Here is a 144,179-nt window from a genome sequence, read left to right on the forward strand (position 1 = left end):
GCATCATTTACTAAACCAGAACATTGATTTGTTTCTCTTCGGTCTTCATTTTCTGCGATCACTGATCAGATGTCTGGACTTTTGCTTATTTTATTTTATATATACATACATTAATATTGGTTATAAATAGTAAGCAATGTTGTTGATACAGTATTTTTATGTATAATAAAAGTATATTTTATACAAGTTATGTTAAAAATAAGTTTATTTTAATAAATTTTGTATATAACATATAATGAATAGTATTAAAAAAATATTTGTTTAAAAGCGTGTTTTCATCCAACAACTAATAATTAGAATAGACTAAGTATGTTTTGTAGAGAGTTAAAATATTAATAAGGACGGAGGAAGATAGTTCTATTAGGATTTTGGGTGAGACTTTCAAGAAAGAGAGAAGATCTTCTTCTTCGAAATACTTGCAATCTCAAAGGTGGATGACATTGTGATGAATGGAAATGTTGGGATTTAATTCTAAATATAGAAATTCAATCAATCAGTATAATCATTAATTTTAATCATATGCTTTTTATTCATATAAAGACTGTACAAAAATGAATAAAGTCATTTTATATTTTCATAATCAAAATCATGATGAAAACTAAATGCAGAAGCATACCTACATTAGTCATAATGGAATGATGATAAAATGTTGATCAGAAAATTGGTTTCATGACCTTCCAATTCTAGAGAGTCATTCTTTTCTTTCCTGAATTTTTCTCTTCGGACGGAGGAAGAGAAAACTGTACGTTCCTTTCTACAAATGGGACCATAATCCCTTATATTGTTACCATTTATTCGTTACCCCAAATTTGATAATTATAATTTGTCCCTCATCAAATTATAATATCACTCTATCTATACAATTATCATTTCATGACATATATGCCTTTAGCCATACTTTTATATTGATTAGGCCACTTTAATATTCTGGTTAATTATATAATGGCCCTATATATATATATATATATATATATATATATATATATATATATATATATATATATATATATATATATATATATATATATATATATATACACTTACAATCCTTATGAATGTGTTAGACTTTATGAGCTCAAAATTTGCCATTACATGTCTTGAGCATATTTCAAAAATCTTGTCCATTGATTACATCCACATGTAGAACCAAAATAGTTTTCATTGTATCAATCACAACTAAACTCATCAATGATCACTAATGCTGACATAATCAAATGACATAGACTTGTCATGAAATGTGTAGCATGAAAATTACATGCAGGTGGTTTGTACACGTCTATTTTTAATTGGTCCTACTTTACCTCAACAAGATCATTTAATAACCTTAATGTACAAAGTGTAATAACTGAATAATAAACCATATATATTTAACCAAATATATCCAAAAGTCAATATATGCATACATAAAATCTAACAGAGAACATAAAATACATAAAAGTGACTAACTCCCACTAAACCAAAGATTCCTCGAATTGTAAAACACTTATGTGAGCAACATGCTCATGAAAGACCTTGGGTGGAAGTCCCTTAGTAAGAGGATCTACTATCATGGAGTTTGTCCCTAAGTGTTCTATTGAAATTTGTCCACTCTATACCCTTTCCTTAACAACTAGGAACTTGATGTCAATATGCTTCGACTTGGTCGAGCTCCTATTGTTGTTAGAATAAAATACAACTGATTTGTTGTCACAATATAACTTAAGTGGTTTTTCAATTCCTTCCACAATTTACAGCCCTGTGAAAAAAATTTGTTGGACATGTGACCTCAAAAATCTTAAGAATGGGTGAATTAATTTCTCACTAGCAAACTTTTAACCCCCTTCTAAAAGAGATAGGCTCAGAATGCAGAAAAAGCAGCAATCAATTTAATAATGTTCTTTAAACATGAAAGACAAAATTGATTGCAACAAAATAAGTGAGATAAGGGAAGAGAGAATGCAAACACAGTTTTTATACTGGTTTGACAAAGTCCGTGCCTATGTCTAGTACTCAAGCAACTCACTTGAGATTTTCCACTCCCTTTGTAAAAATCTATTTACAAAGTCTAAACCACACAGGGACAACCCATCCCTTGTGTTCAGGAATCCTTAGAACTTAAGAGACCCTCAATCCCTTAATCAATCTCTTTGAATAAGAAGAAAGAAAGAAGAATTCTCTCTTGAAGAGAAGGATATTACAATTGAAGTCCATGGAGAAACTCTTAATGGATTTATAAGTGTTTGCCTAAGAGTTTCTTTTGAGAGAGCACTTGGCAATGAAGTTCTCTTGGAATCTCTCTCATTTCCTTTTGAGAGGATAAGACATTTTGAACAAGCAAAACTCTCTCTTCAAAATTCATGCCCAAGTCACCTATTTATAAGCCTTTGTTGGCCATTCACAAATTCAATCAAAAGATGTGGCTGTTGACAAATTTTCTGAAAACTCTCCATTGGTAATCAATTACAATGCTTGTGTAATTGATTACACAGTTATAATTTGAAGGGCTATGACTTTTGAATTTGAATTTCCAATGTCCCCTTCTTGAAACAAGGCTTTGTTTGTTGAAGCATTCTTGAATTAATCTTGAAGCAAATGCTTATCCTTTAAAGCGACCTTGTTTAATTCTTCTTTGGCATCATCAAAATTCATGTATTCATACATTCACAAATTTTTCAACCATATTCCATGATTTGATGCCTCATAGCATGCCAAAAATTCTGCCGCCACAGTGAATGAAGTAGTAAGGGTTTGCTTGGCACTGTGCCAAGAAACCGCACCACCGGCTAACATGAAAATATAAGCTGAAGTGGATCTCAAACTATCTAGGCATCCTGCAAAATCTTAGTCAGAATACCCAGTAATCTCCAACTGATCTGACCTCTTGTATGTGAGCATATAGTACTTTATTCTCTTCAAATACCTCATAACCCTTTTGGCTTCTTTCCAACAATCCATTCATGGATTGCTCAAATATCTGCCTAATACCCCAAATGTATGCTATATCCGGACGCGTAAATACTTGGGCATACATCAAACTCCCTACAACTGATGCATAGGGAATCTTCTACATTTCCTGAATTTCTAAATTTCCTTTTGGGCACTATTTGAGACTAAACTTGTCCCCCTTAGCAATTGGAGTATCCCCGGATTTACATTCCTGCATGTCAAACCTTTTAAGTACCTTTTCGATATAGCTTCTTTGTGATAATCCTTGAATACCCCAAGATCGATCTCGGTGTATCTGAATTCCTAATACAAAGGAGGCATCACCAAGATCTTTCATTTCAAAGTTTCTTGATAGAAATCTCTTGGTTTCGTGCAACATGCCTATATCATTAGTGACAAGCAGTATGTCATCAACACATAAGACCAAGAAAATGTACTTGCTTCCACTGAATTTGTGATACACACAATCATCAACAAGATTCATCTCGAAACCAAATGAAAGAATTACTTGATGAAATTTGTGATACCATTGACGAGATGCCTGTTTTAGCTCATAAATGGATTTTGTCAGTTTGCAAACCATATTCTTTGGGTCTCCTGACACAAAGTTTTCTGATTGTACCATATAAATTGTTCCATCAATGTTGTCATTGAGAAATGTCGTCTTGACATCCATTTGATGAAGCTCCAAATCGTAATGTGCAACAAGAGCCATGATTGTCCTAAAATAGTTTTTTGATGAAACAGGAGAGAAAGTCTCTTTAAAGTCAATCCCTTCCTTTTGGGTATAGCCCTTCGCCACAAGACGAGCCTTATACCTCTCCACATTACCATTGGAATCCCACTTGGTCTTAAATATCCATTTGCACCCAATGGGTTTCACACCTTCTGGTAATGGGACAAGTTCCCAAACTTTGTTGTCTTGCATGGACTTATACTCCTTATTCATTGCTTCAATCCACTTTTCTGAGTTGGAATCTTGCATGGCTTGATGGAAGTTGACTGGGTCATCTTCCATCATACCATTATTTTCCTCATGTTCCCGGAGAAATACCACATAATCATCTGGAATAGTACTTCTCCTTTCTCTTATAGATCTCCGCAAAGGTACTGGCTCATGAAGCATAGGTTCTTGAGGATCTTGAGTTTGTTCTTCATGAATGACCAAATTATCTTGAGTGGGTCAATAACAATATCTTGTAGGGGTTCTGAATTTGCTTTATCAAAAGCAACTGTATGAATTGATTCTGGAATTGTTATTGATCCTTCCTCTAAGACAAACTCTCTAACTTTATTCTTCCCCCTAACTCAATATCCTCAAAGAATGTGGTGGTTCCCGTCTCAAAAATTGTCTTTAATTTGGGATCATAAAATTTATAGCCCTTGGATCTTCCAGAATAACCAATAAAGTAGTTGCTCACTGTTCGAGAGTCCAATTTCCTTTCATTTGGCTTATAAGGCCTTGCCTCAGATGGACATCCCCATACATGAAAATATTTTAAACTAGGCTTTCGCCCAACCCAAAGCTCATAAGGTGTTTTGGCAGCTGCCTTAGTTGACACTCTATTTAGAATGTAAGATGCAATCTTTAATGCCTCTCCTCAGAGTGACTCTAGTAAGTTAGAATGAAAAATCATGTTTCTTACCATATCCTTAAGAGTTTTGTTTCGTGTTTCAGCCACACCATTCATGCTAGGTGACCCCGACATGGTGTATTGTGGGATGATTCCACATTCCTCTAGATACCTGGCAAAAGGCCCCAGACATTGTTCACCTGAACTGTCATATCTGCCATAGTATTTACCACCACGGTCAGATCTGACACACTTTATTCTTTTGTTGAGTTGATTTTCAACTTAAACTTTAAATGTTTTGAACACATCCAAAGATTGTGGCTTTTCATGTATAAGAAACAAGTATGCATATCTGGATTAATCGTCTATGAATGATATAAAATATTGTCAACCACTCCACGAAGGTGTATGAAATGACCCACATATATTCGTATGTATCAATTCTAAGACGTCTGTAGCCCTATATGCACTTAATTTCTTGCTTTTGGTCTGTTTACCTTTAATGCATTCAACACAAACATCAAAGCTTGTGAAATCAATGGAATCCAAGATTCTGTTTGACACAAGTTGTTCAATTTTGTTCTTAGAAATGTGACCTAAGCGCTTGTACCATAATGCTCCCGAGTTTGTATTATTAATTCTACACTTAGTACCACACAATTTTGTATTAAAGGATTCACCATAGGAAGCTACAGTATCAAGTAAATATAGATTATCATTAACCAAGAGTGAACCAGTTCCAACAATATTTGAATTAAAAGACAACCTGAACACATTGTTTCCAAATGAACACTAATAATCCAATTTGTCCAAATAAGAAACTGAAACCAAATTCCGTCTAAATGACGATACAACAAAAGTGTCTTCTAAATCCAAATAAAAACCAGTACATACTAATAATCTAAAGTGTCCTATAGCTTCCACTTCCACTGATTTACCATCTCCAACATAGATCCATCTTTTAGAATCAATTGGCTTCCGATAGCTTAGGCAACCATGCATTGAAACACTGATGTTAGTAGTGGCACCAGAATCTAACCACCAAGTGTTTCTAGGTACTAGAGCTAAATTGACCTCAGAACATAACAAAGTAAGAAATATACCCTTCTTTGCACGCCAAGCATGATATTTGGTACATTTCTTCTTTACATGTCCAAACTTACTGCAAAAGAAACAACTGTCACATTGATTTTGTTTCTTTTGTGTTGGACCCTTAGCAGCTTCATTCTTGGGCTCCTCAATTCTTTTCCGTTTGCCCTTGTCTTTAGAGGTACTCACAACATGAGTACTTTCAATCTTTTCTTGCTTCAGTCTTTCTTATTCTTGCACACAGTATGAAATGAGCTCATTAAGAGACCATTTCTCCTTCTTACAGTTGTAAGAGATCTTAAACTGACTAAATTGTGAAGGAAGAGAAATTAGCACTAAATTCTGATAGCTCAAGCTTTAGTGCCCTTAATTTTGAAGCAATATTTGACATTCCCATAATGTATTCCCTGACATTTTTCTTTGCCTTGATACTTCATGGAAATCAAGTTCCGAAGGAGAGTACTTGTTTCCGCCTTATCGCTTTTTGCAAAGCGCTTTTCATTTCAGCAAGGAATTCTTTGACACTGGTTATATCATCTGAAATAGTGTTCCTAAAGACCTCAGGAATGTCACGCTTAATGATCATAAGACTCATGCGATTTGAGTGATCCGACTTCTATTGAAGTTTACTCTGTTAAGAGGTACTGAATCCGTGTGAGAAGGGGGTTTCTCAATCCTTAATACAAGGTCTAGATCCATGCAGGCAAGAACAATTTACATGTTCTCTTTCCAGTCCTTAAAATTTGCACCATTAAGAACTGGAACCGAATCCAGATTAGCAAATATAGAAGCAACAACTGAAAAGATCAAAACAAATGCAATACGCTCACATAGCAGTCGTCAATGCATTTAAATAATCGTATATCTCATCTCAAGATATCTAGAGCACCGTTAATATCAAGTCTTTGAACAGTGGTATTAATTGCTAGTGATATCCTTATTGTAATGTTCAAACATTGATAATAAAAGCATGTCAAACAACAAACCCATCTTTTGATGTGACTTATCATTCATATGCAAAATCTCATAATTATCACATGTTTAACATCACAGGTGTGTACGTAACTTAGTTAAATGGTAACTTTCCTTTGGGCCAATCACCATTCATATAAATAATCACACACGTTAACCTTTAACATTTCTCATGAACAATCTACACAAGAGAGGTCACTTTGGTGATATCTTGATTCAATTAGCTCATTTAAATGCTAAATAATTAAAATGATATACCATAACTGAATTTTGAACATTGATACACCAAATCCAAAATTAAAACGTTTCTTGAGTAAATTATTTTAACTTTATTTATTTATTTTAAATTTAGAGGCCCATGATTATTATTTTAATATACTACAGCGGCCTCTAAAAGTAAGAACAAACACATAAATGATGCATTTAAATTTATACCAAATGCTTTATATCATTGTTCATTTTGTAGTAATGTGATAATCTTATTTTGTTTCCTCAAAACATTGTACCTAATGTGTGTATGTTGTCCAAACATCATACATGAATCAAGTATGAGATGCTCTGATACCAAATGTTGGGATTTAATTCCAAATATAGCCTAATTTCATTCTAACAGACAATCATCAATTCTAACCACATGCTTTCTATTAATGTAGAGAGAAATTACTGTACAGAGATGAATAGAACCCCTTTGTGTTCTCATACTCAAAATCATGATGAAAACTGAGATGAATAGAACCCCTTTGTGTTCTCATACTCAAAATCATGATGAAAACTAAACGCGGAAGCGTACCTGGATTATCCATAATGGAATGATGATGATGAAAGGTTAATCAGAAAATTGGTTTTATGACCTTCCAACTGTAGAGAGCCCTTCTTTTCTTGTCTGAATTTTTCTTTCCGACAAGGATAAAGAGAAAACTGTACACGTGGAGTTGCTCTCTAGAAATGGGGACCATAACCCCTTATATTGGTAACTACCATCAGTTACCCCAAATTTGATAATTATAATTTGGCCCCTCATCAAATTATAATATCATTGATATCTACACAATTATCCTTTTATGACATATATGCCCTTAGCCATACTTTTATATTGATTAGACCTCTTTAATCTTCTTGGCTAATTATATAATGGCCCTAACTCATTCAATTATGTGATATATATATATATATATATATATATATATATATATATATATATGTATGTATATGTATATGTATATGTATATGTATATGTATGACCCAAAATTGCTAACAGAGTAGCCTTTCTATATGATTAAATTATTGGATAACAAGGGTCCTATGCCATTTTATGCTTTTGATGGAAGAGGTTTTGGTAAACTAGAGATCAAGATTCCTCTTCCTTCAATATTGAAAAAAGACAAAGAAGCATTTTAAGGAAGTTCCTGTTTCGGATGAAGAGTATAATGACTCGCACAAGCCCTAGAAAGGATCACTCATGGTTACAATACTTGGTAAGCATATTAGTTTTTGGATATTGGGGCGAAGTTAAATCGTGATTGGGCTAAAAAGGGCTCAATTAAGATTATTGATGGTCTAAAAAATTATTATCAAGTATTGTTTACGTCGGATGAAAACAATAATATGGTAATCTTTGAAGGTATTTGGATGATGGTTGATCGTTATGTTTTAGTGAAACAATAGAGACCTTTCTTTTAGGCCAATACATCAGTGAAAAGGAAGCTAGCAGTTTGGATTAACATTCCAGAGTTACCAATTCAGTTGTATAAAGATGAAATTATTGGGAGAGTTGGTTTCACATTAGGAGTGATGTTTAAAATTGATCAAGTTACTTCTATTTATTTTTTAGGTCAATTTGCTAGAATATGCATAGAAATTGATCTTGATAAGCTTCTGTAGCCCAAAATTATTGCTCGTGGATATCTTTTGAATCTTTAGTATGAAAATCTTTATCTAATATGTTTCAAATGTGACAAATATGGCTACAAGGATAATGCTTTTAAGAGGTAGCTTAGGAGAGTGTAGTAGTGAAAGCAGATGCAAATGCACCAATGGTGGAGGATTTACTCTCGCGAAGCAAGCGAAAGTTGTCTTTTTTAAATTTCCTTTTGTAACGGATGACATAGTTTCTACATAAGATATGATACTATTAATTGCATCAATGTTGATTCTAGCATGTGTGGGTTGTAGATTTTTGCCAAGGAAAACATATGTAGAAAGCCCCATCATAGGGGCATTGATGGCAGAGAAGTGGGGTCCAATATGATGAAGGACAGAATAGAAAAAAAACATTTTCTAATAATGGGAATAAAGGATCTTGATTTCAAGATCTTGATAAGGGGTTAGTAGAGGCATGTTAGGTCATGAGGGGTAAAAAAGCGGGTTACGGGCCAAAATGAGAGTTTGACCAAGTGTCATTTGCTAAAGGTGATTCAGTGGGCCATAACAATGCTAAACCCAAAAGGGCAAAGGTAGTGATCCAATTTAAATAAACAAGAGTGTCAATCGGGGCCAAGAAAAATGAAGCTTCTTTGGTTTAGAAAATAAGGAAGGTCGAAGGTTGAAAAGGTGTTGTAGATTGTGCCAAAGATGATGAAGTCCTATAAATGATTTGTGTTTTTCAAAATATGAGTACATGTTTTATTTTTTGATGGAATTACAAGCAAGATGTGTTGGAAGGGAATGTAATTTATATAGATGAAGATATTATTCTTTTTTGGCGAATAAGTGAAGACTGTTGCATCTTTAGATATGGAAATTGAAAGTGGGACTGTTTGCTAGTTAGATGATACTAGACCTTTGTAGGTCAACCATTTTTCCCTTTCTTAATGAATCTTTTTCGTGCAATTGTAGAGGTACATGAAGTAAAGAGTTTTTGAATCTTATGACTGAGATAAGAAGAGAAAATTTTGCTTCTCTTGTTTTTCTTTTAGAGATGTATTTGTGGGAAGCTCATGGGCACTCTGGAGGTATTTAGTGCCTATGGGATTTGGCTATGTGAAAGGTGAAAGTTCTTGAGCACTCATGTTTGTCCATATGCTTGAGAGTTTGTTGGAGGTGTAATACCCTTCATTAAAATAACTCCCCATACTAAAAAGAATATAAAATCTCAAAATTATATTAGTCTGAAAATATCTCATGTATAATAAATGAAGTCAAATAAATAAGTTTTTACATGAGTAAAAATATTATTCTCAAATATAGGCATCTAAAAATATCTGATGCTAAATTTGACATATTATTTTGAGTACTGACAAACCTAAAAATGTATCTAGAGGTAACTAAGTCTTTAAACCTCCTCAATTTCAACAGCTTCTTCCTTATACTATGAAAACGACACTTTTAATGAGATGATAATCGCATTGAATAAAACAAACTTAAAGTATTTGTAAATAGTGTTATTCTTAATCGATGCGGTAATCCAAAAAATCAGTCATGAAATTCGCAATGAATTTAGAATAAGATTATATATGTATATATACTCCAATAAAAATCATATTAAAACAATCACAATTTATGACATTCTGAATAAATAAATGACAACACCTCAATTCATCCAAATAAGTATAACAAACACAACTTAGTGATTCCAAAAATCACAAGACTCAATTCTTTGATTCCTAGAACCAGGGTGGATCTCAGATTCTTTAAAGAGTCTTTGAGCTCATATTCCATGCAATGATATCTCCCTGTCTTTTCTATCATAGATGAAGGTATCCAGAATCTCTTCCTCATCTCAGATGGAGGTATCTATAATAATTTTATTTCCATGCCAAATGAAGATATCTATCATATATTTCAAAATTATCAATTTATGATATGAACAATGTTTCATTCACAATTATAATTAAATAAACACACAAATATATAAATACCAACATTGTCATTCACGCACAAGGCACAAACACACTTGTGAGAAAATACCACAAAGTAACATCAATGTTTATGTGTGTGTGTGTGTGTATGTATGTGTATACCATTCGTACCCCAAATTTTCCTTTACCACTATTATTCAAAAATTAAATATAATATAGTCCAGCATAAAAATTAAAAGCAATTAGACTTATATTTATATTCAATGACACAAATATTTGAATGGGAAAAGAACTCTCACACATCCCCTATAACAAATTAAAATATCATTGAAGTTTGTTGTCTTGAGACGAAATATTAGTGCAACACACTACAATACAAATCAATTAGTTAAAGAAATTATACATGTTCTAAAATATATTTGATACTAATGTAAATTCTTGAATTCTTTATATCAAGATCACCACAGAATAAAACGTTCATAAGAATTATACCTTGAAAGTTTAGAAGAAAGTTATTTTACTCACTTCTTGAAGCAAGTAATTCCAATTCTTTATTATCTTTGAATCAACAAAATTTTCCTATTTCTTTCTTCTTCTCAATCCTTGAGCAACTCACTAATGTCAAGAGAGATTGTTTATTTGTGTGTTTCTAGGAAAATGAATGAACTGTCTTATCCTTATATAAGTGTTGTACAGAATTTGAAATAATATCTTTTGATATTTGTTTAACCAACCTTTTTTATTATCTTTAACCAATCTAATATATTATTATACTAATATCTTTTCAAGAAATATAACAATCTAATGTATTAAAACAATTTAATTTATCTCTTTATTTACTAAATGATATATTTAAATAATCTTTATCTAAACATTTATTGGATTATTTTTGGGATGTTATAGGAGGAATTATTGTTCTAGGCTTCTAACAATTGTTTATGACATTATTCATATTACTCTTCGTCAAAGTTTATGAGATGATTTTAAGTCTCTAGCTTTGGATATTGATAGGGCATAGGCGGTTGTGGGGGATTTTAACTCTATCCTTCATTCTCATGAAAGGAAATGTGACTTTCCTTCTCTATTTTGTAGAGATGTTATAGGTTTTAATCAAATGATGAAGGATTGTGAGCTCATTAACATTGGTTTCTAGGGATGTCCATTTACTTGGAAAAGAGAGAATTTGGAGCAAAGGCTCGATAGAGTGTTGATGAATTTGCAATGAAGGTTGAAATTTCAGGATGCTACGATTTTCCACTTGCCTCCTTTTAAGTCGGATCATAAGCCTTTTTTGATAAAGTTAGTAGTTAATGTAGGGAAAAATAATCATAGAAGGTTTTCACTTCATGGTTGTTTGGGTTACTCATGATTATTTCAATAAGTTTATGAGAACTAATTGGAAACCTTCAAGTTCTTAGAGCCAACATCTTCAAGAGTATTTTTTTTGCTTTCTACAAATTTGTCATAAGATAATAAACAAGCTTTAACAAAATGATAAACAACACATGAGTATAAATAAGCTTTAAGTTAGAACAATCTTGTGTCAGTTGATCCACGTGCTCGGTAACAATACATGTGTTCTTTAAATAAACAAGAGTCATGTTCATAAATTTTATAAAATTATTATTTTACATTTTTACTTAGTTATTTTATTAACATTAAATTATTTTTCAAATTTTAGAGAATGACAAATTCATTACTATCATTTTGTTTTTCCAATTTTTAGATATAGTTTTGATTTGTTGTGGTATGTCCATGGGAACATGTAAGGCATCTACAGTGTATGATTGTTTATCTTAATTTTGTAGGTCTTATAATTATTTTTTTTACCGATTAAAATGGTAGAATGGGAAGTCACTCTCAATACTATTGGACAAGGCGTCAATGACATGTTGGGGCTGCCAGCATAGGCCCACCTAGAGGACAACCACACATGTTTGAATTGCAAGCAGTTACACCCAATTGCAGTTAGGGTTGTGCAAAAAAATCCAAATATGTAAAACCAATTCATATCCAATTCAATCAAATCCACTTTAAATCCATTTAAATGGTATGGTTTCATATCCAAATTCTTTTTTTTTTATTTTAAGTCCAATCCAATTAATTGAATGTGGATTAGATATTTGTTTGAATTTTTTAAATCCAATACAATTTTATGGACGATGACGGCTAGGTTTTTTTGGCCAACTTCGATAGGACATATTTTTTGGTTGATGTCGTCTAGATTTATTTTGGTTGACATCAACTGATGATGTTTTTAAGTCGTCATCGGTTGAGACTGTTTTTCGATTAATGTCGATAAGGGGTTTTTTGGCTGACATTGATTGAAACTATTTTTTGACCGATGTCATCCAAAGTTTTTTTGGTCAACATCAGTCGAGACTATTTTTTGGTCAACGTCAACTAGGGTTTTTTTTGTCAATGTCTATTGAGATTATTTTTTGCTTAACGTTGGGTAAGTTTTTCGACCAATATTGGCTAGGGTTTTTTTTGGTTGACGTCAAAGGAGACTATTTTTTTACCGACGTCAACTAGAATTTTTTTGGTCAATATTGATTGACACCGACCAAAAAAACCTAGTCAACATCGGCCAAAATATTCCCTAATTGATGTTGGTCGAAAAAACCGAGTTGATGTCAACAAAAAAATATCTCTAGCCAACGCCGACCAAAAGAAATAGTCATGGTTGATGTTGGCCAACAAACCCTAGCTGACATCAATAAAAAAAAATAGTTTCAACCAACGTTAGCAAAGAAACCCAGTCAACGTCGACCAAAAAATAGTCTTGGCTAATGTTGTCCAAAAAATATCAGCGACCGACATCGACCAAAAAACACCTTACCGATGTCGGCCACAAAAACCCTAACCAATGTCACCAAAAAAATAGTCACGATCGACACTGATTGAAAACCCTTTGTCAATGTCGACCAAAAAATATCAACGACCGACATTGACTAAAAACCCTAATCCACCTCAACCAAAAAATAGTCCTACTTAAGATCGGCCAAAAACATCCTTGACCGACGTCGACCGCAAAATGCACTGACCAATGTTAGCTGAAAAATAATCATGGTTGACGTCGGTCTAAAATTGTTTGGGCCGATGTCAGCCGAAATTTCCCTGGTTGAGGTAGGCCGAAAATACTCTAACCAAGATCGATCGAAAATAATCTTGACCAAGGTCAGTTGAAAATAGCTCTTGCTAAATTTGATCAAAAACTACAACGACCGACATTGATCGAAAACTGTCTCAATTAACTTCGGGCAAAAATAGTTTTTGATCTGAAAACTGGATTTGTAATGGCTTCGAAAAATCCAAATTGATTTTTTACAAAATATGAATTTTGATTTAAATCCAATCCATTTAGTTGAATATGATTTTAAAATCCAATTCATTTAAATGGATCTATATTGGATTTCTAAAAATCCAATCCATGCCCACCCCTAGTTGTAGCTACTCAACTAGCTGTAGGCGCCAAAAGATCTCCTTGAAGAGGGTTTCCCACCAAGCGGAGAAAGAGGCGTCAAGGGATTCAAACCCACAACCTTACAATCCCATATAGATTTAAGTATTTTACATAAAATTCGTTCCAATATTAAGTTGCTAAAATGAGTGTTTAACTTAATTGTGAGTCCTACAATAATTGAAAAACATATTATTTATGATATAAATTTGATTAAACAACCTTGCGTATATAAGCAATGGTGTTTATATGAACAATTTCATGTCATTTGCTCCAAGGAAAAATAAAAGAAACTTATTAACATTGCTTAAAGTTAAACAACTTATATAAGCACATGTAATAGAAATGCTCATAATATTTTTTTCATAACTAACTATCTTACTCAACAAGTATAAAAAATCATTAAATATTTAAAATACATTAAATATTTTTTTTATTTAACAGCAAGTCACCACTAAAGACGTAGATTAATTGATTAGGAATTATTTCAATTTAATTAATGATGTCAAGTTTAACTCATGAATATACAAAGGTGAAATTCCTGTAAAAGGTTCCTCATGTTTGGTAAAAAAAAAAGATTTGTAAAACAACATAACATTACTCTTTTATCTATTGCGATTTACTTTTGGAGCAGTCACTTGACTATTAAATGCACACACTCGTTAAGTTTTGAGATCTAACACGTTGAAAATGAGATCCTATTGTTAGAGCTTGTGATCCTATGTCCTTTACCTCTGTTGTTCCATGGTTCTATTCTTATGTTAGGTTAGAACGTTTGATCCCTTATATTATGATGCACCTAAGAGAACCTCTTCATATGAAAAATTCGGAATTCACTAAGAGTTGATTACGGCATGAAGAAAACACTTGTTATTTCAGTATACTATAACTCATTTCGGCAAAATATACCAACATAATTATTCTTATTCAAATTTGATGTCATGCTTTTAAGTTGTCCTTCAAATAAAAATTATCCCAAACTTTAGATAAACAAAAGCATCAACAAAATAATCACAACTAATAAAATAGTCGTACTTTATCCCAATGAGTGTTGTAAAGGTGTACCCAAGCATAATTGAGTCCCAATATTTTACAAAAATAAATACAAGTTGTCATTAATATTAAACAATAATTTTGGCATCATAAATTCTTCCGGAATAATTATACAAAAGTGACCAGGGAAAACCCGATCTGCCAGTTGCCCACTGAATAAAAACACACATCATATTACTATGTGTTGTCATACATGCATTGTAATGAGTGGATATTCCAAAGCAATTGGTCCCTTTATCCCTCCTTAATCCTTATGCCGTAAATGGCACCATCCCTTGTAAATTGTAATTGCTTCTTCAGAAATAGAATTATACAAAGGTAGTTGCAATATCTATTTGCCAAACTATAAATGTAAAGACCCTTCTTCCCAATCCTAGTAGTGTCCCAATTGTATTTACAAAGGTGGGACAAGATATGTATATACAAGTACAACCATGTAACATAATGTAACAATAATCATACTTTGGTCTTTACTAGTGCACATTACAGGGAGTTATTATGCACTGAAACCCCTTTGCAGAGAACTCCAGGGATTGGAAGGAATACTGACACAAGCTTGTGCTGAAGCCTCAGCCATTTGTTCATTCTTTATCCCTACATTGCAGATGTTTGCAAAGGACCTCATGTGTTTCATCCCGTATTGAGACAAGGATCCACAATGTGTCTCAAAAGTCCTCACCTGCATTCAAAATCGATCAAAAGGTGAAGCATTTTCTCATAAACCAAAGTGAACAAGAAGATGCTCTACAGTAAGCAAGAAAGAGTGTCAATTCCATGCTCAAAGTTCGACAATGTTTGCCCTTGTTAATGTCTCATAACAATGTTTGCACTTGTTCATGTGTAAAGAGTTTATTTTTCCAATTAGAAGCCTTCACAAAGCTCAACTTCATCATTGCTTCAAGGGTCAAGCCAAAAAGCAATGAATCTAATTATATTATAGTAGTACTATATTTTTATAGTAAAAAATATATGTACCAATAAGGTAGGAAGTTTTATACCACCAACCAATTAGAAATTACCATATACAGTAATTTTATTAACGTTTATAATAATTATCTTTAAAAGTCATTCTTAGCATAATTTCTATTTAAGTCACAGTGTAAAACATCTTTACCTATCTGAGCATAGATTTTAAACTCATTTTTATGCCAAAAGTCTATCTATCATATTGGCTTCAGAACAAAAATGATACCATGGTTTTCAGGCAGTGCCAGTCATCAACAAGTGCCGATCCAGCCGGTCTAACAGCGTTGAGTACTTCTGGACCCTTTTCAATGCCAAATAAAAGCTTCCCAATCAGTTTTACACTGTTGTCTACATGCATTCTGTGAGACATTGCTTCCAAAACTTGTTTCTGAGCTGTATTTTTCCTGAGAGAACCCTCAGGAGCTTTGCGGAACTGGCAATAAATAAACAGTGAAGACAGAGTGAAGATATACACGATATAATAAGCCAAATTTAATGGCACACAGAATAAAATGTGGCATCAGATTACAAGCTTTATTTTCTTGTAGTTTTAGCATTTGGTGCCAAACATCCAAGGGAAAAGAGGGTTACTAGCAACTCCCCCATGCTTTAATAGCAACAAAACATGAGATGTACATAACTTTACAAATTTATCGATTTTACTTCCCAATTTGTTATATCTGACTAGTTAAGTTTTATTGCATACAAATACTCAAAATATCTGTTATGGCATCCAATTTATTAACTATTCTACTTTACTCTCAACACTCGGCAACATTAATTTTCTTTTTATCCATAGAAATTGAATTCAGGTATTAGGAGATTAAGAACAACTCTTGCACACCGCTCAATCAATTAAGCTAATTTAAGCAAACAATATGGTTTGTTCCCATTCTCAGTTCATCACGTATGTTCATTGGTTGTCACTGGTGAGGACAAGATCAAGAAATTAATTCATAACATAAAGAATAAAAAATATTGCACAAATAGGATACCTTATCCCAAAAATGGATGAGATCAGCATCACGTTGGTTGACTGGTTTTGAAGGTGACCATAAGGAGTTTTCATCCACAAAAGTGAAATTATCATTAGCAGGATCTGTACCCAAATAATGGAAGAGAACATCTCTGCTAAGCCCTACATCACCATACTGCATCACGTGAGAGCCATAGTATGAATCTCCAGATATAGTCCTCTCTTTAACCTGTAAGCACAAGAGTAAATAAGACATCAGTCACACATTTCTTAACACAATGTTTGACCCATAAAATTAAACCAAAAGTCTATCTACCAAAATTAAACCAAGAATTATATTAAAAAAGAAAAAAAAGAGTCCCACTTGTAAGTTGTAACTAAGCAATCAAGCTATTGAATTATAGTATTCAATTTATATCATTTAATTTACAAAAATTAAATCAAGTTAGCAACAAGAACTTACCAATTTATATTGTTGGTGCAGAGTTTCTGTTCGCAAATTGTGTCTGTCACTGCTCACAAGTATAGATAATTGAAATTAAATCCCTCAAAAATTTACATTACTTATATAAAATAAAATTCTTCTGATCTAAGAAAAAAATAGCAAGGGCAAAAGTAAATAAATAAATATAATTTTATTATAAAAAGCTTTTCAAAGTACAAACAATTGGTATATACAACTCTCAGAGAGACAAACACAATACGGTAGTCAAAGGCATCGAACTACTCCATTGTGATTGCATTGGTCATGGGTATATAATATGTTTGTAATACAAAATCATAACACAATTAATATATCAAACATAATATTTAACTTGTGTTATTCTTACAACATGATTTTCCAAAGTATGAAAATAGACCTAAACAACTGTTAAAAAGTGATCTAATATTAAATGGTGGCGCCATGACCCTTATGACCGAATGGCGTGACAGATTTTTTTGCCAACCATTATAGGCAATTTGTGAAGGGAGACCCGTTATGGCTGCAAGTTTATATGGCAAAATTTTGGCTGCGTGTTGCATTGATAACACTAATTGCATGACATTAATGTCATTTATGATCTAATTATGATTGCTTATTATGCACATACCTGTCTTCCATCCAAGCAACACTGTACAAGTCACCCAAACAGGTTGTATATTCTGGGGGAGGACTAGGATACTCCCCGGGGCAATATGTTCCCCAACTACTTTCTTCTGCATTGGAAGCAGTGGTTGCATAAATATTGATATCTTCAGGAAGAAGACCTTCAAAGATACTCCCAGATTCACATGCCTCCAGATAAAATACCTGCACCACCATTATTTAAATCCAAAGATGAATTTAGTGTGTGATTAAAATAGCTTATTTTGTATTCAAATTTTGTGTTCAAAGCAGCTTGTGAGAGAGCTTTTGGGTGGAAAAAGTAGTTGCCTAAAAAATAATCAAATCCAAACATGATATTAAACAGCTTAAACAGGATTGATACCAAAATTAAGATGAACTATTAGTAACTTACTAGGTTTTTATATGTTCCAGAAGCATGCTTTTTCTTCAAGACTTCAATCAGATCATCCGCGTATAAGTAAGGACCAGCAGGCATCCCTAAAATCCATTTCCATATCCAAAAAAAAAAAAAAAAAACAAGTAAGAAATAGAGCAGATACTAATATTATTGGTAGGAAGAATCACTTTGTCATGCAATGTTCCAATAGAAAATGTTGACAGAAGAGATAATGGTCAAAACATTGGATAAAAAAAACACTGAAAACCACATATCCCACCCCTCTATCCCTCTTCTTTTTTACTTTTCCTCTGGTAACTGTAATTTACCCTTCATGTTATCCACATGTATTGAAAAAGAACTCAAAAAAGAAATACAAAGAGGCCATTCAATCTACTGAATTATGGGACATAAAAAGTCTCTAGAAAAAAAGGGTAACAACAATATGATATAACGGAAAAATAGGATTATAAAATTAGAATGCATGATTTTTATTTCAATACACTTTGAAATGTGATCATTATAAATTACTACCTCCGATCCTATCTATAAGAAACAAGTTGTAATGTATTTTATGCTATAACTTATTTCTTATAAATAAGACCAAAGGTAGTATAAATAAAAGTTGTATTAGGCATGATAGAATGTATTATAACCATATGTTGAACCAAAGGTAATGTAATTAGTTCAACCGAACAACATTAGTAAACACACTATTTGTCAGTAACAACCTCAATCTAGGCCTATACCATGCTGAAACCCATATAAACAACCAACACAATCCAATTCATGACTTCCATTAAAAATTTCTGTGAAAGAATTCAGAGGAACTAACCGAGCACCCCAGGACCTCCATGGTCAGTATAGTATACAAATATATGATCATCAGGACCACTGTCCACAACCTTCCCACTGCCACCAGTCAGTGCTGACTTATTTCCAAGTAAAGCAGCAAAAAAGTTATCAACAGTAACATCTTCGCCGGTGTAATCCTGCCATAAAACGGTCCATATTAGAACCTATCAAACTTGAAAAAGCAAAATACATCCGCACCCCTTAAGATTTTTTCAAATTAGACATAACATCACTTTTTTTGTTCTATTCCCACGCTAATCTCATTATGTATGAAAAGATTACACTGCCACCCTTTATATGTTACACTAATACTCCTTAATCTTTTGAAAATATTATATTGACATCCTTTATATATTACACTAATACTCCTTAAAAAAAAGATTTTTGTAATGATTAAAAAAGCAGAGAGTATTTGTGTAATGTCACGAAACCTCAGGAATAGTTAGTGACCTAGTGTAATTTATTCAACTTCAAATAGCAATAAAAAAATAAAATACAGGATGTTAAAAAACTAACATAACTTACCTTTGGAACTCCTTTATAAACATCACCTCCATCTGGTTTGTTAATGATGACTCCAGGCCTTGGGTTTTCCCCATTGAATGCAATGTCATCATACATAAAAACAATAATATTTTCTTCTTTCAGACCACCTTTCCTCAATATTTGATAGGCGTGACAAACATCAGCCTGATAGAGCAACAAAGACTTAACATTAAAACTAAACAATTAAATACATACAGATAATGGTGAATTAAATTATTAAGGCGTCAATCATTTTCAATTTAGTCAGAGATAACTTTGTAAATGATTTTACGTAAAGAGACTAAATTGCAATCGTTTTCATACGGGACAAATTGAAATTGATTGAGTGTTGCGTAATGGATCAATAATATATTGGTTGAATTACTCATTTTATTTTTATAGTTTTACAATTTGTTTTAGTCTTTATAGTTTTAAAGTGGTTTTTTTAATCTCTATAGTTTACATTTTAATTCTTTTTTAGTTCCTATAGTTTAAAAATAATCTTTTTAGTCATAATAGTTTGTATTTTAATTTTCTTTTAGTTCTTATAGTTTAAAAATGATTTTTTTAGTTCTTATAATTTCTTTTAATTATATTTTAGTCCTTATTACAAAAAAATAATAAAAATAATTAGCTACAAATTAGTTATAAATTATCAACTATTTTTTTATTATAAATTATCTTGTGATAAATTAATTACGAAATACTTGCTAATATTTTTGTAGTTAATTGTAATTGATAATGGTAAGGACTAAAAAGGAATTAAAATATAAAATATAAGAAATAAAAAGATCATTTTAAACTATATGAACTAAAAGAGAATTAAAATACAAACTATAAAAACTAAAAAAAATCACTTTCACACTACAAAGACTAAAAAAAATTAAAATATAAACTATAAAGACTAAAAAAATCACTTTAAAATTATAAGGACTAAAAGATACAAATAATAAAATTATAAGGATCAAATGAGTAATTAAACCTAATTAAACCTAATTAGGAGTATAAAAATGCCACACTTTTTTCTTTTACTACACACGATCTCTTATTGAGTGAAATTTATCTGGATCCCATTGGTAGGTTTCATTTCTAAGCTTGTGGGACCCCTAGGAAAAATCATGTTAGAAATACTCAATAAGAGAATATTTCAAACAGTCCTTTTTAGCAGTGTCTTACAGTTAGTTACTTCTAATCACTGTCTTCATAAAAAAACTACACCTATGTCTCTTGTAGCTCCTTTACTATGCATATGGACCTTCTATTAAAATAGGGTAGATTTCTGTAACTTTTCAAAAACAATATATGTCAACTATAAGAATAATAGGAATATATAAAGGGAGATAGTTGCAATTTTTTAAGAAGTGCACAAGTGTGTAATTATTCCTATATTTTAACTTAAAATTAAAAGCCAACAGCTAAGGTTGGTATTTTCCAAAAGAACTTCTATGGTTATAACAATAAGTTAGCAAGAACCCAGAACAGGTTCTTAGCCCAACTGAATCACTCAACAAAAAAATGCTACGGTATGCATGTCTCACTTCTCTCCACCATATTTTCATACACCATCACCACAAGGAAGAGATTACTTGAAATCATTAAAGCAAATAATAATAATAATAATAATAATAATAATAATAATAATAATATATTGTCAATGTAAATGCTGTCAATTTATAAGATTTATGATTGGATGAAAGTATTTTATACTGTTGGTGTAAAAACTATTTTTTCTGACAATAAAAAAAAACTTGAAATCATGAGAGATTATAGGTGTCAATTTTAAGTTGAATATACTTAGAGTAAACCAGATTTTCATATGATTGAAAATTGCTGTCGCTGTAATAGTTATTTGTGGTAAAGAACGTACTCACTGAAGAGTCCTAATCTCGGTTAAGTTCTGTCGTGATCAAAGAAAATCACACCTATTTATATGATTTCTAGAAATTATTATATTAGCTATTTATTAGGTCCAAATATCAGAGGTCCACTTGTACTCAACAAGACAGTTCACAGTTTCTTGAATATCAAGCCTGACAGGTGTGGACGTTAATTCAGTTGGATGATTCACAATTGGATGACTTTTTATTTTATTTTTATTTGTTGGTGAAGAGTATCTATAAATTTTATTAATAACTATTTTCTGTCAAATAAATATGATTAACCATTTTTAGTGGAATCTCCCACACTTATATTTCTTTAATCTAAAGAAATTAAACCCGAGAAACTGAGAACTTACTTAAGAGAGAAGAAAAACATAAAAATTGAAGTGGCATGCATGTGTATAAGAGATGGACCTGATGTCTGTAATTCCAGTAACCATTGGAACCGGCGAGGAGGACGGCCCACCGGGTGCCCTTGAAGTTGTCGTCGTTATCAGTTTCGGAGGGCAGCCGGAGAAAGTCTCCGACGAGGTCACGGCGGCCGGAGACAGAGGTGGCGAAGGCTATGAGAAGGAGGAGGAGCGTTGGAAGAAAAAAAGTGGGCATTTTGGAAAGCAGTGAAGGAAACAGGAAGAGGCAAGTGGATTTAAATAGAGAAAGATTCATTGAGATGAGAGGTTGGAGTGGCGTGTGGGGTGAGAATTGAGATGAGAAACGTTCTTTGGGAAGTTTCATTGTAGGACCACTTTACCTTTTTCGCTGACGTTATCGATAGCGCTTCATGTTCCTCCATTCTCACTATCTTATTATCATCGTAAATGGTTTAAAAAAAACTCAGCAATAATTTATAAATAAGAATATTGTCCCTAGATTCTCTCTATAGCCGTTTAGGATTAGGATCTGGCCTTAGAATCATAAATCCAACAAATGTGTGGATCTCTTATCCACAAACTAAATAGGTGAATTATTTAGGTGTTAATTAAATCTCATACTTTGTTTCAGCCACAACAAATTTCATGAGATTCATCATTATTAGAGATATTTTTCACATCTTATCAAATAAGAAACATCATTATGATTTATAGGAAATAATATAATAAGTAAATAATGAAAATGCACATCAAAGTTTTGTTCATGAAAAGATTCTACTTTAATATTTCTCTTCTTTGGACTGTGTTAGAAAAATATAAATTATCTATTTTATATATATAAATGATGTATAAATATATTAATATTTAACTTATTTTAATATGCAAAAAAACTTATTTTAAAAATTAAAAAGTTATACAATATATTTTATATTTGTCAACTAATATTTTAAAAACACTAATTAACGCAAAATATTATCAAATATTAATTATCAATAAAAAAAAAGTTTTCATTTTTTACTGATTGTGAAAAAATGATTATTTTTTAAAAAAATAAATAGCTATAATTACTTTTACAATTTATTCTGACTGGTACTTTTATAATTTAATTTAAATTGAATTTATTCTTTTCTCAGTTTATCATCATCTATCATAATAAAAACAAAATTCGTATTATTTTCGTGCTATTAGTTTCTACTTCGATAGATTTAAAGAATTTATTTTTTATCTAATAATTGTGAGTATGTGATAAAATTACATTTATATCTAATAATTTTGTTTTATTCTGGAAAGGAGGGAATGGTAACCCCTCAGATACTATTAAAAAACTCTTGAGAGCAAAACAGATCTAGCATCAGCAAATAAAGGCATTACAATGAAAGAATTAACTACATCAAAAATTCTATTTGTGTCAACAAATAAAATCAAATTTGATTAGACATTATTTTCAATTCTCACAAATAAAAAAAATAAAAAAAGATAAAACCAAATTCGGCTAAATGATGGGCCACTTGGTTTGCCTCTCCAAGTGAAACAGTCCCTTGCATATTAAAAGCTGTGATTCTCTTCACTATGGAGTAATAAACATGAGCCTCCTCACTACTCTGATGATATCTAATAATATGTTATTAACTTATTTTATAAATTTGATATATAATTAAAGTTAGTAAACAAAGTATGAATAAAATTAAAACTCTAACTGTCATTTAACACTTGATTATCTTAATTAAGGTCGGGAATTTGATTCTCAACTTAAAATGAAAATTACAATTAAAAATATCATTTTACCTAAAAACAGATGGACCGAATAGGAAAGAAATTAGTTAGGTGTTAAAAAAACTATATTTTCATATCTGTAATGTATCAATCATATTTCACATTATAATAAAAATTTAAGAATACATAACAAGTATGTTATTCTATAAAAAAAAAAGTATGTTATTAATTAATAATTGATGAACGTAGCTTTCTCTTTTAAGAATCGGGAATTTATATTAATGTAAATATGTAATGTGTATGTTTTGCCAAGTAGTGTTTAATTTTATATCTTTTTAATTGATTAAATTATTTCTTGATGATATTTTAAATGATTATATTAGGTCTAAGATTCAATTCGATAAAACAAAAGAAATAAAACACACCAAAAATTAAAGTTGAACCAACTAAAATGTGAGAATTAAAATTGTGGAAAAAAATAAAGAGACTAAGATTGCAAATGAAATTTTATAAATAAAAAAAATTGCAAATGAAGAACTAAAGAGGACTAAAATTGCAATTTAGTCAAATAAAAACCACTAGTTTATATTAATATTGAAAATATTAATAATAAAAAATCTAATATAATTTCTTAGTTGATGATTTCAGAAAAAAATCCTATTTGATAATATAATAAAACTCTCCTTGAAATGAAACTTTTGTGTAAAAAAAATTAACAATACTTATTGAAAAAAATGATTATGTATTCACAGTATAAAATTTTTTATATAATTATCTAATCATAATTTATTATATATAATAAGTTTATTCATTTTTAAAAAAATTATCTTAAAATAATTTAACGAGTGATTTGTAATTTAGTATGAATGCATACATTAAATAATTCCTATTTATTTAAAAATTAAATCTTTTTTTTTTCAGAAGAATTAAATATTTTCTAATAAATATTTCTGCATATAGACGAACATAGATCCATTAACCACATAGTTAACTGCATGAATAGCATTTGATTCGCTCAGCAATCAAGCAAAAGATAGTCTACCATTAGAGTGCTTCTATATCATTGGCTGTTGCCTTCTGCATTATTGGCATTTCAATAGATATTTATCTTTTCTAATGGAATATGTTACATTTATTTTCATTGTTTATTTTGGATGGGACTTTTGAATCTGAATCTGAATCCGAATCTGAATCTTAAACTACGTAGACTGGTCCGCAACCGCAACCCGGAGATATTTTTATAAACTATTATTATCATTAGCTGAAAAATATACATTCCATGTCTTGCATCTTAATTAGATAATAAATATTTATGATTGTGAGGGATTTTTAAAAGTAATTGAAGAATAAATTAAGAATAATAAATATATACACCAAATGAAATAATTATTTTTTTGTTATTATTATTGTTGACATAATGCTAACGTCATGAATTATTATTGATAATTTTCCTTCTCCAAAATATTACTTTTACGTAACCGGTACTAATAATAATAATATTGGTCATCGATTACTTTATTTCCCCTTATCTTTTTTATTTTAATAAGATTTTAAAAACTTAATAATTTCATAATTTTTAAATCAGGGTTAAACTATTTAGTATTTAAATTTTTCCGGAAAAAATAATTTTATACGTTTGCTATTCATGTGATTAATATTATCTTTGAATATATATATATATATATATATATATATATATATATATATATTAACTTTAAATTTTTTTATTTTGAATAAATAATTATTTTTGTTTTTAGATGTGTAATTTGATAACAATTTAGTCATTAAAACAACAAAAATTCTTATTTTAATATTTAAATACTTTTTAATATTATGGTTAGTGTGGAAAAACTAGTCCATGGTGGGAGAATAGTTTAGAAATGACAATTATTTTTAATCAATGAATGACATTTTTTGTTATTATCTTTCTATAATATCTCTTTCTCCCTCGTTTTCCAACCCTTTTTCTATAACGCCTAATCATGTATCGCAATCCTAAAGGACTAATTGGAGAAAGGTACACTGGATGAGGAAAGGAAAAATGAAAGGTGGTGGCACTACAACACTTTTCCCATCAATGTCAATGACAACAACTATATTGTATAAGTGAAAGAAAACCTACAAACCTAATGTCTTAAGGTTTTGGATTGAAGTGTGGTATCAAATTCACTTGAGTGATTTTCTCGTGGCTCGACATCATTGAAGATCTCTTGAAGTTTTATCCACTTTGAATTCTTAACAAGTGATATCAAAATTGATGGTTTGATTAACTATCTGACTCAAATGAGAATAATGGAATTAGTGGTGGATCCAACTATGGGAATTTCTTGTATTGAAAGTCTTCCTAACAATGAATCCAATTATGAAAAATCGAAAGTCTCCATGACAATGTGGAGGTCAAGTGACGTGTTCCATTGGATAACGACAATGCAAGTACTTGGACTATATTCATAACAATGAATGAGCTCAAGGGGCCTAACAAGCAGTGCAAATATTTAGAGCATATTAACAGTAATAGGGCCACCATTGAATACTCAAAGGTGAAAAAAGGTTTTTTGTTAAGGGGGAGCATATCACGTTAAAAAAACTTACACTTGAAGGAGATATTGTTGTGGTAGAAATTTGAAGATAAAGTCTCACATTGAGTAAGAATGAACAAGTTGAATAACTTATGAGTGAGAAAGATCCACGAACCTAATGCCTTAAGGTTTTGGTTTGAAATGTGGTGTCGATTTCACTTGTATGGTTTGTTCATGAATCATAGGTGAAGATCTCTCTGAGTTTTACCCCCTTTGAATTCTCACCAAAAGGAAGGTCAATGCCCCAACATTTATCTTCTTCCATGAGAAAAAGATAGTTTATGATAAAATAAAGAATACTCCATTTGCACCTTGTCTACTTGATTGATATAATATTTTCTCATGGCCTACACTAATAAATGACTTAAGAAGGAAAAATCCAATTTAGTGTGTCGTATATCAAACAACCAAGGATTACAACTATAAGCCTATTTGTTGTGAAACTCAAGGGGATAAATACCAGAGAGATTTTTACCAATGGACCATGAGTAACCATATAAGTAAATTTAACATTATACTTTAACCCAAAACTTTAAGGCTTAAGTTTATGGGTCTTATACTCACTTACATGATGTTCAAACTTCTCATTCCTACCCGATGTGAGACTTCACCTCACACTTGTATTCTAACATTATTAATGATCATAAGAATTTTTCCTTCTGTCCTTATCTTGTTTGTGTCAATGAAAGGAAAAGAGAGATGAAGAGAATATAGAAAAAATAGTCACCACCTTATGAAATATATGACAAATAAAGTTTTGAACTCATTAAAGAATACAATTTAACAATTTTTCATGTTTAATGGTAGCTCAGTTCAACAAATAACACATCAATAAAAATGTGAAACTTATGACAAATTATCTCATCCCTTAAGCATGTGGTTATAAGTTTGATCTCTAGTTCGTGCATATAAAGAAAAAAAATCTGTTGAAAGAGGTCAACTGCTTAAATGAATTTCAATATCTTGAGAGATTAATTATTGACTTTTGATCGAAAGATACATTGGTTCACACATAAAAAATATTTAGACTTAGAATGCAAAAAAAAAAATGCAAATGTTTAGTTGCATCTCTACTAATTTTCATTCTTATCCTATTTCATGTCCTTTTAAACCTTTTTCATATACTTACACTTTTATTATTGAAAAAAATATATATCTCCTTTCTTTATTTTATATATTATATTTATACATTAATATCTTTTATTTATTAAATTTACAAATTTAATTAATAAAACAACTAGGAAGGTACACAAGAAATAGGTATATGTTTAAGAATTTAATTTATCAATTACAAAATATATATTTTAAATGAATTATAATAAAAGTTGATAATTTTTTAATATGACAATTTATATTTTAATCAGTGTAAATTTTAAGTGTTTAATTTATAGTAAAATATTCTTACGCAAATATTCAATAAGAATTCATCTTATTACCAATTTACCATTAGTGAAAAGTATGATAAAATAATTAAATTATACTACCTTTTGTGTTAAAAGTTTAATACTAACCGAATATAAAATTAAAGTCAAATCTTAAATATATACTTTTTAAAAACTTATTAGTGTTTTTTATGCTTTGTGAATATAAAATAAATTATACTCTTAATTAACATAAAATGAAATCATCTGATGGAGTACAAGTGTTTAATATGTTGAAGTTAAAATTAAATAATTTTAGTAGTATTTGAGTTTGATCTTTAACATAAATAATTTTTTATTAAACTCAATTTACCTCTCAACTTTGGATAATAAACTAAAATTATTTATTTAAAAAATAGAGAAACTAATGTCTTGATTTAGAAATAAAAGAAACAAAATTACCATTCAACCTTTTAAAATACACCATTCTTTATAGTATATTTTTCATTTAATAATTTAAGGAAACATATTGAATTAGGATAATATGAGTCTCTTTTTCTTAAAGAATCATAAAGTTAAAACCAAAAAAATAATACACAAAATGAGTTAGAATTGAAAAACTATTTTCTGGTTTTATTTTTTAACATTATAATTATTAAAACTAATTAATGGTAACGCAGTCAAAAGTTATTCCATACTTAGAATTTCTTAATCATGATATTCAATCCGGATATGGGCATGGAGTGATATGTGAAAGTATTTTTTTATCCCCAAAAAATAAGCCAATTTGATAAGAGGGAAATTACACTTTTGGGTTATACTAATAAAATAAAAATTAAAGATAAAGCATTAAGATGTGCGTAATTACCCTAAACTTGAAGTTAAGTCGGCGATATCAACACAGAGCGGCATGAATTGAACTGAAACAGAGATATCCTATAAAACAGAGAGACAGGGCTAGCTAGGTACAGAATACTGGTAGATAAACATAAAAACAAAACCTTTTATTTCATCGTTTTGCGTTTTGCGTGAAGATTATTAGAGTTGTTGGGTGCGCTTGATATGGAGAATGGGGAGAACATTCTCGATGCCATCTTCCAAGACGAAAACTTGGAGGACGATGTTGAGATGATTGACGTTGAAGAAGGGGAATTGGTTGAGCTGAACGATTCCCAAAACGGCGTCGTAGAGGCGGATAACAAAAAACCGCACAGTAAGAAGCGCAGGCGCAGAGGTAACAAGAGAAATAAGAAGAAGAATTCAGGAACAACCGGTGCCATTGACATTGACAGGTTTTAGTTTTCAACTCTCTTCCTTATTTCAAACCGTTTTTATTTTTATTTTGTTTTTTATTGTTTATCGTCTAGGCCTAGGGAGACAGAAAATAAAAACCAAGAGTTGCGTTACGTTCACGAGACTACTTCAGTTACCTGACGCTTCTTTTATTTTTTTTTATCCCGTTTGTGTGCAAGAATGGCTTTAAAAGAGTTCTCTGTGGTTGAAAACGATGTTTTGAAAGTGAGTTTCAAGAAGTTGGTTTTGGTTGAACAATTAACATTTGCCGATAAAAAAAATGAGTCTAGTCCCTGAAAATGTATTTTTATTTTTCTTTTTATCTTATAAGGGTCCTGTGAAAACCATGATTGTGACTTATGTTCAAATTGCAAGGTTATGAGCATGAGATAGGGGATATAGGCAAGTTGATGTAAAATTTTAAAAGTATATGTATACAGGAAATGGAATTTTATATAACCATGATTAGATTGTATAAATGACACAAATAGTTAGATTTCAACGCAATGGATTCAAGTTAGGATATTACAGCACCATACACGACCAACCATTCCTTTGGGCTTTGGTTTCAAGTTATATATACTTATCTTGTAAGGAATCAAATTATCAAAGCTTTATTTTCCAACATTTGACTTAGGAGTATCTACGAGTAACCAACAACATAAATACAGGTACCTACTCAGTACAGTATTTGTACAGTTCGACTTTAAGAGTACTTGAGCTATGCCGTGGGTAAAATTGACCAGAATTGATGTAGGATTAAGAGAAAATAATTCGCCTTTTCAAAAATGTAAAATTGATTCAAGATATACAACCCACAGTTTTTAAAAGTATACTTATGTATATGCTTGAAAAATAGTTCTGCCTTATTATCCAAACAGAAACCAATTATTCTAAACTCACTTTTAAATTTCATTTCTAACCACAAATCAATTTTTTCAACACATTCTTTAGACATCAATCTTACTGAAGTTTAAACCAAACAGACCCAAAATTAACCAAACACATGATTACTATGCACTAGCCATTTTCTCATGGCTAAAGTGATTCTTTCGTGGAATCACATCCCCCCGGTTTCTCTACAACAGTTGCACCTACAGCTAGGAGAGAAAAAAAAAAGGGTCCAAGTGGGACCCACCTGATTAATGGGTCTAACCTATATTTTTTTTCTCTTCTTGCTATATGGTATACTGGCTAAAGAGGATCCACGTCCATCATGAATTGAAGCATAGCCCATTGCTCTTATCTTATCCATGTAAAATAGTGAATGGCCTTATAGCCCAGTGCATGAGGCTCCCATCTAATGGGGAAAGAGAAAGGTTGATGTACGCAACCTTTAAAAGTTGGAGGTTGTTTTCAGGATTTAAACTATGATCTCCTGGTCACAAGACAGCTGAAACCTTATCGTCCTTAATCCTTATCTTCAAAAAATACCCAAATGAATATTATAATTTCTAATGAATTTAGTTCCCTTTTCAGGTTTGTGATAAATACATGTCGGCGTCTGAAAGAGAAAAAGTCATACATGGTGTATACAGCTGTTGCTTGCCTTGGAGTTTGTGCATTGAGTGATCTCATCAATGAGGTATTCGAACCCTATCATGCATTGCAATGTTGTTTTCATGTTGAAAGCTTTTTTTCTTTATACTTAGTCTATACAGCTTTCAATGAAATATCATGGTCGTTTGGAGGTTGGAAAACAATTTATGAACAGCTAATGCTATTTTGGTATTGGAATGTACTGACTTGACTGACTTCTGAAATGTTTTCTGTTCACCTTCTTGCACTAATTTAATAATTCCAAATTTTCTGTTCTTCTAATTGTATTTCTTGCTATTTGCTAATAATGATTGGATATGGTGATTTGAATTTGGTGGATTACACTTTGCCAGTGACTTATGGTTCTCAGGGCCGGTCCATTATGACTTTTAAAGCTGAAGCTTTAGGCCCACCAATAAAAAATTATTTTCTTTTAGTTTTAATAAAGCAAAAAATGCCACATATGCTGGCAAAAAGTTCCAACATAGAGTTCTCTCATTTAAGGTAAAACATTTATTTTCAAAGTTTGTTTTAGGTTTCTCTCATCATTGGGCTGGCCATAATGGTTCTCTACATCACCAATACTGCTATTGATACATTTATGGATATTCATATTCTTGGCTTGTCACCGGCTCTCTAGCCTCTCGTTGTTTCTCTCCTGCAGGACTGTGCATTGCACTTTTTAGAAATAAATTGTTCCTTTTTTTTTTGTTTCCTTTTAATATCTTCCTAACTCAAACAGAGATGTGGCTTTTGCTTGTCTGTTGTAAGGAAAGGTGAGAGTTGAGATTCTACTTGATTTGGATCAGCCTTGAGCTGATTATGCTTATCCACTCCTCATAGCGCCATACAACCATTCATAATTCTGATGCGTACAATGTTGTATCTAACATTGCAGATTTTACAGAGATCATTTCAATCTCCTGTCTGAGCTTTGATGTTCCTGGCTGATGAACCACTTCAATTATTTAATTATTTTGAAGGTCGACATCTATTTCTTCTCTTTATCTTGCTCTCCTAAATGGAGCAGCTGACAAAGTCAGAGCCAAAATTGGATCTCTCTAGATATGCATAATATTATTTTATTGAGGGCTGTCTAAATTTCATATGGCAGGATCTTTAAAGATAATATTTTTGGTTATGAACATGCTAGGCAGCATCAAGCATTTTTCTTATGACCAGGATGGCCAGCATTTTGTTTAGTGTGAGGGATTACCCTAATAAATGCAGGAGAATCACACTGAACTGAAGGTTGTATTTAACTGAGCACATAACTCATAGCTTCTCTCCAGGATCTCTGCATTCGTTTGCTTAAATTTTGGAATATTTTGGGTCATGAACATATTAGCTCTTTGTTTCTACTGTTTTCATTTTGATTTAATGAATTTAAGATTATTTGCAGCTTATACCATGAATCACAGTGGATGATGTACATTATTTCTGTATTATTTATAAATGAGATATTGCTGACTAGAACCTCATAATGAATGGGCTTGTTTTTGTATTTTTAATTGTTTTTGGTATTCTTTTCCCATCTGTCCAATTTGATACACGTCATAAACTTCAATAATCGAGTGTGAAAGTCACAGGTGGAGGCTATACAGGCTTGTGGAGGCCAGATGACTGTTGATGGTAGGCGATTTCGAACAGGGGGTGGTGTATTGTGGAGTATCATTAAGGTTCGCGAACCAAATGCTTACAAAGAGATAATAAAGAAAGCAAAGGAGTTTGAGGTGTGGGATTGACCTTTCTGTTTTTTTAGTGTTTTAACACATCTCTTTCTGTATTTATGTTCCTTGTATTCAATGGAAACAGTTAAGTTTGTTATGGATGCACCTACTGTCTAGAACTTGAGCAAGGGGCAAGAAATTGTTATTTATGATCCTATGATGAAGGTGGATATTGGAGAAGGGATGGGTAAAATAGATAGTGAAGTGAATCTAGTCATGTACAAGGAAAGGGATATTCAAAACTGCATTAAACTCTATTTGGTGGGAGGAGAGAGAAGGTGAGAAGCAGGATGGAGTTTTGGTTAGAGGGGACTGATTAAAAAGTGAAGGGAAAAGGGAGGATAGTAAGGAAGAATTCAGTGAGTTTGGATAGCAGACACACGAAATGTTACTCTTTCTTTTCTTTCTTTTTCAGTTCATATAGTGAGAGTTGTGTATAAATATAGGTCTTCCCCTAACCAAGGTCATTCATATCATCATTTGCTTCTTATTAATTAGTTTCTCGTTTATAATAATGCAGAAGCAATTCAGGCAGCCAAATGTGAAGCAGCCACCTGTGCAAAAGAAAGAGGATTCTTTTCAAGGGGATGACACCTCTACATTTGCTAGCGGTCATCAGGGCACTGTTTCTGACAAATCCTTTTCTGCATTGCAAATGCAAGATCGACAACATAAACCATCAGGTTCTGAAGAGAAACGTAACTCTGTTCATGACAGATTAAGGATACATGTTTCTTATGATGATGATCTGCTTGGATTAAGTGCAGATAATGACACAGCCTGACCCTGGATGAAAAGAAACCTTCATCCTGTCACAGTTTTATTTTTCTTTCATCATAGATTGCAGTCTGCTGATGCAACTAATCCTCATTCTCCCTTTTTCACATTTTACATTACAACCTTCTGTCTTCTGTTCTATCTTTTTGCTCTTTCACCCTTGTTTCTTTTTTCTGTGAAATAAGTTCACAGATGGGGCAGTATTTTCTATTTGGATTTTGTTAGGAAGGATTTTGTCATGTGTTGAAAGGAGAGGGTATTTACTATTGCATAAGCTTTCTGATACACTTAAATGATAATAGAAAATATTATAATGGAAGTTTGTGTTAACTCATTGGTAAGTGTAATAAATTATCTTAAGTAGCAAAGTAAAATGGAAGTCCAAGTGTCGAATTCACAAGAATTTTATTTGTATTTAAATTAGTGCAAATCCAATTTTTAAACAATTAGAAGAGATAAAAAATTGTAAATATGAGTAAAAGATAAGAAAAAAAAATAATAATTTGAATTCAAAAGATGAATTTAGAATGCAGATGTGTTGGGTTTTAACATACTAAAATTACTTCTGATGCAGTGTGTTAACAATTTTTCTGTATCTAATGTTATCTCAATTTTCACTCACATTTATTATGATATTCTATCTTTAGTTTTGCATGAAGAGTCTAATTTATTTATTTTTCTCCTTTAAATTTATGTGCAATGATAAAAATAATAAATTGTATTAAGATTAAAGGTGCATAAAATAAGCTAAATAAATATCATTCCATTCTTAACAATGATCTTATTTAGATGTCCTTAGTTTTTAGAAAATAAAATAATTATTTTTCAATGCATTATCTCATAAATAATATATGAGCATGAGTGATCAGACCATAATTAATAAATAATAAAACATATAAAAGAATAATAAAAACTAGACTGCATTAAATAGATAATAGAGAAGAATTATATTACAAGAGGTTTGCCTGTCAGGCTTTCAATAATGGAGAGGTTTAGTCTTTCATAGTTATGAGAGACTTCACACTTTAGGGTTGATGTGGATAGAAAAAGAGGGATGGATAAAGGAAGGGAAGAGGGGAATGGTTATAGAATGTAGCTTAAAATTCATGCGATCTCGCACTAAGCAGGTCTTCTAGGTTTAACGAGTATGGCGGCTAAGTGAGATGTTGCCGTTGGGTCTGTCTTGTGCACTAAGTGAGTTGTTTTAATTTTCAATTTTTTTTCAAGATCCTTCTTCATGTTTTTACATCAATTTTTTTTCTATAACACTTGTAATTTTCTTCTTTTCAATCCTGTTGATTAAAAATTAAAATGATATTAAAATTCTCATTATTTCATTAAAAAAGTAACACGAAAAATGGAGTAATTCTAATCATTCTTAATAAAAAATGACTATCAATTAAACACAATTTTTACCATTATTAGTTATATTGTTGGTTGAAAGTGTCTGGTTAGTATCTTATGAAGAGATGCTTAAGTTTCTTACGGAGTATGAATCGGGAATTCTTTCTTTCTAGCTGAACCCTCCCATAGTTTAACTTAAAAGTAAGAACTTAAGATTACAGAAGGGATGTGGGAGTCTTTGATCATGCCCAATACTTTTTAATGGAGTTAAATAAGTGTAGCTTCTGAAAGATAAAATCATCATTTAAGTCCTCAAAATATGTACTATACTGTCAAATTTATCCTTCAGTTAAAAGTGTTGTGATTGTGAACTAATTTGACGGATGAAATGCATTTTGTATGGTAATTATTTTTTAGTGATTAATGTGATTGGGATTGTGTATGTGTTTGGATTCATATTAGATTGTCTAAAATGATATTGAAATAGCGATGAAGTTAATATGACTTTAGGTGAATATTCAAATTTTTTTCTTGTTAAGTTGATTTCGAATCTAAAATTGGTGTTGAACTAAAGCAAACTCTTGCATTTGATTAAAAAAATTATACATTTAGAATTTCCTTTAAAATAAGAACATCTAAAACATAAATTTTAAATAAAATAAATTGTATTATGAAATCGCCCACTAAAACACACTCTATATCTCAATGATTAATTGTTGCTCTTTCTCAATTTTTTGCCCCGTGTTACCTAGGCCTAAATATGGTTTTGTCTCGGTAAATTAATATCTTTTTTATTCTTTATAAGTTTGTATTTCGTTTTTAATTTTGATTCTTATAAGATATTTAATTTAATTTTAGTCCCTATAAATTTTTGTTTTTAAAATTTTACTTTCTTTAATGATTTTTTGTTTTTAAAATTTTAGTTTCTTTGATGATAAATTTATGAAAATTATAAATGAAAAAGTTAGAATACTAAAGGAATTAAAATTGAAAAAAATATAAACTTACATAAATTAAAAAATAAACAAAAAAATTTATAAGAATCAAAATTAAAAACCATCAACTTACGGAACTAAAATTAGAAAACTAAACTTACAATAATAATAATAATAATAATTAACTCACAGAAATAAAAAAAAAAAAAAAACAAATTTAAGCCTCACCATAATTGTGGCCGTTTTACAATGCATTGAAGCTACTAGCAAGGCTTTATGTCTAGAATATCAATCAGTTAAGGGGCATTTAAGTTAGTTTTCTCATGCCCCAAGTTGTGATTTCTTGTGCAGGATGAGGCAAACCACAGTGCAGTCATCTGCCATATAGGAAGGATACTTCTCGTTCCATGCAGCAGTGGCTGCTTCCACTACTGCCTCTTCACTGTCTACACCCCACACAATTGATGCAACCTCATTGTTGCTTAGTACATCCCACACCTATTTACAGGAAAAGAACAAAAAAGTTTAGAAAAAAATGCTTGTGCAAAAAGGATACTTCATTAATCAATTTCACACAGATAATTTTTTCTTACAAAAAATATACTTGGTGCTAGTAGTTTAGACAGGTGTACAACGTTAGTTTTCTTCTTGAAATTAGTATAGAACATAATTTAGGAATAATAAGTTGGTATATACCATATAGCTCATTACTGTGGCTTCTGTCGCAAGTAATTTAAGAACCTTGCTGAGTGATAGTAGCCAAAGTTAAGAATTAAATTATTTTTTTTTAATGTTAAGAACCGTGCTGACTGATAGTAGCCAAAGTTAATTTTATTTTATAAAAAATATCAAAGAGCATGTTAACTAACTAGTTTTTTTTTAATATAAACCACAAATATTTTTTAAAAGAGACAATTTTGTCCGAGTCAAATAAGATGAAAAGCTTTTACTTCAAGTATTTATAGTAGTTGCATTTTTTCAAAACTTGAGCTAGAGAGTTGCGATGACTACTTATTAAGTTAAAACAATCTTCTATTAATTCATCCACAGTCCACACACTATATCAACTAGTTAGTGATGCCAAATTTTCTACCAAATTGATCTTTTAGAGGTTTAGACCTCAAGAAAAGTGATGTCCTGAAAAAAGAAACTGCATAATAAGAAGATTCTTACGAGGTAATTCCGGCTTCAAATCTGTGGTCAATTGAATGGCCATGAGTTTTTTCATCACAGATTGTTCCCAATACTGCTCTTGAGTCACCCAGATTAGCAATGACAAGACCTTCACCCTATGTATTGTTATTGTTACATTATGTTCTTTTTCCCTATATTGAACATGAAAACTATGGGAAGGTCCATTTACCTGTGTTTTATGATAACTACAGCAGTGGTTCCACTGCTAGAGCAATCTAAATTCTTTTGAAGCTTCACCTCCTTGTCCATCACCTTGAAAGCACTTAAAATTGCTTCTTTCCATTTCTTGCAGCCGATTCCTCTTTTACTGTGTCAACATGGTTTTTTGTGGTGTACTAACCATTCTCTATTGCATCAATCTTTTCAAGAACATTCTTTTGGTCCAGTATGAGGGAAGATAAACGACTGCTTACTATTTTGCTCACTTTGTGTCCATTCCCTCCATGCTCATCATAAACTCCAAAAAATGTTCCATCTTCCATCCCATAACCCTTTTGGGAAAAAAAAGGAAAAGAAAAGAAAAAAAAAAGGGATGTTCCATTGATTTTATGTGCTCCACAAATCTTAATTAGTTACAGAAGAATGACTAATAAAACAAACAATAATGTGTTTGAATTTCATTTAGAATGTGCGTTAGTTTTTCTGTCATTCAGTCATGATTTATTACATAAGACTGTTGAATTTTGTTATAATTGTTTTAAAAATCATATATCATTCTTGCATAAGATATGCTAAGTGGGATTGACTCATCTAGTTGAGTCTTCTGCTCACACTAATTGTAATTTGATTTGATTACCAGATTTTCTCTATTACTAAACAAATAAACTCCACTATAAATATTTGCTTAAGTTCGTGGTCTTTCCTAACCTTATAAGGGGATGTGTCTTTCTCTAATATAAATTTTATGCTCCTTTTATTCAACATAAAAAAAATTACACAAGAGTTGTTCCTTGCCAATACTTGTGAGATGCCTAAATGCCAAGAAATGAAAAATAGGTGAAAAATAAAAACAATTACAAAAAAAATATTGTGAATTATTTCATGTGCAAGTAATGAAACTGTAAGGCAAACCTCGTGAACAGAGGCAGCATCTTGGTTGAGTCCTTTGCTACCCTGTTGGGAGTAAACAGAGCAAAGTCTCTGACTCTCATTCGGGACCTTTCTTGCTTGAAATATTGTCACATTATCATCGTTAACTCCTTCTGCAACGGATATGCATATACCCATTATTCCACTTGTTCTGCAATTTTATTGTTAGAGTGAAATTAATCCACCCAAATATATATATCAAATAGTTTGTAATAATAAAATATATAAAGATGCAAGTGTGGCTACCAGTGTCGTAAAGTATACTTAAATACAATTTGACTTTTTATCAATGGTTAGTTGTTGAATTAGGCTGTCCCAATACTCGCCTTAAGGGCCGTTTTTAGTATATATCTATTATTATTTTAAACCATGTTATTATTTTATAATAATACTGATGTTAATATTTTAAACCATGCTATATTATCATTCATATATAATTGTGACATAAATATTGTTGTATGATCCTATGAGTAGAGCCTAATACAATATATATAGTTAGTGACATGAATAGAAAGATTCATAGTGTCTGATTCATGCACGAACATTGTTGTAACAATAAGTCATTATCATATTATTGGGATGAAAGATTTATTGTTAAAAATAATAATTAATTTCCATTGAAGACCATAAGCCTATACAAAATAAATATTTTTTTAACATATTTTGTTCTATATTCAAAATCAGAATTTGAACTCTTGAAAACTTAGATTAAAAACATAAACGGTCAACCGTTGTCGGTTATAAGCAACTTAGAGTGCGTCAAAAGCAGTAAAAAAATAGCCTCGTATAAAAAAAAACCACGAACAGTTGGCCACAAAACAAAAAGAAAGTTAGGATCGTCGTCTCCACTGAAAAAAAAAATAATATGATATTCACAATTTCAACGATAAATCTTTCTGAGGAATTTTTTTTCTTCTGGATATTCTAAAGAATTTGTATCACCGCCCAAGGCATTGGATAATGGGTTTTTTGAATTGGATTGTTGATTTTTTTTTTCCTAAGTGTATATATTTTATTTGTGTGGCCTTGTTAACAAGCTTGCATACATATGAGATCAGGTCATCTGTCTAGTAAAATATATTAAAGACTAATCAACACTTTAAGTCAAAAATTAATTAAGCTTTTATATATACACAATTAATTAAAACTTTTCTATAATTCTTAAATAATTTAAACAATTCTTATTGTTTAATTAGGTTTTTTTCTCATTTATATTAACATATTGAGAATATAATATTAACTATTTTGCACAATTTAAAAATTATAAAGGCATGTATAAAAGATTTTGAATGGAAATATTAAATTAAATTTTGAGCCAAATTATCGAATCAAATGAATAATATAACTAAGAATAAAATAGCATTTTGAAAGCTGAAAACTAACTTTACAGGTTACTTAATCACATTGTGTCTCTCCCCCACAGATTCAAGAATTTATTTAATTTAAAACTAGAAAGACCGATTCTCGAAATGCATATAAAAAAGCTTTTAGGGATGGAATTCCGTACCTATACAAAATATAAAAATCAACAACACATTTTTATTTATTTGAAAGTGAAGAACACAATATCCATTACTCCTTTTCTTTCTTTAATATGTAATATAAAAAAATTAAGCTGCCACACTCAAAGTTGATTGATGTGATGGATAAATGTGGCTTAATATTTAGAATCTTTAATCTTCTTATAGCATCTCTAATAAAAAAATTTACTTAAAAGATCTTAAATTATTATTTTTAGATCTCACCTGTCAGGTCAATTTTTAAGAATTCTTCTTCTAATTTTTTACTTTAACAGTGATACCAGTAAGAACTTCAATTGAATTTCACATGTTTCAAATTTTATATTTATATGTTTTTGCTTTAAAATAATAATTCATTTGTATTTTCACATTTAATTAATAAATATACTAAAAATATATATTCTTAAAGTATAATTAGTTTCTCCAAGTTCTACATTGGTGGAAATTGAATAGACCGAAATCGGTTGGTGATTCGAGCTCTACATTAGTGAAAGTACAATTAGTTTCTCCAGGTTTTACATGAGTGAAAATTGAGTAAATATGAAGTTGGTTAGTGATTCGAGCTCTACATTAGTAGGTTTTACTCCACTAGTATCCATTGTAAACCTATAACAAGGTGGTCCTACATCGAAATCAATTGAGGATTTTGAAGATTTTCAAAGGAAGAAGGTGAATAATTTTGCATAAAATTGTATGTGAAATTACTTGATGGTGGTTGAAACATAGGAAAATAAGGTTGGTTTTTGAGAATTTTGACCGACCGAAGATTGTTCTGTAACTCTGATCAGCAAAGCAATTGACTAGCGAATAGATTGTGCAAGTTATGAACAAATGACGCATAATTTTATGGCATTTTGTTGTTCAATGAGTGCAATGGTAAAATTCAACTTCTGATGCATTGTACATAGTAGGAAATGGTATTATTCCATCTACAAACAATAGCAAACTGTAAAAAAAATAAAACTTCTAAACAAAGGTCATTTCATAGTCTTTTCAATTTTTTTGTTTTAAAAAAACAAAAAATTCAATCTCTTCATTTTTATATCCCGTAAAAAAATATATTGATTTTTCACTCACACAACAATGTTCCTTTCTTTAAAAAAAAAGAATTAATATCAATTTTGGTTTATTAAATTTTATTTTTACTTCATTTTGATACATTAAATTTTAAACATTATATTTTCATTAAATTTTAAAATTATTAATTTAAATAATGACAGCTAAAGCTAAAAATCGTCACTATGTATTTTTAATAAAAAAATAAAAAAGGAAAACAAGTAAAGATTAGTGTTAAAAATCATTTCTTTTTCCTGTTCTTGCTTCAAATTGTTGCAAAGCCCGGGTGCAAAGGCAACAAACAAGCAAAGGTAGGGAGAGAGAGAGAGGTGGCATCGTTGTTGTACCATAACAGTTGCAAAGAAAAAAAGAAAGCACTGGCTAGCTTGAGAATGGAAAATAATAAAAGAAAAGCAGATATAGTATTAGATAACAACTATTAATTGTATGATGATAATTGATATCCCACAACATGTAAGCCTCTTCCCTATTTTAATTTCACAAGCATCACTAGTATCTCATCCTATTGAGCTGATTGAGTGCAGGCTGCAAGATGTTGTACAGTGTCCAAGTACCTCATTACATCTTTTAAAACATAATGTATCAAAATAATGAAACAACCGTACAACTTAATAAACCAAATATAACCTTAAAAAAACAAAACCACCCCATTTTGGATTCCCAAAGATCGCATGGGGCTGATGATGATGTGCAACACTCCCTTCCCAGAAGCTTGTTTGGTTCGTGAAGAGAGAGGTAAAGTGGATCCGTGAAAGAAGAAGCAAGCATTGATTTTTCAGTTTTGCTTGTTTAGTTGGGATTAATTTCTGAGTTTTGATTTTGGGTTTTTAATCATTCATTTTGAGATTTCATTGTGGGTTGCATTGATTGTTTGGTTGGGACTAAATTATTAATTGATTCTGATTTTTAATTTTGGGGTTTTTAATCATTGATTTTTACTTCTGACTGTTTATATGATATGTTGATTCTGCTCTTTGTATGATTTGGGTTTTTTTTCCCTGATCGAAAGCAACCATTTTCTCCCTCCTTTTTCTATTACTTTTATGGGTATATATCTATATATATATATATATATATATATATATATATATATATATATATATATATATATATATATATAGGGTTGCTAACGTTGACCTTAGTTGGAATGTATGAGCTTCTAACACAAAAATATTTAAGAATTAAAGGTTATAAAAATAACCTCTTTATTTAGATAAGATTAAAAAAAAACATCAATTTAGAGTATCCTCTCGTGAATCAGTAAATTTGAATTAAAGAGGATATTTACAAGCAAAATCATTAATTAAATAATTTAATTGTCTTTTATTTAATTTCCAGCATCATATAACCGATCACATATTACAAAAATAAGTTTCATTCCTTTTAAAAGATTGATTTTAAATATTTTATTATTTAGAGTATGTTTAGATGGAGAAATTTAATAGGATAATTCAATTTTTTTTAAAAAAAATTAATTACTTTTCAATTAAATAAGGTGTTTGGATAAAAAAAATTGAAAAGAAGATAAAATTTCAGTATTTTATTCAGGTATTTTAATTAACTTAAATATTAGGATTTCAAATTCTTTTAAAAATTAAAGAATTTGAAATTATTTTGTGAACTTAGGATGACATGTTCTCCTTCCTCCAACAATTTCTCACTCTTCTTTCTCTCAACGTGTTTTCTTCCTCATTTCACTCTCGGATCTCTCTCTGCGCTCAATCTCTCTCTTGCAACAACACTCAATCTCAATGTGTTCTTATCTGAAACACAACTTTTTTGTCTCTGGTTAGTCTCTCTCATCTAAGTATTATAGGGTTTTTTCTTGTTCATCTTTATTTCAATCCTGTTTTTACTATTTGATCATTAATTTGCATTTCGTGTCTATAATCTAGGGTTTGTAGGTTGTATTTCTACCAAACTATGTTGGATTTGGCTATAAGATATGATGTTGTTCTTTGCATGTTGTTGTAGTGACCTTAAGGCATAGTTTCATCTGCATACACCTAAGGTCTTTCAAGGCCTCCACTGTGCCTATGCTTGATGCCACTATCCAAGCTTTGGTTGATGCACTCATGGTGTATGAGAGAGAGAGATTAGGAATCAAGAAAGGTCCAATAATTTTTGAAGAAGAGCTTATTTGTCTTAAAAGATTAAAAAAAATCATAATAAAAACAAAGTTCTAAAGCAATTGATAATGGAAGATGGATCATAGATTACCTCTTGTCTCATCATTCACAGTTTCATAGGAGGAGCCTATAAAAATTCTTAAGGGGTTTCCTAGACCATGAATGATAGGAAACAACAGGATCTTGAAACCTATGGTTCTCACAAATAATCAATAAACGACAATAGATAATGATGTGTACCTTTCTCCATAGGAAGACTTGTACCTTTCTCCATAGGAACTTCTCTCCAGTGCACTTTGATTTCCTTGAAAGAGGAGAGAAATAAGATTTCACTTCCTTAGGCCTTTCTTTTCTGCCTCTCTCCGTTCGTGATGACTATGGGTGAGAGAGAACACTTTCTAATCAGGAAGGGGACCTTATTTCACGTTAGTGGGTATTAACCCCCTTTTATAACCATTACTCCCATCAAGTAGCAGTTAGCTCTAGAAACTTCTCCTATTAAGCCCAATTACAATTTAGCCCTTAATCGTTAATTATTTACTTATTAGTCCTTACATAAGTCACATGTCTCTCACATGAGACATTAATTCTTACATTCTCCCACTTGGCTCATGTGACATTAATAAACATTATGGATTAAATAAATAAATAGATTAACTAACATAATGCGCATTAAAAATGACTAAATTGTTCTGTACATTGGGTACATCATAATTTCATGATCAAGAATATGAACCAATTCGAGTCATGACGGTTGTACATCATCTAATCGACATAGTCCCTTCCATGTACTACAAATTAGTCTTCTCCTTAATATGACTATTAGTTAGGAGTACATAATTGGTCCAATATAATATCTTCATTCAAGACAAAACCTGTTAACATTACTCTAACACAAACATGCATGCAAACATAAAGAACAGGTAATAAGAAACATATCATAATTGAGCTCAAAGTGTCAGCAAAATTACATAAGGTAAATTACACTTAATGATCATCAATTACAATAATGCCCATACTTTCAACATGTTCTATAATGTCTTGGGCAATAATCCCTTATTCAAAGGGTCAACTATCATAAGGTTTGTGCTAATATGTTCTATTGACACTCTTTGTTTCTGAACTTCTTCCTTCACGACAAAGTACCTCAATTTCATATGCTTAGCACCCTTAGAGTACTTGTCGTTCTTACAAAAATATTGTTGCGGAGTTATCACAATACATTTTCAGCGGCTTAGCAATACTGTCGACAATTCCAAGCTCTGAAATAAAGTTCCGCAACCAATTAGCCTGAATTGTACCCTCAAAATATACTACAAATTCAGCTTTCAGATGCAACAACAACTGATGCATACAAAATTACTTTCATTTGTTTTCGTTCCATATCATTTCTAGGACATTGTACGAGACTAACTCTGTCTCATTTCTAAATTAGAATAGGCGATGTTAAAGACCTTTCCATCTTGAATCTCTCTAGCACTTTATCGATATATATATATATATATATATATATATATATATATATATATATATATATATATATATATATACTTTCTGAGATAAGCCTAACAATCCTTGTGATCTATTTTGGAATATTTTTATCCCTATCACATAGCTTACCCCACCCATATCTTTCACTTCAAAGTTTCTAGAGAGAAATTTCTTAGTCTCATGAAGAAGACCAAGATCGTTAGTTGCAAGCAAGATATCATCAATATACAGAATTAGAAAATAACCTTACTCTCACTGACTTTCAGATACATACATCGATAAATAGTATTTTCCTTAAATCTAAAGGAAATAATGGTATCATTAAACCTCAAATACCATTGGCGGGAAGCTTGCTTTAAGACTATATATTGATTTCTTTAGTATGCACACCATGTGTTCATTTCCTTCAACTGAGAACCCCATTGGTTGGTCCATACAAACATTCTTCTCTAAATCTCCATTAAGAAAGGCAGTTTTCACATCCATCTGATGTAGCTCCAAGTCATAATGGGCTAATAATGCCATAATAATCCTAAAAGAATCCTTTCGTGAGACGGGTGAAAATGTCTCTTTATAATCAATGTCATCTTTCTGAGTAAATCCCTTAGCAGCAAGTCTAGCCTTGTAACGTTCAAGGTTGCCATGAGAGTCACGTTTAGTCTTGAAGACCCACTTACAACAAACTCTCTTACAACCCTTTGGTAATTCTACAAGGTCCCAAACACCATTATGTTCCATGGAATCTATCTCTTCTTTCATGGCATTTAACCACTTCTCAAAACTATCACAACTTACAACTTTTGAAAACAAAACTGGATCATTATCATTAATGCTTAAGTTTGTTTCTGTTTCATGTAAGTATACCATATAGTCATTCGAAATAGCTGGTCTTTTTTCTCTTTGAGACCTCCTTAATGCACTTCTTGTGGTTCCTCCACAATGGGTTCATTATGTATCATGGGCTCATCATTGTGTTGTGCTTCTTCATTACTGTTTGTAGCAATAACTGAAGTAGTAATCACCTTACTGCTAGAGGCAAAAGCTAAAGGGACTTGCACTCTAACTTCTTTAATTTCCACTTCTCGTGGAACTGTACTCTCACTGATTTCACCATTTTCAATGAACATTGCATTTCCAGTTTCGACAATTCTTATACTATGATTAAGACAATAAAATATATACCCCTTTGACTTTTCTGGATAACCCATGAAATATCCACTGATTGTTCTTGCATCCAATTTTCTTTCTTGCGGATTCTAAATTCTTATTTCTGCCTGGCAACCCCAAACATGCAGGTGCCTTATACTAGGTGTTCTATTTGTCCACAGTTCAAAAGATGTCTTTGGAACTGCCTTACTAGGAACCCTATTCAACAAATACATGGCAGTTTTCAAGGCATACATCCACAAAGATATGGGTAAAGGCTATTTGATTAACATACTCCTAGCCATATCCATTAAAGTTCTATTACGCCTTTCTGATACACCATTTTGTTGTGGTGTACCAGGAATTATGTATTGCACACAAATGCACGTTTCTGAACAAGCTTAGCAAATAGACCTGGGTGTTGCCCAGTTTCATCATATCTTCGGTAATACTTATCACCTCTATCATATCTAATAATTTTTACATTTATGTCTAATTGCCATTTTACTTCATTGTAGTAAATTTCTAAGGCATCCATTGCCTAAGAAATCTCGGACAGTAAGTAGACATAACCGTAACGTGAATAATCATCAATAATGATGATAAAGTATCATTCCTTTCCGAAAGAACTAACATCAAAAGGTCCACAAATATCAGTATGCACAATTTCAAGAAGTTGAGTGCTTCTTGTAACTCCTTTCTTTGTATGTTTTGCTTGTTTTCCCTTAATACAACCCACACAAATATTTAGATCCGTAAAATCTAGATAAGAAAGAATTTCATTCTTTATTAATCTTTCCATCATTTCTCTAGAAACGTGACCTAAACGTTTATGCCACAAGAAAGCAGATCGTTCATTCACTAAACTATGTTTAGTGCCAACATTATGATGCAGAGTTAAAACAGTTTCAGCATACAAAGTGTCTATTTCCAATTTATATAAACCATCACAAGAATACCAGTACCAATGAGATGATTATGCTTAAATAAATTGAAACATCCATTACCAAAATTAAAAGAGTATGCAGTAACATCAAGTTTAGATAATGAAACTAAATTCCTAGATAAACTAGGTACATAAGGAGTTTCCAGTAAATCTAAACGATGTCTAGTGTTGCGTTTTAAACAATAAGTCTCAACTATTTCCACTGGAGCTTTCACTTCGTTCCCCATGAAAATGAATTTCTCATTTGGGCTTATGGTTTGGATTGTAAGGAATCTCTGCATAATGTTAGAAACATGAGTCATACATCCAGAATTAATCCATCATGTATCATGGGAAACTACAATTAAGTTTGATTCAAAACATACATGAGCATTAAGCTCACCATTCTTTTGGAAATGTCTTAATTTCACAAAATTGACAATTATTGCCCTTTGACACCTTTCTTCTGGATTTGCAAAGAGTCGTCATTGTTCTTTAATGACCCTTTGCCATTATCATGCTTCTTCATAAATTTCTTTTCAAGCTTCTTGATTCCCTTGGTGGCTAACATAATGGACTAAGTGACTTCCTTGATCCTTAAGCCTCATTTCTTCCTGAACTAACATACTGTGCAATTCATGCACATTCCATTTATCTTTCATGGTATTATAGTTCATTTAGAACAGGCCAAACTCAGACGGTAATGAGTTTAGAATAAACTGAATAAGAAAGTTCTCATTCACAACCATTATATTCTCAAGGTCTTAAGTCTTACTGCAATGTTTGTCATCTCAATGACATGTTCATACATAGTACGTGAACCATCAAACTTCATGGTGGTCAATGTACTCATTAATGTCCCAACAACAGACTTATCAACTATTTGAGAATACTCTCCCACTAATCCCATAAACCTTTTAGCACTTTCGATTTTAGGGAGAGTTGTCTTAATACTGTCTGCAACAGTCATTCTCATCAACATTAGGCTGAGTCGGTTAGATCTTTCCCAAGTTTTATAATGAACTTTCTCTTCATGGCTACTAACAAAAATAATAGTAACAAACTTCTCTTCCAACATAGCAAGATCATGATCCAAAACACCGAGGTGAAATTGGACTTGCTCATTTCAGTCAGAGAAGTTAAGCCCATTAAAATTGGCTCAGATGATACATAAGAATCCAATGAATTCAAAACATGTATTACATAATAAAATGCACATAAGTGTTTTGAGACATAAAATACATGTCATACATATGATTCATTCAGATAACGGACAATGTATATTGATATTCTCCTTTGGGTGATACACCAACATACAACATACAAACATAATGATACTAATAAAATTTCAACATTAATTGGCAATTAAATATGCACCAATTAGTAGTATCTATTTCCTTTGGGCATATAAATAAAATTAATGATACACACAAATTGCCTACAATTATATTCATTAATTATAAGAACAACTAATCAACCTTTGGGCGATCCATAAATGCCTTATAACAATGAATTTCAATTACCCATAAACCAATAATCATATAATTTAGCATCTATTATTCTATGAGTAATTGGAATAATAATTAAGTTGGAATTAAATAACCTTACAAATTTGGCCACTTTTGTGACTAATAAATTCAACATACATTTAATTCCAACCAAATATTATTGAAATAATCATTAATTTAGAATTAAATAACCTTACAAATTTGGCCACTTTGGTGACTAACAAATTCAACATACATTTAATTCCAACCAAATATATATGGCCTGTACATACTTATTGCTATTAACAATTCATAGTCATTCTATTAATTTCGTTTCAGACCATAAAATAATATTTGTATTTATTTATGTTTTTGCATTCAAACACGTTCAAGCAAATATGTAGCATATACATATATTTACTGCTATCAATAATTTCAAAGCATTCACGTTAATTTAATTACAAGATATAAACTTTCAATCCTTCAATTACATTTAATAATAATTTCCAGAAAAAAAACACAAGTGGGACTGGAAATAGCAAAATGGGTTGCAAATAACAATATCCAAAATTTCTAATTCTCCTACCAGGTAGGTACGGGTAGGAGCGGCTTTTCAATTGGAATTGAAAGAAAGGTACATATAGCCACACAACTTTACAAAACCAATTCACAACATAGTGTGTCATTCTTTCTCCATAATTTAATATATAAATAACGTTAATGGAAAGACAACTTTCTCCATTAGAAATAAAATTGGTAGCAGAAGCTTTCTCTTTGAAGTTTTGTATAATATTTCTTTCATACAAAATTTCATACTTTGCAGCGGAAAAACATAATTAATGTCAAAAACACACTATCCAAACATGTACTTTAATTGAAAATACATGTAATAGAAATTAAAATTCCTAAATTTCATAATTAGGTTTAATGCATAATTTGAAGAAATTAAATTATCCCTAAATTTCATAATTAGGGTTCATGCATAATTGGGAGAAATTAAATCATTCTTGGAGAATCATAAATTTCATAACACATGCTCTGATACCACATGTAAAAATTCTTAAGGGGTTTCCTAGACCATGAATGATAGGAAACAACAGGATCTTGAAACCTATGGTTCTCACAAACAATCAATAAACAACAATAGATAATGATGCGTACCTTTCTCCATAGGAAGACTTGTACCTTTCTCCATAGGAACTTCTCTCCAGTGCACTTTGATTTCCTTGAAAGAGGAGAGAAATAAGATTTCACTTCCTTAGGCCTTTCTTTTCTGCCTCTCTCCGTTCGTGATGACTATGGGTGAAAGAGAACACTTTCTGGTCAGGAAGGGGACCTTATTTCACGTTAGTGGGTATTAACCCCCTTTTATAACCATTACTCCCATCAAGTAGCAGTTAGCTCTAGAAACTTCTCCTATTAAGCCCAATTACAATTTAGTCCTTAATCATTAATTATTTACTTATTAGTCCTTACATAAGTCACATGTCTCTCACATGAGACATTAATTCTTACAGAGCCACCTTTAGCATAAGAGAACCCCACTCCAACTGGTGTATCTAAATACAACATGTTTGTTTCTGCATCACAAAGTAACTCTTATCATATTGGAGCAATTCTTGCAAATATAATGGAATGGTCAATACCTCAATGAAGTACCTTTGTTCCAATTGTACTCATTTTTAATTAGAACTTCTCCATTTCGTCTAAAAGGTTCATTTTCAGATAATGCACTCACTCCAATAGAAGAACAACCTGGTCCTGTAAACAGGAATTCACTTATATAACATTTTTCTAGGAAATTTTAAAACCATTTTCTTAAACTAAATGGTCTATATTCTATACTGATTTTACATTTTTTTAATCCAAAGTCTTGGACTTATTCTAATTTTTGAGGCAATGTTACATAAATATAGTTGTAGCAAGTGAGAAAATGCAGACCTCCATTGAGCCAGAGAACAAGAGGCTTTGAAGCTGGATCAATTTCTGATTCAGCAAAATAGTAAAAGAGAGCCATGTATATTTGGATACACCTAATTATTGCCATGTATATGAGAAATTATTATATAATTTTTTGTCAACTTGCAATTTTGACATGGGTTCAGAGTTTGTCCAAAAACTCTTAAAAGTGATATCACTTCCTGGCTTATTTTGCACTCTAAAATAAGTTGTTCACTTTGGGGGAACTAGATCTCATATGTGTAGATATGGTAAAAAGAGTAAAATGAGATCAATTATCACTATATGATAATAATTAAGTACTAGCATGTGTAATTATGGTAGGTTAGTCCAAGTGAAATTACATACAAGAAAGTCGTGTGACTTTTTTTCTTGTTTTAGGATGTATGTACTAATGGTTGGTTAATGGATTCAAGAAAGTCGTGTGACTTTTTTTCTTTTTTTTTTTTCCAGTGACTAACACATGTATATTTGCACATACTGGTAGAACTTCCTTCAATTATCCTTCAACGTCCTGTTTTGTTGCTTCTAGATTTTATTTTTCTTACTTTGTTTTTCATAAATATGTTGACTCTAATTCAATTGACAAATTGATGGCTATTTGAATTAACTTTTTAATATAGTATGACATTTGTTATTTGTAAATCTTTTGGTGGTTCATCAGTATTTTGTGACTCTACCTACTGTTTTAAGTATGTACATTTAGCTGAATGTCGATACTTCCTTGATGTTTCTCATGCGCATACATTGGTGCAGCTTTATTGAACTTCGGAGGATTAAGTATTTATGGTTTTACATTTTAGGAGTTGAGAGAGAAATCACTTTTCTCAGTTTATAACTGAAGGCTTCACATCTTACTACAAGAGAAAGATAAGAGACAAGGTATGTGACAATATAATTGGTAGAAGTTATTTTTGTTGTTTCAAGGAAAAACTTGTAGTTATTGGGATTTTAGGTTTGTGTTTGGATATGATTACTTTATTTCTCTCCCTTTTCATTTGCTAATGATTGCGTGGAACTTTGTGGTGGAACTGGTCAGTTTTTATTTTTTATATATTTTTGGGAAATTATTTCTTAAACTGTTTAGAATTTTATACCATTACCATCAAAGCTGCATGCTTGTCAATAATGTGGATGTGGATTTGCCTTATAGAGGAATTGGAAAAAAAAAACATCTTGTTGTTCTAGACAATATTTTCATAATTAAAGGAATTCTTATTATCCTTATCCTAATCCTTATTTAGTCAATTGAATTAGTACCGCAGTGGGTTCTGAACATGTCTTTGGTGTTCAATTTATGAGCTTAACAGCTTGTAATTTTCTGCACTTATTCCTAGAAAGTAAGCTTGTCCATTATAGAATTATATATGAATGTACTTAGAAAAAAGGTCAAGTGTATTAATAGTTTGGTTATATTGTTTTAGTAGTATTTTCATTTGAAATAGTTCTTTTGACAAGTCCCTTTAGTCTCTTGGTGTTTTGGTATTTCTGTTTCTTATTTTGCAAATTAAATTTTATATACTTATCTTTTTTTAACCTAGAAATTGTAGTTTCACATAAACTTGTACTTGTTGGGTTTATGATGTCAACAATCATAAAAGATGCTTAGAAATTGTAGCATTGGCTATTTTTTGTTGGATGGATGTATTAAAGGATGCTTGTAAATAGCCCCCGTCATGTTCTTGAAAACATGGTTTGTTGTATTGAGTTGTCTCAAAGACTAGCAATAGTCTCTCAAGTGTAGAGCTCAATCAGTTCATAGCATTGACAATTATGGAATTTATTGTTGGATGGATGTGTTAAAGGATGCATGGAAATAGCCTTTGTTGTGCTAAGCACCTGAAATATAGTTTTAGCTATGTTACATGGGGTTGTCTTAAAGACCGAAAGCCTATATGCTCTGCCCAAATAGTACATAGAATTTATTAATGAAAAAAAATTATTTTATTAAAAAATTATTTTATTCAAATATAAAATTTTAAAAAAGAATGCATTTGATTATTTTATCAAAATAAGAAATTTTAAAAATGAAGAAATTCAATTTTTTATCCAAACATAAAATTTTGAAAATGAAAAAAATTTAATTTTTTATCCAAACAGAATTTTAAAAATAAAAAAATTTAAATTAAGCATTTGAAATTTTCATAATTTAAAATTCTTTAATCCAAACACATTCTTAGAGTAATCTCATAGGGATTAAATAATATAATGTCATATACATAATATTTTTATCCAGCCTCATCTAACTTATGGCATGTTACAAAATTAAGATAACTTTCCTTTGAAAATATTAATTTTATATAATTTATTATAGAGTGATTTTAGAGTAATCTCATAGGAATTAAATAATCTGAGTTTTAAATAGTTTTACTATCTTTTGTTTATTTTCAAGCAAAAAAATTAGGAAAGATATAATGACAAATTAAGGAACCTTATAGCCTCGTGAATCAATAAATTTGAATTAAAGATGATATTTGAAGAAAAATCCTTAATTAAATAATTCAACTTTTAAATAATTTTACTATAATTTGTTTATTTTTAAACAAAAAAATTGGGATAGATTTAATTACAAAATTAGGCCAGCAATTTTTATCTGTATAAAATTATAAAAACAACCAATTTATTCCTCTAGCTTTTTAAAATATTTTTATACTCTTAAAAACTAAAACTCAAAAGTTTCTTTCATATTAAAATAGAAATGAAACTTATTACATAGAAAATGGATAAATCAGTTCTTTCTAAAGGAACCATCAGTGAAACCAACAAAAGAGGAAGACCTATTTAAACATTTTTTAAAATATATGACATTGTCTTTGCACTTTTCCACTCCAAACTTAACAATAAATCTCTCTTGAAGCTTGTTTGCTTGCAACATATATGCAACATATATGCCATCCACGTCCATTAAGTTTGATAATCTGATTGAGGGGCAAAGGGAACTAATCAATTTTTAACACGCATCAGAAACCTGTTCCTGTTAAAAAATATATCATAGTTAACTAAATTTTCTCATTAAGTCCATAAAAGTCACATTTTTTTAGAGCTAGACGATAAATGTACTTTGTTATCATGTTTTGTTACTCACACTTTAAGCAAATTTAAAGCAGGATATGTGAGTTTCATCACGTGTGGAATTTCAGAAAAAAATCTTGTGAAAAATGAATAGGCATAATTATTTCACCCTGAAAATATAAAACACTTTAGTTTCAAAGAAAAAAAATAGGATATTTGATAGAGCATACATTATAGTTTTTTTTTTCATACATTATAGTTTCATTTTTGCATACATTTGACATGTTTTTTTGACATGTTTTATGATGGTTTTTAACCTTTTAAATTGAGTTTTGTGAGGTCGGGCATCATTGGGCCTAAGTGTCATGTTTTCTTAATTTTTTGCAATTTTTCTCCTCTCGGCACTGTTTGAGTGTCCAGGGCATAAGTCTCTACTCCGAGCTCCAATAGAGATGGTTTTGGTCTTGCTAGAAAGATAAGACGAAACTCTGCAATTGTCTCTTTTACAAGATTGAGTTGATTCAAAGGTTTAAGGGGTCAAAATGGATCTACAAAGTCTCGATCCTGCACTTGGATTTTCTGGGCATATTTTGTGTTTAGTGACCCATTAGTGTTTTTAATGAGTGAATTTTGTTTCCATGTTGAATGACCCACGAATTTCACTCTCTCTTTTGTCATAAATATCTTTACTCCTTTGTAAAAACACAACACTTTACATTATGTTAAACAAGTGGCCTTAATAACTTAAAAAAGGATAAATTAAGTTTTAAAATTTTCCCCTAACAAATTTTAATTCTCTCTTTAACAGATATATGCAGACTTAATATATAGAAAAAGAAACAATAAATAATTTATTTGATGTTCTTTAAATGTGCAAAATAAAATTAAACTCAATAATGTAAATGAAATTAGGGAAGAGAGAATTGTAAACTCAATTTATACTAGTTTGACCACTTCTTGTGTCTACGTCCAGTCCTCAATTAATTCACTTGAAATTTTCACTATCTTTATAAATTTCTTTACAACTTCTGAATCACCTAGGAATACTTTTCCCTTGTGTTCAGAAAAACTTACAAATCAAGAGACCCACATACTCTTGATTACAACAACAGTTTGCTTTTGAAGTACAAAAGTTTTTTTCTCTCTTTAAGAGAAGAATAATACAACTTAAAGAACTTAGAATAATCTTTAATTGATTTGCAAATATTTGGCCAAAGGTTTGCTTTTGAGAGAATAAGATAATGAAGTTCTGAAAAATTCTGAAAGATTTTCGAACACAAATCACATATTTATAGACTTTTTGTGACTTTTCAAACTCTTATAAAAGGATGTGACTTTTCAGAGTTATTTTAAAATTTTCTCACTGATAATCGATTACACAGTTAATTATTGAAGAGTTATATTTTTTCAGTTTGAATTTTAAAAAAAAATCTGTTACTAATAATCAATTACAACCTTTAAAAATTCAAATTCAAACTTTTTGAAACAGCTTTGTAAAATCAATTTTTGCTTCTGGTAATCGATTACAACTTCTAGTAATTGATTACCAGAGAGAAATATACTATTTTAAAAGGTGTAAAAACACTTAAAAAATTTATAAGAAATTTTGAAAATTTAATCATTTAAGGTTAAACCTTTGCAATCTTTTAAGAGATTCTTTTAATAAATAATGGATTATCGCGAATCCTTTCTCTTGACTTGAACTTGTAGTAAACTTTGAATTGCTTCAATGTTTGGCATCATCAAAACCTTCATACATCATACGCAATCACACATTACACTCTCATTTTAATTTCATATTAAGTTTTTGTGCTCTCTTCTCTTCCCTTTTTCCCCTTTCTTATCTTTTCTTATTTTACTGAATCAAACCCTCCCATGAATATTTTCATGGATAGCTAATCTCCTTTCAATCCAAGGGTCACAAGGCTATCGTAAATTTGAGTTCTTCCCTGCTTTAATTATCGTTTCACTTAATATTAATCTATTTATTTATTTCAGAACCTTATTGCTCGGTCAATTTTTTTTATTATAGTAATCCTTTTTTCAAATTTTTTCAGTGTCTTACGGAAGTAATCAATTTTGTAAATATTACTGTAGATTGATTTCATGTTTGCTACAGTTGAAACTTCTTAAATTTTATTTTATTATATATATATATATATATATATATATATATATATATATATAACATTAATCTTATTCTAATTACTAATTAGCCGTAATAATATATTTAAATGCAACACTATTGCCGCTATGCCCAACTTAATGAAGTAACCCAACAAACTTCTTATTCATATAACACCAAAAGTAGTCCATTTATAAGCAGAGATTGATGATTCAAATTTACATATTTATGATAGACCAACCAAACACTAAGCAACCATACTTCAAACACTCGCAACAAATATCCTAGAACATTTGAATTTGCAAATTCGAGCCATGATCACTTTATTAAACACAACACGTAATTCTTATTATTTGTTGATACATATATTACAGTTATCTCTGCTTCAAGGTTATAAATCTTGACCTCACTTGCAGTTGCATGGGTCGCAGGTGCAGCTTGATCCACAGTTGCAGCCACCGTTCTCAGCTGCAACACCCATTTCAGCACCCTCCAATTGGGCCTTCACAGACCCAACACCCAAAACAAGAGTCTCTGTGGTTGTCTTCTCAACATAGCTCAAGTCAAAAGAGTACTTGTTGCAACTGAAACACAAGAAAAATCAACAAACGTAAGGTTCGTGAAAACATGTGGGAAAACAAAAAAGGTATCCAAGAAATATATATAAAAAAAAACTGAAAGTAGCAATTTTGTTTTTTGAACAATTTTATGAAGAACATTCCAAAGAAAAAGTAATCAAAATAACAAAGAGAATAGTTCTACCCTCTTAATTACTGATGTTGAAAAAAGAATAAAGCCTCGAATTTCATAAATTTCAACCAAAATAGGCACCCACAAAGCGAATCAAACTACGTACCCAAAAAATATAGGAAAATTGTATATCCCTAGAAACCCATGTATCTAGGTAGGAAGACAAAAGCATCTTTTTTTTTGGTCGGCGGAAAACAAAGCATCTAATTTCATAAAATAAAGGATACTAAAAAATCCAATCAAAATAGTCATAGCAAATCCTATCCCTTAGAAACTTGTGCAATAAGAAAAATTAATAAGATTCACACGAAAATCCCATTAACAGATTTGAAAGTCATGTTAAAATTAATTTCCAATACTAATCAATAGTTTTAAAGGTTAATCAAGCAAGCATATTAGAAAAGAAGAAGCATCTATACCCGCAGTTGCTGCCACAGTTGCAGCTACTTCCACACCCACAGCTAGACATTCTCAAAATCTTGGAATTAAATCACACACTAAAGTACTGAAGAACAAACAAAAGATGATTGATTACTACACTCAGTGGAATGAGTTTCAACTAATCGTAACCCGAATTTATAATGAGTTGATGAGATTGTTTGAAATCTTGAACGTCCACGTGTCACAATCATGTGTAATTAGAAGCATAAACTATACTATGAATTTTTCCACGTCGACCTCGTTTTCATCACTCGTCATTCTAATTTTTGTGGTGTCCATTAGTGATCGTTACATTTCATGTTCTTCGAAGTAAACGTAACAATGATATTTTGGATTTGTTTTTATTAAAAATCTTATATAATTTTATACTCCCTCCATCCCTAACAAGACTTTTTCAATTAACAATACATATATCCCTTAAAAAAAACAGAATTAATTTGATTAATTATATTAAATATGTCAATTATTTATCCAATCATTCTTAAATTATTCTTTTCTTATCTTTTAATTTACTTAATTATTTTTCTTTAATATTTGAAAAAAGAATATTCTTTTCTTATCTTTTAAAGCACTTTATTATTTTTCTTTAATATTTGAAAAGTATTAAAAAAAGAATAATTAATGATACATTAAAAATTAATTAATATATCTAAAAATTAAAAAAGAAGTCTTTAAAAAGAGACAAAATTTCTTAAAAAGTTATAATTACGAATTGAGAGAGTAAATTACATATAATATTTTAAATATAGACCAATAGAACATGTATCAAAATTATTTATCTGTCAGTCACAATTCTTCCAAACCTTGTACCAATAATACAATTATGAAACAACTAGATTAATTAATTTGCAAACTTTACAAGTTTCAACCTTCGGTTGATGTGGAGTAGTTACCCAAAACGCGTCATCAGCTACCCATCATCGCAGTTTAAAATTGATGCACTGTCATCAAAAGCTACTATTGCCTTAATGTTTGGGATTACCCACCATCTCCGAATTTAACTCTGGTATCACTCACTGACATACAGGACTCAGTTTCCTGAGTTTTTATCTTCTGATTTTTCTCATTCAAGTTAATTTTTTATGTCTTTATCAACACTGCCACTATTAATCCTTTGCCTTCTGATCTGGTTAGATTTTACATGAACATGACTCAGCTCTTTTCCAACTCTGTTCTGTCTTCGGTGCTTATTCTTATTCTTGTGATTGTGGTGTCTAGATGCATAGGCTCTTATTTGATGTTGTATACCATAATCCCATTATAGAAAAACAAGACAAAAACGAATAGCAATTTTCCAAATACATATTTCAAGGCCAGTTAGGGAAAAACATATCCTGAAAATTCTGTCCGTGGAGAAAATCCATAAAGTAAAATTAAAACTATAGCAGCACTAAATTAAAATAACAAATAGCCAATTGTTGATATAAATATCAAAGGCATAAACTACTTCAGTGTACAGAAGTGACGGGTAAAAGAATGCAAAATCATGGACTGATACCTTTGCTCAGAAGAAGCAATTATATTATATCATAAGAAATTTTCATATGTCCAGACATATTTTTATGCAACTGCATCATTGCAAAAGTATCAAATACATATTTGGAAGCAGTTTCCTGGTTTGAAATACAAAAACACTACCTGCCAGAATAAAAATAATAAAAAAAACACCACCAATCACATAAAATATAATCTCAGAGAAATTCCAAATTTGGAAGTGGCAGACAATCAACATGGCATCAGTTCAGTCCGCCCGTCTGCATTTCTTCATCATAGAGAAGTTGAACAATTATGCCAAATCAGATACATTTTTTTCAAACCCCAAAATAAACACACACAATCACTCAGAGATAGAACAACCAAAAGACAAAAAAGTAAGTTAAGACTTGGAAGGCATCAGATAATAAGCGGAGTTTTTAATCTTCACTGTATAAATTCAGTGTGTAGGATAAGAAATTTTAACATCATTTGCCAACCCTTTTACCACTATAGTAAGGTTCACTACAGAACGAAGCAATCAAAAACAAAACATAAAACCAAAATAAAAGTTAAATGGCGTCAGATAAGTGGAGTTTGATGTCATCACAGCTTTTCAGTATATCAATAAGCGGTTTAACAATAAATCATCACTTGCCAATTCACTCTACACATACAAATAACACAATTGCATTAAAAACTTATATATTTGGGGATTTCGGTAGGTCCATTTGACCCATGGCAAATTTCAAAATCGGTGCAATGGGCTGGTAAGTCAACCTTTATGGATCTTTGCATCAGTTATATCTCCACTGCCATCGACATTGGACACAGATAGAGAGGGTAAAACAGATGCAGTGCATAAACCATGAACAAAATCAATCAAATTTTGTGAAATCAAACCATCAACAACAAAATTTGTTTACATAATGGGAATAATAAAAAAATATTATTCAACTTCAGAGAATCAAAATGAAATTGGGAATCAAAACCGGAGAATGGTCTTCATTTTCGTCCCATGTGGCCTTCAAACATATACCTAAATTAAAGAATCATTTAAATGAAGTTAGCAGGGTAAACACATTTGCTCACAAAAAACAACCCAAAACTCAACTTTGAAATTCACATGCAACATTTGCCAAAAGTTACTATTATTGTGTTTGGATAGCTAGGAATCAATTCTATATCCAAAAAAATGGTGAAAAGTTGAAAAGGTACAAGTAACTATCCTTGTTTTGGGGATTGTAAGAAGGAAAAAAAAAAGCTTACTCCAATTAGAAGAAAATAGAGAAAAATTATAGCTGCTTGAAATTTGAAGGAACCACGAAAGAGAAGGTCCCTCCAATCGTGAATCAATAGCCGGATTCTGTTTTGGCACCATGCAAAAGGTTGTTTGTTTAGAGAGGAAAAAAAACAACAAACACCCGTGTCTGACTTAAGTGCCAACAATTCACAAAATTATTATTAATGATAACAATAATTTGACCAGAAATTGTGTCTTGAAACAGAAGGGTTTGATTTCAAGGATCTTCAACTGGTTCTTTCGTTTTGGCTCTAAGCGGCAGTCAGGTGGCCATTGAAACAAGCCCCTGCTGTTGACTCTTATAATAGAGCCTTCATCAATATTATTACGATTAAACCCTAACCCTAAACCCTAACCCTAAACCCTACACCCTAACAAAAACGAACTACAGTAACACACGAATGTAAGAAAGAACAGAAACTCACCTCACCAAAAGAAAACAACAACGCCAAATGCCATCAGAGAGGCTGATGCCTAATTACCTTACTATGATGCAATATATATACTTGTGCTGGAAACCCTAATCTGTTGTTTCGGCCGCCAAATTACCCAAACACCGTTCAAGATATCCAAACCAATTTGGGCCTGCTACGTTTTCGGGGGGAAATGCTAGGTGCACCCAGCAACATTGCTGGTGCACCCAGCAATTAGGTGAATGGGCAAAATTGCCCTTGCATTAAAAAAAATAATTTCTTCTTCCGGAAGAAGGTTCTTCTGGAAATCTTCCGGAAGAAGGTTCTTCCGGAAATTTTCCGGAAGAACCTTCTTCCGGAAGAACAATTTGTGTTCTACCGGAAGAACCTTTTTCCGGAAGAACCTTCTTCCGGAAGCTTTCCGAAAGAAGGTTCTTCCAAAAGAACAAATTGTTGTTCTTTCGGAAGAAGGTTCTTCCGGAAAGTTTCCAGAAGAAGGTTCTTCCGGTAGAACAATTTATTCTTCCGAAAGAAGGTTCTTCCGAATGAACAATTTGTTTTACCGGAAGAACCTTCTTCCGAATAAGTTACCGGAAGAACTTCTTCCGGTAACTTCTCCAGAAGAAGGTTCTTCTGATAGAATAAATTGTTCTACCAGAAGAACCTTCTTCCGAAAGAAGGAATTATTTTTTTAATACAAGAACAATTTTGTCCATTCACCTAATTGTTGGGTGCATCAACAATGTTGCTGGGTGCACCTAGCATGTCCCGTTTTCGGGCCTTCAGTTTCGATTCTATGTTTGTTCTTTTTTTTTATTTATAGACCTCTCTTTTTCTATTTCCACCGGCCATGTTTTTTAAAATCACTAGAAACTAGTGCCTGACCAAAGTGTGTTGATTTTTTAGCCTTTCTTAAATCAATACCAATATATATAATAAGAGTAAACTACATTAACAACATGAGGTTTCCATAAAATTACACGAACTTGCCTGCTTTTTCTTAACACTAGCTTAATATTTCGTGTCTTCCAAAGGTATTAAATTCATTTTTTATAATTTATATGAATAATTTTTTATATTATTTTAAATTTTTAATATATTATTAATTATTAATTATTTAGTTTAATATTAATGAAAGCTACAATATTATACAAATAAATTAAATTAAAGATTTGTTCTTAAACGTGAATTATTCACTTTGGTTTCTTTCTTTCAAAATGTATCATACCACATACCACTTTTAAACACATTTGTAATTTGTTAGCTTTTATTTTTTCCTATTGAATTTTCCTTTAATCAGATTGATATTTTTAATTAGAAAAAACATGTTGCAAAAATAAGGAGTAAAAAATGATAGAAGCTTACTACTTTACGAAAATAAGATTGCTATAACAAAATAATTATCACGTTTATCAAGACATATACCCTTTTCTATTAGAAACATATAATTAGAAACTAGTACATCAAAATTAATAAAGAAAATTAACTGATGGAGGAGAGGGACATCCTCCATCCAATAGGTGAGACCAATTATTGTACTGAGAATCTCCTAATAGAAGCACTTGCTATTACACATGCTCACTCCATTTCTGAATAAAGCACCAAAACACGTACCAACAACATATACTTCTTCGATCTATTATCAAGTAAGAAAGATTGTTGAAAGAAAGTCATATCTAATAATTTTATTCTTTCTATTTTAAAATAAAAATATTTGATTCTTTCATTTTTAAAAATCTGTAATTTTAGTTCTCATATTTTAAAATAAAAATATAAGATTCTTTTATTTTAGAAAATTCACAAATTTAATCTCCATATTTAAAAAAATAGTAATTTTGATTCAATTTTTAATTTTATCTACATTTTATTTCATACATCATAATTAATTAAATCATTTTTTATGATATATTAAATTAATATGTTAGGTCTATGATTCAATTGGATCAAAATAAAAAAAAATAAGTAAAAAAAATTAAAAATTTAGTAAAATAAGAAGATTAAATGTCTCTATTTTGAAATAGGAAATTAGAGTCGCAGACTTTTTTAAAATTGAGGAACCAAATATCTTTATTTTAACATGGATATGGGACCAAAATTGCATCTAAGTCAAAGAACTAATTATAGGAAGAAGAAAAAATTAATTTTATAGGAAAAAAACACAAATCAAAACATCGAGGAAGCAAAGAAAGTCAAGAGACAAGGAAATGATAAAATTTATGATCAAATAAGAAATAATATAAGAAAAAAAAGTGTGTTATAAAAAGTAAAAAGATATGTTAATGCAAAATTCTTATTCGTTCACACACATATAATATAAATATAAATATTATTCAATAAAATATATTGAATATATATTTTTGAATCAATCAATTAATATCACATCAATTAATTTAAGATGTAATGAAACTATCAAGAGAAATTTAAATAAAATCTTTAATTATTAATTAATTTGAATCAATCAATTAATATATATATATATATATATATATATAATATTAATTAATTTAAAATTTAATAAAATGATTAAATCAATTTAATAGAATTATTTGAAAGTAATGAATATGATTATCACATGCAATCACATCATAAAATCAAACATTCTTTTATATAGTTTTATAAAGAGAGAATAAATTACAACAATCTTCCTTATAGAAGGGATGCAATGTAATATTTTATTAACAATTAAGAAAATTAGTGTAATATATAAGAAGTATTTGTGTAATATTTTTAAATAATTATTAAGATAGTATTCTAAGGATGGGAGAAACAGAAATTTTTTTGTAATTTCACAAAATTTCAAAAATAATTAATATAATTTACTTTATATATAAATAAACATATATTTACATTCTGTCCCATCTTATGTTTTTTTATTTCTTTTTTTATTTGTCATTACATCACATTTGTCGTTTCCAATCTCTTTTACTTCTTTCTTTCTATCTTTTTCCTCCTCCCACCTAGTACACCTCACTCAGGTGTATGTTTACCCGTGCTCTTCTGAAATAGACTCCAAGAAATGAGAATTCAGTTGTCATTTTTTTTTTCCTTTTCTTTCTTCTTTTGGTTGTTTGCATATTACATATACTATTGCCACCCGGATTATAAAGAAGTCGTTATTAATATCAATACATTAATATATTTATTTTCACTTTCATTTATTTTTCCTCATTTTTTTCTTTATTTTTCATCGCATACTTTATCTCCCTTTTTTTCTCTTCCATTTATATACCCAAAAAAGGGGGGTGCATTCCCCTATTGTCTAGTAAAGAATCAACATCTCAGGGATCTATGCTTATGGATGTCATTATACGTTACTTCAAAATCAATTTTGTAAATTCAATATCATTTAAAATTGATCTTAAAACCGCTCACCAGAAAATATAACCAGATAGCTTATCGTTCGGCCAAACACATAAATGTGTACCTTTGCACCAAATTGTAGGCATCTATATATTGCATAAGATCTTCCTAACCAATGTCTTACTTATGAAGAACGCAATTATTCGTCTTTCAATTTTGAAAAAGATTTCTACTAGTGCCGCATTTGCCTCCTGCATATTATATTTTGTGACCAACTAGTACTTAGTTGGCTTTTCCATTTCATGCTAGTCGTTGCTTTATTTTCCCGGAAGTCAAGTAACACGCAAACGCAGGAATTAAATTAATTAAGACAGAAAATAAAGTGTAATGCATCCATCTCAACACCGCAAAGCTATGTAAATGCGTCACTACTACAACAGAAACTACAACAAAATTAAAACAGACAATTCAGAAAGATCCAAATTTGACAAACTATACTAAATCAACTCTGAGGTGACGTTTTAGCAACACTAGCCTGTTGAACAGCCTGGGCAGGTGCTCCATCATAGGTTCCGCGAGTAGTCCCACCTGCATTACCATCGCTGGAATATACTGGAGGCTGAGCATAACCACCAGCACCATAAGAACTGTTGCTATACGATGGAGGAGCCTGGCCATAACCTGGTTGACCACCTGCTGGGACACCACCATATGATGGTGGACCATACCCCGGCTGCACTGCACCACCGTAACCAGATGGTGGAGCTTTTTGAGAACCTGACTCTGGTTGGGCATATCCTCCAGAAGGTGGGGGCTGAGAAGGGGGATATCCAGATTGCAAATGACCAGATTGACCATAGCCTCCTGCTGTGTTAGGTGATTGGGATTGTCCATACACAGGCGGCGTGCCACTAGGCTTTTGGGTCTGAGGGGGTCCATAGCCAGATCCATAACCAGATTGTGCTGGAGGTTGACTACCATAAGCTGCTGGTTGGGAGGTTGGGGGCACGCCATAACCTGGCTGAGCTTGTGGTGGATAGTTGGCAGCATTTGGGCTAGGTTGTTGGCTTGTACCATAACCTTGACTTGGAGGCTGGGCAGGTGGAGCTTGGGTTGAATCCCCCTGGGATCCATAGTTGGCAGTGTGGCCCTCTTGAGCTGGGTTGCTACCATAGCTGGGGGCTGAGCTATAACCTTGCTGCTGATCATATGATGGTGGCTGACCATACCCTAATTGTGGTGGCGCATGATATCCACCATAGCCATCCTGAGCATAGCCCTGTCCCGGTTGGTTATAACCAGAGGAAGGTGGCTGGCTGTAATTGTAAGCAGTCCCATCAGATGAAGGTGCAGGATTTTGCTGCTGCTGTTGACTATAGTAATCATACCCTGCATGGGTTGACTGCTGCTGTGGGGCAGTGGACTGATCCCAGTTGGTGGCAGAATATCCACCAGATGACTGGGGAGGATAGCCTGCATATTGTTGCTGAGGCATGTTATACTGGGGTGGACCAGAGTATGCTCCTGGCTGCACATAGCCATAACCAGATTGTTGCATAGGAGCAGCAGGGGGACCCCAGCTAGTGGGTGGCCGAGCTTGGTAACCTTGCTGAGAATAACCACCAGACATTGCTGGATTTCTATGACGATTCTGCAAAAAGAAAAGTTGTAACCACAAATAAAAACAAGTGAACTCACCTAAGATGACAGTACATACAGCAGCAACAGATACACAAACAAATAGACAACTAAAACATACATCACTAAAAGTCAACATATAAATAACACAAGATGAAGGATATATGCTACATTAACATATAAATAACACAAGATGAAGGGTATGTTACATTAACATATTCCATACAGCATCAGAAAGGAGTATAAAGGCCTACATACCGTACTGGTTCGAGATATAACCGAGTTACTCCAGCAGAAGCACACCCTCCCTATTCGAAACGAATGGGTACAAAAAGAAAAGCACAAAAAATAGAAGCAACAAGGATATGATCTTCGTTGCCTCATAAGGCAATCCACTATATAGTATCTCAAAATATCAAAAGCTTGTATCCCAATTATTACATTATTATAAATCATTCACTGTAATTAAACAAGCTAAATTTATGGTCTAACACAATAACAACAGAAGTAGGAGCATCCATAAATCCAAGTTATACAAACCGTCTAGACAATTTCTCTTGGCTCCAGGTAAATAGAAAAGTGTCCTCTCAACCATCCCCCTCCACCCAATCTTAGAGATCAACCTTAAAAGAACCATCAATTAAAAAGCACAAATACCCAACTATTTGAACTGAAAGAGAATCAAAGGAGAAAGACAAGTGGGGGTACAAAAATTTGCTGACAAATATTTAACAGAACAAAAACAAACAATACATAATAATTTGCTGAAATAGAAGACTGAAATGGACAGAAATTGCAGGATTGGTAAAAAAAATTAAGAGCTTCAGAACGGAAAGTTTTAGGTTATCATGCCAAACAAAAGTCCAGCACAAGACACAAGGATAAAACTATATATCAATCTCAAATATACAACAGTTCTTTCAACCGATGAATTGGAAGGGACAAATAGCATTGTCTACAATGATTTCAACAAGAGAATATGATAATTGTTAGTTGAAACAACTAGAAGACTACAAAAAGGACAGGAATAATAATGTAAAGGGGAAAAATGTTAAGAGCTTTACAATGGAGAAGTTTCAGGTTATTATCCCAAATGTAAGTCCAGCATAAGACAAGATGACACACAACCTTTTGAAAAGCAAACTGAAAGGCATAAAAGGCATTGTCTAAAAGGATACCAACGTGACAATTCAAATCCAGTCCAATTATGACAAGGTATACACATTAATAGGAGACTTATTTCCCTCTAATAAATATCAAAAGAGGTTTAGAACCATACCATCGCAAGCTGAGAGAACACCAACAAAGGGATTCCATGTTGGTGTCACTAATGGTCCAATACAAACTAACCCTACATAAGTCCCAATAACAAGATCAGTCATATAGGATACAACAATTCATAGATATAGACCATGGTTGAACAGGCTATAATCCCAATGAGTATCCACTGACACAACTATATGACATTAAGGTAACCTTGAGGTCCCCAAGAATCTAAAGCACAGCACAAGCCTATGAACAAAACTTAACAATAGTTAAAAACAGTCTGTGCAATAGATTGGTATATTGGACTATAAAATTGAGCTGTTCGTTTCAAAAATATATATCTTGACTATCCTCCTCAATCAAATTTATGAATATATATATATATATAAGTAGTGAGTACCAATGTAGTTAAGTATTTTGCGGAAGCCTACACACACAAACACTGCACACACAAGAGTTAGTAAGTAATAAGAACTAGACAGGCCCTGGAAGTTTAAGACAGTAGTCATAAACCTGGACCATGCCAAATGCATGCTACTACAGTATCCATGTAACAATTAAACTAGATACAGTCAGAGTTCCATAATCAGGTTTCGACCTACAAAAGAATTCAAATATGCTGTAGAAATTTAGCAGTAAAACACAATGACGAATCAAGACCCAATTGGCAAGTCAATAGAATGTTACCCATCTATCAATCGATAAGCAAATATCCAGACATAAATTCATCTAGTTTCATCAAACTCAACCATTTTGCATAATTTTAAACATGCAAATATAGAAAATACCAAAAAAAAATGTAAATAATGGTGCAGATCAAAATACAACAAATAAACCAAACTAGACTCGGCATACGGCAAGCAAAACAAGCTATACCAAAGCCAAATCCAACAAAACGAGAGGGGTACTGAACATACCTCGCCACTTATGACTTGGTTAACCATTTGTTTTGCAGACTCAATTTGTTCAGGGGTCCCTTCAATTTTTAATGTTCTTTCAGTAGATGTGTCACCTGGTGGAAGATGAAGAGGAATCACCTGAAAAGGCAAACAATACATTATGAACAACAATAATACATGGGAAGTAAACAATATAGTGTGTCTGTTTTTCAGTTCAACACCCCCCCCCCCAAACGTTCAAGGAGAAGTAACAATTTGTTGCTTCTCACAAAATGGTGCTTTGGAATGCATGCCCAGAGAATGAAACGGTAAAATAAACAGTAATAGTGATAACAAAGTAATGGAAAAGCCATATGAAAATAATTATCAAAGGCACACTGAAATGAAGACAATAATATTTAAAAGGGAAACCTGAATTCTTGCTCCAGTTGAAGCTTGCATGTTCTTTATTGTTTCTCCTCCTTTACCAATTACAAGACCAACCTGCAGAAAATAACCGTAAAACATCCCAGCCAAAACAAACCCAAAGAATTAAAGCACTAAATACATCACATAAATCATATGTGTACACACAACCCCTTTGCACACCTTGTTATTAGGGATCTTTGACACATACTCATCAGACCCAGCTTGTCCAGCCACTCGTCGAGCAATAATGCCAGAACCTCCAGTTTCAGCCTATTAAAAACACCATGTTAAAAGCAAATTCTTTTTTAAAAATCCGCTTCAATCATAATGGCTTTTCTAATGTGTGCCCATGTGCAAGTAATAAGAAGTCAACAACAACAAAAAATATTTTCCATGGAAACAAACTATTTATCATGTCAAAATCACAAAAGCCATTCAACCCTTAACATTTTCAAGTAATTTAAGGCATTCAATAAGCTGTATTAACACTATCACCCACAATACAATACCCCTAAATAATCCAAGACGTTGAAGAGAAAACCAATTATTAATGTTAGCAAGGTTTTAGAAATCGATCCACAGCCACAATGCTGGCAGCAGCATCAACGTTTTTTGAGTCTCTGCAACCGCAATTGTGGCTGCACCATCCACAATTGTCTGCAATTTGCCACAATATCAAGGAACACAACAAAACCACCACTATGACCACGGTTAGGAGCACATAAATTATAAAATCATGAATGTGTAGAATTATCAACCATTGATTTTCTCATCAAAATCCAAATTACCAAACCATACCACAACAAAGAAAAAACAACAGGGTAATACCTCGGCAAGAACTTCGTTGATAAGCTTCTCAGCAGTGGCAATAGCATCAGGAGAACCCATAAGCTCAACAGTCCTAGTAGCCGAATTCGGATCAGCATCCATATCACGAGTAACTTGAATTTTGGCACCAGACTGCAGCTGAAGGTACTTGATGGTCTCACCACCTTTTCCAATGATAACACCAACCCTCCCATTGGGGATATCAATCTTCTTGCTCGCACCGCCGACCTGGTGCGAGTACGACACCGCTGACGGCGAAATCGACGGTACCGAATACGGATTCACATCTGCAAATGAGAAACAAAACCCTAACTATACATGTACATAACTAGTATTCAAAATTAAGTACTTGTTTTATAAAAGCAAGTGGAAACAAGTGATTATTTGAGGAATAAAACCCTGACCGATGGAGTCGAAGGAAGAGCCGTTGTTGTCGTGCTTGGGGCGTTTGGTGGGGTCGAGGGGAGGGGCGCCGCTGAGGAGGCGAGCAGCGACTTCTTGGGCGCGCTGTTTGGCGAGCTCGAAGTCGGAGGCGGCGGAGGAGGGGGGAGGGACGCTGTTGTAGGAGGGGGGTGGCGGCGCCACCGAGTCGGGGCCGTCGGAGAAACCGGTGGGGCGGTCGTCGTTGTACTTCCGCTTGAGGGAGGGTGGGGTGGGGATGCTGTCGGGGTTCGCCGAATATTGAGATTCGTCAGCCATGGGGATTGGGTTGAGGAAGAAACCCTAATGGGAGAGAGCAAGTATTGAAATCGAAAACCCACTCACTCTACTCGTTTAGCTGCTGCTGCGCTTCACGTGTCCTGACCTTTTTTATAGTGGATAATACTAATCAAAAAATTCGTCTCGCTTAATATTAATATATTATCTTTTTTTAGACAAATATTAATATATTATTAGTATTTTGGTCACAAGATATCATGATTAATTATGATTTATAATACATGACTGTTGCTTAACTAAGCAAATTTTACTCAATATGATAATTATAATTTATCTTCTTAATGGCTTAATTGTAATTTTGGTTTGAATTTTTTTTTTTGTTAAAAATTGTATGGTTTTAATTTCTTAGCCATATTTGAGAGGCTTTTTTTTTCTAAGTTTTAAAATTTTAAGAATTAAAACTAGCTTTAATATTAGTTTCATATATATATTTTTTTGTTGTTTTTATTTCCCATTGTATTAGACAATAAAACTCTTGTCAAGTAGAAACATTGATATTGGGAGGATTTCGAACATAATCAATAATTATCAGAGGTGTTTATGACTCAAGTTTATTAATTTGGTTTGGCTTGAAAAGAATTTTTAACAAGTTTGAATTTAAGAAATTAAACCTAATATTTTTTAAGTCATGTTTAGATTGCATGATACCTATACCTTTAGGTTGTCCCAACCAGATCTAAAATTATTTAAACAGTTATGTATTAATAATACAAGTTTTTTTAAGGCAACACAAGGTGTGTTCCAACAACCAAAGAGAGAGTACAAGAAAGTTCCCATAATACAAAGCCTCTCAAAGAGAGAAAACCATTCCAAAACACCAACAAGCCTCCCACAACAAAAGGGTCAGCAACATGATGATCCCACAACTATCTCAGATCAAGCCTCCCAAAACTGCTGCAAAAACAAAAGATCTAGACCTCACACGACTTGGTAATAATGTGTTTATCTAACATGATATTCATTTATGTTAACATTAATATATGATGCTAAGAAGGCGAGTTCACTACCAAGCAGAGGCAATTAATGGTGGTGTGAGGGTGTCGACCATGGTTGCTAATCGAAGGTGATGATGGTTAGAGTGTCAACCATGAACGCAAAGCAAAGGCAATGATGACCGCCAAGTGGAGGCGATGATCATGAAAAAGTCTCAGCCATGGTCACCAAGTGGAGAGAATGATGGATAAAAATAAATTTAAAATTTTAAAACCAACTAAATAATTAATATACTAACATTATATATATATATATATATATATATATATATATATATATATATATATAATAAAATATTTAAAAAGCCATCGTTTACCTACTTATAGCATTCAAAAAACAAAATTCGAAGTATCGTGATTTTTTTTTTAAGAAAAAAAGAGTGACACAATGAAAAACATACCATACACATAAAAAAAATTCAAAAATAAACATTTAATAATTAATTAAAACATTATTAAAATATAAATGAAGGTGTTAAAATTAAAAGGATGTATGTAAAAAATCACGATTTATCCTTACACAAGTTAATATTTATAGTAATTTGAAGAAAGAAATGACAAAATAAAAAATACTCAATTTCTATATGTTTGGCCTTGATAGAATTTGGAAGTGAATCTTTTCATAAGCCCCACATAAATTGTTCATATGAAATTATCTTGGAGAGATTATCAAAATAAGCTGAAAAATACTTCATCCGAATTTAAATATAAGCTAAAAAAATAAAGTATAGCCATAAAAAAATTATTAACATCATTTAATTTTGATAATCTCAATAAAAAGATTATTTTACTTTCTAAAGTACCTTTTACATTAATTATATATGAAAAAAAGAAGGTTGTTGAAAATAAATCTCTAATTAAATGAAAAGTATTTTAAAGATATTATTATTAAATAAAAGAGAATTAGTTAAATTTTACTTATATTTTAGTTCAACACGCATTAAATTTTTTTTGCTTATACTTTAGTGTGGATGAAATAAAATTATAATTAAATGAAGAATATTTTGAAGGTGATATCATTAAATATGAGAAAAGTAATACACTCATGAGATTATTAAAATATTTAACCATAATGAATGGACAAAAATTAGATACATGTATCATATAATATTATTTGGTACATCGTTTTTCAATCATAATTAGAGTTTGTCAAAATGTATCACTCAGATCCAATATTGACTCACCTAATCAATAGTGTAATCTAACCCGACTCATTTCTTTGTCAGTCTTAAAAATATTGCCACAAACGATTCCACACATGTTGGTGTGTTAAACACATTAACTCGCCAATTTTTTTAAGAAAATTAAAAAACAAATTTCAACAAAAAATCATTTTTTCTTAAAAAAAATTGTGATTGCATTTGCTTGTAACTTTTTATTATTTTAGCAATTTCAATTACAAAGAAATCAATTTTTTTAAATCATTACGAATTCAACAAGTCAAAGTAATATTATCACAAAAGTATTTCATGATCACACATACAAAACAATTATCACAAATCAAACAAAACAACAAATAATTCTATGATAGAAGTATTTGATGATTAAAAAATATCTTAAAATAATAAGTTTTTTTTAAGTAGATCAAATGGACAGTCTAACTTTCCACGGATTCCATCCAAGTGATTGTAGATAGATCAAGTTCATTTTTTAAGTTAATTACAAAAAAATCTTTTATCAATCCAACCCAAATTCATGATGAGTTGAGTTGACTAGGATATTTTAACCCGTTTTAATAATATTAACTTTTAACTATGATAATTTATTATATAGAGATTATTCCAATTATAATTGGAGAAGAGTACTAACAATAAGTCTATACTCATATCCATGAAAGTCCATGTATCTAAGTTATTTTTTTTTTTGATAAATCTTGACTGATAGTTGATCCTTATTTATCCTAACAATTTTTATACATTTATGATTTTTTTCTATGTCTGTTGTCCATCAATGCACTCGACTTACCTCTTTTCCATTTTCTCCCTTCTAAAGAAATTCCATGTAAAAAAATATTTCATATATAAATAACATTACTCTAACAAGCAAGCATCTATGAGACCATGGGAACAAAAGGAAAAAAACAACGCTTCGTATATCATGGTTAACAAAATTCATTATGGCACTGACTCGAAGAAATTCAAGACAAAACATGGAAATAGATTAACATTTCCAGAACGAAATTTGAAGCCACAATGCATGCATAGATAAACATAAAAAGTGTTATGAGAATTTCAAACAAGAACAGCATTAATTAGTTATCATAATCAAAAAGTGAAAGGAACGTCCAAAGCAGCTTTAGCCTCCAAAACTGCATTTTTCTTCTCCAGAACCCACACAAGCTTAGCCTCACATCTTTCCCGTCCCATCCCATTTGAGCATATAATTCATATTCGTAAAATTAATTAATCTAGCATCTCATATAAATTAAAAGACATATTTTTATATATAATTAAAAGGCATATGTGTGCAATTTTCGTAGTATTATATAAATTATATACAAATTTTAAAAAATAGTTGAGAGCGTATTTCTCCGAAATTGGAAGACTCTCCTTTCTCTCTTTTTTTTTTAATATCATTCTGGCACTTCCTCTTCCTTCCTGCATGATCTATTCTTTAATTTTCACAAACACCAAAAAGAAAATACTACTTGCTAGAAAAATATATAAAATGGTTGAAAGTAAAATTGATTACATTTACATTCCATCCCATAAATTACAGCAACTACGTAATGATCCGTTTCAAAAAGATTCAATTCATTTCAATGCCACGACTGTGATTAAACATGATGAGGTGTCTCATTTATTCCCATAGGTTTATATAAATATCAACATAATATTAGTAGTATCTGAGAAATTCAGAAGCTTTTAACTAATAAGAAATCTGAATGCTTCTTATTAACACCCACATATATAGCTTAATTAGCATATCAGCAAAGGCAAGAAATAGAACAAATTTGATTGACTTGGCACGCTGGCTTGTTCACCTGGTCCACCACCAGAGGAAGTCCTTGCGCCTATTGATCTTCTTCTGCAGCTGGAGGAGGCCATATAGCAAAGCCTCTGCAGTTGGAGGACAACCTGGAACGTATATGTCAACAGGAACTATTCTGTCACATCCTCTAACAACAGCGTATGAATAGTGGTAATATCCACCTCCATTAGCACAGCTTCCCATTGAGATCACCCACCTTGGCTCAGGCATTTGATCATAAACCCTGCACCAATTTATTAATCTTCTTTTTTTTAGCATCGAAGAGGTGTTGAAAACTAAGGAGAATTGTATCAAGAGGAGTGCTGGCAAAGAGGTAACTATTCTCTGAAACATTCTTCTTAAAGCACCTTGCTTTTTAGCATCAGACAAGTGTTGATAAATTAGGGAAATTGAAATAAGAGAAGCGCTGCAACCTATTCTTTGAAGTTTGAAACAGTCTTCCTAAGTACCTTTACCTTTGGCTGCTCTCTCTTTGGGCCTATTTGAATATAAGTCATAAGTATGTTTGGAAACTTTTCCTACCACAAATGTAAAACTTTTTTCAGCAGAGAAACTCTCAAAAGTATTTTTTTTAGCCTTGAATCCAAACACACACTTTCTCATGTTACAAGTGAGATAAAATGTTGCAGTTGTATTTTTAATTAAGAAATCAGGTGAGATATTAGTAGAGAGATATATTAATGAAAAAAAAATTAGCATTTTTAATTTCTAAAGTGAGGAATATTTTGAGACAAATTGAAAGAAAAGAACCAAAAATATACAAAATAAGAGAATATAAATGACAACAACACTACAATAACAAGTCTTATCTTCTTAGATAAAATTGACTACATAAATCATATCATAAGAACCAAAAGCTTCAGGATATTATCATGTAAAATTTATTAGAAATTAGAAATTTTTGAAAGTTCCTCTTTCCACTAGTGAGTAGATTTTCTACAATGACATTATCATTGAATATCCTCCTTTCAATAAATTCATCAAAATAATATGATTTAATTATGATATTGAAGTTTAAAAGAATATAAGTTAACATCATAACACTTGACTGTGTCAATTTTATTTTTCACTTGATGAGAGTATTAGAAGGGGTGAATTAAAGTGTGTTTCTACTATTTTTCATATGAATCAATAAAAAAATTATCATGGTTCTAACTTTTAAGAGAATTACTATAAAAAAATCTTCTTGTTGTTGTTTTTTTATATTATTAGTACATACACTATTTACTCTTTCATTGGAATGCATTTTCATTTAAATATAAATTTTTATATAGAGAATGATTTCTAATTAAAAAGGTAAACCCTAAATTTTTTTACAAATAATAAAACTCCAAGAGTGAAAATTAAGTATAGAGTGGGGCATTGTTTGGTGTGTGTCATTAAGTATTAAATAAGAATATATAAAGTGAGTTAAATAGCTAAATGAAAAAAAAGAAGAATCAAAAGATAGTCATCATCTTTATTAATAAAACTAGCATTATAACAAATAAAATACAATTAAAAGAATTATGAGTTAAGAAAATGCAATGGTAGCATGGATAGAAAAAAGGGACGCACTTGCGAAGAGCAGGGGCCATCTTGTTGGTGAGTGTGCCAGCAACGATCATGCAATCGGATTGACGCGGGCTAGGCCTAAAAATGATTCCAAAGCGGTCTAGATCATAACGGGCCCCGCCCGTGTGCATCATCTCCACAGCGCAACAGGCCAGCCCAAACGTCATGGGCCAGATGGACCCTGTGCGGGCCCAGTTCAAGAGGGAGTCCACCTTCGAGATCACGAATTCCGCCGGCTTCGAGAGGCCCACGGGGGAAGAATTCGCTGTTGGCTGCGGCAACGCACAGTAACTAGTGGGAGCGGTGGTGCCAGTGGAATTGCTGTGGAGAGACGCGGAAACTAGCCGCTGAGGGAGGCGCCACGTGAGTCCGATTCGGGTGACGAGAGCCATGGTCACACAATTTCGTTTTGTTTCGTTCCTTTCTTTTCTATGTGTTTGGTTAACAAATGAGTGCTCTCACATAAACTCTTTTGTTTCTTGGGGCAAATGCAATCTCGATTTTAGTGCTCGCCATTTTAGGATTATTGGTGGACCATTTTGTAACAACTTTTTCTTATATATAGATAGTTTTAGTTTTACTCAAATATCACGAAAGTATTTGAGAGAAAATAAGAACGGGTAAATCGATCAATCACGTTGAATTCTAATGCATAGTGAGTCTTATGTTATGCATTGGGGAAAGCATGCTCTTAGTATTGAACCGTCTTGTATTATTCTAATTGGTGGACCATTTTGTAACAACTTTTCCTTATAGATAGTTTTAGTTTTATTCAAATATCACAAAAATAAGTTTTAACTTGATAATTTACGTTATTATTTATTTATATTCTTTATTATATAGAGATTATTTCAATTCTAATTGGAGAAGAGGACTAGCAATAAGTCTATACCCATATCCATGAAAGTGCATGTATCTAAGTTTTTTTTTTTTATAAATCTTGACGGATAGTTTATCGTTATTTATCCTAACAATTTTTATACATTTATGATTTTTTTTTCATATCTTTTGTCCATCAATGCACTCGACTTACCTCTTTTCCATATTCTCACCTCTACAGAAATTCAATGCAAACAAATATTTCATATATAAATAACATTACTCTAACAAGCAAGCATCTATGAGACCATGGGAACAAAAGGAAAAAACACCTTCTTATATCATGTTTAACAAAATTCATTGTGGCACTGACTCAAAGAAAATCAAGACAAAACATGGAAATTGATTAACATTTCCAGAACGAAATTTGAAGCCACAATGCATGCATAGATAAACGTAAAAAGTGTTATGAGAATTTCAAACAAGAACAACATTAATTAGTTATCATAATCAAAAAGTGAAAGGAACGTCCAAAGCAGCTCTAGTCTCCAAAACTGCATTTTTCTTCTCCAGAAACCACACAAGCTTAGCCTCACATCTTTCCCGTCCCATCCCATTTGAGCATATAATTCATATTCGTAAACATTAATTAATCTAGCATCTCATATAGATTAAAAGACACGTTTTTTTTATATAATTAAAAGACATATTTGTGCAATTTTCATGTAGTATTATACAAATTAGATACAAATTTTAAAAAAATAGTTGAGAGCGTATTTCTCCGAAATTGGAAGACTCTCCTTTCTCTCTCTCTTTTTTTTTTTTTATATATCATTCTGGCACTTCCTCTTCCTTCCTGCATGATCTATTCTTTAATTTTCACAAACACCAAAAAGAAAATACTACTTGCTAGAAAAATATATAAAATGGTTGAAAGTAAAATTGATTACATTTACATTCCATCCCACAAATTACAGCAACTACGTAATCCCCCTTGTATCACCATCTTATGGGCCAAAACAAAACCGTTTCAAAAAGATTCAATTCATTTCAATGCCACGACTGTCATTAAACATGATGAGGTGTCTCATTTATTCCCATAGGTTTATACAAATATCAACATAATATTAGTTTTTTTTTTTTTTTGACAAAAACATAATATTAGTAGTATCTCAGAAATTCAGAAGGTTTTAACTGATAAGAAATCTGAAACAAACAAATCTGAAATGCTTCTTATTAACATACATATATAGCTTAATTAGCATAGCAGCAAAGGCAAGAAATAGAACAAATTTGATTGACTTGGCACACTGGCTTGTTCACCTGGTCCGCCACCAGAGGAAGTCCTTGCACCTATCGATCTTCTTCTGCAGCTGGAGGAGGCACTAGAGCAAAGCCTCTGCAGTTGGAGGACAACCTGAAATGTTTATGTCAACAGGAACTATTCTGTCACATCCTCTAACAACAGCGTATGAATAGTGGTAATATCTATTAGTAAATATTTGTCTTATAATTTAAAATTTATAAAAATATATTACTTATATTAATTTTATTTTTATAAAATAAAATATTTATTTTAGAATCAACTCTTTAACATTAGAAAGTTTTTTTGGTTTTTCTTTTCTTTTTCTTAATGTTATTGCTGCAAGTATTGTATTGTCACACGTTGGTGACTGATTGTCTCTATATATGTAACTCCTTACTAAAAAAATAAATCTGTTAAAATACAACACACAAAGCAATAAAATGAACACTTGGGTGAAGCTTTATATTCTAAGTGTTATATTCTTACTAGGGTACCTTATAAAAAATTTGAAAAAACCCCTTACGAGCTATGGAGAAAAAAAAGAACCAAATCTGAAATATCATAAAGTGTGGGAGAGTCTAACAAAGGTTAATATTCCTATTAATAAGAAAAGAAAAAATGAACTAAAAAATATTGATTGTATTTTGTTGGATATTCTTTGGATAGTACTACTTATAGATTTTTTATTGTTAATTCAGAATTGTCTGAAATTTCTAATGATACTATTATGGAATCTAGAGATGCCACTTTTTTAAAAATGGTTTTCCTTTGAAAAATAAATTGTCTAAATTTGTTTGTGATACTTCTTGTTCTAATTTATCATCTCGTAGTAATGCTAATAAGAACATTATTTTTTAACCTAGGAGAAGTAAAAGATATAAAAAAGTTAAGGATTTTGGTTTTCAATTTTGCTCTTTTCTACTTGAAGGTGATCCTAAAACTTATGGTGAGGCCATGAGGTCTATTGATGTATCTTTTTGGAAAAGAAGTTATTAATGATTAAATGAGTTATCTTAAAATTAATAAAATTTGGTTTCTTACTGATCTCCCCCCTGGTTATAAAAGTATAGATTGTAAGTGGATTTTCTGAAAGAAATTAAGAATTAATGGATTTATAGAAAAAATCAAGGTAAGACTTGTTGTGATTTATTGTAAACAAATAGAAGATGTAAATTTTTTTTATACATATTCTCATGTTTCTAAAGTTACTACTGTCAGAGTTTTAATTGCACTTGCTTGTGTTTTTAATTTAGAAATTCATCAAATGGATGTAAAAACTGCTTTTTTAAATGGTGAATTAGAAGAAGAAATTTATATGAGCCAACTTGAAGGATTTGTAGAACTCGGTAAGGAAAAGAAAGTTTGCAAACTTGTTAAATCTTTATATGGTTTGAAACAAACTCCAAAGCAATGACACAAAAAAGTTTGATCAAATTATTCTTTCGTATGGTTTTCAAATCAATAATAGTGATAAATGTGTGTAGGTGAAACAATTTGATGATAGTGAATATGTCATTTTATGTTTGTATGTGGATGACATATTGATATTTAGTAGTAATATGCATTTCATAAATGATGTGAAGTCTTTCTTGTGTAGTAATTTTGATACGAAGGACCTTGATCCTGTAGATGTGATTTTGGGTGTTAAGCTTATAAAGAAAAATGATGGCACGATTTTAACTCAATCACATTATGTTGAAAAGCTATTGAAGAAGTTTAATTATTTTGATGTTGAAACCTATTTCTACTCCTTATGACTCATCCATTAAATTAAAGAAAAATTTGAGTAAAGGAATTTCTTCACATAAATATTCTCAAATTATTGGTTCTTGGTTGCATTTGACAAACTTCTCTAGGCCTGACATTGCATATGCAATTTGTAGATTAGGAAGGTATACTAATAATCCTGATTATTCTCATTGAATTGCATTAGAAAGAGTTTTTAGATAATTAAAAGGAACCATTAATTATGACATTCATTATACATGTTTTCCTATAGTAATTGAGGGATTTAGTGATGCAAATTGGATTTCTGATGAAACAAAATTGGCAAGTGGTTATGTCTTTACTTTAGCTGGTGGTGCAATATCATGGAAATCTGCTAAGCAAACTATTATTTCATGTTCTACCATGGAAGCATAAATTATTGCTTTAGATACTATTATTTCATGTTCTACCATGGAAGCATAAATTATTGCTTTAGATATTGCTACTAGTGAGGTTGAGTTTCTTAAAAATTTTCTATTTGTTTTGCCATTGTTGAATAAGCCTATACCTCCAATTTCAATGCATTGTGATAGTCAAGTTGCTATATCTAAAGTTACTAGGAAAAATTTTAATGAAAAAAGAAGACACTTAAGAGTGAGACATAAGTCTATCAGAAATTTGATTTCTCATGGTGTCATTTTTCTTGACTTTGCCAGGTCAGAAAACAACATTGCGGATCCGCTTATTAAAGGGTTGATTTGTCAATAAGTACTTAAGTCGTTGAACGGAATGGGACTAGAGTCCATTATTTAGTTACAACAATGAACATCTGTCTTCGTGTGATAGGTGATCCCATAAATGAAGTTCAACAGGTAACAACAAAATTGCTTGTTGACTAAAGTACACCAAAATAAAATTTTACGGAGTTGTTCTATTTCTCATTCCTATGATGAGGTGAATTATAAATTGTGACAATATTAAGGTTGAGGTATTTATATGTGTATTTTTTGGTAAAAAAATACCTCTTAATGAATTTGATGACAATTATTGTAGGGGTGGGGATCACACACCACTCAGTATAATGGTGGGACCGTCAATGTGAGATATGGACTAATCTTTAAGTGACACTCACGAAATAAGATACATGCACAAGGCCGTGTAACGTGCTATCACTGATTAGAACTTAAATGAACGCCAATATTGAAAGGGTTATGAACAAAAGTCCGATTAAAGATGGTGTAGTTCAAGACAATTAAGTCACTACATTTTTCTCGGGTGGAAGTTCATAAACACTAGGTATAAGGCTCAAACCCGGAAGGTTCCTTATACTGAAATACAATATTATATGCTCTTTCTTTTACATTTCTATACAAATTATATTTTTTTAAAATATTTTAAAAATTTAAATTATGTGGGGGAATGTTACTAAATATTTGTTTTATAATTTAAAATTTATAAAAATATATTACTTATATTAATTCTGTTTTTATAAAATAAAATATTTGTTTTAAAATTTGTTACGTTTAGAATTCTTATATTTTAAGATTTTGTTTTTTAGTGGGTTAATGCAGTTTGTTACATTTGTTTTGTTCTGCAAGTTGGTTTCCAACGTTCATATAGTTTTACTTTGAGATTTTTTGTTGTTGCATAACGGGGTCTACATATATATATATATATATATATATATACTCTAGCAAAAACACATAAGCAGAAAAAACAATTTACTTTCTTTTTCCTGTAAATTTTTTCTTTTCTTTTTCTTATAAAAAATATCTTTTTGAGGGCAAGAAAATTGGTGTTCAAAAAGTTCATGGATCCTTTAACTACACACAATCGGAACCAACGGGTTGTCGTATCTTGGGAAAGGAGCGTAATCAGAATTTTCTACCAGTATAGTGGGGTGTTTTCTCTCTAAGGATAACATTTACGCACTTCTACTCAGGCTAATTAAAAATTTATCTCTTAAATTATTTTCCTTTGTGCTTATTGTATATTGTATGTTATATTGCATTGTTGATTCATGTTATGTCATACTCTGAAGTTACTTTGCTACTTTTGTTTTGTTATTTAGTTTAAGACTTTGCATCTTCTTCTCATTTATTTCTTTTATTTTATTTTAATTTTCTAACAATATCCACCTCCATTAGCACAACTTCCCATTGAGATCACCCACCTTTGCTCAGGCATTTGATCATAAACCTTGCAACAATTTATTAATCTTCATTTTTTAGCATGAAAGAGGTGTTGAAAACTAAGAAGAATTGTATCAAGAGGAGTGCTGATAAAGAGGTAACTATTCTTTGAAACATTCTTCTTAAAGCACCTTGCTTTTTTAGCATCGGACGAGTGTTGAAAAATTAGGGAAATTGAAATAAGAGAAATGCTGCAACCTATTCTTTGAAGTTTGAAACACTCTTCTTAAGTACCTTTCATTGTTGTCTCTTTAGGCCTATTTGTATATAAGTCATAAGTGTGTTTGGAAACTTTTTCTATTGGAAATATAAAACTTTTTTCAGTAGAGAAACTCTCAAAAGTACTTTTATTAGCCTTGAATCCAAACACACACTTTCTCATGTTACAAATGAGATAAAATGTTGTAGTTGTAATTTTAATTAAGAAATTAGGTGAGACATTAACAAAGAGATATATTAATAAAAAAAATTGGTATTTTTAATTTCTAAAGTGAGGAATATTTTGAGACAAATTGAAAGAAAAGAACCAAAGATATATAAAATAAGATAATATAAATGACAACAACACTACAATAACAACAAAGCCTTGTCTTCTTAGATCAAGTTGACTAAAAAAATTGTATCATAAGAACCAAAAGCTTCAGGATAATATCATGTAAAATTTATTAGAAATCATAAATTTTTAAAAGTTCCTCTTTCCACTAATGAGTAGATTTTCTACAATGACATTATCATTGAATATCATCCTTTCAATAAATTTATCAAAATAATATGCTTTAATTATGATATTGAGTTTTAAAAGAATATAAGTTAACATCATAACACTTGACTGTGTCAATTTTATTTTTCACTTGATGAGAGTATTATAAGGGGTGAATTAAAGTGTGTTTCTACTATTTTTCTTATGAATCAATAAAAAATTGTCATGGCTCTGATTTTTAAGATAATTACTATAAAAAATATTCTTGGTTCTGTTCTTTTATATTATTAGTGCATACACTATTTACTCTTTCATTGGAATGCATTTCCATTTTAATATAAATTTATATTGAGAATGATTTCTAATTAAAAAGTTAAACCCTAAATTTTTTTACAAATAATACAACTCTGAGAGTGAAAATTAAGTATAGAGTGGTGCATTGTTTGGTGTGTGTCATTAAGTATTAAATAAGAATATATAAAGTGAGTTGAATAGTTAAATGAAAAAAAAGAAGAGTCAAAAGATAGTGATCATCTTTATTAATAAAACTAACATTATAACAAATAAAATAAAATTAAAAGAATTATGAGTTAAAAGAATGCAATGGTAGCATGGATAGAAAGAAGAAACAGACTTGCGAAGAACATGGGCCATCTTGTTGGTGAGTGTTCCAGCAACGATCATGCAATTGGACTGATGCGGGCTAGGCCTAAAGATGATTCTAAAGCGGTCCAGATCGTAGTAGGTCGCGCCTGTGTGCATCATCTCCATGTCGCAGTAGGCCAACCCAAACATCATAGGCCAGATGGACCTTGAGTGGGCCCAATTCAAGAGTGAGTCCACCTTCGAGATCACGAACTCTACCGGCTTTGAGTGGCCCACAGGGGAAGAATTTGCTATCATCGACGGCGGCGCACAGTAACTAGGGGGAGCGGTGGCGCCGGTGGAATTGCTGCGGAGGGACGCGAAAAGTAGTCGTCGAGGGAGGCACCACGTGGGTCTGGTTCGGGTGACAAGAGCCATGGTCACACACTTTCATTTTGTTTTGTTCCTTTCTTTTCTATGTGTTTGGTTAACAAATGAGTGCTCTCACGTAAACTCTATTGTTTCTTGGGACAAATGCAATCTCCGATTTAGTGCTCACCATTTTTGGATTATTGGTGAACCATTTTGTAACAACTTTTCCTTATATAGAGATAGTTTTAGTTTTACTCAAATATCATGAAAGTATTTGAGAGAAAATGAGAATGGGTAAATTGACTAATCACGTTGAATTCTAATGCATAGTGAGTCTTGTGTTATTCATTGGGAATCATGTTGTTAGTGTTAAGTAATCTTGTGTTATCCTAATTGGTGGACCATTTTATAACAACTTTTCCAATGAATAGTTTTAGTTTTTCTCAAATATCACAAAAGTACTTGAGACAAAATAAGAATGGGTAAATCGATCAATCAGGTTGAATTCTAATGCATATTGAGTCTTGTGTTATTCATTGGGGAGCATGCCATTAGTGTTAAGCAGTCTTGTGTTATTCTAACGAGTAATCTACTTTTTTTTATAAGCAAACAATAGGCTGTTCATATTACAAAATTGGGCAACCTAAAAAATTGACACTTGTCCAATTGGAGGCCATTTTTGTGAATCCACTCTTTTTTTATAGCTTTTTGAAGTTCAAAATCCTCTCTCGTGCACCATCTCAACAAATGGATATTGCTGAATAGATATGTACAATTTTGCCCTCATTTTGAATTTTGAAAATATTCTCCCCTCATCTCACACAAATAGCACTATTGCACCAGCATCGTCGCGCTGCATCATCTTCGACCAGATCATCTTCTCCACCCTTCATCCACCATGACCAAACTCTGACTACCACCTAACAACATTGCCGCACCACCGTCGTCGTGCCGCACTAACATGTATTTCAATGTGACAGATAAAGTTTGAAATATTTGTCTTCTGTTATTTCTTTCTTCTCATTAGATATGAACTTTTTATTTGATATACGTTCCAAGTATTTGCTGATGTTTTTTAGTCTTGTTTTGGCTTCTTATATCATAAAAACAAATTCTACTTAAAATTGTTAAAATATGTTTTGCTTATGAGGTGTTTAACAAAACGCCTCACCCAAATTCCATTATGATTTCTAGCAAATCTTAGGTTACGAAAGCAACAATGACCATTAATTGACAAACCAAAAAAATTGCAAGCTCCCGTACACCATCTCAACATATGGATATTGTTGAACACCATTGATGAAATGTTGAAATTTGTTTTGCTTATGAGGTGTTTGACAAAATGCCTCACCCAAATTCCATTATGATTTCTAGCAAAATCAAGTCATGATGGTTTTAGTGTGAGATTTTCTTTTTATGTAGGATGCAACAAATGTTGCTATTGTCACTAATTATGAGTTTCTATTTATGTGGGTTAGGTGTCAAGGAATCAATGTTAGAGCAATTGGATGAAATTCAAGTGAAAGCTATCAATACTTCTAATGGGAAGAATTTGCCTAAATGTCCAGCGTTAATCCTTGAATTCACAGGTGTTACTTTTGGTAAAATAGTACATCTCTTTGAAACTTTTGGGCTAGTTTCTTAGCAAGTATAATTTTCTTTTCTTTGAAAGTCTTGGGTTAGTTCCTTGGCAAGTCTTGGGATAGTCTACTTTAATTATAAGCAAACAATAGGTTGTTCATTTTACAAAATTGGACAACCTAAAAAATTGACACTTGTCCAATTGGAGGTCATTTATGTCAATCCACTTTTTTTTTATAGTTTTTTGAATTTCAAAATCCTCTCTGCCATGCACCATCTCAGCAAATGAATATTGTTGAGCAGATATGCATAATTTTGCCCTGATTTTGAATTTTGAAAATATTCTTTTATACAAACAGCACTGCTGCACTAGCATCATCGCGCTGCATCACCTCCTTCCAAAACCATCTTCTCCACCCTTCATCCACCATGACCAAACTCCCACCACCGCCAAACAACATTGCTGCACCACCACCGCCGTGCTGCACTAATAGGTATTTTAATGTGATAGATCAAGTTTGAAATATTTGTCTTTTGTTGCTTCTTTCTTCTCATTAGACATGGACTTTTTATTTGATATACATTCCAAATTTTTGTTGATGTTTTTTAGTCTTGCTTTTGCTTTTTATATCAAAAACAAATTCTACTTAAAATTGTTGAAATTTGTTTTGCTTATGAGGAGTTTAACAAAGTGCCTCACCCAAATTCCATTATGATTTCTAGCAAGTCTTAGGTTACAAAAGAACCAATGACCATTAATTGACATACCAAAAAAATTGCAAGCTCCCGTACACCATCTCAGCATATGGATATTGTTGAACACCATTGATGAAATGTTGAAATTTGTTTTGCTTATGAGGTTTTTGACAAAATGTCTCGCCCAAATTCCATTATGATTTCTAGTAGAATCAAGTCATGAGGGTTTTAGTGTGAAATTTCCTTTTTATGAAGGATGCAACAAATGTTGCTATTGTCACTAATTATGAGTTTCTGTTTATGTGGGTTAGGTGTCAAGGAATCAATGTTAGAGCAATTGGATGAAATTCAAGTGAAAGCTATCAATATTTCTAATAGGAAGAATTTGCCTAAATGTCCAGTTTTAATATTTGAATTCACAGGTGTTGCTTTTGGTAAAACAGTACATCTCTTTAAAAGTCTTGGGTTAGTTCCTTAGCAAGTATAATTTTCTTTTCTTTGAAAGTCTTGGGTTAGTTCCTTGGCATGTCTTGGGATAATCTACTTTTATTATAAGCAAACAATAGGTTGTTCATTTTCCAAAATTAGACAACCTAAAAAATAAACACTTGTCCAATTGGAGGTCATTTTTGTCAATCCACTCTTTTTTTTTTTTTTACAGTTTTTTGAATTTCAAAATCCTCTCTACCGTGCACCATCTCAGCAAATGGATATTGTTGAGCAGATATGCATAATTTTGCCCTGATTTTGAATTTTGAAAATATTATCCACTCATCTTATACAAACAGCACTACTGCACTAGCATCATCACGCCACATCACCTCCTTCCAAAACCATCTTCTCCACCCTTCATCCACCATGACCAAACTCCCACCACCGCCAAACAACATTGCTGCACCACCACCGTTGTGCCACACTAATAGGTATTTTAATGTGATAGATCAAGTTTGAAATATTTGTCTTTTGTTGTTTCTTTCTTCTCATTAGACATGGACTTTTTATTTGATATACATTCCAAATTTTTGTTGATGTTTTTTAGTCTTGCTTTTGCTTTTTATTTCAAAAACAAATTCTACTTAAAATTGTTAAAATTTGTTTTGCTTATGAGGTGTTTAACAAAATGCCTCACCCAAATGTGCCTAAATGTCCAGCTTTTAATATTTGAATTCATAGGTGTTGCTTTTGGTAAAACAGTACATCTCTTTGAAAGTCTTGGGTTAGTTCCTTAGCAAGTTTAATTTTTTTTTCTTTGAAAGTCTTGGGTTATTTCCTTAGCAAGTCTTGGGATAATTTATATATACATATAACATTGGGTAGCTTATGAACGATTTTTCTTTTCTAGATATGATTATGAGGCAGGTACGCATCGTTGTAATTGAAGTTCAATTTTCTAACATATTATGGACATATTTGATTTAAATTGTGTGATTTTTTGGTTTTGTTTAATTATTATTATTATTGTTATGTAGGTTCTAGCTGAAGGTCCTTTAATTCAGTTTCAAAACTTTGTTGTGATGATGGGATTTTCAGTCTATGTGAGTTTTATACTTCACATGATACAATTGTATCATCGGATGAGTTTTGAAAAGTTTTTACCTTTTTTTTCTTTATGTGGCAACACTTTGTGTTTGTATTTTGTTCTTCAAAAATCTTCCATACATGTTGTTTGGTATGAAGATTAAATTCAATTGAGTTTACATAGTGTTTGTCCAAGTTGGGTGTTCCCGACTTCCACTTTCTTAATATTTTAAAAATTAGTATCAAGTTTCTCCCATTTCTCTTTTTGCTTTATCATTCTCTTCCCATTTCTTTTTTGAATCCGTTTTTGTATTTGGCAATAAAGGAAGATGAGAAAACACAATTTATTCAGCAAAATATTGGTATCAATTTGAAGTCCGACGATGACAGCTTAAGAGTTCTCTACTTTTGGTAAGTCTTTCCATTTTTCTTTCCAACTATTTGTTAGTACAAAATAAATTTATATATAAAGATGAATATCATGTTCTCTATATACACGGTTCATTCCTCTTATCTCCCTTATTCCTCTTATTTTCATCTATATTTTTCTTTTAATGTTTCATTCATATGATTTTATTAGTTTTTGTTGTGCCATTGATTTTGGTGTGGCTTTATTGATGGGTTATGGAGAAATAGTTAAATATTTATTTGATTTTATTCTATACTACTTTGTGGGTTGAAATCTACGTTTGGTTAAATGCCAAAATGTACTTTAAGATTTTCTTTGCCTATGCAAAAAAGATTTATACTTATTTGTTCTTTTTGTGTTTTATCTGGATAATGTTATACGAGTCTTTGTACATTTTGTTTGAATCATATTATGCTTTTTTATTCGTTTTGGACTGATTTATGAGTTGCAAGTTATGTGTTTGATCTAATACCCAAATGAACTTTGAAATTTTCATTGGCAAGCTTTATTGGTTGCTTTTTTAAATATTGGCGTTACATTCAGTGCATACTCACTATCACACTACATTCATAATATAGTTTAACTTTTTTTAGTGGACAAGTTTTGAATAATGTATGATTTTTGGACTCTATTATATGCGTTTTATTTCTCAATTATTTTGTTTTCTTTTCTTTGAAGCTTAGGTATGGAAGAAGTTGTGGAAGTTTGGATTAATTTTTTTGGCAGCCCCACAATAGGTAGAGCAAGATATGAAGGCATAACAATTAGAGAAACTAACAAAACTGGAAGATTGGTGTAAGCAAGTTTTTATTATTACTTTCTTGATAAGGGTATACATTTTTCCAGTATTTATAAGTACATATATTTTTTATAGTGAATAAAAAATTAAAATTGTAAATTACTGATTTCTTTATATTCGTAAGTGTGGTTCAAAGACCATGTCAGCATTAAGAACAAACACGAGCTTTAGCTTCATTTGACAAGATATATTAGAAGGTACCCAAATTAGAGGAATGATTGACATTTCAAATTGGCAATGTACTCGAAATATTAGATGGATACATGCAACCAGTTATCTAGCCTTCATAGCTAACATAGTAATTTTCTTGATTTGTTTTTACATGGATGTTTATCAATGTTTATTTTTGTGGATTAATGGGATAATATCATTATCCCAGGTGATGTAATTACTGTAATTTTTCATATTAAAATGGGAGATTTATTTATTGGAGGTCTCTCAATAGGTGACTTCATTGTTCTTCAATGCTAGAAGATAATTTTAGTTGTCTTTTGGGGAGTTATTTGGAAATAATTGAGTGATTGAGTAATTGAAATTAAAAGATTTTCAATATGGTATAAGAAGCAAACTTGGTGTGTTTTTTTTCCCTCCCATACTATAGTATATTTTAAAGAAACATGATCGATCTGTAGCATTTTGCAGATTAAGTATTCTATTCCTGTATACAGATCTTCATGATGAACCTTTCTGCTACCTTTATCTGTGAGTTCTTCAAGGGAGCACTGGACAAAGTAATACCATAAGGATCATTCTCTGTTAAATTCAAAGAAAGAAAATTTTACATATTGATCTTAATAATGTTCATTTTGGAATTCAGATATATGGACTACATTTTTGGAAATGAGACTGAAGCAAGAACATTTTCTAAAGCTCAAGGTTGGGAGGTAATCATTAATTAGCATGTATGAAGGCTTTCCGTTTTTGTTTAAGTTTTAATTTGTAATGCATTTTGACTCTTTTCCTATTGTCCTATTGAGTAAACTGATAATGTTGAGGAAACAACTTTGGAGATTTCTCACTTGCCAAAAGCATCACAAAAGCATAAAAGGATTACTGTTATCACCCAAGGTGCAGATCCTGTTTCTGTTGCTGAGGATGAGAAAATAAAATTGTACCCTATGATACTATTACCTAAAGACAAATTAGTTGATACAAATGGAGCAGGTACAAACCTATTACTTTTAGTATTTAAATGTTAAAGTTATATGTGTAGTTAAGTTTATGGGCAATTGGTGTGCTCATAAAATGCTTAAAATAGTAAATCATAGTCATGCAACCAATACATAGATATTGCATCTTATGGTAGTGGCAAGCTAAATTCTGATTTTGTCTATTCTAAATGTTTGTGGAAACTTAAAAAAATTGATAATGTTATGTACTTATATTCTTTTGTTTTTGTAGGAGATGCTTTTGTGGGAGGACTTCTTTCACAATTGGTTAAGCAGAAGCCCATTAAATAATGCGTGAGAGTTGGGTGTTAAGCAGCCAATGTTATCATCCCAAGGCTGGATTGCACATACCCAGAAAAGCCTAATTTTCATTAAATGATTCATCTTTTTTTGTTACTGCTATGAATTATTATTATTGAGAAGGATTTTAATAGACACACTCAAACTAAATATAAGTCTTTAGCTAACAAAATGTTTGAACATGCTCTATAACGATTAAATATCAAGTTTACTCATATATAATATCATGGATAAAGTGTAATTTTTTGTGCTATTTTTTAATTCGGTGAGGGATCTATTGTTACAATGACTTGAGCTACTTCTTTAACTTTTGGTAGGAAAGCTACAACTCAGGTAAAGAATATTATCATCTGATTCAAATACAAAAAATCATTTGCTTTCCTTATCAAAGATTTTTCTATAAATATATACTGTCTACCACAATTTACAATAACAATTTAATTATATTTAAAATTAGTTTTAAATGGCCTAATATTATAATTTATGACATTCAATTTAATTATATTCAAAATTAGTTTTAGATTTAAAATTAGACAAAAATTATGTATTTTATTGTTTATAGAATTTTAAAACATGAGTAATCATAGATATTATCCAAACTAAATAAAGAGTATTATCTTATAAAATATATTATATATCTCAATCTAATTAGTTTTGATTCTCGTTTATTAAGTTTTACACATTTATAATTAAATATATGCAATTATATTATACATTTATATTTTTTACAATTAGTTGTATCTATTGAGCTAAAGTTTAACATCAAATATGACAGATGTTTTGATTGGTATTTTGACCATTAAGTTATGTAATTTTTACTGTACTTCAATACACTTCTGATCATAAATTATAATATTATAAACAATAAAATATAATAATAACTATACTTAAATTACATATTTACGTTATTGTTATTCTTACTTCCATCAAAACTTTAATATACTGGAGTAACCAACCGGTGAATAATAGTAGTAGTAATGCTCGTAGGTTTTAGCGTAACATATGAACATCGGTAACAATGGCCTTGGGCATGGCCATTGCCCAAAAGCAAACTTACTCCTTTTATCTTTTTTTCTTTTCTTTTCTCTTTATGTTACTTAAGTTTAATTGTATTTTTCACTTTTTTTTATATGGCGTTTGCACTCTAAATTAAATAAGCATTTGTTATTTGATTTAACATTTCTTATTACAACCTATCCTCTAGGAACTTTACATGTGATTTACCAATCGAAATCAATGACATTAAGTATCCGACTTATTTAAGTACAAGCGAGATTGACAAATATATTTAAGATAGCTACAACATTTTTGTTCTATATTTTACTAATTAAGTATAAAAACCTGTTTTTTATTTAATAATTACCATAATTAGAATCTTAAACTTTCTCATGATACTTAAGGTGTTCTTTGTGAGACTAATTATTGATAGAGACTTAATCATATTTTTTTTTCTCTCTTAAGAATATATTACATGTGAGAATTAAATTCAAGTTCTTTCAATAAACTTAATATATTGTCAACTAAATTATATCCAATATATAATTATATAAATATATAAAACCTCGAAAGTTCATATACTTGAACGGATAAGAAAATGGGTACCCAAAAGTCAAGTATTGCATTTATTATGGTTGATCATAAATAATAGAAAAATTAAAGAATTAAAGAAAAGTGAATTCAAAAAAGTCGCCCGTTATCAAAGTGCATAATATTCCCTCCCGTTTTCCCTGCACCATCCACAAAACCTAGGGTTTATCTCTTTCTCCCTTCAAATCCGTCACTTCCCGTCACCGTCACCGTCACTGTCACCGGTCATTCCTCTTCCATTGATTCTCCGAAAATGAACCTCAACCATTACCACCACCACGTTCCCCCTTACGAGCACATGCTGAAGGAATCCATCAACCGCTTCTTCGCCGAACACCGCCGCGGCGCCACCGACTTCGCCGACTTCACCTCCATCTTCTCCCGCATGATCCACGCTACCCCCGAACCCCCCATCCCACTCCTCTGGTTCTACGCCGCCCTCGAATTCCGCGCCACACGCGATCCTTCTAGAAGAGCCAGAGACCTGTTCCACTTACTCGTCTCCTGTTCCGGTGCGCGCGGGTCCACGAAACAAATCGCTGCACTCGCACCGTTACTCTTCGTCTTACACCGCTTAGCACTTCTTCAACAAGGGGAATTGTTGAAAACCGAGCTGAATGGGTTGGTGGAAGGGGTTGTGAGTTACTGCAGCATCTGTTGCGGTAGCGAAATTTGCCGCGACGATGACGTGGCGGTGTTGGAGTTTGGGGATTTGATTAAGGTTTGGATGGTGGATGATCATGACCATGACGGTGGGGTTTTAGGGTTTTTCCCTTTTGTGAGTGGTGAATTTAAGAAGGGGATTGAGAAGGGTTGCGAGGTTGGGGTGTTGGCTGGGATTGTTATGTGGGAAGCGCTTTTGCTAAAGCTCTGTTTGGCGTTCGAGAAAGGGATTGGCAGGGCGGAGCAGGAGAAGAAGCTCATGGCCTCCGCCGTTCAGACCATCACAGGGTTTCGGAGCTTTGGCTTCTTGGGTAAGACCTTGCTTTCTCAATTAATTTGAAAATTTACTTAGAAAAGTTAGTTTAATGGGTAAGAAACAAACTCATTGATTTTTGCTGATAAACCCTTTTCAGTCTTGAGACATGTTCTGGGTCTAATGAGTTTGGGACCTAGCTAAACACCTATGTGGACATGTTTAGTATAAGACTTTTAGTCTGTTAACAAATTATTGTATGTATGAACTTCCTATATTCGACATCTTGATTTGATTGGGCGATTTTGTGATTGGACCGGAAGACAGTGTAAATTTTTTTTTAGCCGTTTAGTTTCCATGCAATATGAATGTATATTTTTTAGCCGTTTAGTTGTTGAGCAAGCTGAAAATATAAAAAAGACAGAAGGTACAAGCTAGTATTTTAAAAATGGTTAGAAGTTATTAAAAAAATTTATTTCCTGAATCGTCATATAAGTTTTTCAGTTAATAAAAATGATTAAAAGCTAATTTAAATATCTTGTCGAATATAGTCTTAATCAATAAAAAATCATATTGGATTTAATTTTAAAATAATTATTATAAAAATTAATAAATTTATCATACATAATAGATGATAATACTATGTGATTAGATGATAATGTAAGAAATATTTATATTTATATTTATATTGTAATTGTGAGTATATTTACTTAAATTCTTATTTTACTCTTTAAGAGTCAATTTCTCAAATGGACAATTTTTTGCATTAAATTAGATTTTAGAAGTAGGAAAATACTATTAGGCCTTAAAGGTGTAAAAAAAAGAGTCGTTTTTGAAAAGACAGAAGAAATTAATTAATCAACGTTTGGTTGTCTTAAGGATGAAAATGATTCTCAAAAAAGATGAAAATGATATTTTTTTTTAACTTTAAGATTAGATTGACTGGGGAATTGATTTATTATGTTATTCATTTTTTAACATGTATTTTTGCGTTTCACTGTTTAAGGAACTTAACATTTAGACATAATGTAGAGTTTTTTTTTTTTTTAATTATTTGAAGGAGTATATACCTTGTGTGTTGTGACACTTGTTGAGAGATCATGAATGGAAAGTGTTAATGAAAAATAAAAAATTTTAAATTCATGTTATATTTTTTTATTGTTTGATTATTTGATTTCTTTGTGTTTTTTGAGGCACTCCTTATCATGAATTTTAAAATAAAGATAAAATATGTTTTTAATTTATATAAATATAAATATGAATTATTTCATTTTAGTCATTTAACAAGCTATTTTCTTTTGTCTTTGCAATTTTTTTTTTTATATAATCCTTATCACTGCTTAGTCATATTCATAATTTTTTTATAATAATTGATGGGAAATGCATAAAATGTCAATATATGTGGTGACAGATTATTTTTAAAAATTTTAAAATTTAAGAACACCAGGTTTTTTAAAAACGCTAAAAACCAAATGAAACCATTTTTCTTGGAATTTATATTTAAGCCTTCAAATAAAAATCTAAAAGGCATGGGTTTCCTTTGTTGTACAACCAGACACTTGAACTTTTTCAAGTATGAAAGTGAAATATTTATTATATAAGATAAATTACTTTGAACTCTGCCTCTCTGAGTCAATTAAATTAATATTTCTCACTAAATGAAGCTATACATATTGGGACTGAAAATAAATTTAAGGCTTAAAATAAAAATGTAGAAGGGTTTCATTTGTTGTGCATCCATACTCTTGAACATCTTTATGTATGAAAAATGAAAGTATTTAATTTTAGTTACATGACAAATTACACTTCAACTAAGTTAACGAAATTGCATCTTATACCTCTTCCTTCTTTGGCATTGCATTAATACTCTCAATTCATATAATATTAACTATCAGAGGACTTTGATCCTCAAAAGAAAAAAAAACAATCAGAGGAGATATGTGTTAATAGGAAGGAGGACAGACACGGTTATGTTATTAATTTATTTATTAGCGTCCTAATAGTCAAGGTTGGTTTTGATGTTATATGGACGGTTCATTCAGAGTTTTCTTCTGTAGTCATACTAAATTACTAATCAGATGACTAGATACCAGTCTTAATTTTCTTAGTTCGATCCCTCTTTTACCCTTATTTGTTTATTTCTCAGCTTGACATTGGTCCATTCCTTGTGCTTTCTGGGGTGATCTCATTACACTTTTCATGTTTGTTCTTCCTGATTGCTGATTGGTCTACATTCAGATGCCCTTTTCAGGATGATGTTGGAGCGAGTTTTGCCAGTGACCTCTCTACTGGTCAGTACCGTGTCTTTTTGCTTTAATTTTCCTTAATCATAATTTGGAATTAAGGGCTTTTGTCAAAGCACCTTTTTCTCCAGAAAACTTTGTTGGATCTCAAAAGTCAAAACTAAAAAGATTAACTTCAATAACTACAAGCCCACATAGCCCGCATGGCATATGTTTCATGGAGGCTGGTCATGTCTTGACGTCACTGTCATCTATAGAGGTTACTCAGGTTAGCATGCAATAAGATCCAAAGGGTACTTTTTATTGGTATGCAAAAAGCATTTTTTAATGCTCAGGCTTTCTTTATATGATAATTGATTTAAGACCAGGAGTTTAAGTATTTGGTTATTATTGGAAAATTATGACTTATATTTTGGAATTTTAAAACCTATAAACTTTCAAGTAAAATGATTTACTTAACTCATTATTCATGAATGGTTCATTAGTTGTGACTTTCAGTATAGTTTCTTTGAAAAGGGTTACTGCTTGGTTAGCTTCATTAATTATTCATTGCCATAATCTTCATGGTCATTGAATCCAATACTGGGCACCCTTCTTCTGTTGGTAATTTCAGCTTAGTTCTATTGAAATGACTTTATTCCCTTTCCCCCTTCATCAAGTGTATTATGTATTACTTGTTTCTAATTTTTACTGTTGCATTCAACAACTGACTGTTTGTTTTACTACAGGGTTCTGAAAATGAAGTTCTTTTAAAAGAAGTCCTGTACAATTCTGTGATGATGATAGACTATTCATTCATTAATCCTCAAGCAGAATTTTTACTATATGCCAACAGCTTGAAAGATGTTGCTATAATTTGGTTGTTTGTTGCTGAGTTAGCAGTACAGTCTGCTAGGTATGAGAAAAGACTATTGTTTAGCTGTGATAGATGAAGGGGTTTCTACTTTCTAGAATGTTTCACCTGACAAGTCTCATAATGTTGTTGTTGGTCACAGGGAAAAAGGTGATCATGGGAAAGCTATGTCTTATATAAATGCCTTCTGTAGATCCTGCATACCCATTCAATTGATCAACTGGGTTACTAATCAAAATTGCGTAGGCAGAAAGATCACCAGACCAAATGTTTCCACTCCCATAGCTCTCATAAGTGAGTTCCTGAGTTCCTCCGATATTCTCTTTGCAATTTTTTATTTTGTTTTTTTCTTCTCATTGCATCATGAAGAGACTGTTATAAATAGCTGGAAACGGCTGCACTCAATTTCAAATTTCATCAGTATCATTGGTGATTGAATTCGGATTATTTTTAACTGAAACAAGCTACCCATTTGTGTATGTTTTGTTTGTGAGATTTTTCTTTTTTGTTTCCTCTTGCATCTAATAGTTAGTGATTTTCATTATCAGAGTGGCTTATTGTTGTTGAGGAACAAGGAATTGCAGTTTTTGCTGGTGAAACTGCCAAGCAGATAAACATCATGTTCAAAGCTAACTTTTTCACTTCAAGAACTGAGTGCTTGCTTCCAGTTATCAAACATTTCTTTAACAATCTGGATAAGAATCTCTATTTGAATTCTGTGAATGGAGAAGCCGGGGCAGATAAACTTGATGGTGATGTGGAGATGCTTGATACTGCAGACACTGTAAGTTTGCCTGCTGCTGATAGTGTGAACAGAGTTATTGATGGAACAAGAAAACGCAAAGAAGGGATTGAGGATGATACTAAAACACAGCTAAAGTATATGAGATGTCAATTTCATGAGAATTCAGTCAGAGAAAACTCGTTTATATTCAGGCAACAGTGATGCTTTGGATGGAGGGAGCACATTGGATTTGGATATTTTGATGTAACTAAGCTCCAAAAGTAATGGAGCAATATGATATATGGTAGATGAAACCGGGTAAGGACGCTGGGCTAATAATTGTTTGTGACCATCCTTGTTTGTTGGTCACTTTTGGTGCTAGGATTTTGTAAACATTGGGCCCAAAAACTTCTTCAATATAGATCTTCGGCTAAAAGTATATATATATTTGGAAATTCGTTCAACACGAGTTTTCAATTACATTCGTTCAACCCGATCTAATTTCAAATATGTTAAATTTTTCATAAGTTTTATTATCTTTTAACCTTATTCTTCTAAATTCTAATGGAAAAAAATTGAATATCTATTAATACAATTTCTTTGTTTAATAAATGATGTTTATATTTTATCTATATTCATAATACGAGGACCAGTGAAAAGATAGGCACTGTCGTGTTTGTACATTTGTATTTTATCTTTTGGCATTAGATTTGTTGCATATGTAAGTGGGATATTTTTAGTAATGTACCTGAGGCGGGGAAGTTAAAATAGAATAGTATGTTGGGTATTTGCAATAATAGTTAAAGCGTTAAAAGGTCTAAAAAACTTGGAGATTAAGTAGGGATATCTTCTTTAACAACTAAGAAGTGGTAGTAGCATATTTTTTAATATATTCTTTTTAATACATACTTTACATTAGTTAAAAAATATTGAGAATTATAAAATCAGAAGAAATTATTAAATAACAAGTCGAATTATCAAAATTTATAATTTCTAATAAATTGTAGTTAACATTTTTTTGGTCAGAATTTTAGTTAGCAATAGAAAGTGTTAGCATTTTTGTATAGCCTTTATTATTGTTATAGATAAGATGTATCGAAGTTTTATAAAATATTTACAAGATAAAAATTGATTTTTGAGGCTTTCACATGAACTCGAACCATCGTAATATTTTCTTTTTGAAGATGATTGACTAAGTTGGGACTTTCTAATTTTTCTTTTCATTTTTTTTATCCATTTGAACATGAAAGATAAATCAATCTTATCTTTAGATAATTCTTTGTCATACTTATTGATTGATTTAACAGTTGAGAGTGTATTTATTTCATCGTTTTTTCACTTTATGATGTCCATTGAATGAGAATTCTACTCGAACAAAGGATTCACATTCAAAGAATGCATACATTAATTCAAACACATCCTGAGTGTCTTCAAAGTGCTAGGTTTAGTCTTCTTATGATTGGTACTACCACTTTGTTTGGGTTTAAAATGCAATGGAGTTAAATAGGAAGGAGGGAAGAAAGGAGGAAGGAAACAACTTCTAACACTTGTTGGCATGTAAAATAGGGAGGGAGAGGATCACATTTTGCATTATATGAAATATTGTTCACAATGACTTCTCACCTCACAACAACTGTGGCACTTGAGTTATCATTTAAGTCATTCATAAAATGTTCATGAAAGATAAGTACAAGAGGATAAATTAGGTTTGTAAAAATCTATTCCAATTATACATGCCTCCAATTATAAATGAAATTGAATAATGAATAGTCGAAGAAAATAAATGCTAGTAAAGGAATTTTATATAATTTTACTTTGAATTAACCAAGAGCATCTAATCCTTCAAGTCTTCAATATGTGAAGGCTTGAACTTTATCAGTTATGCTAGAGACACATTTTTTATAACGTTAGACTCTCAAATATGAACAATTAGGGTTCATTATAGGTGGTGAGTGGTTCAAATTATCTTAATGCGTGCCACTATTTTTATATTTTACCTATGAGGTTTCTTAAAAAAAAAAGTACTTTACCTATGAGATCTAGCTCAATTAATTGAGAGAGTATGTAAGATGTTGTAAATTATGAGATATCTGTTTTTAATTTTTATGAATAAAAAAGTTATTTTTATCTTAGATTTGTTAAAATCGACCCTTAAGTTTGTTATGATAGTTAAATAAAATTAAGCACGACTTATATATTTTTTAGAGAAAAATGGATCAAATGATTAAGTCACTTAAAGATAGTGTACTGAATTTTAATAGAGCCAAGAAATTAGATTTTGAAAATAAAAAAAATTAAATTTTAAACTAACAAGAAAAACTTGAAATAAATTAATTTAAAAGTATATATAGTTTAAATTTGTGAAATTTTTTAATGTCTGAAATAAAAAATATTTTAAAATAGAAAGTAATAACTCAAATTTTTTTAAAAAAACTAAAAAAAATGATTAAATAATTAAACAGTCATCACACATTTTTTTAAAAAGAGTTTGTTAGAGAATTATCTCAGCTAAAAAAAAAAAAAATCAAATATATAGAGATGAACTATCAATACGTTCAGATCATTTCAGGATAACTTCAACATTGTTTACCAAAAAAAAAAGGTTGACACAATTAGTAGATAATTGAATTTTTAAAAAATTAATAACAGTTCTAGGATTCAATTTTTGGGTCATGTGTACTATTCCCTCCGTCTCTAAATATAAAATCATTTTCAAAAACTTATTTTTCTATTTTTATAAGATTCTTTTTTAATTTTTAATGTATTAATTATTATTTTTCTTTCATACTCTTATTTAATTATTTTTTCTTCAAACATTAATAAAAAAATAATTAAGTGGATAGAGAGATAAGAAAGGAATAATTTTTAAAAAAATATTACAATTAATTAAAAAATTTAATATAATTAACTAAATTAACTAATTTTTATAAGAGACGTGAATTAGTTAAAATATTCTCATAATTGAGGACAAAGAGAATATTAAATAAAATAGTAAGAGAAATAAATTTCACTTCACAATAATTTGAGCTTGATGCAAACAAAAGAAGAAAACAACAAACTTTTGCATTGATTATTTTTCTTCATTAGATTATACATGATGGAAGCTTATACATGATGGTTTTATTATAGATAATGATATATGGACACCTACACACAATATATATAACTGATAGTTACTCTATTTTTTTTATATCTCTTTTTTGTCACACTATATCATCATATTTATACTTTTCCTCTTTTTTTAGCTCTATATTAGAGTGTGGTTGAATCATTTTTGTTTTATCCTAATTCTCAAACAAGTACTGTAGTACAGAGAATCTTAATTTATTTGATCAAGAAGTACTGATTTTGAGGAAACTACTGAGAAGATAATACGTTTTAATTAGGATGTTTTGTATTATATATATTCCGATATAACCAGACTGGTTGACAAAAGAAAACAAAGTTAAAATTTCCAATTGACAATATATTACAAAATAGCTTGTAGCATGAATATGTTAGTTGGATGATTTCGAATTTGAATATGAAAACTTTTCTTCCTCCTTGTTTCTTTCACCATTTCTCAAACCACTAGATCAATTTAATAATATTTTAGGGAAAAAATTTCTGTGTCTTGGAGTTGAAAGGAAAAAAATAAATACAAAAAGAACATGACAGCTACCAGTAGTTCAGTATCATTTTCCAAAATCACTTGCTGATGATTTAACTCCATTTGTTTGTGTTTTTTCTTGCATGAATAGCGAGTTATTGTTTAGCTGATACGTAAAATGGCAATTTTAGTTGTAGGGGACAGGGAATGCAAATGTCTCAATCGAAAGTGATATTTCTGCAATGAATCATGCAGTGGAGCCCATTTTTATTTGTAGAAAAGCATATACGTCTCAAACCATTGCATTGCATGGTTGTTTGAGTGCTGTCTTTGTACCTTTCATATTTATACTAGTTCTCAATAATAATATATAAAAATCCATGTGAATCATCTTTTCAATTAATCCTATATAAGAACAAACTAGATCTAGGAAATTTGCTCACAACACAATGACGAATTTATGCCGTCATTTGTTCCTAGAAAAAAAAAGAAAAATAGCTTTTATTTCAGAAATATCGGGAACCAGAAAATTATGATCAATAATAACTTATTTCCCAGTATTTTTGAGATTATGATATATTAAAATAAATTTGCTTTCCAAATTGAGTTTGGGGCATTGATCAAACTTCTATTTTGGTGTACGGTAAGAATATTTTGAAGCTGACAAGAGAAGATTAATTCTATTCACCATTTAACCAATTGAGTTCACTTGAGAGGACAAAAATAAATATTACTTTCAACGTCTTGTTAATGTGTCTTAATAACTCAATACACTCTAGTAAATATTAGTAATTAGGAGTACTTAAAAAATCTTATTATCAAGTGTCGTAAGGATTATAAATTAATAAGCATTTAATACAATTTGTTAAATATTTGTTTATACAATAAATATTTTTCTGACAATTTTTAATAGAATAAAATTAAAAGGACCATAAAAGTTAAGGTTCTTTGAGGAAAAATAATAATATTTTACTACAAATATTGATATTATTAAAAGTATAAGAACAATTTAATACTTATTTTGAAAGTAATTATAGAAATTTAATTATATCCTGTAAAAAAAGACATTTAAATATATTAAACATTTATTTATCAATACTGTTAGAACAATTTAATAATAAAACTCTTTTTTACTTACTGGCAAGATAATAAAACAATGTTTTACTTATTTTAATCACTTTATATTGTTCCAAAAAATCAAAGAATATATTTAATAACATATATAAAGTAAAAAAAAGCAAATACTCCCTGCAGTATAAGATCACATTGTCCTAAATGACAAGAAAAAAACTGCATTTTTCCTTTTTTGAAATGATATATTATTACTACCAATCTCATTAATTAGTATTTTAAGAGCATTACTTAATGAATTAATAAATATTTTAAAAATAATCACGAGTTGATTATAATAGATACCACGTGGTTAATAACACTTTTTATAAACAATATTTTTCTAATCAGTATTATTACTATTTTTATAAAAAAAATTGTACAAGTGATAACTATTTTTTTTTAATTTTGCCAACAACACACTCTTCTTGATATACTTTTATTATTAAAATTATTTGAAAAAATTAAAATCATAATTGAGACTTGAAACTCATTAATAAAAAGTTGAATTCACAAAAATTTGATAATTTGTAATAAATTTTATTCAATAATAAAATAAAGAGTGAATTTAGAATATGAGAAAAATGACTAATATGCACAGTTTACAATAAGTTTATCAATTTTATAAAATTAAAATAAATATAAAAGTAGAAATCTAATTTCATTTTACTTTTTTATTTTGTTTCATTATAAATAAGTAAATCCTAAGAGTCATATTAACACTAATATGTGATTGAATGAAATAATGTATCTAAAACTTTTACACTATCGTTGTAAAACTTTTAAAATATATAATAGAAAATATACTGATAATATTTATTTTTATTAGATAAAATATATTCTTCACAAAAAAGAATATAATAATCAAACAAGAAAAGCAGCAAAAGGAGGATTTTTTTCATATATACAACAATAATTTTTTTTATCAAAACATACAATTCCTCATTATTTATATAAATATACATATTTACTATTCACATTATAAATTCAAATGAGAAGAACTCGAATTTATATTATGGTTTTAAAAAAGTATATAGAGAATTCGGGTAATTTTTTTTTTTTAAATCACATTGTAAATTATACTATGAATAATAAATATGTATATTTTTGTAAATAATAGAATAAATATGTATATTTGTGTAAATAACGTTTCGGTAAAAAAAATTTATATATGGGAAAAAAATCAAAAAAGGAGAGGAAAAAAGAAAATTGTCGGCTTACCCAAGTGTGGTTAACTTAACCAGAGTGCCGGGTTGGAACTGTTTTGTTTGACGCGGACCGCTCGTGATGCCCCCAACAAGTGCCACGACACGGAATCGTCGGTGACTCGTTTTGACTCGCTCGAGTTTATTGTTAATAATTAAACCATCACTCACTCACTCACTCACTCGCTCACTCGCTCACTCGCTCACTCGCTCACTCGCTCACTCGCTCACTCGCTCGCTCACTAATCGCAGTGTTGCCAATAACAATATATAAACACAAACGCGAATTCATCTTCAGCTCCACCTGCATTCCCAATTTCATTCCATGGCCGATTCAACCTCAAGCGATTCACTCTCTTTAGACATCGATTCCTTATCTCCTTCACCTCAGGTATATAATAATCATCATTATTGATATTATTGTTATTATTCTACATTTTATTTTCTACTATCGATTTAATGTTACACGCAACGCAACAACAACAACAACAACGAGAATAATGATTATAATCTGCTTCCAATCAGCCTCGTTTAGCACTTTTCATTTGCCGTTTTCCTTCCTTCGATTCTTCCTTCTTCTTCTTTTTCTTTTATTCGTCGTTTAACGCTCCCCCCCCCCCCCCCCCCCCGGAATTCTGCGTTTTCGTTGCTTGCTTGTCGTTTAACTGAGAGTGGCTGCGATTGCGTTTTTGAGTTTGAATCGTTTGTTTCTTCCTCCAAAGCGGAAACGGCGTTTTCGATGTGGTTTTTGGTTTCTGATATCGGGTAGTGGAGCTTGATGTAAGAAGAATAATGTGAGCTTGTGATTCTTCACGGTGTAGGTGTTAAATGGTTACCGCAAATGTAGTTAGTCACTCGTTCACTTTTGGATGTTAATTGAGGGTTTTTTCAAAATCGGTGACTTGGATGGGTTAAAGAAATTGGACTGTGGTTTTTGACTTTTCTTACTATTATTTATTTATTAAGAATTTAAAATTTTTATTCTATAATCTACTCAGAAATCATCGTTGCCTCAACCAATCAGAAATTGTAGTTGGAACTGTAAAAGTCAACAAATTTAAGTTACAGGTAATTGGATAACGATATAAAAAAAAAACCATTTTCACTGCCAGTGTAGTGTAAAAATCCTTTATGCCGTAGGTACATAAACTATTTACTTTTTTCTTCTTCTCTCTATTGAAAAAGAGTAAATAATATCTACATGGACCGTACGTGTTTGGATTGGAATGAAATTGATTATTATAAAATTGATTTTGGTAGAAGTAGAAGTTAATCTACATGTTTCAACTCTATCATGATTTTTATGCATCATAATTGATTTTACTGTGATTTAAAAAAAAAAAAAAATCAAAACTTGCAAAATTTGGTCAAAATCAATATTGACCCACCTTACCATGATCTATCATGATTTTGGAGGTTATCCAACACATACTAAAAGTTCTAATCATAAATCACATATCTTATATGATAAGTTTATTGATTTTCTCTGAACAATTCATACGAATTAAACTCTAATTTAGAAATTTTTTCTAAGGGGATCTTTAATTGGTTGATAGTTTATGAGTTATGACGGCACATGAAGTTAGACTTTTTTTTTTTTTTTTTTAATAATGTTGTGATCTGAGTAAAATAATGATTTTCTTCAAAAAGGTGTATCTTCAAATGCAATCTATGATGTTGCTGCCTTGAAAGATTTTGTGCCTTGTTATGGGTTGTTTCTTTGCATGTGACTTTTGTTTTGTGTTTTCATTTTGTTGCCCCAAACATGTTCACGTCTTTGCTAAATGTTCACACACGATTAACGGCTTGTTTTGTTAAAGGAAAAGAACTTGCTTTCTTAGGGGGAGCTTCAAAGTTCAAACATAGTATTCTACTATTCTTCATTGCCAACTATAAACTTAAACTTGCTATAAAACATAAAGGCAATCGTATATAATGAACAATTTGTTATCTGTTTCTGTTAACTTCATCATGTGCTGTTCCTGATTTTTATGCTACTGATATGTTTCTGCAGGAACATATCATCAGAACACGTCATGGTTCCGTATCTGTTGCTGTATATGGAGACCAGGATAAGCCAGCTCTTATCACATACCCAGATTTGGCTTTAAATTGTAAGTTAAACGGATTTTTCGTTTTATGTATATCAAATGATCCTCCCCCCTCCCCCTTTAATTTTGCATCAGAGCATTGCACTTAGTTTGTCTTAAAATTACAGCATTTACAGATTTATTTCAATTACGGTAAAAATTCGTCCTAGTAGATTCAATTTAACCAGTTTTAAAATCTTGTACTTGCTGGTATTGAAATATGTATAACAGTATTTATACAAAATCAAATCTAATATTGTCATTTTATAAATTTTGCCAAACATTTTTTTTCTTTTTTGTCGATGCACTGATATTCTAACCCCATTGTTTTCATGCACGTGGTTTCATCAGATGTCTCCTGCTTTCAGGGGTTATTATTTTGTCCCGAGGCATATTACCTTCTGCTCCATAATTTCTGCATTTATCATATTAGTCCACCTGGACATGAGGTCTGTAGCTCTGTATCTTGAAGCTGTACTATAGTGTTGCTTGTATGTTTATAATTTACCAGGTTCCTTATCACCTTGTGCTTTTTTCAAGAGTTATTGCAGTTGGGAGCTGCTGAAATCGATCCAGATTACCCTATTCTTTCTGTAGATGACTTAGCTGATCAAATAGCTGAGGTTCTCAACTTTTTTGGGTGAGTGTTTACCTTAATCAGCAGTTGCTTTCCATTTAGTCACGAAGAAAAATGCTTTAGAGCATTATTCATCTAATGTTGACTTGACACTAAGTTCCTCCTAGAATGGAGAAATTGAAACGTTGAAAGTGATGGGTACCTTAAACATAAAAGCTGATTTATGATTTATCCTTTACCTGTTCTTGTTTTGCAGTCTTAGTGCAGTCATGTGTATGGGAGTAACTGCTGGGGCTTATATTCTTACCTTATTTGCAGTAAGTTTTCATGTGTGTTTGTCTCCTTAAATGGCTTCAAGATACTTACACGTCTTTCTACCACTTGACAACAGATGAAGTATAGACAACGTGTTCTTGGTTTGATACTTGTTTCTCCTCTATGTAAAGAACCGTCTTGGACTGAATGGTTGTACAATAAGGTTCTGTTCCTATGCAAGAAAGGTTTTGTTTTGTTGTAAAAATCAATCTTGTTCTTTTCTGAAAATTTTATAATATTTGCAGGTCGTGTCAAATTTACTATACTTTTATGGCATGTGTGGGGTGGTAAAGGAAATATTGCTGAAGCGGTACTTTAGCAAGGTATGTTTTTGCTTCTAAAAGCATTCCTTGTTTTATTTCCATTGTGTTAGGCTGAAACATTGACTGTGATTTGTGTTGATAGGAAATTCGAGGTGGTACTCAATTGCCGGAGTCAGATATAGTTAAATCATGCCGAAGGGTTAGTCAGTATTTAGTTATTTATTTATTCATTTTCACGTGGCAACTGGGTTATAACTGGTAGCTGGTTTGAAGCTGAACACTATTTGTCTGAATCTGTTTCAATATTTTCTTACAGTTGTTGGATGAGAGGCAGAGTTTGAATGTGTGGCGGTTCCTGGAAGCTATTAACGGGTATGTTTACACTTTCAAAATAGTGATTCTCGTATTTCTTTTTAAGGGCAGGGTAATGTAGAAGTGGTGATTATCAGGAAGATATTAATTATTGCTAAGGTTGCACTCATGGATGATGACTTGTTTTGATGTACAAATGGATATGGCAACACTTTAGTTCAGTATGTTCTGGGACTGCATTGTTCTTGTTGCTTAGGGATATATTTCATTTTAATTTAACTTCATATTGGCTTCTAACAGGAGACCTGACATAAGTGAAGGGTTGAGAAAACTACATTGCCGTTCACTTATTTTTGTTGGGGATATGTCACCATTTCACTCGGAGGCTGTTCACATGACTTCAAAGTTAGACAGACGATTCAGTGCCTTAGTTGAGGTATTGAAAATAAGTCCAATTCCTATTAATTTGTGGTAAGATTATGTTATATTGCAATAAGCTTTAGATTTAATAGCTGTTGGTTGAACTACAGGTTCAAGCATGTGGATCAATGGTAACAGAGGAGCAGCCTCATGCCATGTTAATACCAATGGAGTACTTTCTCATGGGATATGGCTTGTACAAGCCATCCAAGCTGAGTGTCAGCCCAAGAAGCCCCTTGAGCCCATCTTGCATTTCTCCCGAGCTTTACTCGCCAGAGAGTATGGGTTTGAAATTGAAACCCATAAAGACACGAATTTCTCTGGAAATCTAGAAGTAGATGAATAAAAGGCTGGGAAAATGGTGCCCCTTCTCATCTGTTCATGAAAGAACAAGTTCATGATTGTATGGTTAGTGGGAATGAATGAGGGGATGCCATGCCAGATCGTTGTAGATAGGGGGAGATAAGGAAATAAGAAATCAACAAAAGAGGAAAGAAATGGGAAGCGGTTAGTAGAAATCAACATATAGTGATTCTTTCATTTGTAATCAATCATAGATCATAGATTTTAGTCAATGAGTTTCAAACCTGAGTAGTTGTAAAGCTTCGGGATTGTTGTTTTCTTATTAGGGGGTAAAAATGAAAGTTCAGATTACAATTGTAAAATAAATATGGAGGGCATGAGGTCGTTACCGTGCTGTATCTCCTGTTTTGAAGTATTTCCATGTTGTAGGCATCTTATTCACTGTCAATAAAAAAAAAAAGTTGTCTGTTAAAGCTCACAGGCTAATCTTAAAGTTCATAGTGGAAAATGATTCTACGTACTATTCTTTGTTACTGCTTGCTACTATATTGATAAATATCATGCAGGTAAATAGCGAATTGTATGCAACAAACACTCAACAATGTTTAGCGTAATTGTTGGATAAATAAAATAATTATTCTAATTCTATGAACATGCTACATGTGTCGTAACCTTAAGAAAAAGTAAAAGTAAAATACAATTGTGATCATGTTCTCAGCTGATTGTTAGATGCATGAATCAATGTCTAATGTAGTTATACATGAAACATTAAGAAGTCGTCAACAAAAAGATATTAAACTCTACTGCAGTCAAGAAGGTTGTTTTGCTCCTCTTCAAAGAAATAATAATCAGGTACTTCATTTTTTTTCTAATTCTTTTAAATTTTTAAAATATATTATTATTTTAATTTGTTAAACCAATTATCTAACCTGAACCAATCCAATTATATTTTATATTGGCTTGGTTCAAGTTGGATTGCTTATAAAAAAAATCAGCAAATTCAATGAAACTATTTCATTGGAATAGATGTTAAATTAGACCAAATTCAACCTAACTCAATCATTATTGAAAAATAACTCGTCAGAGGAAGCAACATGCTTGCAAAGGAAGCAACGGTTGGCTTTGGCAAGCAACGCGTCAAAGGAAGCAACATGCTTGCAAAGCAACTCCCAATATTGCGTCGTATGAATTGGTGCTTACGAGGCAACAGTTGGTTAGCCCTAAAAAATTAAAACAAAAAAGTAAAAAATTATTATTATAATGTTTTTATGAGCAACGACTATATCAGTGCAAAAAGTACCATTGGGCAACGGTTGATTGAATTTTTTTTGTTGGCAAAATTTTTAATTATTGTAAATTTATACCTTTTTTATTTTAATTCTTATAAACACAAACTTATAATGAATAAAAATGACAAAAATAAAATTTTAAAAATATTAAAATTTAAAAAATGTAAATTTACATGGACTAAAAAGAACAAAAAAATCTTATAGGAATTCTTTTTAAAAAAAAAATAAAGGGACCAAAATTAAGAAAATAAAAATTTATAGGAATAAAAAATATATTCTAACCTTATTATTATTAAACCATTATTAAGTGGAAATTGATATTGGCTCCTCGAAAATTACTTTTGACCCCTATTATTAATGCACAAATATTAAAATATCTTTTGCCTCATTTTCTCCAACATTAGCACCCACTATTTTCCACTTATAATGTCTATAACACAATAGAAATCACGATTCTATTGTACTAAAGAAATTGTGATACAACGAAATAATAATTTTGTTATATTGCAAAAATTACAACATAATGGAATTGTGATTTTGTTAGATTTCAAATTATGCAATTAATATTTAAGTTATTTCTATATGTCAAACAATAAAAAAAGATATACAGTGGAAGTATGATTTTGTTGTATACTTTGCAACAAAATCATACTTTTATCTTACATTATTTGTCCAGTTACACAACGAAAATACACTTTTAGTATAATTTGTAACTCTTAAAATAGTTATTACAAAAGTTAATCACTTTCAGATATACAACAATTTACTATTGAATTACAGTATACAAAATATACATATTGTGAATATATATTGTAATTAAAATCTTATTTAATTTAAAAACATGATGACAAGAATATAAGAAACATACTATAAATTAAATTTCAAAGTTAAATTCAATTTACCATAAGGGAAAATGAGTTTCTTAATGGATCCTGACACTTCTTCTCCAAAGATTTCAGCACTCTTGATGAAGTTTGGTATAGCTTTTAGCATAACATTGCCAAAATTGTATTTTTTTTTTCTATACCACGAGGTGAAGATGGGGTTTATAATTAGGGTTTAAAGAACAATAAAAGGTAGAATAAAAATAAGTTTTTAGATATGTTTAAAGAACACTAATGATAGAATGAAAATAAGACTAACAAACATGGGATATAAGATAAGCGTTTACAACTTCAACAATCTTAAATTTATTACTATTGGAAATGTCTTTTCGAATAACATACATATTCTGGAAATGTATTTTTGGAATCATGATATATAATTCCAGAAATATATTTCCAAAATAGATATATGATATTCTAGAAAGACACTTTTGGAAAGGAAAATGGGTTCCTAAGGGTGTACTCACTTAAGTAAAAAGGGTATAATGGATAATTAGGATATAAAAAAGGAGGGATTAGAGGTGTACTTAGCAAAATGGAGTTCTAAATAGAAAATTCCAAGGAATAATAGTACCAACTACAGCCGAAGCCCATCTACAAGAGAGTTTCTAGCTAACAATATTTTGACCCAGACTACCAACCTTAATATTGCTTTTGTGTCAACATGTCATGATCAATGCTTCGTCTAGGTTTGTTAAAAACTTGTTCAAATTCGACATATTGAATTAAAAACTAATAATACTGGTGATGAAAGCGAGTTATGTAAAGTCAATGTGTTTATCTTATTGTACTTTACATAATGTTATAGATTATTCTATTTTTTCTTTTTTCTTTTTTTAAACCCAAGGGTACCTTTTTTTGTCTAGAGTAAAGAACTAATTTTTTGAGATATTAAAATTTATATAAAGAATAATTTTTTTTCGTACACATGTTTAAAAGTTTAAATTATTTATCACTTGTGTCATACCGTTATTTTCACTCTTCTCAATCAGGGAAAACCTCTTTAACAAAAAAGATTGTGCAACTTATGCTGATGTGTGAAATTGTGAACAAATTTGACGACCAAAATTTTCAAAACATAGTTGGAAAGTTATGTCAAGGCTCAGAGAGGAAGATAAGGTTTGAAGCTGTATTGTGTTATGTAATTAAGGGGGGAAATGCCGAGTCATTTTCCATTGACTTTTGTCTTGCTTGTGCTTAATAAGCAAAAAAACAAAAATCTTGTTGCAAAAAAATTGACAAAAAATGTTCCTGTTGTGCACCCAAGTCCCATGAGGGAGAGAGAGAGAGAGAGGAGTTTTCATACTCATTTTTGGTAGTCACATGATCTTGAAGGTTGGTCACAAGTGATCACGAGATCTTCTCCCTTAGTTGTCCTTGCCGTTGAATTAGGGTTTTGACATTTAAGCCGCACAAAAAGGCGTCTAACTCAACTACCATCCACCTATTTTCCTTCTTCTTTTTCTCTTGAATATTAATCAATGCTAAGATAATACACGTACCAAGTATATGGTTCAATTTATTAATAACTAAATTTCACTTACAAACTTCCCTGAACACTTTCACCATTTACACCAAATAATTTTTTCTTTTAACTTCATCCAATTGAGTGGTTTTTTTTTTTCTTAATTCATATTTTAAAGGAACACGTAAAGCCCAGTCGAACCCACAACCCAGAAGCCCATTTAAATAACATGCAGCAGAAGCAGATCGCAAGCCATATTTACAATTGAGGTCAAATATCTCAACTTTTATATACGCGGGAGCTTTCGAATAGAAAAGTATATGCATGGGAACTTCATTAGTAACATTATTTTTTTCTTCTTTGTGTCAGACTCAGTCAATTGCTTAACAAGAAGGCCAAATCTAAATATTTTAAAACCCATTCCACATTATGAAAGCTTGAAATCCAATGCAATCCAAGTTAGGTTCCAACCATTTATCTATTCCATATCCAATTGACTAAATTAATTAACATAAGTGCATAACATAACCACCACATATCTAATCAACTGGATTTAAAGTTGCAACCGTGCCAATTCGACGATAATATAAAACGAAGTAAACTCACGAACCTATCATCATCATTATTGGTGTATTGAACTAATTAATTTTTTTTTTATCGTCAAACAAACATATTATTATTATAGTAACAGGTACCAGTGGCACCACATATCATACATATATATATAACTAATTAATTAGTGCAACATATACAAATCAAAACCCAACTGTCTAGCCAAACGCTCTAATAACAAAAATAAATAAACTATATATTCTTATAATGAAGACTATCAAGAAAGGAATAAGAAACAATGGAAATTATATTCCAAGGCACCACCATGCACTATTAGTATATTACTAATCATCAATGGACGAAGAGAGTCCAAGTGCGTGTTTGTTTCTCCAATTTGGTACATAGAATTCGTACAAACATGAAAACATACACATTTTAATTAACCTACTCCAGTTCCTAAAGATTCATTCAATAGAGAAATAAATTGCTATGATACCAAAAAGAAATCTAAGAATTTCGGTACACGTATATATTTCTTGCGCCAGTAAATGAATGAGTTTGAACATGTTAAGGAAAGAAATAGAAAAGTTTCTCAAGAACAATACCAAAATCCTTAAATGTCGGATGGTACCATAGAACTTCTCCATTCATTGTTGTTGTTATTGTCCATGCATTGATGAAGCCATGGCCACGACCCCAAGTTTTTGAAGATTGAGTTTCACTACGGTGTCAACAAACATCTTGGTATCTTCCTCCGTATTCCCTTCAGGTATATCTACGATATAAGATTCCAATACAATAGTATAAACCTTACCCTCTTTGTTAAACTCGTTAACGGATGTGACTGAACGATAGTTTTTGAGTCGGTGCTCGCCCCCAACGACCCTAAAGCTTAGGACGTGTTTGTCATCGTCCAAAATCTCGAGCCTCTCGGTGCTGGTCGACGCCGGGAGGCCCGAAACCACGGTTACTTCCCTTATGCTTCCAACGCCACCGTCCCCTCTCATGTTGCACCCTTTGATGAAGTGTTTGTACTTCTGAGGGTTGTCAAAGCTCCGGACGAAGGGCCACACGGCTTTCGCCGGCGCTTCGATCCTGTATGTTATTATGGAAAAACATGTGTTGGGAGATTGTTCGAATAAGTGGTATTTTTTTATGATGGGTTCGAGTTTGGTTAGTTCCTCGGGTGTTAGGCCTTGCACATGATGGTGGGTTTCCGAGGCCATATAATTTTGGTGTGCTATGAACTTATGATTTGATGATTTGTTGTTTGAGTGAGGCAAAATTGTCATGCAAAAGAAGAAGAAGAAGAAATTGAAGATGGTAAGGAAAGGGAGGGTTGTGAAATGAAGGAGAGGAGGGTTTAATTAGGTTACCATATCAATCATGATGTTGATGTAATCATATGAAAAAACAACACACGACGATCGATGAGTACGCTTATTTATGTATATGGGGTTGTCGATCTTTTTTATTTTTTGGACAGTTCAGTTTTATATGACACCGCAAGATCGCTTGCTACGTCATTGCTCGGGAGTCAGGACCACGTTAATTAATTTGCAAAGTGTTTTTGCCCACAGTGCACACGTATTGCTTGATAACAGAGAGAATTACGAAGGAAAAAGAAGAAAAAAAATATAGATGCAAAAGTATATTATATATTTGTAGTCTAAATAAAATTATGGCCTTTTTTAGGCAAATATTATTGCTTCTTAAGTAAGGGATGATTTGTAGGCTGGACTGGACCTCAACTTTAGCTATATGAGGAAAGGTGTTGTCTTTAAGACTCTCATTATGTTTTCTAATCCTTTTTTATTGTATGGGCAGCTTTGTCTTGTGGTGATTTGAAGCTGATTCGGTGGTGCTTTTGAGGCTTTATTATTATTATTTTATTTCTCTTTTGGGCATCTAGTATTCCTATGTAAAGACAGCTGGTTTATAACAAATTGTGCGTCATGTTGACCTTTGCCTTTCCATTTATTCTTAATCCCATTTCTTTTCGTGAAATTGAAATAGATATAGGATATGTCAAAACCATGGATAACTTTGTTTATTTTAATAATTTATGTTTTCATGCAGATGCCCATGCCCATACCTCTATGGTAGGGTTGCCTATAGAAGTGGACACGGAGAATTAAATTTGTAGTAGACTATAGTAATATCATAATCAAATTTGTGGAGCACATAAAAAGGTTACTTTTTGAAAAAGGAATGTGAGTGTGGTTTTGAAGGGAGAGTAAGGGTAAGATTGGATAAGAGGAGTAGTTGCAATCGTTGAAAAGGGTAAGTTGGGAGATTCACAAATCATGTGAGAAGTCTAACAAATAAACTCTTATCCGCGTGATCTAAACTTCACTTTGCAGGTTGCAGGATTCCCCACCTCTCATGTGCACCCACCCCATGTCTAAAATTGTTCCATTTGAATTAACCTTATCTTGGTCTATAATTGTTGCCTAACAACAAAAAAATTATTTTCTCTGCTTATATTTTTTAAAATATCTTTGATTTAATTGCAATTCAATTTTTGAAAATTCTTATTTATTCATAATATCAAATTTTAATGAAGGACATTGTAGAAATAATATGAAACCACGATTACGATTATAATGGAATGAAGTAATATTTATTTCGGTTAGTGATGGAAAGAGATAGAGAGAGGTATGATATGAGTCATTGATAGGGGTTGCTTATCATTGATCTCAATTCTCAAGTGGTTTGGATCGTCATCATCATGTTTGTTGGGCCCTTTTGCTGGGGACTTTCTTCCATGCAAAGTTTGAGAAATAGAAGCCGCAAGACACAGCTTTTGCATGTGTGTGGCTAGCTGTATGCAGAAATGTGAGCAGCAGTAAAGTGACTATAATTAGATTGCTTCAAAGCAAGAGAATATGTCAATATGTATTGCCTTTCTCCATCATTATTATCAATTTAAACATAAAAGTATTTAACAACATTCCTTTTTTTTTTTTTTATTGAAATGCGATGAATTAACATATTATTGATCTGATTAGAATTAAACTTAAATTTTGTAATAAAAAAACTATACTTGTATCTTTTAAGACAGATATTCAGTTAATTCAAATTTTATAGATAAAAAAATATAATTAAAAAAAACTCGATAAAAGTGGTTAACTTAACATTAATAAAATTGATAAATGATTCACTTCAATATGATAACTAAAAAACAAAGTATGATAAGTTAATCTTAATCATATAATTGTATATGTGCCTGCCACTATGTGTGTAAGTTAGAATACTTTCAATTTTAAGAATAAGAGAATTTTAAATTTAAATCATATTATCTGGTTGACATGATGATTAAAATAAAAAAAATATTTAGTAGTTACATGACATTTAGAAAAGTTATGTATATTTTTTTTTAATTTTGATTATTTAAATATGGTATAACATTGTGAATATATATATTGTTTAATTCTCTCTCTAATATATATTCACACGCATACAAGAAATTATTGTCAAAATCAAAATTATTATATATCTCCATGGTTTCTATCAATTTTCACATGATAAGTAATCATATTTTATTAATACTTTTATAAATTAAAATTTAATTATTTATCATGTTAATATCATCTGAAACCATAAATAGTATAATGAAATCCCGAGCAATACAATAATTTTCTAACACATTCAGGTCAGTAATTAAGGAGAGAGTCTGGCTAGTAAATTAATGTGTTGAGTTTGTCCGTCCTGAACTTGTTTTGGGAGTAGAGAAGAGACGAATAAGTGCTTAGAATTTCAAGAAAAGCTAGCTAGCTATATACGCGTGTTTGAAGATTCAACTTCAAACAAAACACTGACACTGTCTTACTGGCAATATTACGAGCAAAGGACTCATTGGACTGACTTTGTGCTTTTGCATTTGTCCATTCTTCATGTAAAAAATGTTACCATTATTTTATTGTTAACAACATAAATATCTGTTACTACATAATAATGTGCTAATGATGTATGACTTTTAACTGGCAAATGCAAAAAAATGGTAATTTTTTTATTAAAATACGTAAAATTATATATATTTTTTATAATTTTTTATATTTTATATAATAAACATTTTCTCATTTACTTTTTTTTTATTTTGTATACTTATTAATAATATCTTTTTGAATTTACTCGATTTGTACAGAGGGAATCTAAGCACTCAATTATTGCTCCTACTCTTAGACAAAACAAAACTAGTCAATGGTAGCAAAAGATGATTTATTCAACTTTCAACGTTTCCGATTTGGTATTATTGGTGGAATTGCCTTATTGCTAAGTAAAGCAAATGGGAGAGGGAGACACAGTTCTTGAAGTTATAAATGCCAACCTTTGTTGCTTCCAATCAGAGTTGGAGCAAGTTTATTTGTCATTGATGCTTCCACATGGATATCTGTGGTTGCCACCTTTGGGTTACCACTTACCACTTATCATTCACATTCAGCAGCACTCAGCACACAGGAGTGGACACTGCCTCTAGAAGATAGAACACTTTTTATTTTATAAAAACTTGCAAGTATCACTTATTATCTCCATCAATTAATAAATAAATATTTTATAGTACGACAGCAACACAACGTGATATCGTATTTATTTACCGACACCAACTACTTATAAGAAGAAAAGAACTGTGTTTTATTGTATATATTTTTACATACTTCTACAGAGTGTGAAGATTAAATAGTTGTTGCACTAACAATAAGCGACAATCCTTAGTTAAAATTAAAGAGACAAATTGAAACAGAATTAAAGTAATAATGATAGAGCTTAATTTTCTCATATAATAAAGAAACAACATGGACGTGATTATAGGAACAATAAACCAATTAATTTTGAATTAAATCCTATATTTGCATTTATCACTAATATGTGCCTGCAAGATGGAGGAGGAGTCAACGATACCAATCTTGATGATGAGAAACTCATGGTGTGGCCAGGAGAGTGGCTTAGTTAGCAAGTCTGCTAATTGATGACTTGAAGGAACATGAGACACTTTGAGTTCACCCTTGACAACAATGTCATGAACAAAATGGTAATCAATACCTAAGTGCTTCATCCTTGAGTGAAAAACTGGATTTGCACAAAGATATGTGGCACCAATATTGTCTGAAAAGATAATTGGTTGCTTGGTTAATTTGATGCCAAGTTCCAATAGTAGTTGTTGTAGCCATAGAAGTTCCAAAAACGTTAATCCAATGGTGCAATATTCAACCTCAGTTGAGGATCTTGCAACTGTGGATTGTTTCTTGCAAGACCAAGATATAGCATTTGGACCAAGATAGACAATATAGGCATGTGTAGACTTTTTGTCATTTGTATGACCACCCCAATCTGCATCACAAAAGGCAGTGAGATCAAAGTTTTTGGTTGCAATGAGTTGTAGACCATGTGAGATGGTATGCTTGAGGTAGTGTAGGATACACTTGAGTGCCTGCATGTGAGTAGTCGTAGGTGACTACATGTATTGCGACAGCTTGTTTACGGTGAATGCGACATCTGGCCTGGTGATGGATAAATAGTGTAAGGATTCGATGATGCTACGGAACAAAGATGAATCACAACTAGGTGTATCATCGTGTGAGCTAAGCGAGCAGGTAGTAGACATCGGAGTTCCAACTGGCTTTGCATCAATAATGTTACCTTTTTGCAAGATATCCTGAATGTAGTATTGTTGAGATAAGAACATGCCGTTAGCGGTAGGAAGAAGTTCTACACCAAGGAACCTGGCTCATACCATATAAGAAGAAAGAACTATTTTTATTGTATATATTTTTACATGTATAGAGTGAAGGTTAAATAGTTGTTGCACTAACAATAAGCGGCAACCCTTAGCCAAAATCAAGGAGACAAATTGAAACAGAATTAAAGTAATAATGGTAGAGCTTGATTTTCTCCTATAACAAGGAAACAACATGGACGTGATTATAGGGATAATAAACCAATTAATTTTGAATTAAATCCTATGTTTGTATTTATCACTAATACTACTCTAGTATATTAACAAAAAAATCTACCATATTTTTTGCTACACCGAATTTTAGTAAATATAAGATAAGATTGATGGTTAAAGAAAAAAAAAAGAGAAAAAAAGATCTAGAGTTTGATTCCTTTCTACTAATAAAGTTAACATTCTAATAAATTAATATTTATCAATAAAAAAAGACATTAGATATTTATTGTTTTCTAATCTTATTTTAATCTATATATACTCCTAATTTAAAGTTATGCATAAGTTTTAAAAATGATTAATTCTATTAAATTTCATAATAAAATAATTTTATTTGACTAAAATATCCTTATTTGGTAAATAATTTATTATATTATGTAAATGAATGTTAGCAACACTCTGGTTTAGATAATCGAACCCAACTTTGTTTGATTTTGGTTTTTGGTTTATCAATTTGCATACCTATTAAAATGTAAGTGTGAGTAAGGAGTCTTGTATTGAATTAGAAAGAACTTAAGGAATAACATATAAGTAAAAATGATTCATAAATGTAACATTTTTAGGTTTTGTGTTGGATGTGATGTCAAGTTTACTTAAATAGTTTAATTGTAACCTATTGATAAAAAATTTCTTATGTTTAATCTCCTTTAATTGTCAAACAAGCGGTATCAAAATTGATGGTGTGATTAGGTGATCGAGTTCCTAATAAAGTGAAGGTCATGGTATAATTTGATGACTAACTCGAAGGATTATTTATGTATAGCGAAATTGGTGATGGTGGATCCATGTATAGAGACCTCTTTTGTTGAAAGTCTTTGTAGAGGTTGGATAACATGTTTTGTTGATATGAGTTAATGATACCACATTGTTAAAGAAAATTTAAAAAAATACTTGAGCATTATACACACAAAAACAGGATGTTGTTTATTTGTCCTTAAGCAAATACAAATACAAACAAAAAAAAACATAAGAAAACAACCCAATGATACTAAGAAAAATGTATTAATAAGATAACATTCCATCCTATAAAGAAAGGTTATAAATTCATAAAGGGTCAAGCTAAATTAGCTAGTGCACAAAAACATACACCAAAAGCACGACCAAATGCATAGCATTATACATAATTTGTAGAAATTAGTATGAGAATTAAAAAATTATTGAAGCCAACTCACCATCGTTTTAAATGACCAAGATGAAATCTAATTTATTAATCACACTTATTTATAATACAAGGAGTTCCAAGATGTGGTAATGGACATTACATTATCTACATTCAATTGGTTAACCTTCAATAACTTACTCAAACTTCACAATGTCCTTTCAATCAATGATAAACCAAATCATTGAAAGCATTGGAACATAGTTCCCCTTTTCAAAATTTTTTAACATAAGAATATATAGTATAGCTTTTTCCAAATTCGGTTGTCAATCCACGAAATGAAATGTTCATAAAAAATAATAGTTCAATATTCAATAAAATATACTAAAATAAGTATTAAAAATGCAAAAGAATTTCTCTTAAAACTGATGCTTAGTTAAAAAAAAATAAGAAGATATTATCAAGGTTGATGCAGTTGATAAGAATGAAATTCATATTTCGTAAGGATTTGAACTCGAATCTTATTGTCGATGTAAGAATCTTATTAGTAGATGATCCATAAGTATTCATGTAAGCGTTCAATAAATCTTAAAACATTTGTTGACCCTAATAAATCCCCCGAAATCTAATTCACCTAAACATCCTATATATATATATATATATATATATATATATATATATATATATATATATATATATATATATATATATATCTATTAATAGGCAGATTCTCAAACTAATACTAACACCATATTATAGGCCTAACACAATATAAAAGAAATTTGATTCTAAGTCTCGAAACATCAACCTATAAGAAATCCAAACAAAATATAAGAAAAATAACAAGAAAAAACTAAAAATAAAATTTGAGAGAAAAAAAAAAACTCTCTTATCCTCGGGCCACAAAGTGTCAAACTCATCTACGCATTCCTTGAGATCACTATCAATATCAAGGGCAATTGCTTCATGTACTCCCTAATTTTGCTTCCTGCACCTCTAAAGAAAACCCAAACAACAACAATACCCCTCCATCTAACCACCCAACACCACCGTTCCCCACCTCCACGCAACCACCCAACACCGCTGCTAAACACAAACACCACCACCCAACACCGTCATCGACCACTGTAGTGCAAGAAAGAAGGCACGCACAATCGGAACACGAGAGAAGTGTAAAACACAACAACATTCCATAAATGATTTTCTGGAATAGTAAAAAAAAATTAACATTCTGAAAATAGATTTATGAAATTGGGATTTTAACATTCCAGAAAAAAAGTTTCCAAAATGATACTAACATAATTTCAGAAAGAGTTTTCCAGAATAATATTTTTTTTTAACATTCTGAAAATGGATTTTGGGATTTAGGATTTCAACATTCTGGAATTATGGCATGATTCCAGAAACCCCCTTCCTGAATGCTAAAATCTCAATTCCAAAAATTCCTTCTCAGAGTGTTAAAAAAACCACTAATGCAAAAAATCGTTTATAGAATGTTGTTACACTTGGTTTTCGAGGACCAAGAAGCCTCTAGAATGCAAAGAGAATGATGGAACTTATGTATTTTTTCATTGCCTTCAATGAGTTATTACAAGGTTTTTATATGACTAGGGAACATGGCCCAACAATCCTAACAGAATGAGTTCTCTTACAGCGAATATCCTAACCACATCGAGAATATTCTACAAATCCTAATAGAATGGATTCAGAGCTTTGCGCGCCATGCATAGCAGCCTGCATGACTATCTATCCATTTCGTACGTAGTCCTCCAAATAAATGGGTATCGCCTTCTTTCTCTTGGGCCTAGCTTCACTCTCTTATTGCTGCTCCTTTGCTAGTTGCAGACCCCTAGTATTACTCGTAACACTCCCGTGCCCATCAAACAACACCTTGTCCTCAAGGTGGTGAAGCGTTTTGAAATCTGACCACTCTTCCCACGATGTTTCTTCTGGGGGCAGGCCTTTCCACTGCACCAACACCATACGTTTTGGTCCTAACTCGGAGGGAATTGGTTTGGATGCCACTATGGCTAAAGGAGAGATGACAGGGTGGTTGTCCCGAGCCATGGGTGGAAGATCAGCGGTGCCCCTCGGACATGCAGTGGCCACATAGGGTTTAAGGAGAGAATAATGAAAAATGGGATGAATGCGAGAATGGTCAGGAAGTTGCAGCTGGTAAGCGACTTTGCCCATACGTGTCGTGATTTGGAAAGGCCCATAGTATCGTTTGGCTAGTTTAGAATAAGCTGAGCCCATGGCTGAGGTCTGCCTGTGTGGTCTAAGTTTCACCAAGACCCAATCCCCTACCTTGAACTCTTGATCACGGCGATGCCTATCTGCTATTGTCTTCATTCGAGTTTGAGCTTTACTTAGCTTATGGCGAAGCAACTCGAACACTGCCTCCTGTTGACTGAGGATATCATCAATGACGTCGACCTTGGAAGTGCCCGTAATATATTGAGGGAAGTTAAGAGGTTTCCAGCCAAAGGTCACTTCAAACAGGGTGATGCCAGTAGTAGCATGGCACGAAGTGTTGTAAGACCATTAAGCCCACAGCAAATAGCGGCCCCATGCTGAAGGTTTTTGGTGAACGAACGCCCTCAAATATTGTTCAATGATGCGGTTAGCGACTTCGGTTTGCCCATCAGATTGTGGGTGGTACGCTGAACTCAGGCGGAGCTTCGTACCACTTAAGGAGAAAAGTTCCCTCCAAAACTTACTGATGAACAACGGATCACGGTCTGAAACAATGTTTCGCAGCATGTCATGAAGTCGTCCCACCATGTCCATGAACAGGATAGCCACTGCGTGAGCAGTATGATGAGTGGGTAACATGCCCAAATGCAACCCTTTAGAAAAACGATCAACCACTACAAGAATGCAGGTGTTTCCCTGATAGGCTGGCAACCCTACGATGAAGTCCACTGACAAGTCTTCCCAGGGTTGTGCCGACACCGGAAGAGGACAAAGTAGACCTGTTAGTTTCCGGTTTTCATATTTGGTGTGTTGGCAAGTTAAACAACTTATGATAAAAGCGCGGGTATCCTCTCGAATTGAACTCCAAGTGAAATTCTCCTGTAAGCGATGTAAGGTCTTCTGTACCCCCATATGGCCGCCTATAGGTGATTGGTGAAATTCTTCGAGTAACAGCTTGATAAAGGACGAGTTAAAGGGGAGCCATATAAGTCCCTTGTGCAAGATGAGTTTCGAGGTCAAGGTATATTTTGGGTAAGTCGTGGGATCAACTTGAATTTGATCGCGCAATTCAACGAATGCTGGTAAGGACGCCAGTTCCTTATGGAGGTCTTCTAGAAAGACAAACTGAGGCATTGACAATAGGCAAAGGGATGCAGGTAGATCTTCCATCACTCAGGATAATGCATCAGCCACCACGTTGGCTCGACCTGAGCGATACTGGATTGTATAATTGAAACCCAACAAATGAGCTAAGTAACGGTGCTGTTTCGGGGTATGCATTGCCTGGTTCATGAGTTCTCTCAAGCTCCGGTGATCTGTCAGAATGATGAAGTGATGCCCTAGCAAATACTGCCGCCACTTCTTGACGGCGGCGGTGATGGCTGCTAATTCGCAAACATATGTTGAAGAGTTTATTAACTTGGGACAAAGCTGTTTGCTGAAGAAGGCGATGGGGTGGTCTCCTTGCGTCAACACTGCCCCCATGCCGGCACCCGACGCGTCCGTCTCCACGACAAAGGGAACCTTGAAGTCAGGTAAGGCAAGAACAGGGGCTGTTGTGATAGCGTCCTTGAGGTTCTGAAAAGCCACGTTAGCTTCGGAGGACCAATGAAACTGAGCATGGCACAAGAGCTTGGTGAGAGGTGTTGCCAAAGCTGCATACCCTCTAATGAACCGCCGATAAAACCAGACGAGGCCGAGAACACCCCTTAAAGCCCAAGGTGAATGCAGAGTTGGCCAAGTCTGTATAGTCTGCACCTTTTCCGGCACGGGTCGTACTCCTTCACCCGCCACGATATGACCTAAATATTCCAACTGTTGTTGCAAAAACATACATTTAGAAAGCTTTAACGAGAACTGACCTGCTACCAGAATCTGAAAAGCGCTTTCCAAATGAAAGAGATGATCAGCTATCGTTTTGCTATATATCAGAATATCATCAAAGAAAACGATGATATATTTGTGTAAATATGGTTGAAACAATTGATTCATCGTAGCTTGGAAGGAAGAAGGCGCATTGCAAAGCCCGAAAGGCATTACTCTAAACTCATAATGCTCGTGATGAGTACGAAATGCAGTCTTACTGATATCAGCCTCGCGCATCCAGATATGATGGTATCCCTGCATCAAATCTAACTTAAAGAACCAACGTGCCCCTCCAAGTTTGTCCATCAACTCATCCACCGTGGGAATCGGAAAACGATCTCGCACTGTGATTGCATTAAGAGCCCGATAGTCTACACAGAACTGCCATGCTCCATCCTTCTTCTTCACTAACAAAATTGGCGAAGAAAATGGGCTTGAACTTGGTTGAATGAAACCTTTCGCAAGCAAGGCAGTCACCTGATCTTCGATCTCTTGTTTCTAATAGTAGGGATATCTATAGGGTTTCACATTCACTAGAGTCGAGTTGGGTAGAAGGGTAATGGAGTGATCTGTTGGCCGTGAGGGTGGTAGGGTTGTGAGTGACTGGAATAATGAAGAGTATTTGGTGGTTAAAGAGGTGATTTCTAGTAAGGTTTGTGTCGAGGAAGGCGATTGAGGGCATGCTTCCACGCGAATATGAAAGAAGGTGCTAGAAGGGTTCGTATGAAGGAAATGACGTAACTGGGAATGGGAAACAGGTTCCATGTCTTTCTCGCGGTCACTATGCAATTCGACTAGCTTACCGCCTGTAATGAACTTCATGTTCAATGAAGTGTAATCTGTGAGCACCGGTCCCAAGGTTTTAAGCCATTGTACCCCTAGCACGATGTCAGCGCCACACAAAGGTAGGATATGAAAGTCAACAGTGAAAGAGTGCCTTTGAATTTGTATTGTAACGGCTGTACAAAGTTGATGACAACGAATCTCGTCTCCGTTATCCACCGTAACTCAAAGCGGAGCTATCTCTTGTGGTGAGAGGCCTAATGTCGTTACGACACGGTGATGGAGGAAGTTATGCGTACTGCCTCCATCAATCAGGATACTGACGTGAAGCTCGTCAATAAGCCCCTTCATACGTAAAGTTTCAGGTGCTGAGTGGCCTGACAAGGCATGCAAACTGAGCTGTGCCGAAGGAGGTTCAGGGAGTAAATCAGAGGTTGGCGATGGTGATCATGGTGGAACCACCTCCGATGCGAGCTCTTCATCCTCCATCACCAATAGAAACAACGAGGGTGAGCACTTGTGACCTCGAGAAAACTTCTCATCACAGTGGAAGCATAACCCTTTCTCGCGGCAGATCGCGAGCTCTTCTGGTGTGAGACGCTTAAAAGGAATGGAGGAAGTTGAGGTTCTTTGAGGAGTAGGTAACAGTGGTGGTGTGGGGTTGACTAAAGTTGATCATGTAGCTCTGGTTGTTACGGTGGCCGGTTGAAAACGATGTGCAGGTGGCCTGCGTGCATCGAGGAGTTTCTCCTCCTGTAAGCGAGCATAGGCAAATGCTTGAGCCAAGGAGACGGGTTGTAGGACTTGCACCTCCTGGCGAATGGCGGGACTCAACCCCGAAATAAAGCAACTCAACACAAATGGTGTTGGTAGTCCCATTATACAATTCGTCAGAGACTCAAATTCGGACAAATAAGCGCTTACCGAAGAACGCTGCTGAAGTTTACACAACAAACCTGTAGGATCCTCATATGTAGACGAAGCAAAATGAGAGTGCAAAGCATGAAGAAATGTTGACCACAAAGAAAGCTGCGCATTGCAGTGCATCCATTGGAACCACGCGAGAGCTGACCCTTCCATATAGAACGAAGCAATTGTCAAGCATTCTTGATCAGGCGTGGAGTGATACTCGAAAAATTGTGTGATCTTGAAGGTCCAACCAGTTGGATTGAAGTCGTCGAACCTCGATACGTCGAGCTTCATACGATGCACTGGACTATATGACGATGGCGTCTGTCCTGCCGACGAAGACGGTGGCATTTGCGGCGGTTGCTGGTTCACTTCGAGTTGCAACATACGATGAAGAAGATCATCAATTTTCGAATTCATGGCGAGCTGAGAGGTTGTGAGTTTCGCAATTGCGTCTTCCAGGCGATCTGAGGAAACCTTAGAATGAGTTGCGTCTGCCATTATTGTGCAATGAAAGCATCAATGTTACACTTGGTTTTCGAGGACCAAGAAGCCTCCAGAATGCAGAGGGGGAGAATGATGGAACTTATGCATTTTTTCATTGCCTTCAACGAGTTATTACAAGGTTTTTATATGACTAGGGAACATGGCCCAACAATCCTAACAGAATGAGTTCTCTTACAACGAATATCCTAACCGCATCGAGAATATTCTACGAATCCTAACATAATGGATTCAGAGCTTTACGCGCCATGCATAGCAGCATGCATGACTATCTATCCATTTCGTACGTAGTCCTCCTAATAGATGGGTATCACCTTCTTTCTCTTGGGCCTAACTTCACTCTCTCCCTGTTGCTCCTTTGCTAGTTGCAGACCCCTAGTATTACTCGTAACAAATGTTGTTGTGTTTTACACCTCTCTCGTGTCTCTGATGCTATGAATGCCTTCTTCTTGCACCACAGTTGTTGATGACATGTTGGATAATGGTGTTTGTGTGTAACAGTGGTGTTGGGTGGTTGTGTGAAGGTGCGACACGGTGATGTTAGGTGGCTTCCTTTGTCTATTATCAAAACATCCCTATCTCTAGATATCCCGTGCTTGAGAAAGTAAAATTTCTACATTTGCACATAAGATTTAAACTTTCACATTTATGAAATCTTAAAATATTTTTTAGCCAAATAAAAATTGTAAGGATATATATCAAACGGGGACTTTAAGATTTAAGGCTATTTTTTCATTAAAAAACCTTTAAAATATTTAATTTCGTAATCAAATACAAATTGTAAGGATCTACGGAAAATGAGAGGAGATATAAGGGAGGGGGATTGTAGATTCCAATATCTCAAACAAAAAAATTAACAATTAATAATTAATATTGACTAATAAAAAAATAAAAACAAAAACAAAAAATGAGTTACAAAAAATTAAAAGAACACGAGTTGTTAAAATCAGCGGTTTTGTAAAAGGGAAATCACGAGGGCCACTAGCCAGCGAAAGTGAGACTAGTTGTTGTGGTCCTCTTGGATATGGACAACCTAGTCAAATATAGCTTAGTCCTCCTTGTGTTCCAGCTACCTAATTGGAGTATTATTTTTCTTCTCCTACAATTTAAGAAACAAAGTTGGCTTTTAAATTGTTTTTTCGTTCATTAAATGCTGATGACTTGATTGTACACTCCTCACACTAATGCTTCTATAGCTCTATTTTCAGTATTTTGCACAAATGAGAGAATTAGGGTGAATATGAATGGAGAAAAGAGAAACAGGTGAGAAAAAAATAGATATTTTAAGGCTGCTTGATTTGAAAGAAAGGGGGAAGAGAAAAAAGAAAAGAAAAGAAAAGAAAGTGAAAATAAATGAAGAGAACAGAAAGAAAAAGAGTAAAAAGTGAGATAATTTTGTAAATTGCTTAAAGATTTTTTTTTGTTTGTTTTTAGAAAGTAAAAAAAAAAAGTGTATATATAAAATGCCATAAATGTCTGATAAAAAAAGAAATATGTAAAAATAAGAATATTTTAATCTTTTTAGTACAACAATACATTATCTTTGTTCTTTTCCTCCCAAAATGAAAGGGTTGTGGTAAGAGTGGGTCTTACATGTTTTTTCATCCATCCTTCCACTTGTTGCCAAATACCAGACCACTAAAACATTAAAATGAATATTGTTTTCTATCCTTCCAGCTTTTTATGTCCATATACATTGTTTTCAAATAAGAGTCTTAAGTTATATTTAACTCTTAAAGAAAGAAATTAAAAGAAAAGAAAATTGTAAGTTTAAATCCACATTTTATCCTTATAATTTATGATCATGCAATTTTGTTCTCTCAAAATTTTTATTGCACATTTAATTAGTCTCACATTTTCAAATTTTAGTAATTTTGATTCATTATTAGTGCATCATCAATTTTTTACAAAAATTAATGTGACATATTAATAATGACATGATACTAATATATGATAAAAGATGTGATAGTATAACACATATGCTCATATGATACTAATAATATGTTATACATAGACAGAAAAACACGTGTAATATCGTTGGTACATTATTAATATCACAATATATATATTGAATTTTCGCATCATAAGTTACATCAGTATATCAATGTCATATTATCATTAATTGATCATGTTAAAAAATATGAAAATAAAATTTGCAATAAAAAATTCAGATCAAATTACACGGTAACAAAACTATAAGAATCAAAATGAATTTACATCAAAATTATTATTTTTTCCCTTTTGTTTGGTTGTATAAGAAATTAGTATGTATATATACATAGACATAAATATCTCTGATAAATAAAGAAATATATAAAAACAAGAATAATTTGATCTTTTAAATGTAATAACTAATAAGACACTTTCTCTATTTTTTTCTTCTTTTCAAATTGAAAAGAACCCGACAAGTATGAGTTCTACATGAATTCTAATCTTTCATTCAATATTTTAAAATACCAAATAAAAGAAAGAAGCATATTTAATTTCTATCTTTTCCATTCTTCCTTGTCTCTTTTTCTCTTTTTAACCCTCTTCCTTAACACATGTAGCATCATATACATTGTACTAGGGGGGGAATTTTGACACTTGTTTTGTCAATTCATTATGGAAAATCCCTGAACAAGAGTAACAGGATTCAATTGAATTATAAGGTGGTCTTTCCCTGTTTGGAGGACCATACTCAACTCAGAACCATTGGTCAGTTGTACGTTAAATCTTGTGAGGTCAGACAAACAATAAATGTGAGATCTTAGGCAACAAACATTTTCCCAGCTTCCAAAACTTGCAACCAATAACTGGTTCAAAATTAACAAATCTCCAACTACAATGAGGTTGGTTTATCACCATCTTACTCTTAATTCCTCTTACAGATTCCAAATGAGACATTTCAGTTACCCACTTTTCAAGCATTGCTGAACTCTGCGGCTCCTCAACAACCACGTGTATATTAAATGTAATCATGGAGACAAAGGACATATACATTTGTTATTACGTCAATGAGAAAAAGCCATATATTAATAGTATGACATTTAAAAAGTGTCAGTGGATATAATGTTTTTTTTCTATTACTGTTATCAATGGGATATAAACGCCAATGATTAATACAAGATTTATCAATAAAAATTGAATTATTAGTATATAAAATAATATATTATCATTATATTAAATTTTAATATAATATATATACATTATATTCATTCTTATATATTCTTTCAAAAAAATGTTTTTTTATAAGATTTTTTCTCAAGTTATCTCTTATATTAATTATTTTTATCAAAATATTCTTAATTGCTTTATAATAGTTAAATGCTATAATGAATTAAAAAGTTACTTAAATGCTATAAATTAGTGAGATAAATTTATTCTCTCTTAAGAAGATTGAAATATGATTAACATAATTAATTGAGTGAAAAATAATTAAGTGAAATGACGAGTTGTTATAATTTTCAGGATACTTTTTAAAAAAATAATATAAATGATTAATAAATTTAGTTACAAATTATTATAAATTTAATGTTATTAATTAAATTAATTTTCTTAATAAATATCAATTAATTAAATGTGTCTTATATTTAGTGACCGACTAAATCTATACTAATACGTTAATTTCTATTAGATCAAAGTTATATTTATTTTTTAGGAAGTCACAATGTTATAGGTAAGAATTATTTTATCGATGACTAATCTTTATTTAAAAGAATAAAAATGTGTGTTTGTATGTATGTTGTTCAGTTGGATTGAACACCAATCCAAGTCTCTCCTTCATTCTTCGCTCCTTCATTCTTCGGTCTTACTTGGGAGAGTGAAAAACTTTTATTTAATGTGATTTGAATGGGTTTTCAAATGTATTTTAATTTGTTATTTTTAGTGAATTTTTTTTCTTTCAATTATACTTTTTTTTTCTGTTCACAAAGCTAAAGCCTAAAACCTTACCTTAAAGATCTAAGTTAGTTTTACTTAAACCTACAATATGTTGATAGATAAAAGTTATACTAATAAAAGTAATTTTAATATATATATATATATATATTATTCTTTATTAATAATTGTTTCATAATATTTATATTTGAATTTATTATGTTTAATTATATCATTTGAAAATTTTACCTAATAAACTAATATCTAAATTTTTTAAGCAGGTTGATCTATCAAGTTTTGTTAAGAATGAAAAAGTTTCTTTCAATAATCTGAAAGCATTAAAAATAGATTTGTACCTGACTATCACTTAGAAGCAAAGTTATCAAACCGTCGGTCCAACTGGTTGAGGTAGTGGGTCAGTAATTGGTCCATTTGACCTTGTATATATTAAAAAATTTAAAATTATATATATATATATATATATATATATATATATATATAACATTATTTGATTAAGAAAAATTTATTCATACTCAAAATTTAAAATAACAATTGAAGTATTAAAATTGATAACACAAGTCCACAAATAATAATTCAATAACACAATTACACAAGTCTTGATTATTTTGGACCATTTTGGAGTGTTTTTTTGTTTTCTGTTTTACCTGAAATGGATTTTAAAAACTGGTCCAAGTTGTCGGATTTATCTCTAACTGGCCGGATCTAACCAGACCAAATGCATAATCGGTCAAATTATCAAACCGGCCTAGTAATGTCTGGTCTGGATTGGACTGATCCGATAGGCTAGGTCAAATTGAGATTTTAAACTATGATTTGAAGAATATTCTTGGTACAAAAGAAATTATTTTCTTTTTCTATTTCGATATTCTGATGCTATTTACGTAAAGTTTCCTGTCTTGACGCGAATGCTGCGTTCAACAAGATTTGATATGGATAAGAAAATAAACAAAATAATCCACAGATTTGATTAAAGGATGAAAGAGCAAATGGCGACGTAAGAATAGACATATCATCTTATTTTTTGATTCTAATTATTTTAATTCCCAGGAATTAAATTAGAAGAAACATAATCCTTATTGTTAACTTCAAGTTCTTAAACATGTATATATGGGCGCATTACGCATACTACGGGGGACCAGATAATTTCTTTGTCTTTGGTGCACAGAGAAAAATAACCGAATATGATCAGTGTTTGTAATTATTTAATATTCTGAATCTTTTATTCAATTTAACATACAATGACAATTGTGTCATTAGATATTAATGAATTTTAAAAAAAGAACAGTAACATGAGACAAACTATTAAAAATGCATATGATGAAAGAAGAGAAAGTTGCGTTTGCAGCATCTATGTGAACAATCGCCGTTCACCATCAACAAAACGAAATCAGTAAAAAGACTCTCTAAAATTAGTTTTCCACCTAAAATAATGCCTAGGGCAACTACATTGTCACCCCTTAATCGGCAACCAACACTCCACAAATCTTATTCATATAAATTAAAAAAAAAAATTCTTAACGAAAGGAAAAATTTGCAAACACAATTACGTAAATAATTTATAATTAAATAAATAATAATAATAACAAAGAGGCAAACAAGTAAAAAACCTAACAACTATTAAAATACATTGAATTAACTACTACACAAGATTTACTGAAAAAAAAAATCTAGTTGTTTAATATTATATTCATAAATCTAGCTGTCAGGAAAAATTTAACCACCATACACAAATTTGCTTACTTGATCGCGATAGAATGCGCTTACGCACTTTGAATTTTTTTTTTCTATATTTTATAATTTTTTATCTATATAATGCCTCAGAATTTTTTTAAAATTAATTTTTTTATTGAAATTAAACTTATGCCACTTCGAAATTAATCTTATATGCCCATAATTTTAAAATTTTGTCATAATCATAGCTCTGTCTTATATTGTATCTATACTTTTAGGTGACATAAAATTATCACTTTTAATATTTGTCTTTTAATTTTATAATTTTAGTCATAATTTTAACTTAATCTTAATTGTGTTCATATTTTAAATATTCAAATAAATATTAAATTCTCTTAAATAATGAATATTTAGATTAATTTTAAACATTCGATGACCAGATAAATTTCATATTAATACGATTGTTTTTATAATTTATATTTAATATTTAATATTATATATTTTTAAATATATTTCTTAAGAAATAATTAATAATTAAGGTGTCACTAAACCTTTTGAAACATAAATTTAATTTCTTATGTATTATCAATTTATAGATATTTTTTTTATAAGGCTTTTGGCTCTCCGAGAAAATTAAGGTATTTATAAATTTCGGTCCCTTAAATCAATCATGAGATAAATTAAATTCTCGATTGGGGGCTTAACCAAAACTTCTCACCCCCTTCTTCTCAAGGATGTATACATATTATTCAGTAATCATAATGTGTGATTAATTTTAGTAGGTACAATTTAATGAAGAATAATATCTTGTGTCCTTTCCTCGCATGCCTACGTACTGTGCCACTATGGATATGGCTTTTGTGTGTGTGTGTGTATATATATATATATATATAAAAGTTAATTTATGCAATGAAATGAAACTGAGAGGACTTGACCTTACAATTTCCATCCTCAGTTTGCAATTGCAAAACATTGGGTGGGGGAAAGGTCCAAAATGAAAACTGTGTACTTCTGTTCTTTCTTTTTTTTTCTTTTTTCTGTACACTTCCCTTCCCTAACTGCACCTTTCTGCTCCCACTTTGGTCATTACTAATATCCGCCACCAGAGACGACAAAAGGTTAATGGGGATTGGTGATTCCTCAGTTACCTTTTCCTTCTGATTTCTGAGTCACACACACATGTATATACCCTATCTTAATTTCTTTTGAGTGTCAATTAGCTAGGATTCATGTGATGAGTCCATGCAGTTTGTACAATTGTACTATATATATAATATAATTACTATATAGTATAGTAGAAATATTAATTATATCATTATTGTTATGGTCATTGAGAAATGAGGATGGGAAGAAAATGTTCCTATTGTGGAAACTTTGGTCACAATTCAAGGACTTGCAACACTCACAAAAGGGGACTAAAGCTTTTTGGAGTGCAACTTGACCTTTGTTCTTCTTCTTCTTCATCATCATTGCCTTTAACATCTCCATGCACCTCTTCTTCTTCATCAACACCCTTTGATATCATGAAAAGAAGTTTGAGCATGGATTACCTTGTATCTTCACGAATCATCTCACCCTCTTATAATTTTCTGCTTGGTGGTGGTGCGGATGAAAATTCATCAGATAAAACAATAACTGATGGGTACATAGCCAGTGTCGGCGGTGGTGGACTCACTTCAACAACTCATCATCAAGAAAGGAAAAAAGGTTCTCTCCAAACTTTACTTGCGTTTGTTATGATGTATGGTTCTAATAATAAATTTTGCATTACTTCTAAGCAAGGAGAGAAATACAAGAAAAGAGGTAAGGGTATGATGAGATGGCTAATATATGTATTAAGGTAGATAAACAAATATTTATAAATTATTGTAGTAATTGCGTACTAAAATCAAACAAAAATAAAGGAATTGGGGCTTTTGAATTAAAAAATGTCTCATGAACACTTATGCTAGCTATATATAGACATTGGGAGAGGAAATAAATTAGTAAACGGTTTGCAATTAATAATATTATGGGTTTAATTAATCAATATTTATACAACATAATTTAGTGTTATTAATTTTTTGGCGGTAAATTGACAAATTTAATTACATATTATGTAGAGATTAATCGGAATCATGACTATATAATGATTTGAGGTTATGTAACAATTTTTCGGGAGAGACTTATATATTTTTGAGCTCTATTAGTATTTTTGGTTAAACAAAGTACTATTAATATTTGTTTATGATCAGGTGTGCCATGGAGTGAAGAGGAGCACCGGAAATTTCTTGAAGGACTGGAGAAGCTGGGGAAGGGTGATTGGAGAGGCATTTCTAAAAAATTTGTTATAACAAGAACACCATCTCAAGTGGCTAGTCATGCACAAAAATTTTTTTTGCGTCAAACTAGCTTCAATCAAAGAAAGCGCCGTCGTAGCCTCTTTGATGTGAGTAAATTTAATTAGAATGATGATAGGTGAATATATTCACATGTTATATATTCCATCAATGCCTATAACTTGGTTTTATTTTTATTTTTTTCTATTATATTATACCGTCATTTAATATCTTCGTCTTTAAATATATATATATCTATATTAACTAATTCATATTTTTAAAGAAAGTTCGTTAATTCAGTTAACAATTAGTATGAGTAAATAGTATTTATCGATTAATTTCAGATGGAAAGAGATGAAACCACTACACTTGAACAGTTTAATACTTGTTTCAAGGCAAGTGGTCAATTTGGGTCCCCATCAGGGACTATAATTACTTGTCCTCAGTGGGTTTCTTGCAATCATTCAGTGCTGAATTGGGCAACCACTTCAACAAACTACACTCATCAAAGTGCTTCCCCAGACCTAGAACTCAAACTAGCTGTTCCCATTCTAACAGAGCCATGCGGCAGAACAGAATTATAAGTACGTGTGGTATTTGACATATTGTAGCTTCCATTCCAATAAATGTGCTTATTAGTTTATGTAAATTGGGCATTCAGAAAAAAGTTAAGTGCATGTATTCTGATTATTGAATCTTTAAAAGAGTAATGCTGTAAAAAAAGAGTAATAAAAAGAGTAAGCAGTTTATTAATTAAAGTGTGAAAGTACTTGTGTCATAAATTGTGTTTAGAAGAATTGATTTCAACAGGTAAAACGTTATTTTTTAATGACGAGAATTTACTTTAAATACAAAATTTATATATTATATATTTATTCTATAAAATTTATTTTTTTAATGTCTAAATAAAATTAATTATTTTAACTTTGTAAATCTACTTTCAAATATAAATTATTTTTTAAAAAACTAATTTTGCTAAAATTTAAAACAAACTCATCCGTAGTTTCGTGAACTTTAGATGATGTTTCGTGTTTACCTAGACTAGGTCGGTTATTTGCTTGATTTTGTGGTTATTTCGCAAAAGTTAAGTTGTCCCTTCACGACCTTAGGAGTTATTTGGAGGACAATCCAATTATCATGACATTTTTAACTGCCAAATGATGAAGTATCGTAATCATTCATCAGTGTCAAAATTAAATAAGGAAAAAATTTATTTATATTAAAAATTTAAAATCAAATTCCATGCATAACATATATGGGGTTGAGATTGGTCAAGCTGTTTGAGATGAATCTAAAGTCTCTTATGTGGGATACAGTTCTGGTCAATTTTTTTAGAAAAATCAATTAGATCAATATTTTTTAAACCATTCAAAAAGTCTTTCAAATTTTACAAGTCAAATAATTTAAATAAAAAATAACAATAACATTTTACTCTTACATTTTTAATTAAAATAAATTAAATGTCAGTCAATTAAAAGAATAGAAAACATCCAACAACCACTTGTCCCATCACCTTAGTCATGCCAAGTAATGATCAACTTTAAACGATTAATGGATGGTCTTTTAACAACAAGAATAAAATTGCATGATTTTAAAAGTTGAGAGGTTAAATACAAGAAATTAAGAAATAGAGACTAAAATCACATATTGAGAACTAGAAAATGAATAAAAGTACAATTAAACCTAAATTTAAATATAACATTTATAAAATAGGAGTTTTTTTCTTCTTCTAAGTTTTACAAATAGAGAAAATTGTGCTTGAAATACAAAATACAGAGAAGATTAGAATAATTTACTCAAAAGAATATCACCTCATTCACAGGTATGTATCACAATAAGAAATTAATTAAATATAACTATCAACTAAACTTTTATCGAACAAGAACTTAATATACTTAGTTATAAAACGTAAATAAACTGAAAAAACTTAAAAAATAATAATAAGCTCTCAAACACACTTTTGAACACTATTAAAAAATTGAATCTCACTTTTCATTTAGGCTTAAATATATTTTAATCCTTCAGATTTAAAATTAATATTTTTAATTCTTGTAATATAAAGAGAAAAAAACTTAGTCACACTATCCTAACGTCCTTAGATACTTAGTTCATGACTAATTGCTTACATAACTCATTTTGATTTTACATTCTTATTCTCAAACACCTTACCACTCATAACAATTTTTTTGTGAGAAAAAATTACAGGACTTAAAATGTCAATATTTAATTTAGAGGACAAAAAAATACTTATCCCAACTTTGAGAGATTAAAAACATTTTTTCTTTCATTTAATAACTTCACCCATAGTCTCCAATCAATTTAGATCATTGGTAGAGTGCTAGAAAGAGTATCAGAAAATAAATTGCTAGCACTCCAAAAAAAAGTATAAACAATTTACAAATTTAATGCTTACATACGGATGATATATAAAAAAATAATTTTACAATCATCCAATCACAAATCATTATTTAAATTACTTAAAAATAATTATTTTAAGATTCAACAAACATGATACATGATTTGTAATTATATGGTGAATTGTAATTAGATAACTTTATAAAATTGTAAGTGCAAAACTTTTTTTCTTTATATATTTAAAAAAAATTAAAAACTTCCAATTGCTTCCTGAATATAAATTGTTTTACTTGTAAACATCTAAGGGTTCAATGGATAAGCATCACGAAGAAGCACCGTGCTCTTCTATAACACGTGGTACTCGCCTCCAACACCTATCCATTTGCCATTTTCAAACAATCGTTTCATGAGTAGCACAACCACAAATTCCTAACAGGGCGTTCAAAATGTATCGATATTGAAGCTAATAAGGTATTTTATACAAAGACATAACCAGTCACATATCTTAGAGCAGAGAATACTGTTTGCTTTGAACGAAGATTTCAACTTCAAAACATAGTTTCTGAAATTTGAAAACATTGCAAGCAAAACTAGGGGCGTTAATTCTAGATAAACGAAATGATTATAGGAGATGGATTTAGATAAAGAAGCATGTCAAATGTTTTGTTGGCAGATTTTCGAAGTGGATAGAATTTAGAAAAGTAAACATGGAAGCAGCATGATCAGCATACTCCCATAACCCATAGAAAAGTGAATACATGACATCTATTATAATTTATACACACTTAAACGTATCAATTGATTTTGTCCAAAACACAAATGCAAACTTGCCTAAGATATACAAAGCCCAGCCACAACTGATGGCATAGATGCTAGAAAGGAAAACTTTTGATACATTAAAACTACGCTTGCAGAAATAACGACAGTGACTATTCAAATTACAAACCATATCATACATTTATGAGCAACCCCAACCAAAATTTTTTTAAAAAACGAAAGTAAATTGACGATCTGGAAAATATCTTCTACATACCTTCTTCTGTACGTCTTGTCAGTTTTCTTTCAGGCTTTATCGTTCCTCTCCCCTGTTCTTTCCATTTTGGGGGTTCAGATGAGTTGCCTTGGTTAGTATTTGGTCAGTTTGGTATGCAATATCCATCATGGAATGGGTTTGCATGATTCAGGAAAAAATTGCAGTTAGATCAAATTCTTTTCAACAACACTTGGAAAACCTTGTCAAAACTATGGTCGTGCAAAAATGGAAATCCCTTTGTGCAGTGCAGTGATTAAGAATCATGAGATTCTTGGTCCATTAAAATTATCCGCTGCTTACCACTATCTGAGCGGAGGTTATCTAGCTTATATCCAATCTACATTCAGACAACAAACACAAAATATCTTCAGAATAAAGAAAACATATATATATATATATATATATAGAGAGAGAGAGAGAGAGAGAGTTTCTGGCATACAGAAGTCAAACAATTCCATGACAGACAGGTGATTACCTCCATTGAACTGTCAGTAGAGAACCACCTCAGTAGCACACCAAGATGCACTACAGCAGGAATTAGCTTGAAAAGTAAAGGAGTTGTCACCTGCAGAAATGAGCCAAATTATAAATGGGACTATTTATTATTACTTCATAACGATAGTTGTACCACTGACTTTAAATCATGGAAACTGGTTGCAGTTTATGATCCTTAGATTTCAAGTTATTTATGGTAACATGGCAAACTTGTAGGAGTAACTTAACGCAGATTACAAAAGTTAGCCAAATTATAAATGGGACTATTTATTATTACTTCATTTTTTCTTTTCTTGGATAAATGAACATTCATTTAGAGAGATGAAATGGTTGAACAAAAATTATTGGCCTCCAGCTATTTATTTGCAGTCTTAAGTTTATCACTAAATGTGTGTATTAGCAAGATCATTTATTTCAAGATAAAGAATAACCTTGAGCCTTTTTACATATAGGAGTCAGCAAGATAAAGAATATTTAAAATCCCAACAAGCCAAAACTAAATGCTGAAGGGAAAGGTCAGTACATCCATTCAGAATAAAGTTCACGTAGATTTGGTTCTTGAAAATCCATCATGGATAAAATACAATAAAGCTAGGAGACCATGGTTCAGTTATGGAACCTAGTAAACAAATAAAAACAATTTCATACCAGACTAAGAGCTGTGGTCCCAAGAAGCAACAAATATAATTTACCCTGAAATTAATCAAATATTAGAATCTATATTAGCCAGTAATACTTTCAAATTTAAGCTTCAACTTTCAAGTTATATTATGAGTAGGAGGGGAAATGAATTGAACTGAACCAGTCTCAGCTCAAGCCTGTCTCAATAAAAATTAAGCCTATTATATTAGTCTACCTAAAGCTCACGAGTTACTCAAGCTTAACGAGTCAATATGGAGCTTTGTATAAAATATTAATATAAATTGAATAATCTAAGCCAAATTTGTAACTTAATACAAAGGTTTTATTTTAATATATTTAGTTAAAATATAATTGTCAAACCAAAAATTAAATTAGATGCTAGTATATAATAAATTAAAGTATAATAATAATTTTACAATTATTTAAAATGTGTGTATATATTTATATTTATATAATTATATATTGTGCTGGCTCTTGAGCTCATGAATCAAACAAGCAAAAGCTTAAGTTAGGGTTCATTTGACAAATTTTTTAACTCATTGAGTTGTTCAATGAACCGAGCTACAAGCAGGCTGAAGAGTATAGCTTGATTCACTTCAAGTTCTAGCCCTATCACCAAGTCTAAGTTCAACGAATTTAGCAATATCACTGTCTTTTTTATCTTTATAGTCAACTTTAGAAATCTTCAAACAAATTAACACTTAATTACCGTAGTTAGATAAATGCTTTTGCCACTAACCTCAACTAGATGAAGGTTTGAAGCACGACTGAGAAGAACAAAAGCAAATTCTCCTATCTGTGCCATCGACATTCCAACCTACACATGCATGATTTCAGGTACCTCAATCAGTAAAGAGGAAAGAACAGTATCTAACCTACGAATTCTGAAACAAAGCTTACATGTATTGAAGTCTTGTTATTGTAACCAAATCCTTTCACAACAGATGCAATTATGATTGTTTTTATAACAATCACCAATATTACAGATGCTACCAAAATATCAACATGGTTCCAGAGAAAATGAACATGAATCAGCATTCCAATGCTGGCTAGAAAAAGAGCAGCAAAAAGATTGCGAATAGGTTCAATCTGCAAAGTAAATGAATAAGAGGTCAAACTTCTTCCATAAATGTATCATACCACCAAACACTCCAGATTTGAAAATTCAGAGTCTAGTTTCATGAAATAATCAGCAAATTTGTCAATGTTCATCGACAAATGGGAACCAGATTGTTCAGAAGGAAATTATACAAATATGCCACAAATAATCTTTAGTTAATAAAAGTACAAAAAATTAACAGCCACATATAAAAAATACAGATCAAAATGACCAACAAATGTGCATGGATCTCATCAAAATTCATCCAAATTACATATTACTACTAAGAAAAACAATATTATTGCATTTTCACCCATTACCTTGTACTCCCTTCACTAGGTGGGTGACAAAAATATACAAACTAATGCATTTCTCAATACCAATATTAGAATCAACATGCATTTGCTTGAATACACAAAGCTACATCTATTGAAACAGATCAATCTTAACTCAACCCCAAAAGATAACTTAAGGGAGGAAGATTGGTCATATTCCTAACAGATGTGTACATCTTAACACAAACACCTCATGCCCAAGTCTAGACATTTGGAAGGTGTAGTTTGCAGAACTAGACATTTATGTGCGGCCCAACATCAGGATTCGATAGGCTCTAATACCATGTAAAAATTAGACCAGGCCAAACTGAATCCAAAAAAACTAGCTTAAAAGGGAAGGGGGGAAAATCACCCTAGTCTTATAAGAGGACTACATTAGCCATATTTTTAGCTGACATAGGACATCTGACAACACCAATGCATGTCAACAGTCAGTCGATATCAGTGTCATTGTATTCACACGAGTAATTTCCACATTTTGTAAGTCTTACTTGCTCTAGTGTATGTTGAGCCAGATCAGTGGTTGCAATCATCACTCCAGCAGCAAAGGAACCTAGTTCTAGACTTAGTCCCAGCTTATCGCTACACTGCAAATATAAAAGTAATTACTAATGAGATACAAAAATTGTGCACAAGTAACAGTAAGGTGATGAATCAACCAAACAAGCATATATAATTCGAGGACAATTAAAAAGATATCTAGTTGCATAGTTCAGGCCAACAGAGAAGTACTGGAGTCCTTTAAACGAAAAAGCAAAAAAAACACACATCCGTCAAAAACACAATGACTACGGAAGTTTCTGATGAGACACAAGAATCCAGTTTACCTTTGGCATCATGCATCTCCATCTTCCAAAGAAACATTAATTATGAGATGGTAATTCCCACACATGAAGCAGGAGGCCTTCTCATGAGATAATCATTTCCTCTATTTTGTCATTCTAATGACCATTTCATCAGTTTCTTACTAAATTTATTTTCTACATATTCGAAGATTCCTTTTAGCTGATGATCTGATTCCTAGGATCTAGCAAGCCAGCTAAATCCTTTCCAATGGTTCAAAATAAAAAAAAAATAAAAAAAGAAGATAAATTGTTGTAATCAAGCATGTAGAAAAAGGAGGCCCAGAAAACAGATACTTTCAGTGAATACACATTAAATGATATGCAGCAAGATTTTGATTTAGGGCTTGTTATCATACCCTATGAAAACAAGGTAAAGTACAGGAAATAAACAAGTAATGATACATTTTTATGCTTATAAAAGCAAATGCAAAACAAAGCATTTCATATAGAAACACAGAAATTTGGAAGAGAACAAACCCAGGCTACTAGCAAGCAGAATGCAACTGACGCCAATTGATAGAGTTCATTTGTCTGCACAAACAAGGCAATCAATTATCATCGAACAACTAAGACAGTGAGACAAAAATTTATAGCTAATTAGCCATAATATGGAAATAGCTAAAGAACCAAATTACAAATTTCAAATTTGATTCCACCATCCCTGCCAATATTGTTAAGAAAAAAAAGAAGTAACCACTTCCGCAGGTAAGGTTTTATTATTAAACTGGGATAGTAGTATGAACCTGTGATGAGAGGCTTATCATCAGTTTAAGCAACCATGGAAGGCAAGTGCGAGACAATATTGACAGAACAGAGAGGAATGCAATCAATGTCACCAACCTGGATTCAGAAAGGAGTATAATGTTATGCTGGATAAAACTCTAGGTTACAGGTTAAATAAAATCTTCCATAGAATGCAAAACAGACAAAGTGCATTTAAATATATCAGCCCAGTGCCAAGCTGAAAAAACTAACTAAAACACCATTCAGAGAATTAGAGTTGAGCCAAATTATGATTTTTAGGAAAAATGGCTCAAAATAAAAAGTCAGCGAATGCTAATAAAGTCTTCAGTGACAGTGTGGGAAAGCCACCTTAATTGCAGCCTCTTTGGGGACTGCAATTGGTGGTGTTTAGTCCCACATCAACTAGAGATATGGCTTAAATGAAGCTTATAATTTTTTGTAGGGTTGAGTTCTGCCCAAAGCCCAAATGCTAAGAGTACCATTTTTCTAGCTTTAGATGACAGATTTATTTACTGTAACTTTATTGTTTGACTGTTGCAGTACCACATATTTCCCTCTGTCCTTCTCGAGAACATCAACTTGTGTTCTTTCTGGTTTGAGCGCACCTTGACATGTAATTTCACCTTTTTCCTTCATTTTCTTTTTTCAGATTTCCCACTTTTTCTATTTTTAATTTGAATTAATTTATGAAACATATATAATCATATCATTTCAAAAGACAAAATTGCATGAATTTGTCTTAATTTTCCTTTGGGCAAGTGAGAGCGAGAAGAAAAAACTACAAAAAATGAACACGAAATGGAAATATCAGTTCAAGCACTCCAGAATTTCTACACTTACAGCTTGGTCATTGATAACACTCCTTGAAAAACACCTGAGGTGCCACCCAGAACTGGAAGCAATGCAAAGAGCAATCCAACAGCACAGTCCTTTAAGCAAAAATAAATTGACAAGACTTAATAGAACATTCTACTGACATTTATTGTCTATATCAACGAAATAGTGAGCAAATAATAATACAAGGGCATGACAAAGCAGAAGAAAAAGTTAGATACACAAGCAACCACTGACTAAGTACCTGCAAAATCAGGGTCCCAATAGTGACTTGTCCATGAAGAGCATTAGTGGTGTTCTTTTCCATCAAAAACTTCAAGACCTAAACCAAATAAGCGTGGATATGTATTATTATTAGTATACAACCAGCAGTTCAAAAACAAAGCATCTGCATTTTAAAAATGAGACAGAATCAGATTGGTTATGTTAATATACCACTGCTGTTGAAGACATGGAAAGGAAAGCACCAACAAAAACCCCTTCTGAGGCTTTACCACCACATAGCTGCAAAATAGCATCCAATCAGAGCTTCGGCATTCAGAATGTCATATGCCAAAATTTACTGATGTAAAAGATAATTAAAATAAAACATTGCCTGCCCTTAAACATCCACTAAAACTAGAGCACCGAACAACTTAATTATAAAGGAGATATTAGATCAAGATAAGGAGACAAAAAGAACACAACTTCCTGTTTTATTAAATAATTATGTTCGTCATCTCCTTCCATTTAAGCTTTGGAGTTTAGAAATATGAATACATAATATTATAATGCTGCTACTTTTTTTCCCATCTTTGTCACTGGCTATTGAAGTCAAATTATACAATTTTATTTTACTAGCATCAAACATTATAGATTTTGTAAAATAAGAAAGAGAACATATCCCCAAAGGAAGATAATAAATTCAGAAAGACAGATGAGACGAATTAGATTGTAGAAACTTTTCTTGGTTAGTATACCCATGAACCATTTTCACTATACAAGTACATTGTAGCAGTTTCAACCTACCAAATTTGTCATCCCTGGGGACTTCAATTGGAATTTGGTTTTCCCAAAATCTACTTACTAACTTTAAGATTAAAGGATGAAACTTACTATTAGGTTTGAAAATCAGTACTTTTTGTATCTAAAAATGACAACTCAATTCTCAAGAGAGCTAGATTATGCAATTAATAGATAAGGTAGGAATCAAGTCATATTGATCTTGCATGACATGAATTTCCATAAAGGACAACTACATGATCCGAGGGTTACTTGTTTTGTTAGTGATTTGCATACCACATTAATCTATAAAATGATATAAGAATAATAACAAACAAGAAAATTAGAAATAGGATGAATCACAATTATAAAACATACTGATACAGTAAGTCCACACATGCACATAAACAGAAAAATCTGAAGTAGGCCTCCAATAACAGCAACAGCTCGAACAACTCGAAGCTGCAATCATATAGGTAAAGAGCAGGGTAATCAGAGCTAATTAAAACATAAACAGGAATAAGAGGGCAAAATATAAGAGAACAGGAAAATAAGCCAACCTTTGTTGCGGAGAACTCCAAGCCCAATGCAAACAAAAGGAATATTACACCAAATTGTGCAACTGTTTCCACCTACATATTTGAAAAAAGTTTCTTTTGATTAAATATTGAAGTAGTTTCATATTTTAACTAGGATTTTTTTTTTAATTATTGTACATTTGTATTTTCCTTTGACTATGTTGTTCCCAAAGTTAATTAGGGATGAGGACTTTGTATTGCATATGCTGTACAGTTATATCGTAATTCGTAAGGAATAAAATTAGTCGCCAAAGGACCTTTTGATTGGAGGAGACAATCCCCTTAAAGAGATCACCCTATAAAAGCCTCAGGTTTATCAATTGATATCAAAGTTGTGAATGGTGATATTGGATGTCCCTAAGGAAGAAAGTTCAACAGATGGCTTTTGATAAGGCTTCAGACAATCAACTTGGTGCCATTAAAGTAGCACACAGCTTAACAAGATGACAGTGTAAAAGTTGCTAATTTCACATTATTTGCGATCAAGTGATTCTATAAGCCACAAATAACAAAAGGGTGACTCGAACTCTACACGACGAAGGCAATTCTTGGACAAGAAGGAGATTACAACTAAGCTTACTAGCATGTAATGGTTGAACTTCCTCGTTGGAAAGGCGGAGACCACATAGGGTGGATCTCCGGGGCTGAAGGGTAGTAATATTCCAAAAAATTTGGGGATCCTACAATATTAACCATATTTAGATGCAAGGTTTGAAGGAATATTTGTTAGCATAAAGTAATACTAATATGCTGATAGTCAAGTTGGTCAAGCAGAGTAATGTGTATTTATAGTTGGGAAATTGAGTAGTGTCATTCTAGCATTCTATAATGACATGTGATACATGTACAACAATTCATAATATTATTTGTACAATGTTAATTTTTGTGTCTATCTCCATTATTATGACAGGTAACAAATGATGCACAGGAGAGAGATAGACACAAAAAAAATTGTTGTACAAGTTGTTGTATGAATTGTTGTACAAATAACATATTAACTATTAACATTTCTCTTCTGCAATACCTTGCAAAGAGCATATAAGGTACCCCATTAATTTTCAGTGTTAAGTATAGGACACAACTTTCTTACTTATATATGTTTTTCAACACCTTTATCATTTGATAAGATTACGTTTACAACCTAACTTCAGGCTTGCACATACCTTAAAAAATATGAAAATGAAATCCTACAGAACCAAACTGTAAAAGTATACCACCAAAAAAAAAGATGACTATGTTTTGATAATAAAGAAGCTATCACAAAAGCAATTAATTACTGTTTCCCAATACCTGCACCATTTCGCTGATGAAGTTAAAGCCACCAGGTCCAACTATGGAGCCAGCTAAAAGATATCCGGTAATGACCTGCAAATTTATACTGAGTTAATGTTAGAGAGAGTTAACAGAAATTATAGTACAATAGATTCTAAGATTGCATTTGTCAAGAATGAAGTTAGAACAAGAATGTTCAGACCGGTTGTCCAGCAAAAGCAAATGCAACGCCACCACAAGTTGCTGAAACAATAGCAACTACCAGGTCTGAAATCAATCTATATGGCAATAATAAAAGTTAATGTAAGTGATAAAATCCATTTTGTGCCAAAAAAAAAAAAACATAAGCAAAACAAATTTACCGTAAATCTAGCTGGAGCACCGGGTACTTGGATTTAAAGTTAGAAATGATGAAGACATTGTCCTGAAAGAAGATGCATAATTCATACACTTAAATTTGCAAAACTTAATTGAATGTCAACAAAAATAACAAACCCAAAATTGAGCTATCTCACCTTTCGATCTATCAACATCGGGGTTTCCTCAGCTCTATTGAATACATGATGTAGTTGAAATGATCTGTAAATTTAGAAAAACATACTTAAATAAAATCATGCATTAAATGCAGCATATTGGACAACCAATGAAGTAATAAATTAAGTACTTTTCATCTTTCGTGTCATTCTTGTTTGGTGTGACTCTGGCCACAGTTTCCAGAACAGCCTGATCCATAAACAAGGGAAGAAGAGTAACTCAGCATATGTTAGGAACCAAGAATTGAAATGAGAAAGAAAAGAAAGGATTTTACTGACTAGTAAGAAAAGAACAGAAAATAGGAGAGAAAACTCTCCTCCAAGGGTTTCCCCTTCACAAAGGATTTCTCCTTTCACAAAGAGCTAATGCTCAATCTACAAATAATAAGATCTCCCTCTCTCCTATCCTTCTTCCCCTATTTATATCTAACAAACCCCTCTATCTAACTAATACCTTAACTAACTAATCAATATCCTAACTGTAGTAACTAACTTATTAATAGTCTAACTATGTTAACTAACTTTCCCTTCTCCTTATATCCTAACAGCATATCATGAAGCTCAGAGAAGCCATAATATACCGGTACCATGAATGCATCTTGGGAGAAGAACAAAGCTAGATTCATCACTAACTAAAAGCTACAAGTCTATAAACTCAACATATTACAATAAAAAGTGGTAATTCAATAGTGACATTAAACTAAAGACCTCTAATCTATCTATCTATCTATTTACTATATGTTAAAACAATGACTCAACCTGAACATGTGTCAGCTCTTCATCGATTTTGTTTTTTCTCATTTGCTCAGACTTTTTTGTTGACTTCCCTGATATTGCGGTTATGTTATTTTTATTATCATAATTGATAATTCTATTTTATACTTTAGAACAGACTTCAACAACAACGGGTTTACACTTAAACAAGAGTAAGACAGAATATATGCATTGCAATTTTAGCAAGAGACAAGAGGAATATGACTTGGAAGTAAAAATGAGAGAAGATGTCATACCACAAGTTTCTAGGTTTAAATATCTGGGATCAATACTACAAAACAATAGGAAAATTAATGTGAACAACACACATAGGATACAAGTTTTATCATACTGCTATATGGCCAGCTATTCATAAATGAATATTGGACTTTTAAGAGACAGCAAGAGAAAAAATGGGAGTAGCATAAATGAGATTGTTAAGATGTATGTAGCCACCCAAAAAAAGACAAAACACCTAATGACTGTATAGGAGAGATTGATGTAGCCCCGATTGAGGAAAAAATGGCAACAAAATTGGTTAAGGTGGTTTTTACATGGACAAAAAAGGCACCATTGAGGAGAGGGAACCACCAAAAAGAACTTTGGAGGAAGTTGTCAAGAAGGGTAAATAACATCTCTGACACTCTGGTCTTCCACCGAGCTGGATGATAGTGTGATCCATGTAGTCAACCTCACTTAATGGGATTAAGTTTTATTGTTATTATTATTACTATTACTATTATTATTAATTAAATACTACTACTATTATTATTATTATTGCTACAAGCATAATGACCATTGAGCGACTAGTTTCAAATCAAACTACTACATCATTATATCAAATCAAGGCTCAAGGTACAAGACCAACCTGTTGTTCTGCTACACTGTTGTTGAAGCTTCCCGGATCAGCCGTTGCTAAAACACGAAGAACAAACAAAGCGTTAAAACAGCTTCTGAAACTCTTCATTTCTAAATTTCACGCGCGAAATCCAAAATTTAAGCACATGCAAAAGCACAAACTAATCCCTAACAGAAACGCCGAAAAAAGAAGCACTAGAATCATAAAATGCAGCAACACAGTCCAAGTGACACGAATTTGAATGAATCCGGCATTCAAAAAACGGTTTAAGTTCACAGATCAGGAACCAAAACCCTACGAGCGAGCACGTGCAGCAAACGGAAACCGCAATTTGAGTTTCTAAGTAAGTGAAGCAAAAAAAGAAGGAAGCGAGAATCGTTGAAATTGAAACGGAATCTAGGAATCCGTCACCTTCGTTCTGGTCGTTCTCGGTGAACTCGTGCTCGAGCGCGCGATCAATCATGTCGGCGAAGGTTCCTTCGCGAGGGCGCGAGAGGGAGACGTTGCTGCTGGACTCGGTCGCATTGGCGAGTTCGATCCGATCCGACTCGGTAGGTCGAATAGCGAGCGAGGAACGAGGAAGCAGAAGGAGTGAGTTGAAGAAAACAGCGAGCATCACAGGCAGCAGCAGCACTAAGTGACTGTCACCGCAGCACGGTGACGGTGAGGGTGAGCGTGAGCGTGATCTTGCTCGCGACATTGCTCCGCCGGCGCACGTTAGCAGGTGGCGGTGCTGCGTGTTCGCCGGCGTTGCAGAGAGAGAGAGGAAGGAAGTTGAGAAGTGAGAAAAACGAGGAGCAGAGAAGAAGAAGACAAGAGAGAATGAGAGGGAGTTGAAAGTGGTAATTGTTGGTGAAGGGTCAATTTGAGGTCGTTCGTTAATTATTTTTTTCATTATTATTTACTATTAGTTATTAGTGATTAATTACCGTGGGACTTGTCGTTTTGACGATGGTACCCTTGTCTTCGCTTTCTTCCAACGTTTTTCTCGGCAACTTTTCTTACATCCTTCGGCATAACACCTTTTTTTTAGGAGGGATAACACTTTTTAATCTCCACTCTCCGTTTTTTTTTTTAACTGATAGATTTTTGAAAAAAAATATTTTTATTTATTTGTTGTTGATAAAGTTTAGAATCATATTAATTATTATTTTATTAATTATATCTTTACTTTATCTTTTAATCTTTAATTAATTTACACATGAAATAAGAAAATAAATAAAATAAGAAATCGCACAACTATTTTAATAGAATCAAGAAAAAATATTATATTTTTAGATTTCTGCAAAATAACCTTAAATGACTAATTAAAAATAATGAAGGTGGTATTTTTTAAAAGGAAAAAAAATTCATTCTCCAAACAATCAAGATTCAGCATAGTTGGTAGAATTGAAAATAGTTAATTTTTATTAACATTTTAAATTTTTAATAGGGATTTGATTCTAAATTTTATTATTAATTAGATTAT

The 144,179-nt window shown here is 31.6% G+C and overlaps 11 protein-coding genes, 1 long non-coding RNA gene, 1 other non-coding gene and 2 pseudogenes across 13 annotated transcripts; 5 read left to right on the forward strand and 10 right to left on the reverse strand.

Annotated features, from left to right (window-relative positions):
- Window positions 1-14,717: 14,717 nt before the first annotated feature.
- VPE2 (vacuolar processing enzyme 2) lies at window positions 14,718-22,178 on the reverse strand. The gene is made up of 9 exons (NM_001249635.2): window positions 21,974-22,178; window positions 19,680-19,844; window positions 19,135-19,291; window positions 18,315-18,400; window positions 17,907-18,106; window positions 17,279-17,327; window positions 16,835-17,044; window positions 16,066-16,272; window positions 14,718-15,552 (listed from the first exon to the last, which is right to left on the reverse strand). Exons 1-9 carry the CDS (start codon window positions 22,163-22,165, stop codon window positions 15,370-15,372), a joined length of 1,449 nt encoding a protein of 482 aa, NP_001236564.1. The 5' UTR covers window positions 22,166-22,178; the 3' UTR covers window positions 14,718-15,369.
- A 6,155-nt stretch (window positions 22,179-28,333) lies between these two features.
- LOC100775515 (uncharacterized) lies at window positions 28,334-33,193 on the forward strand. The gene is made up of 4 exons (XM_003545321.5): window positions 28,334-28,875; window positions 30,356-30,461; window positions 32,005-32,148; window positions 32,666-33,193. The coding sequence occupies exons 1-4, from the start codon at window positions 28,646-28,648 to the stop codon at window positions 32,927-32,929; spliced, it is 744 nt and encodes a 247-aa protein (XP_003545369.1). The 5' UTR covers window positions 28,334-28,645; the 3' UTR covers window positions 32,930-33,193.
- A 2,040-nt stretch (window positions 33,194-35,233) lies between these two features.
- Window positions 35,234-37,672, reverse strand: LOC100776062 (probable protein phosphatase 2C 1; annotated as a pseudogene).
- Window positions 37,673-54,526: 16,854 nt separating this feature from the next.
- Window positions 54,527-55,758, reverse strand: LOC100306429 (metallothionein-like protein 1). Its single transcript, XM_006595953.3, has 2 exons — window positions 55,525-55,758; window positions 54,527-54,939 (listed from the first exon to the last, which is right to left on the reverse strand). Exons 1-2 carry the CDS (start codon window positions 55,572-55,574, stop codon window positions 54,762-54,764), a joined length of 228 nt encoding a protein of 75 aa, XP_006596016.1. The 5' UTR covers window positions 55,575-55,758; the 3' UTR covers window positions 54,527-54,761.
- A 1,287-nt stretch (window positions 55,759-57,045) lies between these two features.
- Window positions 57,046-58,844, reverse strand: LOC106795997 (uncharacterized). The gene is made up of 2 exons (XR_001384694.2): window positions 58,748-58,844; window positions 57,046-58,058 (listed from the first exon to the last, which is right to left on the reverse strand). It is a non-coding gene; the product is annotated as an uncharacterized lncRNA (long non-coding RNA).
- On the reverse strand, window positions 57,433-57,519 carry LOC112999437 (small nucleolar RNA R16). The gene has a single exon (XR_003264624.1). It is a non-coding gene; the product is annotated as a small nucleolar RNA R16 (small nucleolar RNA).
- Window positions 58,845-62,372: 3,528 nt separating the features above from the next.
- LOC100813135 (far upstream element-binding protein 1) lies at window positions 62,373-67,855 on the reverse strand. The gene is made up of 6 exons (XM_003544473.5): window positions 67,479-67,855; window positions 67,075-67,361; window positions 66,427-66,516; window positions 66,250-66,321; window positions 65,857-65,976; window positions 62,373-63,686 (listed from the first exon to the last, which is right to left on the reverse strand). Exons 1-6 carry the CDS (start codon window positions 67,771-67,773, stop codon window positions 62,538-62,540), a joined length of 2,013 nt encoding a protein of 670 aa, XP_003544521.1. The 5' UTR covers window positions 67,774-67,855; the 3' UTR covers window positions 62,373-62,537.
- A 3,646-nt stretch (window positions 67,856-71,501) lies between these two features.
- LOC100814025 (NADH-quinone oxidoreductase subunit B 1) lies at window positions 71,502-73,754 on the reverse strand. Its single transcript, XM_003544474.4, has 2 exons — window positions 73,335-73,754; window positions 71,502-72,000 (listed from the first exon to the last, which is right to left on the reverse strand). Exons 1-2 carry the CDS (start codon window positions 73,721-73,723, stop codon window positions 71,766-71,768), a joined length of 624 nt encoding a protein of 207 aa, XP_003544522.1. The 5' UTR covers window positions 73,724-73,754; the 3' UTR covers window positions 71,502-71,765.
- Window positions 73,755-75,469: 1,715 nt separating this feature from the next.
- On the reverse strand, window positions 75,470-81,078 carry LOC100776596 (NADH-quinone oxidoreductase subunit B 1). Its single transcript, XM_014766893.3, is given in 3 exon segments — window positions 75,470-75,639; window positions 79,299-79,362; window positions 80,686-81,078. Coding segments are annotated over 3 exon segments (627 nt in total).
- Window positions 81,079-86,689: 5,611 nt separating this feature from the next.
- On the forward strand, window positions 86,690-87,634 carry LOC100777130 (adenosine kinase 1-like; annotated as a pseudogene).
- Window positions 87,635-89,085: 1,451 nt separating this feature from the next.
- LOC100814552 (uncharacterized) lies at window positions 89,086-94,298 on the forward strand. The gene is made up of 5 exons (XM_003544475.5): window positions 89,086-90,045; window positions 92,226-92,278; window positions 92,959-93,125; window positions 93,226-93,377; window positions 93,632-94,298. The coding sequence occupies exons 1-5, from the start codon at window positions 89,325-89,327 to the stop codon at window positions 94,027-94,029; spliced, it is 1,491 nt and encodes a 496-aa protein (XP_003544523.2). The 5' UTR covers window positions 89,086-89,324; the 3' UTR covers window positions 94,030-94,298.
- A 5,654-nt stretch (window positions 94,299-99,952) lies between these two features.
- Window positions 99,953-104,464, forward strand: LOC100815084 (protein NDL2). The gene is made up of 11 exons (XM_003544476.5): window positions 99,953-100,102; window positions 101,726-101,825; window positions 102,153-102,250; window positions 102,353-102,441; window positions 102,635-102,695; window positions 102,770-102,856; window positions 102,939-103,016; window positions 103,099-103,155; window positions 103,273-103,328; window positions 103,569-103,704; window positions 103,799-104,464. The coding sequence occupies exons 1-11, from the start codon at window positions 100,037-100,039 to the stop codon at window positions 104,018-104,020; spliced, it is 1,050 nt and encodes a 349-aa protein (XP_003544524.1). The 5' UTR covers window positions 99,953-100,036; the 3' UTR covers window positions 104,021-104,464.
- A 4,027-nt stretch (window positions 104,465-108,491) lies between these two features.
- Window positions 108,492-109,639, reverse strand: LOC100778183 (abscisic acid receptor PYL2). The gene has a single exon (XM_003545324.5). It carries the CDS (start codon window positions 109,471-109,473, stop codon window positions 108,841-108,843), a length of 633 nt encoding a protein of 210 aa, XP_003545372.1. The 5' UTR covers window positions 109,474-109,639; the 3' UTR covers window positions 108,492-108,840.
- An 18,294-nt stretch (window positions 109,640-127,933) lies between these two features.
- On the forward strand, window positions 127,934-130,094 carry LOC100779256 (transcription factor MYBS3). The gene is made up of 3 exons (XM_003545325.4): window positions 127,934-128,742; window positions 129,270-129,463; window positions 129,698-130,094. Exons 1-3 carry the CDS (start codon window positions 128,373-128,375, stop codon window positions 129,935-129,937), a joined length of 804 nt encoding a protein of 267 aa, XP_003545373.1. The 5' UTR covers window positions 127,934-128,372; the 3' UTR covers window positions 129,938-130,094.
- Window positions 130,095-132,453: 2,359 nt separating this feature from the next.
- On the reverse strand, window positions 132,454-143,621 carry LOC100816510 (K(+) efflux antiporter 6). Its single transcript, XM_003544479.4, has 20 exons — window positions 143,123-143,621; window positions 142,721-142,767; window positions 141,231-141,289; window positions 141,082-141,145; window positions 140,929-140,990; window positions 140,769-140,844; window positions 140,585-140,659; window positions 139,277-139,348; window positions 139,095-139,178; window positions 138,171-138,239; window positions 137,980-138,057; window positions 137,742-137,830; window positions 136,901-136,997; window positions 136,635-136,688; window positions 135,804-135,899; window positions 134,779-134,967; window positions 134,618-134,695; window positions 133,885-133,929; window positions 133,217-133,306; window positions 132,454-133,078 (listed from the first exon to the last, which is right to left on the reverse strand). The coding sequence occupies exons 1-20, from the start codon at window positions 143,604-143,606 to the stop codon at window positions 132,995-132,997; spliced, it is 1,992 nt and encodes a 663-aa protein (XP_003544527.2). The 5' UTR covers window positions 143,607-143,621; the 3' UTR covers window positions 132,454-132,994.
- Window positions 143,622-144,179: the final 558 nt, after the last annotated feature.

Source organism: Glycine max, chromosome 14 (assembly GCF_000004515.6).
Source record: "Glycine max cultivar Williams 82 chromosome 14, Glycine_max_v4.0, whole genome shotgun sequence".
Lineage (NCBI taxonomy): Eukaryota > Viridiplantae > Streptophyta > Magnoliopsida > Fabales > Fabaceae > Glycine > Glycine max.

Bases quoted from the DNA above. Each gene is read 5' to 3' on its own strand.
- LOC100779256 (XM_003545325.4), top strand. From the start codon at position 128,373: ATGAGGATGGGAAGAAAATGTTCCTATTGTGGAAACTTTGGTCACAAT. The intron at 128,743-129,269 runs GTTCTCTCCAAA...GTTTATGATCAG, and splicing joins TCATCAAGAAAGGAAAAAAG to GTGTGCCATGGAGTGAAGAG. The intron at 129,464-129,697 runs GTGAGTAAATTT...GATTAATTTCAG, and splicing joins GCCGTCGTAGCCTCTTTGAT to ATGGAAAGAGATGAAACCAC.
- LOC100814552 (XM_003544475.5), top strand. From the start codon at position 89,325: ATGAACCTCAACCATTACCACCACCACGTTCCCCCTTACGAGCACATG. The intron at 90,046-92,225 runs GTAAGACCTTGC...GTCTACATTCAG, and splicing joins TCGGAGCTTTGGCTTCTTGG to ATGCCCTTTTCAGGATGATG. The intron at 93,378-93,631 runs GTGAGTTCCTGA...TTTCATTATCAG, and splicing joins CACTCCCATAGCTCTCATAA to AGTGGCTTATTGTTGTTGAG.
- LOC100813135 (XM_003544473.5), bottom strand. From the start codon at position 67,773: ATGGCTGACGAATCTCAATATTCGGCGAACCCCGACAGCATCCCCACC. The intron at 67,362-67,478 runs GTCAGGGTTTTA...TCTCATTTGCAG, and splicing joins CTCTTCCTTCGACTCCATCG to ATGTGAATCCGTATTCGGTA. The intron at 66,322-66,426 runs GTGTGCAAAGGG...TATTTTCTGCAG, and splicing joins CAAAGATCCCTAATAACAAG to GTTGGTCTTGTAATTGGTAA.
- LOC100775515 (XM_003545321.5), top strand. From the start codon at position 28,646: ATGGAGAATGGGGAGAACATTCTCGATGCCATCTTCCAAGACGAAAAC. The intron at 30,462-32,004 runs GTATTCGAACCC...TGAAAGTCACAG, and splicing joins TGAGTGATCTCATCAATGAG to GTGGAGGCTATACAGGCTTG. The intron at 32,149-32,665 runs GTGTGGGATTGA...ATAATAATGCAG, and splicing joins AGAAAGCAAAGGAGTTTGAG to AAGCAATTCAGGCAGCCAAA.
- LOC100306429 (XM_006595953.3), bottom strand. From the start codon at position 55,574: ATGTCTAGCTGTGGGTGTGGAAGTAGCTGCAACTGTGGCAGCAACTGC. The intron at 54,940-55,524 runs GTATAGATGCTT...CTTGTGTTTCAG, and splicing joins AACTGTGGCAGCAACTGCGG to TTGCAACAAGTACTCTTTTG.
- LOC100778183 (XM_003545324.5), bottom strand. From the start codon at position 109,473: ATGACAATTTTGCCTCACTCAAACAACAAATCATCAAATCATAAGTTC.
- VPE2 (NM_001249635.2), bottom strand. From the start codon at position 22,165: ATGCCCACTTTTTTTCTTCCAACGCTCCTCCTCCTTCTCATAGCCTTC. The intron at 19,292-19,679 runs GTAAGTTATGTT...GTTTTATGGCAG, and splicing joins TTTATAAAGGAGTTCCAAAG to GATTACACCGGCGAAGATGT. The intron at 18,107-18,314 runs GTAAGTTACTAA...ATGGTGGTGCAG, and splicing joins CTGGAACATATAAAAACCTA to GTATTTTATCTGGAGGCATG.
- LOC100815084 (XM_003544476.5), top strand. From the start codon at position 100,037: ATGGCCGATTCAACCTCAAGCGATTCACTCTCTTTAGACATCGATTCC. The intron at 100,103-101,725 runs GTATATAATAAT...ATGTTTCTGCAG, and splicing joins CCTTATCTCCTTCACCTCAG to GAACATATCATCAGAACACG. The intron at 103,705-103,798 runs GTATTGAAAATA...GTTGAACTACAG, and splicing joins GATTCAGTGCCTTAGTTGAG to GTTCAAGCATGTGGATCAAT.
- LOC100816510 (XM_003544479.4), bottom strand. From the start codon at position 143,606: ATGAAAAAAATAATTAACGAACGACCTCAAATTGACCCTTCACCAACA. The intron at 136,998-137,741 runs GTAAGTGTAGAA...TTCTGAATCCAG, and splicing joins GTGTTATCAATGACCAAGCT to GTTGGTGACATTGATTGCAT. The intron at 133,307-133,884 runs GTATGAAATTGT...TCATTTCTGCAG, and splicing joins GGACCACAGCTCTTAGTCTG to GTGACAACTCCTTTACTTTT.
- LOC100814025 (XM_003544474.4), bottom strand. From the start codon at position 73,723: ATGGCTCTCGTCACCCGAATCGGACTCACGTGGCGCCTCCCTCAGCGG. The intron at 72,001-73,334 runs GTGCGTCCCTTT...AAATTGGTGCAG, and splicing joins ATGGCCCCTGCTCTTCGCAA to GGTTTATGATCAAATGCCTG.